The 121,263-nt window shown below is 43.6% G+C and overlaps 3 protein-coding genes across 5 annotated transcripts in view; 2 read left to right on the forward strand and 1 right to left on the reverse strand.

Annotated features, from left to right (window-relative positions):
- Positions 1-22,862, forward strand: part of GALNT16 (polypeptide N-acetylgalactosaminyltransferase 16) — a 100,574-nt gene extending 77,712 nt beyond the window's left edge. The window contains exons 7-15 of one of the 2 annotated variants that reach the window (XM_082619466.1): positions 1,658-1,745; positions 3,470-3,554; positions 3,844-3,947; positions 8,097-8,223; positions 9,672-9,764; positions 11,159-11,242; positions 16,338-16,479; positions 17,160-17,282; positions 20,647-22,862. In XM_082619466.1, the coding sequence (XP_082475592.1) occupies positions 1,658-1,745; positions 3,470-3,554; positions 3,844-3,947; positions 8,097-8,223; positions 9,672-9,764; positions 11,159-11,242; positions 16,338-16,479; positions 17,160-17,282; positions 20,647-20,784 (984 nt within the window). In that variant the 3' untranslated portion in view covers positions 20,785-22,862. Of the gene's footprint in view, positions 1-1,657; positions 1,746-3,469; positions 3,555-3,843; positions 3,948-8,096; positions 8,224-9,671; positions 9,765-11,158; positions 11,243-12,256; positions 12,474-16,337; positions 16,480-17,159; positions 17,283-20,646 lie in introns of those variants that run through there. The other variant, XM_082619467.1, reaches the window with a different exon arrangement.
- Positions 22,863-43,239: 20,377 nt separating this feature from the next.
- On the reverse strand, positions 43,240-59,055 carry ERH (ERH mRNA splicing and mitosis factor). Of its 2 annotated transcripts, none has more exons than XM_082618654.1 (4): positions 58,944-59,055; positions 55,261-55,348; positions 50,518-50,638; positions 43,240-43,744 (listed from the first exon to the last, which is right to left on the reverse strand). In XM_082618654.1, the coding sequence occupies exons 1-4, from the start codon at positions 58,944-58,946 to the stop codon at positions 43,642-43,644; spliced, it is 315 nt and encodes a 104-aa protein (XP_082474780.1). In that variant the 5' UTR covers positions 58,947-59,055; the 3' UTR covers positions 43,240-43,641. The 2 variants fall into 2 exon arrangements, with proteins under 2 accessions (XP_082474780.1, XP_082474779.1); XM_082618653.1 differs by lacking the exon at positions 58,944-59,055 and adding an exon at positions 58,783-58,933.
- Positions 59,056-59,407: 352 nt separating this feature from the next.
- On the forward strand, positions 59,408-110,506 carry SLC39A9 (solute carrier family 39 member 9). The gene is made up of 8 exons (XM_082618655.1): positions 59,408-60,210; positions 80,927-81,035; positions 95,165-95,359; positions 102,243-102,311; positions 103,410-103,495; positions 104,003-104,137; positions 106,299-109,504; positions 109,725-110,506. Exons 1-7 carry the CDS (start codon positions 60,115-60,117, stop codon positions 106,527-106,529), a joined length of 921 nt encoding a protein of 306 aa, XP_082474781.1. The 5' UTR covers positions 59,408-60,114; the 3' UTR covers positions 106,530-109,504; positions 109,725-110,506.
- Positions 110,507-121,263: the final 10,757 nt, after the last annotated feature.

Consider the following 121,263-nt stretch of genomic DNA (forward strand, 5'->3'; position numbering starts at 1 on the left):
CTGGTGAGGATGTAGATAAATAGAAGTCTTTATACATTGCTGGGGAGCATGTCAGATGGTGCTGTTTTCCACTTTGGAAACCAGTCTGGCACTTCCTCAAAAGTTTAAACATAGACTTACCATATGACCCAGCAATTCCACTGCTAGGTATATACTCAAGAGAAATGAAAACATACCCCACACAAAAACTTGTGCCTGAGTGTTCAGCGCAGTGTTATTCAGAATAGCTGAAACATGGAAACAGCAAAATGTCTATCAACCGTGAATGGATAAACAGAATGTGATATATCCATACAGTGGAATACTGTTCAGCCATAAAAAGAATGAAGTAATGATACATGTTACAATATGGATGAACTTTGAAGACCTTACGCTAAGTGAAAGAAGCCAGTAACAAAAACTGCTTATTATATGATTCCATTTATATGAAATGTCCAGAATAAATAAATCCGTACAAATACAAAGTGGATTAGTGGTTGTCAGGGGCTGGAGGGTGGGGGGTATGGGGAGTGGCTGCTAATGGTACAGGGTTTCTTATTGGGGTGATGAAAATGTTTTGGAATTAGAGAGTGGTGACGGTGCCACAACCTTGTGAATATACTACAAACCCCTGAATTGTACACTTTAAAATGGCGAATTTTATGGTATATCAATGATATCTAATAAAATTGTTATAAAAATGTGAATTCAATCTCAATACAAAAAGTCTATAGAAAGGATAAGGTGAGGCCCCCATAGAACACTGTGGGAGACCGTGGATGGTCTCCCCTGATCTGCCACGTCCCACATTTTTGTCGTCCTGAGACGGAGTGTGAACTGAGGGGCAGAGCTGGATTCCAAGTTGCAGACAAGAGGATCTTGAGGGTCAGCACAGAATGCGGAGAGAGGAGGGAGAAGAAGCTCTGTTCCATGTCCCTCCATGGAGGGAGAAAGAAGAGAACAGACATCCTGCTGATGGAGGGCAACTAAGTTTTGCACGTGGTATATGATAGAATCCACCACCACCACTATCCCCCCACCCCTCACCCCCAGAAAAAAACCTTTAGTGAAGTTGGCATATTACCCACCAATGTTTTGGAGGTGGATTTGTGTCTGGGAGATGATGAAGGGAGCGTGAGTCTGACTTTGAAGTGGATGTGGCATGAGAGGCGTGCCACCCAGGTTACACAGAGACTGCAGGGTCCCTGCCCTTAAGCTGCCGGTTGTCCAGTTGGGAAGACCCAACCTCAACATGTACAAAGATGGACGACAATTAGTAAAACAACAGTTCAAACCAGCAACAGAAGATCCACATCAGGCAGCATCTGATTCACTGTCCCAGGAATTGTCTGGTCTATAATTGTGAGAGCAGTTTAAAAGAGGAAGAAGTCCTCAGCCTGCAGCAATCAGGGAGGGCTTTTCTGAGGAGGTGAGATCCTGGCAGGGCTCAACATGATGTGAGAGGAAGAGGCTGGGAGAGCATCGTGCCCATGAGACCCAAGAGGGACCTTCCGGGAGCCTAGATGTGGTGATGCAGGACAGCTCCTGGGAGCCTAATGTGTCCTGCAGGAGGTGCTGAGTGCCCAATGCCTCGAAGAGAACTTCTTCACAGAGCAGGCAGTTGGGCCTTTATTCACAGAGTCCCTGGCCTCACGCCATCTCACGTGTCCTCTCCTAGGATCACACCCGCGTGGTGAGCCCCATCATTGATGTCATCAGTCTGGATAATTTCGCCTACCTTGCTGCATCTGCTGACCTTCGGGGAGGTGGGTCCGGCTCCCAGGGGAGGGGCTCTAGACCTGAAAGGAGGCAGGTGAGGGCGGGCAAGAGCCCTGGCTTGGTGCTCTTCTTCCCAACTGTGCCAGAGCGTCTCACACCCCCACCCCCTTTACCTCTAGAAAACGAAAGGGGATTGTGTAGAGCCTTGTGTAGAGCCGTGGGGTGGGGGACGAAGGGCCAGAGCTGGCAGTGGCAGGCTCCTGGCGCAATCAGGGACGGAGCCAAGCTAGTCTCTGGTCTTTCCCTCCCCCCAAACTTTGACACATCCTTCTCAAATACTGCCAGCCTGGGGACCATTGCCACAAGTCCTGGCAGATTAACATGATATGACTGCTGTCCTGGGGGTGAGGAAGGGGGAGCCCTCGACTTTGCACTGTTTCCTAACCTGTACGCCTGGAAATGGTCTAGACCTGGCCAAATATGGTAGTTATTGGCCACATTTGGCTATTGAGCTCTTGAAATGTGACCAGTCTGAACTGAGATATGCTGTAAGAAAAAATACACACCAGGTTTTGAAGACTTAGTATGAAAGAATATAAAATATCTCATTAATAATTTTTTGTGGGGCTTCCCTGGTGGCGCAGTGGTTGAGAGTCCACCGGCCGATGCAGGGGACACGGGTTCGTGCCCCAGTCCGGGAAGATCCCACATGCCGCGGAGTGGCTGGGCCCGTGAGCCATGGCTGCTGAGCCTGCGCGTCCGGAGCCTGTGCTCCGCAACGGGAGAGGCCACAACGGTGAGAGGCCCGCATAGAGCAAAAAAAAAAAAAACAAACAAAAAAACCCACAACATTATTCAAATTAATCTCATATGTTCTTCTTACTTTTTGATATGGCCACTGGAAAAATTTAAATTGCGTGTGTGGCTTGTGTCTCCGGCTTGCAATGTATTTCTTTTGGGCAGCTCTGGTCTAGACTTTAGAACTGTGCTCTCCAATACAGTAGATAATAGCCACTTTGGGCTATGTAAATTTAAATTAATTAAATTAAGTAAAATTCAAAACTCAGTTCCTAAGTTGCCCTAGCAGCATTTCAAGTGCTCAATAACCACATGTGACTAGTGTCTGCCATGTTGGACAGTGCAGATATAGGACATTTCCGTCATTGCAGCAAGTTCTATTGGGCAGGCTGCTCCAGAGAATCTGTTGCCAGGAGCTAATGCGCAGAGTGGATTTCCTATTTGGGGCTCGGATTTCCAATAAACGGACACAGTCGTTAGTTAGATGTTGAGGCTGACTGGGATTCTGAAGGGAGCCAGGCATTTCTCCTTAGGGAAATCACCTCAGGGCCTTTGCACTTGCTGTTCCCCCACCTGGAATTCCCTTTCCCTACATGTCTGCATGGATCAGTTCTTCATTCAGGTCTCTACTCAAATGTTACCTCCTCAGAGAGCCTTTCCTGTCTACCTTTACAAGAATAGCATGGGTACCCCTCCTTTCTTTTCTTTCTTTTTTTTTTTTTTTTTTTAGCACTTTTCAACCCCAACTGACATATTATCCATTTACTGATTTATCTTTGTAAGGCTTTGTCTTACCCAGTAGATTGAAACTCCATGAGGACAGGGACCTGTCTCGTTCTGAATGAAGGAATGACTGCATGAGTTGCCCAGGGCCCTCTACAAGCTGGGCTCTGATCAAGGGAGACTCTCAGGGGTGGTGGAGTGAGGGGACAAGAGCCCCCGAGCCCCATCCTCACCCTAGTCTGTCCCTTAGGATTTGACTGGAGCCTGCATTTCAAGTGGGAGCAGATCCCTCTGGAGCAGAAGATTGCCCGGACAGACCCCACCAAGCCCATAAGGTCAGGACTGCTGTGGGCTCTGGAGAGACCCCTTGCTTCCCTGAGTCAGGGGCTTTGGAGGCTCCTGTGAGGGCCATTTCAGTTGCCAGGGCTCCTAGGGGTGCACAATCCAAGGGCTAACTCTGTTCGGCGCCCTGGGGAGAGAGAGGCCAGAGGCCAACAAGCGGGCCAGATATCCGACCCCAGTGACTCTGCAAGTGGGGGATGCAGTGGCCTGGGCCCTGGGGCTGTCTAGAGGGGCTCAGATTTTCCAGCTCATGTGTTTCCTCTTTCCTCTCCTTGCTCCCAGGACGCCTGTCATAGCTGGAGGAATCTTCGTGATTGACAAGTCTTGGTTTAACCACTTGGGAAAGTATGATGCCCAGATGGACATCTGGGGGGGAGAGAATTTTGGTAAGTTGGGAAATAACCACAATAATAATAATGGGTAACCCGGATGGAGTGTTTTCTATATGTAAGGCCCTAAGGATGTTACACATATTAACTCCTTAAATCCTCACAACGAATCTCTGAAGTAAGTACTATTATATCTCCATTCTACTGGTAAAGAGACTGAGGCACAGAGAGGTTAAGTAATTTGTCCAGAGCCACACAGCTAGTCCACAAAGAGATTAGGTGGTCAGGGAGAACCTGTGGCCACATGGCTAGACATGTGTATGGAGGAAGCACATGGCTGCTTCCCTACAAGAAAGGCTGAGGGTGGTGTTTGCAGTAGGGGGTGGTGGTTAAACATAAGCAATGGGGTCAGATGGCCTGGGTGCAAATCCTGGCCCTACCACCTATAAATTGTTTGGCCCTGGGCAAGTGAAAGCCTCTCTGGGCCTCAGTTTCCCCAAGAGGCTGTTATAAGTACAAAGTGAGATGAGGGGGGTGAAGATGCTGGCAGCCATTATTATTATTATGAGGCCATAGGAACCCTTTAGCCCCACAAGGAAAGGGAAGAGCCAGTGAATCCCCAGTGTCGCTGGTGAGGTTCAGGTGAGATAAAGGCTGGGTACAGATGGAACATCTGATGTGGGTAGTTTAAGGGGGGTTTATAAAAGGGCCTATTTACACGGCGTGGGCAAGTTACAGGGAACCACAAGGGCCAGGGTAGGGCTGGGCTGGTGACTGCTGGGAGGTGTAGCCACCCCCAGGTCTGAAAGACAGGGAGGGAGTGCTCCCCGACAGTAGCTGTGGTCTTGGGACACCTGCAGCCAGTCCACTGTGCCAGGTGGAAGGTGTCAGGGAATAAACACCCACCCTCACTCTCCCCCGACCTGCTGGCTGAACTTCCTCACACAGGAAGGAAGTCCAGGGGTACAGCCCACACAGGCAGCCTCCCAGATGAGGAGCGTGGTGGAGGAGGGTGGCGATCAATCCCAGGGATCCAGGAGTGGGGCAGGGTTTGTGGGGGCAGGTACCTTGAGGCTTGTGAAACACAAAGGCCTGTCCTTGCCCTGGCAGTGGACCCAGTCATTCCTTTGCAGAGCCCTTTCCCACTGCTTCCTTTTTCATCCTGGCCAGGTTTTTTGCAAAGTAAATAGGGCTGGTGGTATCTCACCCATCTGACAGATGGGCAAACTGAGGTAGACGCCACCTTCCAGATCTCAGCCAGAAACTCCACGTCTGACAGGTGTAGGTAGTCCCTTTACAGGAGCCACTTAAGTGTTCTGAGGTGTGACCCAAGTCAGTCTGTGTTTCTGGGAGGCAAGGACCAGGTCTTTCTTCCCTCTCTGACTGGGGCAGTGGGACAGATGGGCAGTGGGGCTCCGACTCAGGACCAGCTGGAGTGGAAACAGGCATGGGATTTTCTCCCCTTTGTAACTTACGCTTGGAAACCGTTTCCAGGCAGGCATTCAGAGGAGTAAATTCTGGGAACTGGGGTGCAGTGACCCTTCCATTCTGACCTCCTTTTATGTATTTTGGGCCTAAGTGACCTCTTTTGTGTTCTCCATCTCAGCCTGAAGGGAGCTTTGGCAAATCCAGTTTCCTGTAAAGATTCAGAGGGCTGGGAAACTAATGGTCTCTGCTGCATCCAGAGGCCTTTTTCTTTTCTCCTTCCTTCTTTTTTTTTTTTTTTTTTTTTAAGGCTGGGGCCTGATGGAGAAACAAGTGAATGATCAAATAGCTAACTTCAAACTCTGCCTGAGGCCAGGGCTCAGTGATTGGGGAATTGAAAGGTGAACCACACAGGGGTTCTAGGGAGGGTTTTGTTTCTGCGAAAAAATTCAAAGAAATTCCTAGGCTAGCCGTGGTGCTCAGCCGTTCAGCTGCTGGGACCAGTTTTGAGCCAGGAGACTCGTCACTGATGGCTTTGGGCCTTTCAGAACTGTTCATTCGTGGAAGGAAGGGAGATGCCCAACCCGAGACTCGGTCCTGTTTCCCCTGAGAGAGCCAATCGCCGGAACCCAGAGGCCGCCTTGAGTGAGGGTGGCAAACGTGAAAACCTTGGGATTCTCATTAGGGATCCTTTTAAAAGGTAGTCAGATCATGTTACTCAGCTGCTCAAGACCCTGCAAGGGCTCCCGCATCACTCAGAGCAAAACCCGAAGTCCTTACACCACCTGCCCGTCCCCCACAAGCACACACCGCCAGCCCCGCCCTCGGCCCCTCCTGCCCTCCCCACACCTCGCTCCACTCCTGCCTACCGAGCTCTTACCTCTAGCTCTGTGCCCTTGCTCGTCCCTCTGCCCCATACGCGCATCCCTAAGAGTCACGTGCCTCCTCCTCACCTCCTTCAGGCCTTGGCGCAAATGTCCCCCCCGCCCCGTCCATCGAGAACATCCCTAATCAGCCTCATTAAAACCGCAGCCTCACCCCCAACTCCACTCACCTGCTTCAGTCTCCTACCCGCTTCACAGATGAAGTATTCTATTCATTTTCTTGTCTACTTGTATTTTGGTTTCTTCTTTTACTGAGTTCCTGTTTCCCCCCCGCTAGAGTGTAAGGGATTCTACAACGGCGTCTGACAGATCATGATCTGGTTCAAACAGTGGGACTTGCTGGACAAAGTGTGAACTTTACACTGCAGTTCTGCACCTGAGCGTGGAGGTGACCTTGGAGAGGTTATTTAACATCTTTGAGCTTCACAGTCCTTATTAAAAACATGGGGATCATAACACCCAATGCCACATGGTAGCTGTGAGAATTAGACATCAGCCATAAAGAGCACAGAGTGAGTGCTCAGTCAGTGGATGACAGTTACCGCTTTTGTTGTTGCCACGTTGTTGTTTTTTTTTGGCTGCGCCATGCAGCTTGTGGGATCTTAGTTCCCGGACCGGGGATCGAACCTGCCCGCACCCTTGGCAGTGAAAGCGCAGCGTCCTAACCACCGGACCACCAGGGAATTCCCTGTCGTTGCCCTTGTTGATAAAAATGACAATAAGTAATAGTAATGTGGACAATATGGGCTATGTGGGATGAAATGACCTAACTAGCGTAACAAAGTTAATCTGGAAGAAATGGTACCAGGATGCAGATCTTCCGTCCCCAGTTCTAAACCTCAGTTGCCGAACCAGCTGCAGGGCTCTGACCAGGAGAAGGACAGAGGCCTGGCCGTTTGCGGGCAGACCTGGGGAAGCCCATTAACGGGGCCAACGCTGGGTGCGGGTCCAGATACGCCTGGCGTCCAGTCGTGGACCACACTGGGAAGTCACCTGGTGCACAGAGGCTGGCCAGGACGTGGGCCTTAGTCCTGCCTCCTCCGCCCCCCACTCTGCTAGTCCCTGGGAGGTCCCTGAGCAGTTGCTCCAGATGAGAGCCCCCAGACCTGGCCAGGGACCACAAGTGTCCTTACAGCCAACTGGGGGGTAGGAAGAGGAACCAAGGCTGGAACTCATGAAAAAAATGGTCTTTCTGTTTGTTTTTGTTTTTTTTTTAATTAAAAACAAAAAAACAAGGGCTGTGGATTTTCTGGGACAGGAGGGAGGTGTTTTAATGTCAAAGGGTGTCCAACTTCAGGATTAAAATGAAAGAAAGTAGAAAATCAGAAGAGGTTCAGCCAGCTGCCGAGGTGGGTCCTTGCCGGAAGTGAGGATTGTTGAGTGGAAAACAGAGTAGGCAACGTGTGACGTCCCCTTCTGGGAGGCAGGATGGCCACTGCTCGCCTCTCCCAGCACTACTAGGGACCACAGTCATCTGTGAAAGCTCGTTCAGCGTCACACCACCACCAAAAGGAAGTATGTCTCAGTAGGGCCACTGGTAGCTGTAAATGGAGACCACCGGGGCCATGAGGGAGGTCTGGGCCAGCCAGAAAAATGCCAGCGGGTATGTGTGTGTAGAGGTATGTGTGTGGGGGATGGGTGTGTGGTGTCTGTGTGGAGTGTGTGTGAGGAGGGGGTGTGTGTGTGTGGGATGTGTGCATGCACACGCATGGAGGAAGAGGTCAGGAACACATGCAAGGAGTGGGTGCACCCCGTGTAAACAGGCCCAGGAGCCCTGACACCAGCATATGCCTCCAAGGAGACACCAAAGGCAAGGGAAGCCAGCTCCTTCCCACCTTCACTCCGTGGGGACTTGCCAAGTGGCTCCTTCCCATCCTGATGGCTGCCGTCTCTGCAGAGCTCTCCTTCCGGGTGTGGATGTGCGGTGGGAGTTTGGAGATCGTGCCCTGCAGCCGGGTGGGTCACGTCTTCAGGAAACGGCACCCCTACAACTTTCCTGAGGGCAACGCCCTCACCTACATCAGGTAGGTCACGGTGCAAAGAGCACCGCGCTAAGAGCTAGGACACCTAGACCCCAGCCCTGTCAGTTACCCAAGGGACTGTGGGTAGCTACACCACCTTTCTGGGCCTTGGTTTCCCCATTTGCCCCCCATTCTGGGATCCCGGTACTTTCAGGCTGGAAGGATGAGGCTGGGAGTGTCTCCACCAGGCCTCTCTTGTTTTGACTGTCCTTGTCCATGAGGGCCTTGGAAAACCAGCCAAATGACCAACTGGAAGCTGCCCTCCACTCACTGGGTCCCAAGTACTGGTCATAGACGCCATGTCCTGACCCTGACTTGGTCAGCGTCTGCCCGTCCGTGTCCCCAGTCACAGTGTGCACTTCATCTTGAGGGGCAGTGGGCAGGGTCCTAGAAGACCACTCCCATCGCCTGCCCCCCTGATGCTGGTGGCAAGGGGAGGGTGGGAGGAGCGTCATGAGCACTCCCCTCCCAAGGATGAGTCTTCAGCTTCTCAGGCTCCCTTGTTGCCAGCGGTGGCTCCCCAGGTCTAGCTCATCAAATGGCCTATCTTTGTTTTGCTTCCCCTTATCCCATTTTAATTGTTTTTATACTTGTAAAAGTGATAGATGTTTACTGTAAAAATTCAAACTATATCATATATATTATATATCTGTACATATAGTATGTTATACATTATAATTTTTACTCTTTATACCACATAGAAAAAAATGAAAGTCCCTTTCACCCAGCCTTACTCCTATCCACTTGTCTCTCCAAAAGTAACTACTGCTAATAGATTTCTAGCCCATCATTTCAGGTCTTTTAATTTATTTTCATATATATATAGTTTCTGTATAGAGATGCATGCGTTTGTGGGGTGTTTTTTTACATTTTTTAACTTTTTATTTTGTATTGGAGTATAGTTGATTAACAATGTTGTGTTAGTTTCAGGTGTACAGCAAAGTGATTCATTTATACATATACATGTGTCTATTCTTTTTGTGTTTTTTATATAAATGGGGTCGCACTGCATGATTTTTCTGCAGCATGCTTTTCCGCCACTCCACACTAAATTGTAGACATCCTTCAGCGTCAGTATGTACTAACCTGAGGCTGCCTAGTACTCCATCATGTGGACGTAGTTCATTATTCTCCTCTTGATGGGCATTTAGGTTGTCACAGATGTTTCATGACACAAGTATTCTCGTACATGTCCCTTTGCCCACACGCTGGTATTCTGGTAGAATAAATTCCTCAAAGTGGAGTGTCAAAGAGTATCCATACCCACAGAGTTGATGGATGCTGACAGATTGTCCTCCAAAAAGACTGTTCTCATTGATACCACCCCACTCAGTATTCTTTCGCGTGCACCCCTGTCTCCGCACCCTGTACTGCACAGAGCTGATCTTGATCCCAACCCTGACTCTGTCACCACCCTGGTGACCTTATTTTGCTCCTTCCTACCCTTTTAGGAATACCAAGCGCACTGCAGAGGTGTGGATGGATGAATACAAGCAGTATTACTACGAGGCCCGGCCCTCGGCCATAGGGAAGGCCTTCGGCAGGTGGGCCCCTCTCCCAGCCCCCCTTGGCCTCCCTCCACAACCTTAGCAAAATACAAAATTGTGTGTACACCAGGGAAGCGCTCAGCGTCTCCTTAGCAACTGAGCTGCCCCAGGCCGCTGGGCTCTAACGGGCCTGTAGGGTATACGACTCAGAGACAAGATTCCGGTCCTTGAGGAGGATGCAGCTTCATAGGGAGAAATAACCAGGGAGGGCTCGCTTATGCGAGCACTGCCGGTCCACAAGCTGCCTGCAGGACAGACATCTGTGCAAGTGATTAAGGATGGCTCTCTGAAGAAAACACTCGGGGTTTTGGCTCCACCCCTTGCTGTTCAAAATCTGACAGTGATCTGTTAGCTTATTTTTCTGCCCTGGACTGTTATGACTACAGTCTAGTTAAGCATTTTCAAAATGTGGATTCGTTGTGAAATCAATTTAGAGAGTCGTGACCAGTATTTTTTTTTTTAACGATAGAGAACTAGAATATTACAGATGAGTACAGAACAGAACAGAAAATAACAGTTGATTGCAGTTATGGATAGATATTGTTTTGTGAAAACTCCTATTTTGGTTGTATGTTTGTAGCCATATATGCCCATGGGTATACTTGGTCACAATGTATTTATTTCTTACTTAATGTTGTGGTCAGATATGTTTGAAAACATATTAGCGATCATCAGTGAATCTCCCTCTATTTGTTTGTATCTATCCCTTAAAAAAAAAAGTTTAAAAAAAGAAGTTATGTCACTATTTCTTTTAGTGGGGAAGTAACATCTACTGAGGACCTACCCTGTGCTAGGCACTTATGTCCCCTTTATTCATTTGATTCTCACAAAAACCTCTGGAGGTAGATGGTTGTGTCCCCACTTTACTGAGAACAAACAGGCTCAGAGAGGCGGTGAGGGTCATCTGTCAGTGGCCATTATGGTCAGTGGAGCTGAGGAAGGTGTCCATGGACACATCAGATGGTTTTTATTTGCCAACTTTTTGGAAAGATGTTTAAAGCGTGGTTTTCTTGTTGGTAGACACTTTCTGCTCAACTGGAAAGCAGGAAAGGAAACCTTCTAGTTCATTAAGGCTCTGCTCTCTCTGTGAAAATAAGGACCAGATAGTGGTGTCCTCACTTGAGGTCTCAAGGAGTAAGAAGCCGAGATTAAAGCCTGGCCTCCGTGGGCTGGGCAGATCCTGAAAGGTGAGCAGGAATTTGAGGAGAGAAATAAGGCGTGGCCAGGAACCCTGGGACGAGCTTGCAGGTCAGAGAATGACTTAAGGCAGAGACCAAGGCTGGAAGGCAGCCTTGGACAGCTCCTGGCCCTAGCTCCCTTGGGGTAGGTGGAAAGAGGGGGCCGGCCTCCCGGGCCTTCTCACGCCCGCTGAGCATTGCCTTCTCCTCCAGCGTGGCCACGCGGATCGAGCAGAGGAAGAAGATGAACTGCAAGTCCTTCCGCTGGTACCTGGATAATGTCTACCCAGAGCTCACGTGAGTGCAGCCCTCAGCTCGTGCATCTGGCCTGGGTGGGGGCCAGCAGCTTGGGGACCCTTCACCCTGATCTCTCCTCAGCCCAGGCAATCTGGCTATTTCTAGCTGTCGGTGTTTGTTGTCCTGTGAAGGGTCTGGAGGAACCAGGAGGAGGTTACCAGGAGTTAAGAGTGAGGTGTGGTAGGAACCAAAGTTTAACAGACTGGGCCTTAGAGCTAGAAATGGGCATTGTCCCCTTCGGACAACAACAATGCATTGTGTAGCAAAGGCTGCAGAAACACTCATTTCCTTTGACTCTCCTCTCTTCCTTCTGGGAGTTTATCCTAAGGAAATAAAGCAACCAAGGCAAAAAACCTGTTGACAAATAAATGTCCACTGTAGGCTTCTCTGCTGTGAAAAAGTCGAGAAAAAACTAATGATAGGGCCTGGGTTTAGTGCATCATGATGCGTCGATCTAAACAAATATGTGTCAATTAATGTTATAATCATAAACTGTGAAAAAACATGGGGAAATGTTTGCTCCAGCAAATGAGGAAGCAACATGCAAATGGTGTATGTGTGTGGGCTACAGGACGGTGGGCAGTAGCTGTAATGACAGGGGTGGGGAGGGCAGAGCTGATTCTTTTTTTCCTCATTTCAAAATCCCTCTCAGCATCCTGGCTACATCATTCCTCACATCCTCCAGGTCTTGACTCAGCTGTGCGCGCTGCGTGAGGCTCCCCCGAACTCTGCATTGGCCGACCGCACCTTCCCCAGCATTCCCTGCTTATTTTCCTGTCACCCTTATTGTCATTCAGCATATATGTGGCCAATTACTTTTATTGTCATCTCCCCACACTTGACAGGAAGCTTCGTGAGAGTAGAGGTGTTTATCTGTTTTGTTCACTGCCTTATCTCCAGCCCCTAGAACAGTGCCTGTCTCAAAATGGGCACTCGATACATATTTTTAACTGAATAAATTGCATAGTCAATAAGCTTCAGTAATAACTTTGAAATTAGCATTCTCTCTTCTAGAAATGTCACCTCGGGGAACGGGTTATTCCACTGCTGTCTCCCAAGGATGCTGTCATGGCTTTCCAGAACACTCCATCTCTCAGAGCCTGCAGATCCTCCAAGGAGGCAAATCTTTGTCCTTCAAGGGCAGATTTGATTTTTGGAAAACAGCCGTAGTTAAGTTGTAGCCAAGTCCAGTGAGTAAGCTGGTTGATTAACCCAGATAATACAATCCTGGGTCCCAAATACAGGGTGACAAGATTGAAACAAGTGACAAGGATAAACTGACTCTGCAAGCAATGTTCAAGGAATTCCCAAAGGGTCTGAGCAGCGGCAGCATCCTTGGAAAAAGTTGGCAGCCTGGATAACCCCAGCTCCCCAGATGATGGCTGTGCATGGAAGAACATTAATTTACAAACTTGTAATAAATGAACAGCTTCCTCAAGTGGCCACTTTTAAGGGGACAGTTTCATTCAGACATGTCATTTCTGAGGGAAAAAAGCATAGTCTTTCTTTATGTTCTGTCAGAGTTCATGCTATCCGGTTGGAGTCATGGACTCCAGGCCTCAGACAGGAGCTGGGGAGCTGGGGGAAGAGTTGGGAGGATCGGGGATGTGCCTCTCCTCCCCACACCCCAGTCCCCACGCAGTGTCCCATGTCATCCCCTGGGGACCAAGAGGCAGAGGTAGTTTATAACTACCATAAGTCTGGATCTTTCACAAAGACAGGAGAGTGGATGAAACCAGCCGTGTGATATGAGGAGCATAAGTCCTCTTCCGTTTGTTTTGTCACTGTGTGGACGTTTAAAAATGATTTTTTGTTGTTAAGGTAGAAATTGCAGCTCATTCCTATCCAGTTTACTCATCCTCGGTCTGTTTTTTTGTTTGTTTGTTTGTTTGTTTGCGGTACGAGGGCCTCTCACTGTTGTGGCCTCTCCCGTTGCGGAGCACAGGCTCCGGACGCGCAGGCTCAGCGGCCATGGCTCACGGGCCCAGCCTCTCCGCGGCATGTGGGATCTTCCCGGACCGGGGCACGAACCCGTGTCCCCTGCATTGGCAGGCGGACTCTCAACCACTGCGCCACCAGGGAAGCCCCTCATCCTTAGTCTGTTCCCTCATGTTCTACCTCAGTTCTCAGGGAGAGGGGCCTGGAGTGGATCAGGTTGTTAATTAGAAAGGAGATCTATAGGCCCAAATGATACCATGTTCCTCCAGACAGGATCCTAATAGTTGGGCCACGCTTGCAGGTGGTCAGTGGAGAAACTTAGGAGGCTGAACGGAGAGGCCTTTGCTTTCCTAGGCCTGCCTAGCAGCCTGCAGTACTGCTACGGCGCTGCCGCTTTTCCAGATCAGAGTTCTGTGGCTAGCCTCAGCAATTGCTACTGTATTACTTCTGTTAGGGTGCTCAGGAACACTTGTGCAGGCTGTGCATTGCACAAGCACACCATATTTGAAGGGTGCTGGTCACACAGTATTGTACACTTATTACTACAATTCCTGGCAAATGGCAGTAAAAGCCTTCTAACAGAAGACTTGTTTGTCTTTGTTTTCATAATGTAGAAAATCATCTATATTATGATGATCTTCTAACAGATGGAAGTAAAGTGTCTCAAGAAAGGGATGCCTGTTGCTGTTTCTACAAAGGCATCATAAGGGCTAATGGCAGCCCAGCTTCGAAGTGGTCCACAGAGAGGAAAGCAGATGCAGACTTAAGAGGGCTACCAACAAATAGGACAGCTTAGCCTGGCTCTGCCAGAGAGCAGAGGAAGGGTGGTGATGGCCATCCCAGCTGCTGCAGGGCTGCTACCACTCAGACACCTCAGGAGCTGCGTCTGGTCTTGAGATTGCTGCCCAAGCCCCGGGTTTCCTGCATAAGCATCAGTGGGCAGGCCTTTGTTGTCAGTGACATTGCCACACTTGGACAGTACACACCTCACCTCTGAAAACTGATCATCTTGCACATCTTCCTAAGCAACAGCGGGTAGGGAAGGGAAGAGAAGAGAAGGGTCTGGAACAACCTTGGCTTCTCAAAGAGGCTCCCACAGGACCTTGTCTCTGTATAGAGGGGAAGTATAACACGTTGCCCCTGGATGAAGCAGAGGGGGTGGAGCTTTTGCCTCCCAACAGCCTTGCACCTAGCAGGTTGCAAACTTAAATCCTACAGTGATCAGACAGGCAATGTCAATAAGTCAACTGGGTGGGGATGACAGTAAGGGGTGGAGGGGACTGTGGCAAACTGAAATGCACAAGCTCCACCCATAAGGGGGCAGCTGCTGCTCATGACAGCGTGTTACTGCCGTGCTGGAATGCAAGTTCGGTGTGGCAGCCTGACCTTCCTATGTTTTCCAAAGAAGCTGGATTTTTGGTGTGATGAATTGGGAGACTGAGATTGACATATATACACTAATATGTATAAAATGGATAACTAATAAAAACCTGTATAAAAAAATAAATAAAATTCAGAAAAAAATTCTAAAGTTCAAAAAAAAAAGGAAGCTGGATTTTTCTGTGTAAACTTGAAATCTTAAAATACTGCCAACTAATTAAAAGCACCAATAATCACACTGTGCAGGTCAGAAAAAAACCTGTCCAGGGCCAGATTCAGCTTAGGGGCCAACAGTTTGCAGCCTCTGTTCTAGAACTGCACGACCTCTTACAAGGGGGTGTGGGGTTCTGAAGGGGCACTGCCACCGGTAGTGTGGAGGGAAAGTGAAAGGCTCTCCTTGAGGCTCTGTGAGAGCGGGTAGGTTCTGGGAATCCGGGGGGTTCCAAGACGTGGTTTGGTCGAGGTCCTGCAGGATGTCCACATGAGACAAGAGAGTGCCGGAAATGTTCTGATCCATGACCCCCGCCCAGGTTCTCTTCCTGACAGAGGTAACAGAGGCAGATAGGATTAGCATGTGCTCAGACTCTGAGCCCTCCTGGTTCCCCATCACACCCTGTGGGTCCGTAAGCCAAGTGCGTGTATAACCTTCTAAACCCAGGAATACCAGCCCACGTCAGCTGGGGCCAGCATCTCCGTTAGGTTTATTACCCACAGGGTAAGACCATGTGTTGTATATCTGTGTGTGTGTTTAAGCATATTTTTCCTGTGCATATAAAATGTTTTAATAATACACTATTTTGAAACATGCCTGTTTTACTTAACTGTATGTTTTGAACACTTTCCCACATTACCAGAGTCATTTTTAATGGCTAAAGTTTTTTTCCATCCTACAGATGAATCAGAATTTACTTAGCCCATCCCCTATTGTTGGATATCTAGGAATTTCCCATGTTTTCACTATAAGCAGTCACTCTGAATGAATATCTTTTAAACTAAATCTCTGCACACATCTTTAATTATTGCCCTAGGATACAAAGTTACTGGAAGTGGGACAAAGGTGTGCACATTTTTAAGGCTTTTGATACGTAATACCACACTGCCCTCCAGAAAAGGTGGGCCAGTTTATGTTCTCACCCAATCCCACAGCTATTGCCAACACTAGGTAGTGATATTTAAATATATATATATGTATATATATATATATATATATGTATATGTGTGTATATATACATAGATATACACACATACACTTAAATATATAAATGTATTATTTTATGTAAATAAATTATATAAACACACACACATATATATACACATATGGTAAACAAACAGTGGTACCTCTCTAATATGTATTTCTTTAATCGTTGGTGAGATTGAACACATTTTCATATTTGTCTATTTTACATTTGCCTCTTCAAAGTGACCCCTTCCCTGTCATTTCGAGGTTGTTTATTGAGCCCACATTTGGGCCTCAGCCTCTCCCCAGCCTGTCCTCTTTCTGGGCTGGAGAGCCCTGGTTTCTGGTTTGAACCCTCTCAGGCCTGGCCTCCAGGGCAGTCCCTGGGGCTCCCAGAGCTGCCCAGAACCCAGTAGGGCGAGGCCCAGTCTTCCCAGAGGCACCCCTGCTCATCTCCCTCTGCTGCCAGGCCTGCTCCCCGGCTCCCCTCCCCACGGACACCTGGGTGCCCAGAGAGCTGGCAGGGCGCTGCCCTCTGGGTAAGTGTGGGCAAGCCTGGGGAGGGCAGAGGACAAGCCTGACTGCTGCCTTTTCTCTCAGCGTCCCCGTGAAGGAAGTGCTCCCTGGCATCATTAAGCAGGGGGCTAATTGCTTAGAATCGCAGGGCCAGGACACGGCTGGTGACTTCCTGCTCAGCATGGGGACCTGCAGAGGGTCTGCCAAGAGCCCGCCGGCGGCCCAGGTAGGTGGCTTAGGGCCCCCAGGTCAGGACCGGGCACGGGTGGGGGCCTCCCTCTGCCTGTTCTCATCTTCCCTCTGCCTACACCTTCCACAAACCCACTTTCCCAAGGACCCTGCAAGCTGTCCCCTCCCACTCTGCTCCTTGGGTCTGCTCCCACCATACTCGGTCGCCTTTGTAGCCTGTCACACAGTCGCCCTATGGGCACCGCCTGCTTCCTCCTTGCAGAGGGAGAAATGCTGCCCAAACAGAGCCCAGTTCTCTCCTGGGATGCAGCTGTGGTCCGCCTGTATATACAGGGCATCCAGGACTCCTATGTACACACGTGCACAACATGAGTGTTGATGCACCATGTCGAACTAGAGCAGGTCATGGAGACCCCGGCGTGGACTGGCTCCCTGGCTGCCCTGCTCCCATGTCCTGTCTTTCTCCCCATCCCCTGAGCATCCCTTCATACATCCTCTGGCTAGCTCCAGCTAAGCTCCCCCACCCCAATATTTTATTATGAAAAATTTCAAACAGAGAAAAGTTGAAAGAATTGTACAGTGATTACCCATACACCCATCCCTAGTATTTGTAGAAAATTTTACCAAAATAAACAGTGTATTTGCTCTATCTACCCATCTATCCATCCATCCGTTGCTGTACTTTTGGACTTGGCCTTTCTGCTCCCTGTCTTGCAGGCGTGGCTGTTCAGTGACCATCTCATCCAGCAGCAGGGGAAGTGCCTGGCTGCCACTTCCACCTCCATCTCCCCCGGGTCCCTGGTCATACTGCAGGCGTGCAACCCGAGAGAAGGCAGGCAGGTAAGCCTTCTCGCCCATAGGCACGGGATGGCGGCAGCCCCGGAGAACACAGTGCGGGTTTGACATACAGACTCAAATAAGCCCTCCAGAGTGAGGATTTGGGGGACCTAAGCCAGTATCCAGGTCAAGTCTATTGTTTTCCTCATGAGGAAGTATGGTAAGTAGTTGTTAAATGTCCATCCTGCATCCTGTGGCTCCATGCGGGCAGGGACTATTTATCTTGTCAACACTGTATCCCTAGCCCCTGACAACCAGCACAGCCAGAATAAATGTGAGCTTTTACTGAGAACCTGTGCTAGGGGTTTTACATAGGTCATCTCATCTAATTCTCCCAGCAATCCAGCACCGTGGGCCCTAGTACTAACCCCATTTTAGAGGTGAGAAAACTGAGGCTCACTGAATTTAAGAAACATATCAGATCACATAGTTGGGAAGGGGTGGAACTGAGGTTCAAGCCCAGGTCAGCATGACTCCTAAGCCCACAGTCTTGCCCCAGCACATAGTAGGTGCTCAGTAAGTATTTCTTGACTGCTGGCTGACTGGGGAAACTGAGATCCAGCCACAGTGTTTTCCAAGCTGGCATGCCGGCCTCACGTGAGCACTGCCTTTTCCATTTGTCAAACACTCTCACCTGCCCTATTTTCATTAATCCTGGGAGACAGGTCAGGCCTGCCTGTTGAGGAAGAAGATGCTCAGGGCACATAGCAGCCAGTGACAGTCAGCCCCACTCCATTCCTGGCTGGGAGGGCTGCCCCTCTGCCTGGGAATGGACACAAGGCCAGAGTTCTGGTCCAGTCCTTCCTCTGCCCACACCTTCTTGGGAGCTCCCACTGTGCCTGAGCCTGGCCAGCCCGCAGGGCAGTGCAAGGGGCAGAAGAGTGCCTGGCTTTTTGATTCAGCCACCGGGTTTCCTCCCACCCCTTTGCTGTTGCCTGGGTCGGCTCTTTCTTTAGGGATGACTGGCAGTTTGCTATTTTATTCTGGAAAAGCAGCCGGATCCTTCCTTCCTCTCCCTTCAGCGTGTGTGTGTGTGTGTGTGTGTGTGTGTGTGCGCGCGCGCGCGCGCGTGTGTGTGTGTGTGTGTGTGTGTGTGAGTGAGCTTTGTGTGCCAAGGCCTGCTCGCTGGGCCTGCGGGACACATCTGAAGCACTTCCTGGCTGGGACGCTGCAGCTTGTCCTGCCTGCCCTCTGCCCCTGCCCTGCAGTTAGGTGGGTCCCCAGGCTCCCCTTTACCTGGAGTACCGGCCTCTCTGAGGGTCAGGCCTTGAGCCCACTCCCAACCCCATCCTTGCTGAGGCCAAAGTCAGGGAAGTAGCTCCCAGGGCAGCCACCACTCAAATACTTCTCTGGAGCTGCAGCATCCACTTTCCCCTTCACACCGACCCGGGGCTCCTAGGAATCTCCTTTGGCCCCATTCCTTCTGCTCCTGCAAATCCTGCAGGGGCCCCAACAGCTGAGCCCTCTCTTCCAGGAGGACAGGGTGAGCAGCTCTCACTGACGGTGCCTTCTCAAATCTAGGCCTCCCTTCCTGGTCCCCCTTTGGCCCCGTTTCTGAGGCCACCTGGGTATCAGTCATGGGAGAGATACCTGTGTATAGAGCTGCTGGGATGGCGTCGGCAGGTCCTAGCTCCGTCACCCCCCCTCACCTCTCTGAGCCTCAGTCTCCTCACTTACAAAATGAGGGGCTCCCTCCCCGTCTGCCTTAGAAGGAATCTGCAAGAACCGAGACTGTGGCGATGGGAGAGCGCTGTGAGGTGATATTGTTCCCCTGGCCAGGCCAGAACATAATGGCCAGGAGAGTCGGGAGACCCCGAGACCGTGCCGGATGGCACCGGTAGGAAGTGAGGATCCCGTGATTTGCAGAGCACTTCCTCATGACTGGGTGATTCATTCATTCACCCATGCATTCGTTCTTCATAAAACTGCGCTGGGTGTCTACCTTGTGTCAAGGTAGGTGCAGATCACATTGGCCGTAAGGATAAAAGAAGGGTGTGGCCCAGCAGTGCCCAGCTGGGGAGTGTGTGGCCAACCCTTCCCAGGAGGTCAGAGACTGGAAGAGCGCAAGGCAGTAGGATGCTGTGAGTTCCAGAGGGACCAAAGGCCCTATCCTGCCCACTGCCCAGGACCTTTAAGCCAGGAAGCCCTCTCTGCTGGGACCACGTGGGCCAGAGAGACTGGTTCTCAGCCCCGCATTCCTAAGGGGAATCTGGGCTCTGTAGCACGCCCCCTCGCTGCCTTCCACCCTGTTTGCATCTCCCAGTTGGTTCCCTTCTCTGGCCACCCCACGTTCCCCTGCTGCCCCAGCCCTGGCCCTGCAGCTGGTGCCGCCCATCTCCCTTCTCCCAGTTGCTCCAGTGAGAACAGGGCCCGTCCCCCTCAGAGCCCTGCGGCTCCAGCATTCCCCACTTCTTCAGAGGACAGAGGGCGAGGTAGATATAGGAAGAGGGGCTATGGATGCAAGGGAGGGAAATAGGAGAGAAACCAAAAATAGACCTGTCTCCCTGTACTTTTCCCTGAGCCTCGAAACCTGGGGTCTCAGCCTCTCATCCCTTCTCCAAACCACACTCCATCCTCCATCCAGCCACTTCCAAAATGGTCTACAGGAGCAACTCTTGTCCCCCTTGTGAAGCTTGGGGCAGGGGAGGCACCAGGAGGTGAAGGCACTGCCTCAGGAGCCCCTTCATGACTGATAGGGGGACTCAAGGGCCCTCACCATCCCATCACTCTTCATCTCTGTAGGGATGGCGACCAGTTCCCATTAAAGGGTGTAGGTAACCGGCTGCACAGCTACAGGCAGAAGCTTAGAGCTGCAGGAAGAAGAAATCTTGTTTGAAGGAGTAAAAGATTCACCTAGTCCAGGACTCAAACTCAAGGGCCTACAGAGTGCTAGTGGGGAAGCCCTAGAGGAGAAAAGTCGGGCCCAGGTGGGACTATGGTGAACAGGAACTAGGCTGATTAGCAGAGAGCAGGTCTGCAGCCACAACCACCTGATGCCACCAAAGAAACCAGGCCCATGTCTAAAGGGAAGCTGGAAATGCAGGTTTTTATGCGACAACTAAGCCAAGTTTTAAATAAGCACGTGCAGGCCAGACAACATACATCTCTGGGCTAGACTCAGCCCATGGGCCTCTGGCCTAGACTGTGACTTCTTCATGCCAGCCTACAGAAGCCAGAGCGTTCAGGAGGAACAGGCTTCAGGCTTGCATGTGGGGTGTGGGCACCTCTTCTGTAAGGGACACACAGACCATTTAAATGGGGGTGTGTCCTAGGGCCGCTTACATACACGTGTAATGAAGGGATGAACATTATGATTATTATTCATCATTGTTTTCTCTTTCCCCTCCTTTCCTGCCTCTCCCCACAGCGATGGAGGAGAAAAGCCTCTTTCATCCAGCATTCAGTCAGCGGCCTCTGCCTGGAGGCCAAGACCACCCAGCTGGTGACCAGCAAGTGCCAGGCTGACATCCCAGCCCAGCAGTGGCAGCTGTTGCCGCACACATGACCGTAGCCTGGGCCCTCCTGTACCTTTTGCATGAGACTTTGGGACCGGAAGGGGGTTAGGGTGGGGGAGTGTAAAGCGGGCCGTTTCCATCTCCTCACATTTCTGCCGGAATCATCAGCAAACACCACTGCCATGACACACGATTCTCCAGAGCTTGTACGGGGAGGACGCAGGGTGATGCCCTGCTGCCCTGGCCGCCACCCCGGCCTTGCCTGGGGAGAGGAGCTGGTCAGGATGCTGGACTGCTCCTGGGCAGAGACTGGGCAGGAGCCCTGGCCCTTTGTTACCTCCCTTCACCCTCCCGAGGTCTGGACAGTGGTTGGGAGCCTCACCTTGTTGGCTGGGGAGAACAAGGACCGCAGCCCACACGGGCCCCGCTGGGCCAGGGGTCTGCCTGTGGGATCGGGCACGAGAGGAGAATGTGGGCAGTGTGGACGGGGGGCAGGCTGAAGGCGGAGGAAGGGGCGGCCTGCGGGGCAGGTGGAGAACAGCAAGAGGTGAGCAGCTCAGTGGCCTGTCCCAGGCAGGTGCTGGGTTGGGGGCGGGAGGGATAGGATCCAGGGCAGAGGATGGGTGATGTGCAGAAAGACGAGGACGGAAGAGCAGCGTAGCACTGAAAAGACTGGGTCTCTCCCTGGGGACCTGATTCCCCCCACACGTACCACCCCCAGGGCCGGTGCCTCCGGTCCTGCACTCTGGTTCCCACGCCTCAGCAAGGGGCTGAAGGGGGATCTCCAGGGGCAGCCTCAGGACACAGTTTATTAAACAGACCCCACTTCTATGTGGACACGTGTCAGGACAAGACCTCTCCCTTGGGCCTTAAAGACCAGCGGGTGCCCTGGCCCCTTGCCCGGTCGTACCGTGTGGACCCCATAAGGACAGACACCACGGAACAGCCCCATCCTCCCTCCTAGCTTTTGACTCCTGCCTTCTCAAAAGCCCTTGCCTCTGTAAATACAGTGTTACAGGGCCCGGGGCAGGGCGGCAAGAACGGGACCTCCATTCTGGAGCATCCCTAGCTCATGGGGGCTAAGCCATCCAGGCTGGTACTTGTCCTCACCCCTCCCCACTGCAGGAGGGAGGCCCTTGGGGCTCGGCTGCTGCAGTGGCCTGGAGGCTGGCTGGAGGCCCCAGTTTGTGCAGAGCTCCCAGTTCCTTCTCACAACCACTGGGAGTCTCTCCCCTCCCCCAGGGCCTGGTTTTGGAACCGCGTCTGCTGTTTCCCACGTTCCTCTCCCCCCCCCACCCCCGCCTCACTGGCTCAGGCAGTGTGATCTTAGGGAAAAGACTGGTGGTACCAGGAACCCTGGTGGGTCTCCCACCCAAAGCAAATCAGCCTGGTACCCCTAAGGAGTTCATGGATTCCAGAAGGCCTAGGAATGTCCTGAAATGGTCCCCCAAATATTGCATTGTGTGCATATATGCATTTTCCTGGGGAGAGGGTCCGTGGATTTCCCCAGCTTCTTACAGAGGTCCCTGATCGCCAAATGGTCCGAACTTCTGCTCTGGGTTGGAGCTACCAGTCACGAGCTGCCATGCCCCTCCCCCTCCCTGCTGTGCCTCAACTGCTGTGGTCCTGCTCTCTCCATGCAGCCCTTGGGGCCATGGTGCCTACACCCACCCTGGAGGGCTCTCAGTGGCTTCCTCTCACCTCCTGGCTCTCGCTGGCGTGCTCTCAGCAGTGCTTCTGTGCCCCAGCCTGAACCCCTGCGCTCCCCAGCACGGAGCCCTTGGCCCCCAGGGCAACACTTCTCCCATCCTCTGTGTGATGTTTCATCCACCGCCATCTCCCTTGTGCGTTTCCACCCCAGTGGGTAGTGTGGACCTCTGGGGACAGGGAACACGGGCATCTCTCAATGAATGTAAGAGGACCGCTGCTCAGAGAGCCTTTGGGAGGGCCCCCTCCTTTCCTGTGATCAAACCAGGCTCAGCACTTGTCAGCTGTCCTTTGGGACTCAGCCCTATTCTGTTTTGCTTTTCCTCTTCCTGACCAAAGCATGTGCCACTCGCTGCCCCTGAGGACCTCGTCTTTATGAAAAACTCCTGGAATAAAGCCACTTCTCACATGCACACGTGCACCAGCGCCTTCCTTTCTGACTCCAGAGCCAAGGCCTTCAGTGCCACCCTCCCTCTATTCTGGAAAATTGAAACTGAGCATGCTCAGCTCGCACCCCTCCTGCACCTGGTAGCTTGCTCCTCGGCCCACGTGCCCCCCATACAACCCCAGGCACTCCTGACCCCAGGCACTCCTGACGACAGGCTGGCTGCTCTGCGGGGGAGCCATCAGGTGGGGCAAGCTGGGACCAGAGCCCAGGCTCCCAGGCACTAGCCTGGTCCCTCTGAACTGCTGTTCCTTTCCTCTGCCACACAAGACAGCAGTGGTAAAAATGCAGGTGGGACGATTTTCCTAGGTAGAAATAGCAAAGTAATTCCAGAAAGAGCCCTACCAGCCTAGCCTTGTTTGATGGGGTAGCAGATGCTCTAATGTTTCCATGGAAACCAATGGAAAGCCCCACTATTTCTGTGATCAGAAGCTGAACCTACCCAGGTAAAAATAAGCACTGCCTCGGTGCGCACATGAACTGTCGTGGGCAGGCCAGCGCGCCACTAGGTCTCTCTGAACACTGCCGTTCCCACCCCCGCACCCGCCTGGCCTCAGGGCTGCTCATACGGGCTTCTCCAGAACTGACCACCAGGCCTGAGGGGCCCGGAGCAAAGCCCTGGCTGGTGACAGTTCCGAGCACACGACGTGGCTGCAGAGTCTGTCTGTCCATCCGTCCTTTCAAGGAGCACAGCGCACTGCCTGCCGCGTTCTCGGGCCTCTTTCCCGGCCAGGCTGAGCCAGCTTTCCACCTGGCATCTATTTTCACTGAAGGGCTCTGGTGCTGGCTTCTCCTGAGTCATGCTCTCTCTTGCCCTCCTCCAAGCCTACCTCTCCAGAGGCCCATTCTCTCTCTCACCCCCCGTTTTTTCCTGGGAACTAAGACTCTTTGCCCTTAGCCAGCCCCTGGAGGAATCAGCAAAAGCCCTGGGGCTGGCAATTAACCATGGCCTTGGGCCTTACGTAACCCTAATGCGGCAGAAGAGAGTCTTCCAGAGCACATGGGAAGGGGAGGGCGGGAAGGGTGTCTGCATGGGGCCGACCTCCCATGTGTCAAGCAGGGAGGGGGGTCCCCTGTCCCTGGGCATCTGTGACTTGCCTTCACAAAGACTCCTCCCGGCCCCTCGGTATGGGTCTCCCCACTCACAGTTGGGAGAATATAACCCAGGCAACATCTCTGTCCTGCCGGGGGTCTGGCACCCCCAGGCCCGGGGAGGATGTCTTCCGGCGCTGAAGGGGTGTGGTCCTCTCCCACCATGGGACAGAAAAAGAAAAACCTGGAGAGGAAGGGCTGGAGTGCACAATGTCCACAACTTCATTCCCGACAATGTTCTCAATGTCTGTGGTATTTCTGTGTGTCCCCCTTGATAGTCTGAGTCAGTTTCCTCCAGAACGAGGGAGGGGGACCAGGGCAGCTTCTTTCATCTTAAAAGTCTGCGCTGCCAGGCCCTTAGCAAAGACCTTGAGATGGAGCAGGGTGGGCTGCTCTCCTGACCTGGCAGCCAGGCTGTGGGCAGCCGAGCTGGATTGAGGCTCCAGAGCCATCTGAGGACAGCCCTCTGCTGTGGAACTCAGCCCCACGGAGTGTGGGGAAGGGTGTAGCAGGAGTAGGGATCCAGAGACCCCATCAGCCAGGTCCATCCCGCTCTGCCACTTACTAGCTGGAAAGTCATTTCATCTCTCAGCGTTGGTTTCCTCACCTGTGAAATGGGGGTACTCATAGCTCTCGAGGATTTTTGTGAGGACTGGCTTATTTAACTACTGCGAAGCACCCAGCCCTTTCTAAATGCTTAGTGTGTGTGTGTTATTGCTGTTATCAACAAGCATTTTCTGAGTGCCTGCTGCATGCCAGGCACTTTCCTAGGGGTGAGGACACAAATATAAACAAGACAAATGTTCTAGAACTAATGTTCTAGCAGGGGAGATGGACAGATAAATAGGCAACCGTAATACCAGAAGAGAAAAGCTCCAGGGAAAGCGGGAGCTATGGGAGCAACACGGAGGGGCCTCTCACTGTGGCCTGGGGGCCAGGGAGTCATGATGTTTCCAGGGCAGCTGGAAATGACATTCTGGGCAATGCCTGTCTCGGGCCAGGTAAAGGGCGGGTTGGATGAGGCCTGGTGAGGCCAACTGGCCAAACTAGCCCAGCTGGAGGCTCAGCGGGCAACTGCCGAGTGGCCTTGACTTTCTACCCCAGTGCATTGCAGCATGGTGGTGATGTGGACCAGGCTGTAATCATAGAATAATTATAGATAGAAAACATAGGGGCCATTTAAACCCAGACAGATGGGCCTTCTGCTCCTTGAGCCAGTGACCACTCCTCCAGGGCTCAGTTTTCTTAGTGTGGGGAGGGCAAAAGAAAGGGTGGGATGAGATGGCCTGGAAAATTCAGTGATGCTTATCTGGAGAGAATGAATACAAATGATCAGCAGGTGTTCAGAAAGACTCGATTTCTTCTTGCTCCCTGGCTTGGGTTATCTCTGACCGCTCAAGCCGTCTGAAAAGCAGGCCTGTCTTTCAACAATTCTTCTTTCAAATAAGTTGTCTCTCAAGGTGCATCCAGATAACCCGCTGGAATCACTTGAGGTGCTTGTAAGCACGTTTGTGCCCGGGCTCCCACCCAGACCTGCTAATTCCCAGTTCATTTGCGTGATGACAGGTGGCCCGGCTGACACGACGCATGTTGAGTCCACAGTGCTTTGAAGCAGGACGGAGAGAAAGCCGCGCAGGGTAGAGTCAGGACACAGTGCACACAGGCTGGCTCCGGACTGTGTACACTGAGTACACTGGCCCTCGACCCCACTGCAAGAAGGAGAAGCCAAAGGGGAGCTGGATGAATGAGGGGACCAGATCTGGGAGCCAGACATCAGAGCCAGACCGGCACCCCCATAAGGAGAAATGCCCCCAGCTGGGGAAACCCTCTTTGGGAGGGGAAACCAGGGCTGGCAGGCGAGTCTGGGGTTCTGGGTCCAGAACCAGGAGGGAAGAGTCTCCAGGGCCTCGTCGGGACCTCCGCCACCGTCCGGGAGAGAGGCGGCTGCCAGCGCAGCAGGAGGCTGGCTGCAGCACGGGTGGCCCTTGGCCCCAGCCCTCTGGGGTAGCTGCATAGCTCCGGGCTCCTCTGCTTACGGGCAAGGGCAGACCTTGCCTGGATGCTGCTGCTCTCCACAGCCTCTTCTCCACAGGGGTGGGAGAGTGGGGGGTTGTTAAGTTTAAGTCAGGTCACAGTCAGCAGTGGGGGACAGCAGGTATAGCAGCAGAGTGGTGCTGGGGGCCCTCTCCTGGGCGTGTGCGTGACCTCAGCCCTGGGCTCATGTCCTGTGGCTGTTGGGGGAAGGCAGGGGACTGATGGATGCTGGGAAGGTGAGCAGTCTCTGGGCTCCTTGGGGATACCCTTCCCGGGTCATGCAGACTCTCACACCTGTGGTATCCTCACCGTGAATGTCACGAAGCCCATAATGTGCTGAGCACCGACCTCACAGAGGGCACGGAACAGGCTCGGAGGAGCCGTGTCAACCACCGACGGTCAAGGCCATCCATCCCTGGACACCAGGCAGCCAGGCCAACCTCAGCTCCCACCCTCTGTTCCTCACCCTGCGATCCAGCCAAACTGCTCTGCGTCCTGTTTCTGGAAGTTGCAGTCTGCTTTCTCTTGTCTGTACTTTTGTGTTGCTTCCACCCTCTACTTGTCATCTCCAAGGGTTGAACGCTATCCATTTTCCAGGCAAATGCTGCTTCCATAAGGAAACCTGCCCTATCTCCCACCTGCCTGAAAGCCTCTCTCTGGCCTGTTTCTTCCTCATCTTGAATGTTCCTCTCCAGCTGAAGTGAGCACCTTCCTCCTTATGCTGGAAGGTGGACTTCTCTCTTTTCTGTTGGACGGCAGCTCCTTGATTACAGGACCTATGTCTGCTCCAGCTTCATACAGCACTTCCCAGCACAGTACAATACAGCTGCAGCACAGAGCCCAGTTCTCAGACTCACCATAAGTGTTGGCTTGTCGAATGAATGAAATGAAAGATTCTAGCTGCATTTCATTGGTTTGTTTGTTTTTGTTTTGAGTGATAAGGCATTTTTGCATTTAGGAATCAGTACACTGCATTCAGAAAGCACCCAATCTCTATTTGTTCATTTTCCCTCTCACTTGTCTTTAAAAGCTTAGGATCTTCAAAACTCCACCTTTCCTACTTATTAGTTGTCTCTGAGCCCTCAACAACAATGCACTGGTGATGTTGAGGGCTTAATGGATTGAGCATTTCCTGGGATCCCAGAACTGAAGAGGGCTACCATGTGCCTTATCTCATTGGGTGTCCACACCCCCATAAGGCAGGTTCTGGTGTGCCCACCTTAGGGATGACGGAGTGGGGACTCAGTCAGAAGAAACTTGCCCAAGGACAAACAGCAAGGTGTAAACTCAGTCCCACAGAGGTGCAGGTGAGTGGTTCTCAAAGTGTGGTCCCACAGACCGGCAGCCTCAGCATCATGTGGGCACTTCCTAGAAATACAAACTCTTGAACTCCACCCAGACCTACTGCATCAGAAACACTGGGGGTGGCATTCAGCCACCTGAGTTTAACAAGCCCCCAGGGGATTCTGATGCACACTCAAGTTTGAGAGCCACTCACTGGTTTGGTGACTGAGAAGGGTCCTGGTCTCCTACTGGAGGGCGTGGGTCACCACCTGGCACAGAGGGCTCAGAGAGCTGATGCTGCGTGTGGCAGACCTGGCCTCTGCTAAGTAGGCTGCCAGATATCTCCGGGGCAGAGGGTGGGTGGGCAGGGGGCTTGGCCAAGGTTTGCTGCTGAGCCAGATGTCACATGCCAACTTTTCTTTGTGTGATTTATGAGTTTCTTCCCCAATACCAGCCACAGATGGCTGACCTGGTTATAGAAGAGTTTCCACCCCAGAAGATTCATGAATCAAGGAACCAGTGCTGCATCCCCCAAGCCCACAGGATAGGCATACATGTTGCCACAAGTTATATGACTAAGTCCTTTTTATGGGTCATCCAACTGGTGACATTCAGAGCCAGTACTATACTTATCCAGCAGTCACTGACAGTCATACATTTCAACTTCTTTAATCCTAACAACTCTATCAGGTAGGTGTGTTTTTTCATCACCCCGTTTACAAACTAGGAAATTGATGCCCAGAGAGGTTAACACACCTGCCCAAGATTACCCAGCTAAGCTGGAGGTAGAGCCAGAATGTGAACTCATGAGGTCTGACCCAGGGTCCAAGCTCCTTACTGCCCTTCACTGCCTTTCACATATTAGTTCATATCCTCTTACTAACTCTGACACTTCTGTATTGTTATTTCCCCATCTTGCACTTAAGGAAACTGAGGCCCTGTGCAAAGCTCTCAGTCTTATTCCAGGGCCCAAGGTTTGTCTCCCTACACCCTAGTTCCTTCCATGGCTGATTCTTAGAAGCCTGAGCGGTAGGGTGGGCCAGGATTGGCTCTACTATCATCTTCTACAGATGTAGAAACAGGCTGAGAGGCCGAGACGCCCAAAGTCACAGAGCAGGAAATTGGGAGCCCCAGGAGGCCCGAGAACGTAACCTTCCGTGACACAGTAACAGAGGCAACTGCTCATGTCTCTGCCTGGTGCCGGGTGTTGCGAAGGTGAGACAACCCCCACCCCCACCCCCACCCCGCCGCAATGATCCGGCCCCACAGGCCAGGGTTCTCTGCTACATTGTCTGCTTTCTCCCTGCAGCCTGGCCAGGGCTATTGTTTTCCACACACCTTCCTGGCAATGTTTCTTTGTTCTGCATTATTTCTCCTCAGGCCCTAGTTTTGTGCTTGTTCAGGTGGAATCTCCTTTTGCACACTAGCCCCTGTGGCTTTGTCCAGCTTTGGTGGGGACTTGAGGGTTCTTTGTGGAGCCTGGGAGATTCACCCAGTTTTCACCAGGCACCTAAGTGGTCTTTGTATGCTCATCAAGCACCTGGGTTTATTTTAAATTTATAACCAAATGTGTCCATCCCAGTTATTTCTTGGCTGCTTATCACGTGACAACACGGGTGGCGAGGAGAGTTCTGGCCTGGCAGTAAGAGAACAACTGCTCCAGCTCTAGCCCAGCCCTTTATGAGCCAGGTAATCTCCAGCAAGCCACTTAGGCTTCCTGAGCCTCAGGGTCCTCAACTGAAAAACGGGGGTGATGTGGGCAAAGGTCAAATGAGAAAATGTCTGTGGTCAGAAACTGGAAAGCATGTGCAGCCTTCCAGAAACTATCAGGGAGGGTTTCCCTGACCCTGGGCCAGGCCAGAGCTGCCAGACCCTGAGCCTGTGGGTTTCCCAGCTGCTAAGGACATTCTCCAGCCATCAGGACAAGGCCTCGCAGCTCAGACATGGGGGCCCGAGGGAGAGGGAAACCGACCAGGAAAGAAGAGCTGGGGAGCCCTGGCATCCGCTTTGTCCCTGAGCTAGAGGCTGCTGATCTGGCTCTGAAACTTCGGTGGTTGCACTTGCTTTTACCTTTGAGATGCAGAGCAAGCTGATTCAGCAGGGTACTTGATGTTCCAAGGCTTTGAAAAGCTTCAGCCTGGTGGGGAGGGCCAGGATGGGAGCCAGGAGGGAGGGTTACGAGGCAGAAGTGTGGTTCCATCTGGGGTCCTCTCTCATTTGCATCCCCGGCCTGACATGGATCAGGGCTCACTGGGCCCACCCCCTGCAGCAGAGGGGCTGCGATGACTGTCCTAGGCCAGCGGCCTCTGTCTTTGGAGGCTACACAGGCACGACCTTGTCACTTTCTGCAGGCCTGAGGGGGGATGACAAAGCCACACTTTGAGAAGGCCCCACAGATATTAATCAATGACACAGAGAAAGCCCCTGTGCCATTGTTGGGAGGCCCCTTCTCAGGCCTGGTCGGGCAGAAAAAGCAGAGGCTGGGAGCCACGCTGAAAGCTGTGGCCTGGCTGTTTCTCTGACTAGCTGGATAACCTACAGCAAGTCACCTCACCTTTCTGGACCTCAGTCCCCTCCCTGGTAAAACAGGGAAAACACTACCTGCTTCTTAGAGATGTAGTAAGAGCTGAACGAGGTGACATTTGTGAATGGACAGGAATAAACAAAGAAAAGGGGGCATGGTGCCTAGAGGGGTGCCCAAACTCTGTGAGGGGGCAAGTATTTGTCTCGTTTGCAGCTGGACCCCCAGAGCTTGATGCAGAGGATGTGCTCAGTAAGTGTGGATGAATGAACGAATGAATGAGTGGAGCTTGGTGGGAAGCAAACGAGTCTCCTTGGGAAGGCCTTGACTCCAACTTTAGCCCCAGCCCTGGTCCAGGGTCCCCAGGACTCCAAAAGGGGGCATGTATTCAAGATAGGTACATGTCAGGCTTGTTGACTTTGCAGACAGAGGAGTCCTGGCAGGCCTGGATCTGAGAGATGGACAAATGGATGTAATTCATGGGCAAGAATGCTGGGAGCTTCCCTGAGATTCTCCACCTCCATCCCTAGCCACTGGGGGAGGGGTCTTCCTAAAGGTTCCCTGAGCGTCCGTATTTCCCCCTTTTACCTTGAATCAGGGTTGTATTCTACATTCCCACTAGAATGCAAACTGCAGGAAGATAAAGACATATCCACAGCAACTGGTAAACACCTAGCACATGGTAGGTGTTCAATAAATGTTTGTTGAATGACTGAATGAGTGCAATGAGCTTCTGTTCTCTCAGTTCTGAGAGTCTTTAGCCTTAGAAAGCAGGGTTTGGGGTGCATGTCAATTTTTTCTCAGCTTTCTCTTCTAAACTGGCTGTTGATTTGGGTTTTCAAGGAATCAGGTGAGGTTTGACCAGTGAAAATACTTTTTCAGCAGGCACGGGAGACGTAGCATTTGCAAGTTAATGCCAAATCAGTGCCTGATTAAACAATGAATGTGAGAACAAGGATAATACAGCAGAGGTGATGCAGCAAATACAGATGGGGATGCACCTACCTGGTTAGAAAACTGCCTTACATACTAATGAATATATTAAAGGCTAAGGCAGTGAAAACGGCAGCTTTGGGATTAAGGTTTTAGTTTAAACTGGTAGCAGAGAGAAACTGATGAAGGCTTCTCTGTGGTCCAAGCCGTGGTCTTCTTGAAGTTGACATGGCCCAGGGCCATGTCCCGGCTCAGTGTGTTGGAGTCTTTAGTATTTGCATACAAATTGCAAACATCTACAAAGTCTTCACTCAAGCAATTTTTTTTTTTTTTTTTTTTTTTTTTGCTGTACACGGGCCTCTCGCTGTTGTGGCCTCTCCCGTTGCGGACGGAGCACAGGCTCCAGACGCCGTAGACTCAGCAGCCATGGCTCACGGGCCCAGCCGCTCCGTGGCATGTGGGATCTTCCCGGACCTGGGCATGAACCCACGTCCCCTGCATCGGCAAGCGGACTCTCAACCACTGTGCCACCAGGGAAGCCCCTCAAGCAATTTTTAAGTAAAATATTATTGCCTCCCTGAAGGCTATAATTCCTTGGTTTTTCTCCTCAGTATTCTTCTCACTTAGCAGTCACTCACACTGACCCAGATTTTCCACCTGGGACTATACAGGAGAGTAGGAGGAGTCAAAGGGAGGGGAGCAAAGAAGGGAGCGGGCAGCTGGGCCACTGGGCCTGCTTTTCAGGACATGCAGAACCGGACCTAAGGGTTTTAAGTATTATTTCATTTAATTCTCAAGCCAGCTCTGTGGGGGTAGACATTATCATTATCTCCATCTGTAACGAGGAAATCAAGGTTAGCAGATGTTATGAGTCGTTCAAAGTCACACAGCTAGGAAATGGCAGGACCAGGACTCCAAGGATGTCTGGCTCCCAGAATTATATTCTTGAACCACATTATCTCTGTAAATCACTTACTCTTTACAGAGATTTAAATATACAAGGCAGTCTGGTCAAAATTATTAACAGTGATGTGTAGAATCTACTGATTTGTCCCTAAACTGTTTTCAAATCTGAATGTGCTGAGGAGGATGTCTGGAGTTATCTTTAGGGTACGGCTGGCTACATAATTTGCAGGATTTGGTGCAAAATGAAAATATGGGTCACCTAATGCATAAATTATTAAGAATTTCAAAACAATCACAGCAGCATGGGGCCCTTCTAAGCACAACACCCTGAACAAACTGCACACACTGCATACCTGAGAAGCCAGCCCTGAGTCAGGGTTCTTGGTGGAAACATATCTGTCTTGTCTTGGAACAAGGCATTAGGTCTGGCACATGACAGACATTAAAAAACGGTTGGCTAGGGCTTCCCTGGTGGCACAGTGGTTGAGAATCTGCCTGCCAATGCAGGGGACACGGGTTCGAGCCCTAGTCTGGGAAGATCCCACATGCCGCGGAGCAACTAGGCCCGTGAGCCACAACTACTGAGCCTGAGCGTCTGGAGCCTGTGCTCCGCAACAAGAGAGGCCGCGACAGTGAGAGGCCCGCGCACCGCAATGAAGAGTGGACCCCGCTCGCCGCAACTAGAGAAAGCCCTCACACAGAAACGAAGACCCAACACACCCAAAAATAAATAAATAAAATTAATTTTTAAAAAACACAAAAAACAAAACTGCTGGCTAACTGAATGAACAATAAATACTCACCTACTACTACAAACCAAGCCGTGCTCTAGGCACAGGGGATACAGCAGTGAGCAATACCTACAAGGTCCTGATATGGAGCATATATTCTAGAGGGAGAGGAAAAAAAAGTAATCCACAGATGTACCAGATTATTCTAAGATACTAATAGGTGTTATGCAGAAAGTAAATGGTGCCTATGTGACTGAGTTACTAGGAAGGTAAGGGCTAACTTCAGATGGGGCAGGAATTGGCACTGATGCAAGACCTGAGTGCTAGGAAGCACTGTCTGGGGAAGAGCATTCGGGCAGAGGGAGTAGTGAGTGCAAGGCCTCGCAGGAGACGCCCTTGGCCAGAATGAAAGAACCGCATAGCTGGGCGGGTGCCTCCGTACTGGGGTTTCCTGTGTGGTGAGCTAGAGTCCTGAGCTCTGCCCCCTGCCTACCTGTCCATCCTCGTTTTGTTCTGCTCCCCCTTGCCGTCACTGTGCCAGTCTTCTTTGAATTCCTCAAATGTACCAACCTCTTCCCCGCTTAGGGCCTTTGCACAGCAGATCCTCTCCTTGTAACATGCTTCTCCCCCACTCTGGCTGGCTGGCTCCTTCTCATTTTTCAAATCTCAGCTTAATGTCAAGGCTTATTGGGGCCTCTACCTCTGCAAGCTCAAATAACTCAAAATATTATTCTCTCTCAAAAAAACCTAATGGTTTCCTTCATAATAGTAACCACATTAGTTTGTGTGTGTGTGTGTGTGTGTGCATTTTGCTTTTTTTTTTTGCCGTGCCAAGTGGCACGCAGGATGTTAGTTCCCTGACCAGGGATCGAGCCTGTGCCCTGAAGGGGAATGGTGGAATCTTAACCACTGGACCTCCAGGGAAATCGTCGTAACCACACTAGTTTTTACTTTTGACTGTAAGCATCATGAAGGTATCATGGATTGGGATTATGTCTATTTCATTCACTTATGAACCCTAGTTGAGGTAATAAAATGAAGTTGACCCCCGAGGCCTACACTCTTTTATAATGGAACCAGATTAATAGGCAAGTGCAGGTGAGAGTAACTCCTTGATACCATAACTCAATTAATTAGCTAATTGATTAATTAATCAGCAAACATTGTGAGAACCTATTGGTATTATTTAGAAGGAACTAGGGATTCCAACATGAAAGATTTGGTTCCTCCTTTAAAGAGCAGAGAATATCGAGGGAGGTGGACAATCACACCAACAATTCCACACAGTGGGATTAAGAACCATGACAGGGCTTCCCTGGTGGCGCAGTGGTTGAGAGTCCGCTTGCCGATGCAGGGGACACGGGTTCGTGCCCCGGTCCGGGAAGATCCCACATGCGGAGCGGCTAGGCCCGTGAGCCATGGCCGCTTAGCCTGCGCGTCCGGAGCCTGTGCTCCGCAACGGGAGAGGCCACGACAGTGAGAGGCCCGCGTACCACAAAAAAAAAAAAAAAAAGAACCATGACAGAGGATGCTACTAGAGCTCAGGAGAGAAGAGGACTGGAGGGATCAGGTGATCAGGGAAGGCTTCCTGGAGGTGGTGATACTGAGTCAAGCCTTAACCTGTGATTAGGGGTTAGAGTGTGTGGGCCTTGTGGACATGACCATAAGAGGAAGGGCTTGTGCAAAGGCAAGCCAGAGGTCACATGGTGTACTCAAGGGACCGTAAGAAGCGTGGTGGGAGCAGGAGGAGGGTGGTGGGAGCTTAGTTTGACAGGTGGCAAGGTGCTCATCATAAAAAGCCTTGGGCATCAGGCTAAAAACTTGGATTTTATTTTAAGAGTCATAGACAGCTTTAAGAATCTTAAGCAGGAAAGTGACTTTCATTATAGAAAAATCTCTCTTCCACAGCAAGAAAGAGGATAGACTAGGAGAGAGTAGTGGTAGAAGCTGTTCTTTTATCAGCAGAACGGCCCCCTCCTTTTCCTGGGAAATGCGCCTTCTCTTGTGGCTTGAATAGAGGCTTCCATTTTGTTAGAGACTGCATTAGTTATCTATCACTGTGTAACAAATTACCTCACAATTTAGTGACTGAAAACAACTCATATTTATTATCTCACAGTTTCTGTAGATCTGGGATCCAGGAACGGATTAGCTGACGGTTCTGGCTCAGTGACATCATGAAGTTGCAGTCAGGGTGTCAGCCAGGGCTGCAAGCATCTCAAAGCTCAACCAGGCCTAGAGAATTCACTTCCAAGCTCACTCACAAGGCTGCTGGCAGGCCTCTGATGATCTGCTTCCAAGCCCACTCATGAGGGCTTCTCCACAGGGCTGTCTCACAACATGGTAGCTGGCTGCCCCCCAAGTGAACAGCCCAGGAGAGAGCGAGAGAGTGTGCCTAAGATGGCAGCCACAGCCTTTTCATAACTTAATATAAGTGAGAGCCCATCACTTCAGCTGTATCCTTTTTATTAGAAGAGCATCATTAATAAGTCCAGCCCTCACTTAAGAGTAGGGGTTTACTCAAGGGCACGACTACCACGAGGTGGGGATCATGGGGGACCATCTAAGGGGCTGTCTACCACCCAGACCCCGCCTCTTCCTTAGGCTAGGTGACCCAACCTGGGGCAACCTGAACATTTCCTTGGGATTTGTGCACTCAACCAGAAAGAAGAAATCTTTCTAAAGTGGTGAAGCTTGAAGACTGTGGACAGCCATGGTCCCCACCAAGTAGAAGCTGGTCTGTGGGAGGAATGAAGCTGACACTGAAAGGGAGGCAGAGACTGGAAATAGTAGGCTTTCCCGATTGTCCGTGTTTCTGGTTGAATCTGACCCTGAGATTCACTTGTGCTCCGGCCATTCTCGTAGTTAGGTTATACAAGTCAATAAACGACACCTCCTCTAGTTTTGCCTAAGGTAATTCAGGTGGGTTTTTGTCATTTGTAAGAAGAAAGAAGACAACTGACTAACGGATGCAGAGTCACACTGAGGCAGGCAAGTTAGGAAACTTGGAGTGAGACGGCTGAGAGCTGACTTAGGGCAGACCTCGGGCACTGGGAATGGTGATTAGGGCCCAAATAGGAGAACATGTAAGAACTGAAAGCAGGGATCACATAGGACTATCTTATTCATCATTGTATCCCCAGACGTTAACACTGTGTCTGGCACATAGTAGTGGAAATGAATGAATGAAGGCAGGGAGACAAAGGAAAAGCAAGGCTTGCTGACTGATAGGATAGAGAAAATGAGAAAGAGGGAGAAATAAATCGTACTCGGGTCTCAGGCTTGAATGGCTGGCTTGCAGTCCTATTCAAGATGGGAAATGCTGCTTTGGATGGGGTCAAGGGGAAGGGTGATGAGCTTGGTTTTCAATTACTGGCATGTGTCTTCAAGAGGAGTGGCTAGTCTTAGGGAACAGAGATGTTAACCTGTCTACATGAGTTCATCTCTGTCGTTGGCCTCCTTAGCTCTGACCATGTAACTGAGGGACGCAGCTACACGTACTCAAAGTCTATTTACTCGGCTAGATAAAGACCTAATTTGGCAAATAGGCAATGACCACAACTGCCTTGGGACCTGGTGGTCCTTGATTAGGAATGGTCTAAAATTAGCATGACAAAAATCAGCTGTCAAGTGTCAGCCTAATGAGTCCTTCTGACTCCCAGCATGATTCTCCAGCGTCCCCTGTATGACAGCTTACTCCCAGCCAGACTGGGGGAAGATTATGGAGGCAGTCGAGAAGCTTGAAATTGAGTATTCAGAAAACACATTTGCTTTCCTCTAACGGGAACAATGTGTCAAATGCAAATACCCACACTCAGGCTGGGTTTGGTTGGCAGCTTTTTAAAAACTGGTGTTGGAAAGCTGTCAGAGGTGGGAAATGCCCCCTTTTAGATTGATACTCTGTGTCCACCCAGAAGCAGTCTAGGGAGATGGTTAAGCAAAGGTTGTTAAATTCCACCAAAATTTAGTTTGAAGGGCTGACTCTGTTTACATCCCTGAGCAAAGCTCATTAACACGTGTCAGAAATTCAGCTTCAGTGGCTCCAAACATCCCAAGCTGCTCCTGGGCTTGCGGGAACGCCAGCCTGACACAGCATAGCTAGCTAGGCTTCCTTGTAATCTCTTCCTGCTACAGTGGCCAACATGTACAGAGCAAAGCCTTCTTTTGCGACCCAAATATGTCCTGCTTTAAGAATTCAGCCTGCCCTCTTCTGAGCCCAGGTTTCGAGGGAGCTGGGCAGGTGGAATGGAGTAGTGAGCATGAGGTGCTGTAAATGGCCAAGCACTACACAGGGCTAAGGGACGAGTGCTCACTGCCAGCCCCACAAACGATCAGCATTACAGCTACCTATGGCCCACTATCACAGTAGTGGCAAGACTGTAACTGTTATCAGTTTTCTTTTAAGCTTTTCATCATGGGAAATTTCAGGCATATAAAAAAGCAGAGATTAACGCCCATCTCCCAGTGTCAACAATTATTAAATTATGACTAACCTTATTTCTTCTACATCATTCCACTGGATTATTTTGAAAAAAATCATAGATATTACGTCATTTTATCTGTAAATATTTCAGTACATGCTCCAAAAGATAATAATTTTAAAAAAAGCACAATACCATTATCAAACCTAAGGAACTTCACAATTCCTTAACACTGATGGAATCGTATACTAGTGAGCAAAGGAGGCTCCCGCACTCCCATCTCCTTTACCCTTCATCCCTCAAGGAATAGTGTGTCAAATGCAAAGGAACAAAAAAGGAAAAAGATCAAAGCAAAGCAAGATTGTGCCCACACTGGGATCATCACCAATATCTTAGCAACTCTAGTATGTTTAAAACATTTCTTGAAATAGGCTAAAAGAGAAGTTAAACAGCAGCCCTCACATTTTTATCAGACCTTTTGGCATTTCCCAGTGCTGCAAGGATAGCCCATTAGAGAACCAAGAAGTGTTGGGAGGTGAAACAGATTCTTTGTCTGATCGGCTGCCATAGGGTCCCAGGCCTCTACTAAGGTACAGGGATAACTTCATGGTAATGTGAATTTTTTAGACTTCTTTCTGGAAGTATTGTTTTAATAACAGTATTAAATACTTCTGGGGAATACATTTTATTAAACTATAACATATATAGAGAGAGAATAGTGCACAAAACTCTAGGAGTTTGTTTTGTAGTAACAGTTATTACTTACTGAGCTCTACATTTATCTTGAGGATTAAGTTAAACACTAAAAATGGCACTAAAAATGGGACGTAAACAGCATGACAGCTATTAGGGCAGCTGGTCATATAAGTGTTTACCATGCGAAATCATCTTTGTGGAAGAGCAGAGAGAGGGGCCTCTCCATGAGTGGCCTAGGTGGGAATCAGAGCTAAGTGGGGAGAGGCCTGTGCAGAGGGTCGCCAGGTGGCGGCTGTCAGAGCCCAGTGGGGCGAAGAATCTGTCCACGTGGGGAGCCTGAGTGACCGTCCTAGCCATGAGCTCTCAGGACAGCATGCTCCATGCTGATACCAACACCGGCTCAATGTTGGGTGGTCCCTTGAAGCACTGCTACAGAATCTTTTATACGAACTGCAGAATCCCCCTAACTAGGATGGTCAGTTGCAGGAATTACTGGGCAATATTACAGAGATGGTCACTGTTCATGTACAGGTCACAAAGGCCTCAAATGCTCTGCTGTTTAAGTAGTGATCATCAGCCTTTTACATGAAGGAAAGATGTAATTTCTCAATCCAAGTACTTGAATAGACCCAGAGGGCCTGGCTCAGAGAAGCCACCAAATACTGGGGTATCAAGGCTTTCCGTCTTAAATCCCTTAGCGTTGTATCAGGACCTCGTGCTGAAGAGCATTTGCCCTCATTAGTACCTGTACCTTCAAATCCTTTAGTAACACTCCTCTCAAGGGAGAATGAGGCTAACTCCCCTTCTGTCAGTACAACGGCCACTTCCCATTGGGATTTTTAAATTATTTATTTATTTACTTATCTATTTAAATTTAGGCTGCGCCAGGTCTTAGTTGTGGCACACGGGATCTTTTGTTGTGGCATGCAAGTGGGATCTAGTTTCTCAACCTGGGATTGAACCTGGACCCCCTGCATCGGGAGTGTAGAGTCTTACCCACTGGACCACGAGGGAAGTCCCTCCCACTGGGATTTGCTTAATCATTGGGAAGATCATTAAGGTAATCCTTTCTGGAATTGCTTTGTAGGTGAAAGGAAGCGGGTGACCATGCTTCTAACAGGCTTCTGTGTTCACGGACAGTGTCAAGGACAAAGCAATCTCTGCAATCAATGGCCAGGACTTTGGAGAGAAGGGGCCCAGCATTGTCTGGTGCTCTTCAAACTGTTCATCCTGAAGCAGTATTAAAAGACTCAAACATACGCTTTCCCTCAAAGACTAGGGGGCAATATAGTCGACCAAGCCTGGGTGGGTCTTGGAACAGAGTAGATACTCCACCACAAATGCTAGTAAGTGAAGGTAGGAGTTAGCATCACCATGGCAACCCCTCCAACCTCAGGCTTCCGAGGAAGAAACCATGATCTACCCCATCTCTCTTAAATTACAATCCAGAGACCTTAAATTCAAACACGTGTTGACAAGGACACAGGGCCCATCTCAGTTACGTGATGTAATCAGTTCTCATTAGCCTTCTCCCTACTCTCTTGAAAAGCATAAAGTTACCTCTGGCACAGAAGAGACTTTTAAACCAAGCTCTTCACAATATGCCTGAAACTGAACATCCTGTTGAAGCACTGAATTACGAAACAGAAAGGAGTGTGCTAGGTAAATTGACACAGCACCTCTAAATGTAGCTGAAGGAATTACTATTTTCTCCAAAGGTAAAGTATCTTTCTTAGCTCAGGCTTACAAGTCAAACTATGTAGTGGAGGAGACAGGAAAGTGAATCACTACGAAACTATCATCCTCTACATTTTCTTTCACTGAAATTCCCCTCAGACCATCGAGCTTCTTCCAACCTCTCCATCTCCTAATGGTCCTCTTGATTTCAGTCTCTCAGCCCCTCATCTCTTAGCCCATCTTTCACTTGCCTTTGTGTCTAGTCCAGAGCTCGGTTAGCCTTTTGATAGTATGCTTGTTACCTGTGATCCCTTGTCACCTTAACTCTCCCCTCCCCCACCCTAGAATTCCCTCCCATAAAAATTTTATCTTGTTTCTTGTACTAAAGTTATGCCCTTATCTACCCTCTACTAGATGGTGAGATCTATACTAAGGTCATTCTTTGTTCGTTTTTGTAGTCAATTATGTACTTCACAATGTTTAGTCAGAGCCACTCTTTACTGTACATCTAACACACACCAGGCACTTTCCTACGTTATCTCCTGGAAAGCGGTGTGGTGTAGGATATCCTGCCTCTCAACGTGTGGGCACCTGGAAGTTTGTTTAACATGCAGAATGTCAGAGTCCACTGACGTACATCTGCACTTTAGGTGCAGACTTCGGTGCAAGAGGTGTGTGCAACATTCAGAACGGGAGGCAGTGCTGGCACACCAGGAGCTCCCGAAAAGGGCTTCACTCCGTGTAGTTTGAGTTCCATTACTGAGCGGCATAGTTAAGATTATGTCTCTTGGTAAATTTACCCTTTTATGATGATACATCCCTCTTTATCCCTGGTAACATTCCTCATTCTGAAGTCTGCTTTTGTCTGATACTGACTATATCCGTCAGTTTCTTAAGCTTAGTGTTTGCATGGCGTATTTTTCCCCCATCTTTTTACTTTTAACCTGTTCTTATACTTTTATATTTAAAGTGGGTTTAGCATATAGTTGTGTCTTGCTTTATTGATCTAGTCTGACATTCCCAATCTTTAAATTTAAGGGTTAAGACCATTTACATTTAATGTAATTACCAATATGATGGGGTCTAAATCTACCATTTTGCTATTTGTTATCTATTTGACCACCTGTTGTTTCTTCTGGGTGTCCTGGAACAGAGTAGATACTCCACAACAAATGCATGTGGGTGAGAGAGTTAGCTTTACCATGGCAACCCCTCCAACCCCAGGCTTCCACATTATCCTGCCTTCTTTTGAATTGAGGGTTTTTTTTTTAAGTGATTGCACTCAGGTTTACAGTTATCTTTCACTTTTCACAGTACATCTTCAAATATTATACCACTTCATGTCGGTATTAAAAATCTCTCAAGCATGTATTTCCATTTTGCCCTACTGTCCTTCACACAATTGTTATCGAATTCTAGATGTTAACAAACACACAGTACATCTTTAAACAGTAAATCACTAGAAAATTTAAAAACGAGAAAAAAGTCTATTGTATTTGCCCACATATTTACCATTTCTGGTGCTTCTCATGTTGTTGTGTACATCCAAGTTGCTGTTTTTATTTTCCTTCTGCCTGAGGAACTTCCTTTAACATTTCTTGTAGTACAAGTTTGCTAGCAACCAATTATCTCAGACTCTGTTTGTCTGAAGAATCTTTTATTTTGCCTTTTTTTTTTAATATGTCCAATGAATATAGAATTTTAGGTTGACAGTTTTTTGTCTTAGCATCAAAAAAATGTCATTCCATTCTTTTGGCTTGTATTGTTTCGGGTGAGAATTCTACTGTCATTCTTACGTTTGTTCCTCTGTATGCAATCTGCGTTTTTCCTCTGGCTGCTAAGATTTTGTTTTTGTCTTTTTTTTTTTAACATCTTTATTGGAGCATAGTTGCTTTACACTGTTGTTAGTTTCTGTTGTATAACAAAGTGAATCAGCTATATGTATACATATATCCCCATATCCCCTCCCTCTTGCGTCTCCCTCCCACCCTCCCTGTCTCACCCCTCTAGGTGGTCACAAAGCACCAAGCTGATCTCCCTGTGCTATGCAGCTGCTTTCCACTAGCTATCTATTTTACATTTGGTAGTGTATATGTATCAATGCTACTCTCTCACTTCGTCCCAGCTTACCCTTCCCCCTCCCGGTGTCCTCAAGTCCATTCTCTACGTCTGCATCTTTATTCCTATCCTGCCCCTAGGATCATCAGAACCATTTATTTATTTATTTTTAAGATTCCATATATATGTGTTAGCATACGGTATTTGTTTTTCTCTTTCTCACTTCACTCTGTATGACAGACTCTAGGTCCATCCACCTCACTATAAATAACTCAATTTCATTTCTTTTTATGGCTGAGTAATATTCCAGTGTATATATGTGCCACATGTTCTTTATCCATTCATCTGTCGATGGACACTTAGGTTGCTTCCATGTCCTGGCTATTGTAAATAAAGCTGCAATGAACATATTGGTACATGACTCTTTTTGAATTATGGTTTTCTCAGGGTATATGCCCAGTAGTGGGATAGCTGGGTCATATGGTAGTTCTATTTTTAGTTTTTTAAGGAACCTCCATACAGTTCTCCATAGTGGGTGTATCAATTTACATTCCCACCAACAGTGCAAGAGGGTTCCCTTTTCTCCACACCCACTCCAGCATTTATTTAGATTTTCTTTATCACTAGTTTTTAGCTATTTAATTATGATGTGTGTATTTTATTTATCATACTTAGGGTTAGTTGAGCTTTGTGAATCTGAGTTTAGAGTTGCCATCAAATTTGAAAATTTCTGGCATTATTTCTTCAACATTTTGTTCTCTCCACATCCTCCTTTTTCCTGAGACTCTCAATTATACATTTTAGACAATTTGTTATTATCTTACAGGTCACTGAGGCTTTTTTATCCCCCCAATTTCTTTCTATGCTTCAGTGTTTAAGTTTCTATTGCTCTAACTTCAAGTTCATTGCACTTTTATTCTGCAGTGTCTAATCTGTTGGGTTTTAAAATTTTATTTATTTATTTTTGGCTGTGTTGGGTCTTTGTTGCTGCACGTGGGCTTTCTCTATCTAGTTGCAGCAAGCGGGGGCTACTCTTTGCTGAGGTGCGTGGGCTTCTCATTGCGGTGGCTCCTCTTGTTGCAGAGCACGGGCTCTAGGTGCGAGGGCTTCAGAGTTGTGGTGCATGGGCTTAGGTGCTATGCAGCATGTGGGATCTTCCTGGACCAGGGCTCGAACCCATGTCCCCCGCACTGGCAGGTGGATTCTTAACCACTGTGCCACCAGGGAAGCCCAATCTGACTTACTTTTGGATCTATATTTTTTCCTGAGAACATTTTAGCTTTAAAAATTAGCTGATTCACAGTGAAACATTAACTACAGCTACACATATAATTTCATTCTGCATAAAACAAAACAGTTAAAGCTCTAATGTGGAAGTGAGGGCGGGAACAAGGGAAATATAAGGCCAGTCATGAAGCCTCCAAAAAAACTGCCAATCTTATAGTGTGTAAAGATATTATTAGCTATTGGTGAAGTGTGATAATAGTAGAATCAGGGAATGTTTTCATATATGACTGGAGGTACAATGTAGTGTATGTTCAAGTCACAATGTGACCACAATCTTTACACTAAAACCAAGATTATCTTGTACTTCTCTGTGGTCCTTCCCTCACCCTCATAGCTTCTATACAGGAGTGGTAATCAGCATTCAACTGCTGAACGCTATGAGAAGGCACAAGGACCTTCCAGAAGAAGTACATCACCAAAGCTAAGAATTAACCTGGCTGCTGTTGTAGATAAGCTACGTCCCCAGAAAGAGCTTCATAATGTTTGCATCAACAGTAGGTACTGTTGGAGATTCAACTGAGATTCACTTACAAGGATGGAAAAGTGAGGTAAAAGCTCTTTAGCTTCATATAAGCCACAGCAAAACAAATTCAGCACATATATAGGTTTTCTTCAAATTCACTATGTAGCAGGCTACTGGTTTAGAAACTGATAATGCTTTGGCAAGAAAATCCAATTCAGTTCAGAGACCAAAAAAAAAAATCACTCAGGGGGAAAATATAACTAAAGGACATTTATTTTTTTCTCACTAAGACTTTGTCTTGAGGACATAACTAAACCGCGTCACCACCCCCACCCTGATTTGAAGATGGGTTAGTACAGTGAATGTTATAAAGCAGATCTGAAGGACTGGAACCAACATTAACTGACAAAAACCAACTGCCACCTAAATCATCATAAAAATGTTTTAAGTAAAAAAAAAAGGAGTGGAGAGAAGGGGACAAAGGGGGCTTCAGATTGAACAAGATCCTCAGATTTCATCTAATACATTCAATCCTGGCTAGAGTGTACCAAAATGGAAACAGGATTACTATAATACAAAACTTCTACTACAGCACACTGTACACACCTGTGTTCCAAGTCCACCCCCATCCCCCTAACGCTTCCAAACTCAACTATTTCCCGGCCTGTTGGGCCTGTCGACGAAGGAGCACGTAGATCTTCTCTTTAATCCAGTCTTTGTTATAAGGCTGGTATGTCTGGGTATCAGCTCGGTAACTGAGGAACAGAAAGGTAACAAGCAAAGTTACAATGGTCAATTTACTGTCACGTTTTTAAAACCTGAGATCATAACTGCCCAATGATGGCACAGATGTGCACATGTTCATACATGAACTTAATTTAAATGTAAAAGAGCTGATTACATAACTGTTGAATTTTAAGCGATATGAAGTTTAGATCACCTAGTACCATCTTACAGCAGAAAAAGAAACCAAGGCCTAGAGATCTTAAGTTAAATGTGTAATGTTACACATCTACTTCTTGACAAAGTATGACCAGAAACCATGTGTTCTTTCTCCTACATAGTTACTATTTTTATGGTTCTTTTAGTGATTAAAAAACAAAAATTGAACACTAATTCAAATTTGCTAAATTTACTTTGAATCAACTTAAAAAAAAAAAAAACCTTTAACATGTTACTGCCACAAGGATTTCTTCCCTGAAAAGTATTAACAGAAGGAAATACTTTTACATACATCCAATATTTTAGGATTTGCTTTTTAATATAAACAATGCTAGAGGCTGGGAAGGGTCTGGAGTACAAGGAGTAGCATTAGCAATGAAAATCCAATAGGATTCCAGGGTTCTGGGAGTACAAGGCATCAACTTAATAGCCAAATCACTCAAGGTATCTTTAGAGGACTCAAAAAATAGAAACATTCCAGCTGACCTACAACTGAAATCTAGCTGGTTAAGCAATAAATTCATTTTTTTGGAGTTAAAAAAAACTAAAGCTATAGTATAAAAAAAGCAGACAATAAGTAAGCAGAGATTGCACAAATACAAGGCACATCACAGTGTTTCAAAGTCATGTGCACCATCTGGTGGAAACATTGCATGGCATTCAAGAGAGGCGAAGGATGCAACTTGCCTTAAAACAAACAAACAAACCCTTAGGGATGCCCTAGAAAAATGAAATATCTAATTTATCAATTATTGTTTCAATTTACCCAGAAGTCTCAGTTTTTAGCTTCTCAGCAAAAAATTATATACATATAAATACAAATGATAGTAAATACCTATTAAGAAGTTGCCAACTGCTAGGTATTGCTTTAGGCACTCATCTGAATCAACTCACTTAATCCTGTTTACAACATTGTGAGTAGATAAAATTATTATCCTTTTTTTTTTTTGCTGTACGCGGGCCTCTCACTGTTGTGGCCTCTCCCGTTGCGGAGCACAGGCTCCGGAAGTGCAGGTTCAGCGGCCATGGCTCACGGGCCCAGCAGCTCCGCGGCATACTGGGATCTTCCTGGACCGGGGCACGAACCCGTGTCCCCTGCATCGGCAGGCGGACTCTCAACCACTGCGCCACCAGGGAAGCCCTATCCCTTTTTTTAATAAAGGAGGAAACCAAGGCTCAAAGAAGTTCAGTAACTTATTAGCTAAGTGACTTCAGGCAAGGAGTGAAAGTTTAAACACTCCAGACCAGAGTCCTTACCGTGAACCACTAAGCTAGAAACCTACGACCCAATTTTTGAAGAAAAACAAACTCCAAAGTAGGAATTTTTCACCATTATCATATTCTTCCTCTGAATGGTAAGGTCAGAATCTGGTTTATTAAAAATGCATAAGCGGGCTTCCCTGCATAAGCAGGCCGCTGAGCCTGCGCGTCCGGAGCCTGTGCTCCGCAACAGGAGAGGCCACAACAGTGAGAGGCCCGCGTAACGCGCAAAAAAAAAAAAAAAAAAAAAAGAAAAGAAAAAAAGCATAAGCTTTCTACTTTTACAAAACATTTGGCTTTTTACTAATGTCCTTTTGTTACAATGAGAAATACTCTAAAAACTAAACCAATGTTCTTTGACTATCCTCTGCTCATATGTCCTAATTAAATAAGTGCTAATCTAGTCTACTCCAAGGTAGGGCAGAATAGACTACAATATTTATATTAACACTGGAACAGAAATAAAAAAGGAAAAGAATTTTTCAGAACTACAGTATCTGGGTGGGACAGCCTTATTTAGATCATTCCCCCCACCAAGATCACTTTAGAATCCATCAACTTGCATGCTATTTTCGAACTTAAGAAATAGTTAATAATGCCTTCTTTATGGAAAGCTGTATGTTGATGGCTGTTAACTGACACTTGAAAATGAGACAATTAAATGTTAAGTACATTAATAAAATCCCTAGCTGTTGGTACAGATAAATCTTTTAGCCTACTATTATGGTCAGTAAGTGCAGGTTTAGGGACTTCCCTGGCGGTCCATTGGTTAAGAATCCACGCTCCCAATGCAGGGGGTGCGGGTTTGATCCCTGGTCAGGGAACTAAGATCCCACATGCCCTACAGCATAGCCAAAAAAGAATAAAAATAAGTGCAGGTCTATGCAAGAACAGAAGCTGTGGATCTGAGCAGGGAAATCAGCTGGGTCTTCACTGATATCAAGCTGTCTTCCTGATTAGGAAGGAGTACCTTCCTTATTACAATAACTAAGGATAAAAATGTCCCTCTGTCTCTAAGCAAACAAGAAAAGCCCTCATCTTCCGAAAGGCCAACAGGCTGTTATCTTAATCTTTAAAAAAGCCTATTTAAAAAAGAAAAAAAAAAAAAAAAAAACGAAACAACAAAAAACAAAAAAACCCACCTTACAGATCACAGAACTGTGAAGAAATGTGTACTCTGATTTCAAATATATGAAATGCAAATCCTTCATGAATAAATTTTACTATTAATGCATGGTCAGTTTGTTTTGGGTTTAATTATATCAACAAAGTATCTTATTTATTCCATTCTTCCTCTACCGGTTTAAGAATAAATAATTAAAAATGTCTTGCCATTTAAACTTAATACAAGCAACGAGTACACAACAATTACAAACCAAAAATGAACTCAATTCTTGGTCTGAGGAATAACAGGCCAAGTCACAATCCCTGATTAAGGAGAGGGGCAGGAAGTGCTGTCATAGGAAATGCCATGGCAATAGGTGACCTCTTTGGAAGCAATTTTGGAAATCTTATTTCTCTGGAACATTCAAATAACAAAGTCATAAGAGCAAAATGGTTCTAAATCCAAATTTGATTCTGAAAGTTTTCAAAGGCCAAAAGTTCAACATTAGAGATAGAAACATAAATAGCTACAGTTTACAGTTTTTCAGACAATTAAAAACTATAGATTACCATTAATCTCTCTTTTATACTATCTGAACTACTACAGCTTAGAAAGAATTATCTATAATAATTAAATAATTATTGTAATATATATAATTGTATATAATATATATAATTAAAGATGTATTTCCTCTGTTGTGCTTTAATAATGCAAGTATTAGAAATTATTTTAGCATGCTAGATGTAGCTTCTGGTTTACATTTAATGGCACAAAGTTAGAAATGTTATATTCTATCACTAATGACATACCTGTAGTATGTCCCTATAAAAGCTACTATTTTACTCTGTGTAAGTTTCACTGTTAAAAAACCAACATAACACCTCTTTATTCATTAACAGAACAATTTAACTCACTTGTGAAATTTGAAACTATCATTCTACTTGTGGCAAATTTTAAAGAACCAACCTACTCATTGTAATTAAAAATAAAACCCTGCCTGATGTCAACCTAGTTAAAAATGGAGTTCCTGCCATATACCTGATACTGCTGTGCTAAGTAAGCACTGCATCCTCACCAGTAGTCCTGTGAGGCAGATGTATCTAAACTTTACAAATTAGCAATCTGAGGTTTAGCAGTATTAAGCTAACTTGCCCAAGGGAGCTAGCAAATGACAGAGCCAGGATTCAAACTCAGCTATGTCTAATCCTAAAACTCCAGTTAGATCTTAACCATAACCTCCCAAGGTTGTAAGTAATTCCCCATCTGTTGCGAATGAGTGCCACATCCCAAACCATCAGGATTAGATTCCCAATGTCTCAATAAGTGATTTTTATAGAATCAGAAAGACAGCTGTTAATTTTTAAAATAAAATCAACAATTCATTTAAAGAATGAAATGAGAATATGCACACTAGCTCTGTTAAAATTTTAAGTTCCAACTGAAACATCCAATGTTTAAGTTCAAGTGTGAATATTTCACCAAATACACCTAGAACATAGATATATTAAAAAACAAAAACAAACAAACAAAAAAAACTCTCCATCACAGTGTAAAACTAAAATAAAATACCCACAGCTTAATCAGATAAAATAATTTCCAAGATTTCTGAGAATATAAGACACTGCAAAATTTAGCATGAAAGAAGTCATATTAGATTCTTTCACTTTTATTTAGACCATCCTTTCATTTCCGACTGTAGCTTTGTAATGCAAATGAGAGAAAAGGAAGATTACCAATAATTTTAAAAAGCTATGCCTCAAATCATATTATATTGATGACATGTATTTTAACAGCCAATATTTACTCAATATCAACTATGTGCCAAATACTATTCTAGGCACTGGGGATGCAGCAGTGAACAAAAACAAAGCTCCCTGTTCTCAAGTTCTAGAAAGTAAATAAACACATTATTGGTGATTTCATATCCACTAGATGATCCTGCCGACATCTGGGCCTCTCAGTTCCTTGAACTCCTCTCCCCCAATGATCTCATCTCCTGCCCTTCCTTGGCCAGATCCCTATACCTTCTCATTACCAGCAACTTCAATCTCCCAATTTCAAGCACCTTGTTCTCTGATCACTACTTCCCAATACCTCACCTTCAACAACGCTCTGACCCCACTGTGACCTGTAATTAATTGATCCTACCTGTCCCCACCCCAACCCAACCCCTACTTGGTCATTCAGTCCCTTGCATTAATACTCCCTTGCATACATCCTCAACTGTTAGCAAAATCTCTGCTGATTCTCTACCTGTAGAGACTCACCTGTAACCATTCAGGTTAAGAGTGACTAGGAAAAAACTATTATCACATGATTAATTTAACTTTAAATTCATTATCAAGTACCTCTTAAACCACACACTCCCTAATCCCTTCACCCTCCTAGATAATTTCTTACCTCTTTTCACAAGCCTCAGACACCTCCTCCCTCATCCTTAATTTCAAATGGTGTCCTTCTTCCTATTTTCCTGAGGTAACTAAAGCAATTAGAAAACAACTTCCCCAAGCTTCCACCATATCTGCCCATCCTTCCTACTTTACTATTAATGTACTGTCCAAGATCCTACCTAAAGCCATCAATTTTCCCCTCTCTACTATATCATCCCAACAGCCTGCAAACTTACCATTATTTCTCTCAGCTTAAAAACAAAATTAAAGGGAAAAAAAAGTATTCCTTTCTCTAGCTATAACCCCATTTCTCTGCTCTCCTTCTGAGTTAAATTATTCAATAAAGTTGTCTGTGTTGGCTGCCTACAATTTCTCTCTTCTCATTAACTTAAATTCACTGGAATATATAAAGATTTTACTCCTGTCACACTACCAAAACTGCTCTGGAAGTCACCAAACACTTCCACACGGCTAAACCAAGAGTCAGTTCTCAGTCCTCATTAATTTGATCTACCAATAATATGAAATACTTTTGAGTTGGCTTCTAGGATATCACCCTCTCTGTCCCACCAAATTCATCTCCCTCTACTCTCCCTCTCACTTATTCTTCTGCAGCTTCACAGGGTTCCTTTTAACCTGATTTATTCACTGCTCAATCCCCAGTGCCTAGAACACACATGGTACATAGTTGGCACTTAATAAATATTTGTTAAATGAATATGTATGTGTCTCTTTCTGTGTGCGTCAGGCAATAAACAGATCAACTATAGTCATTACAAACCAACATAGTGTAATATATATAGCTCTATTGGCCTCAACAGTTTTCTGAGTTTTTATATTAAAATAATAAAATTATAAACACATTTCATTAAAGACCAGAACTGGATCACTTGAATGTTCTGAGTGAGCAAAATGAAATGGCTATAAGTGAAACACAATGAAGAGATGCAGAAAACAAAACTCAAAAATTGCGAGGAAATGCTTATTTTCACCAGCAATCTTTGGTGAGACAGCAAGTCCAGGCGTGGCTCCAGTGGTGATCCAGGAAGTGTCTCAGAGTAGGACCTATATGTTTTTCACCACTGAAAAATATTTTTTTTCTTCTAGCACAGTGTCTGGCATGTAATAAACATTAAGGCATCTGGTGGCTGAAGATCTCATTATAAGGTACTTCCATTTTCTCCTTTAAAATTAGCTGTACTTATACTCAGGCTCTTGTCCAAAAATGTTGGGGAGACTCACTTGCTCCTTAGTAATAGTGGTGATAAGTAATTATTGAAATAAATTATAACAAGCATAATATATTAGGAAAAAAATTTTAATTTGACAAACCTCTGAGAATAGAAAACATAAGCATCTATAAAAAAAATCTCATTCTAACATGCCAAAATATACTTGATTAACACTGGGTGGAATTAAAATTAAATTCCATTTCAGTCCTATATATATTTGCATTCTAAAAATAATGTCATGAAAACAGAATAATCTTAGTTTTAATCCAAAGCCAACTGCTTTAGGATAAAGACTATAATGGGGAAAAAAAAAAAAAACTAAGAAAAAGATTATTAAGTTTAAGGAACAAAGTTCTCAGTTCAAAGTTAATGCATACTAACTGCATCAATTAGCAAAGTTCTTAAGATTTTCCTGTGCCTTTAGCTTTATGTTGACAACTTAATTGATGAGCCACATGCAGAAGAAATATTAATTAATACATAGTAAGCAAAACACAACGATCAGTGTCAGGCAGAGTGAGTTCCCAATACCATAAATCGCCTCAAACAAACAAACAATAGAAAACTACAATTTAAGAGATATGGTGGTTAATACTTACACAAGGCAGCTGAGGTCTGCCAGGTCATCAATGAAGTCAAATAACTGACTGATGTCATATGTGATAGAGGGGCTGTTGGGATTCATTCTCTTCAGATGTTCTTCATACATTTTACAAACACCTAAGAGGGAGGGGAAGACCAAGATCTTACAATTGTATGAATTTTAGGTATGAGTGGTGTTATATGCTAATATCATATTTATTTTTATAAAGTTGGGCTGGGAAAAGAACAGTAAGTTGATCACCTTTGCTTTCACTGTTGCCACTAGCAAATTTTTAAAAATTTTATAAATTCACCAGAATGTTGGTATTTTGTGCCTTAATAATAAAACTTTTTTTTCTTTGGCTGTACCGCGCACAGCTTGTGGCACTTAGTTCCCTGACCAGAGATCGAACCCAGGCCCCCTGCATTGGGAACACGGAGTCTTATGCACTGCGCCACCAGGGAAGTCCCTTAGTAAGGGTTTTTGATTGGTACTGGTACACACACTGTGATCAGAAACATCACTCATAAGTTCCTGAACAGAAAGGGTGAAATGGAAAGGAAGTAAAAACCTTTCACAATGAAGGAAATTTCATTGTAGCACTGACCCACAGTTACCATCATATTTAGCGGTGAAAGACTGAATGCTTTCCCACTCAGATGAGAAGAACACTAGAATATCTGCTCTTGCCACTCTTATTCAACATTGTATTGGAGGTTCTAGTCAGGTTGATTTGGCAAGGAAAAGAAATAACAAGCATTCAGATTGGAAAGGAAGAAGTGTACCTATCTCTATTCACAAATGACACGATCTTACATACAGAATATCTTAAGGAAACTACAAAACACAAACTATTAGAACTAATAAATGAGTGCAGCAAAAGATTGCATGATATAAGATCAATATACAAAAATCAATATTTCTATACCCCAATAATCTGAAAATGAAATAAATAGCATCAAAAAAGAATTCTTATGAATAAATTTAATAAAAAAGACACAAGACACACACTGAAAACTGTAAAATGTCACTGAAAGTAAAGAGTTAAATAAATGGAATGCTATCTCATGTTCATGGAATGGGTGATTCAATATTAAGATGGTCATACTCCCCCAAATGATCTATAAATTTAACACAATCCATATCAAAATCCAAGGTACTTTTGCAGAAACTGAGAAGCTGATCCTAAATTTGATACAGAAGTACAGGGGTCCAGGATAGTCAACAATATTGAAAAAGAACAAAGTTGGAAGACTCACATTTCCTGATTCCAAAACTTATTACAAAACTACAGTAATCAAGACAGTATGGTACTGCTTATGCATAAAGACAGGCACACAGATTAATGGAATAGAAGCAAGAGTCCACAGATAAACCCTCACATCTATGGTCAACTGCTTTTCGACAAGGAGACCAAGACAATCCAATGGACAAAGAGTAGTTTTATTAACAAACGGTGCTAGGACAACTGTACATTCACATGCAAAAGAAAGAACTTGGACCCATCTCACACCATGTATAAATATTCACTCAAAATGGCCCAGAGACTTAAATGTAAGAGTCAAAACTATAAAACCCTTGGAAGAAAATATAGACACAAATCCTTTTGACTTTGGATAAGGCAACGGCTTCTTAGATAAGTTGGACTTCATCAAAATTTAAACCTTTTGTATGTCAAAGGACACTATCAAGAAAGTGAAAAGACAAGCCACAGACTAGGAGAAAATCTTTGCAAAACATATATCTGATAAAGGACTGTTATCAAAAATATACAAAGAACTCCTAAAATTCAACAATAAGAAAACAAACAACTCAATTAAAAAAAATGGGCAAAAGATTTGAACAGATACCTCACCAGAGAAGATATACAGAAGGAAAATAAGCGTTATGAAAAGATGCCCAACATCACGACATGAGGAAATTGCAAATTAAAATAATGAGATATCACTATACATCTATTACAATGGCAAAAAAATCCCAAACACTGACAATACCAAATGCTGCCACAGGAGCTCTCATTCACTGCTGGTGAGAATGCAAAATGATATAGCCACATCTGAAGACAAATTGTCAGTTTCTTACAAAGCTAAATACAGCCTTACTATAGGATCCAACAATCATACTCCTCAGTATTTACCCAATGGAGTTGAAAGCTCAGGTCCACACAAAAACCAACACAGTAATGTTTATAGCAGCTTTATTCATTGCCAAAGCTTGGAAGCAACCAAGATATCCTTTAATAGGTGATGGATAACCAAACTGTGGTATATCCATACAATGGACTATTATTCAGCAATAAAATGAAATGAGCTATCAGGCCACGAAAAGCATGGAGAAACCTTAAAAGCATATTGCTAGGTGAGAGAGCCGATCTGAAAAAGCTACATATTATAATTCCAACCATACAACATTCTGGAAAAGGTGAAACTATGGAGATATTATAAAGATCAATGGTTGCCAGAGGTTTGGGGGGAGAGATGGATGAGTAGGTGGAGCACAGGGGATTTTTAGGGTAGTAAATGGTCATTACACGTCAAAATCCACAGAATGTTCAAAGCAAACATTAACGTAAACTATAGACTTTAGTTATTAATGTATCAGTATTGATTCTACAATTGTAACAAATGTATCAAACTAATACAGGATATAAATAATAGGGAAAACTGGGAGGGGGTGGGAAGGAAGCAGGGGTGTGTTAGAACTGTACTTTCTTTTTTTTTTTTTTTTTCTGTACGTGGGCCTCTCACTGTCGTGGTCTCTCCCGTTGCAGAGCACAGGCTCCGGACACGCAGGCTCAGCAGCCATGGCTCACGGGCCTAGCCGCTCCGCAGCATGTGGGATCTTCCCGGACTGGGGCGCAAACCCGTGTCCCCTGCATCGGCAGGCGGACTCTCAACCACTGCGCCACCAGGGAAGCCCTAGAACTGTACTTTCTAACCAATTTTCCTGTAAACCTGAAACTACTCTAAAAAAATTAAATCTATTAATTTTAAAAAAGGGATGCGGGGAGGGAAAGCTCTGTATTCCAGAGGAATATTAACTACTATAACGAAGAAAAATAAGAAAGCAAATTACCATTTGGCAACCACCATGTGAGAACTGATTCCAGTATTTCCATTTTAACTTTTAAAATGGAAAATAAACCACCATTTCTAATTTTAAAAGAAAAGAAAAAAAAAGAGCTATCAAGCCACAAGAAGACATGGAAGAACCTAAAATACATACTGCTAAGTGAAAAAAGCTAGTCTGAAAGGGCTACATATAGCAATGATTCCAATTCTATGACGAGGCAAAAACAATGGAGGCAGCAGGGAGACCAGTGGTTGCCAGGCGGCAGGATGGGGTGAAGAGGGACGAACAGGTGGAGCACAGGGGATTTTTAGGACAGTGAGCCTATTTTATATGATACTGTAATGGTAGATACATGACGTTACGCATTTGGCAAAACCCACGGAACTGCACAACACAAAGAATGAACTCTAATGTAAACTATGGACTTTAATAATAATGTATCAATACTGGTTCATCAACTGTAACAAATGTAGCATACCAATGCAAGATTTATTAACAGGGGAAACTGGGGTTAGGGAGAAGTATATGGGAACACTCTGTACTTCCTGTTCAATTTTTCTTTAAACCTAAAACTGCTCTAGAAATAAAGTGTATTCATTAAAAAGACAGTGTATGTACAAAGTCTACCTTAATGGCAAGTAAGGATATCAGCAGAGGAAGGGACCTGAGAAAAGAACAAGAGCCTTGCTCTTCTAGAGCAGAATCTGATGGCAGGATCAGGAAAGCTTAGAAGCTGTCTCTAATTACTAGAAGTAGCTTTTTCCCCCCACAGGTCTACCCACTGTTGGTTTTAAATGAAGAGATTTTAAGTCTAACCCTGTTAGCGTCAGATAATCAAATTCAGGGATATGCCAGCAGCAAAAACACCTTCCTATAAAATCTTTATAGGAAGTGAAGAATGTGTAATTTGCTAGACAGGGTGCAGGGTGGTTTACTTGATATAATGATTAAATGTGAAGATGAATCAAATTTGCGATGATCCAATCTACGTGCTCTCATCTAATGGTTTACTGAGGGCTAATACTTCCCTTCAGGGTGGTGCCAGCTTATCAAATGTACACGAAAGTATACTGATTTGGTTCCATTTGCCTTTATTCACTGAGCTAATTTTTTACTTTTTAACATTCTGATGGACCAGCTTTTAACATTTATTTGTTTAATAAGCAGACCATTAGGTTCTGTAGGCACGATTAGGTTCCTCGGGCCTGCCTTAACAACTCTATAGTGCTTGAGTTTAACCACAATATATATAAGGAATACCTGTAAAATATTTACATAACACAGTAACAAAATAACATAACAAATAACAGAACATTTACATAACAATCAGAGGCTTGGGAAAGTCATTATATAATGAGCTTGATTAAAAAAAGGTAAAGTAATATTTGCAACAGATAAAGACAGTATATATAATATATATTTCAAATATTCAACAAATACGGTCCTAAATATCTACTTTTCTTGCTCAAATTAACAATGCAAGAAATCTGGAGGAAAAAACAAACCCAAGACACCTGAGAGTTGCAGTACTTACCACTCTCACCCTGGGCCAGCGTCAACAAGCTAGTGTGGACGCTAGCGTGGGAATGGGGAGTCTCTACGGTCCAGCCCCCCCCGCCCCGCAACACCCCTCCACCCCCGAAACAAACGCAAAGATTTCTACCCCTCGACTAGTGTTTAAACTTACCTTCCATGCATTCATTCACAGATTCATAGTCAGCATAAGTCCTGCCTTCTGGCCTCTTGGTAGGCTGTACCAGCAAAATGGTGTGAGACTGTGGAGAGAAAAGTGATTTCAATATAAGTTTCCAACTCATATTTGAGAAATTCATAGTATGAGATAGAATCTCCATTCATGACAAATGATCACTGGTTATTAAAACACTATTAATCAGGGTGCTCCTTCTACAATACTTATGCCTTTGCCCAAGTGTAGCACCAGAAGCTGGATTACCTTCTGTAGGGTCTCTCTTAGCCTCCCAGTCCTTAATGAGTGCTTTCTCAAACTTTTATTGCACTTACTGGCTGCAAGTACTCAGCATAAGCTACCCTGTACTGTTTTTTCTCTTTTGCACCTATCTTCCTAGCCAGATTATAAACCTGCTTAGGTGCTCTATCTCCATTGGTCACTTTCTAGCTCTAGCCCTATTAAGTCCCTAATAAAAGCAGATATGGGCTGATGAAAGGAGAGAAAAAGGAAAACACCATAATGACTGCAAGCACTGCATCAATCTATGTTCCTTTTCTAACTTCAGCACAACAGTGAAGTCACATCTTATCCAGGGATTAGACTCAAACATTAAGGCGTAAGATAAATTGGCAATATAAAATTAGTACATATAGTTAACACTACCCTAGAAAATCCATTAAATTATTCACCTAGTAGATGACTCACCTTAAGGGGCTATGTATTTTTAAACTCTGGAATCACACAAAATAGCTAGAGGATCACATTGCAGGAGATGTGAATAGGCCTAAAGAACAGCAGATGACAGACTTTTATCTTCCATCTCACCCTCACTGGGGAGCATGTTTTTGTTAGTGGGTCTATTTTAGGGTTTCTCAACCTTGGCACTATTACATTTGGGGCTGGAAGATTGCTTGTTGCAGAGGCTGTCCTGTGCATTGCAGAATGTTCAGCAGTATCCCTGGTCTATTCCCACTAAATACCAGTAGTTCCTGCACTCCCACCCTCTCCTGGCCAAGGTGTGACAACCAAAAATGCCTCCAGAACACTGGTCTGTTCAGGGAACAACCCCTTCCAATTTTTTGCCAAGTGTGTAAGGCTTATTAATTAACTTCAAGTATGATGTAACCTCACTGTAAACCCAATCCTAAGTCAAACTATTCGTATTTTTCTCTTCTCTTCTGCTGTACTATTATTTTTGGGTAAAAAACAGACAAACAAAATCTCCTAATTACAGGAACAAAACTGTTTTGAAATGATCAGATTTTTAACCACCAACAATCTGCAACTGAAATAGCTGATGCCTAGGCTTTCTGAATAATCACCCCAAAAACAGTACTTTGAACATAATATGAAAAACAAAGGAATTTATCGTACTCCTCCCTCCCCATCGAGAACTGAGTCATTCTGATTAAAAGTTTGAGGATTTGAGATAAAACAGAACTTGATGACAAGAGATGAAAACTAATTCTCACCTATAACGACCTGAACACAATCAAGGCCTTTCTTAAATAGTGAGTAAAAGCTAAAGAAAGCAGTATATTAGATTACTTGTTATTTATAAGTTTTTATAAGTCACCAGTATGTTGAGAAGAAAATTAATTTATAAACTACATTAGCATTCCTGCAAAAGGGCCTGCCCCATACACTAGCCATACCAGTTGCTACTATATTAATTTTGTTCTTAATTCTAATGCAAAATAAAGGATTAAGTCACTTAAGAGAGTAAAGATTTGGAAATGACTATACAGTATGCTTTTTATATCTACCCTTAAAGTGAACCTAAGCGAAGTTTACTGTTTTCAGTACTTACTGCCTAAAGACAAGGCTTAAAAATTAAGAACAAGAAATGACTAAATTTACAGAACTGTAGTCAAAATGGTTATTATTCTTAAGTGGCAGTGCCTTTCTGTCACCAGTTTAAGATCATAATACCTCTCAAACCAATTTTGGTCACTTTCTTCTTATTGGAGCCATTTTTGGAACCCTTTCGTTTTACCAAAAATCCAAATATATTTGCCCTATCAATTTTTTCCTTCTTCTGGACAGATTTGGTCCTGGCCTTCCTTAGGGTACTCTTTCTCAGGGGAATGACCAGTTCCATATATATATATATATATACACACACACAGACACACACATACAAAATGTAAGTACATATAGGCAAACATATATATATTTATATTTGCCACAATAGGAAGATAACATTGTGAAACCTAAATCAGAAAAATAAAATTTATGCAAAATTACCTTAATAAAATCCTTATTCTCTCTGATTACCAGTGGCTTTGATTCACTCTAATGAATAGTTAATCTGGCTTTGTTAACGTTTTAAAAGTGTCACAAACATGAACCCTAAGAATAGTCATTCTACTGTTGCAGAAATACTACAGTACATAACACTGGCTCTTTAGCTTCAAATGCTTCTCCCCAACTACCAAAAAAAAAAAAAAAAAAAAAAAAGAAATTGAAGCTGGTATCTTCAGTAAAGCAAAAGTACTTAAGACTTATGAACCAATAATTGTTCACTTTAAATACAAATTCCAATTTTTAATTCTACTTGAAATGATAATTATCACTGATATTTGTTCAACGAGAATGGGTTGTTGATATTAACTGCTGTCATTTTCCCAGCTTTTGATCTAAGCATTTTAATACAATACCAAATAGTGAATAAAAGGCAGAGAAAGAAGGAAACTCAGAGATGAAACGACTTGCCCAAGGTCACATTGCTAGTTATAACTAAGCAGGAACTGGAAACCCAGTCCTCTAATTCCTAGTCCTCTTTGGGAGATTATATTGGGTCAAACATTGAAATTCAGAAAAGGACAACCTGAAAAAGTTCCTTGTTAACAACAGCTGCATAATCTGTTAATAACTGCAGCAACCAGAAAACGAAAATTGAAGTGTGGAAGTAACCATGACTCCTCAGAATCCCCGTAAGCGTCTCCTTTTTGCGGATTACAAAATACACACACACAAGCAAAAAACAAAAAACCGCAAACAACCCTTCCGACCCACTCCACTACCAACCCGGTCAGATTCTAAGGAACCTGGACCTTCAGCTGAACCTATCTTTTTAGCCTCCAGCCCCAAGAGAATATAAATAACGATAAGCACAGGATTACGGGCTGAAAAAAGCCCCCCAAAAACCCCACACCAAACCAGGCCTCTGGAGGTCTTAGAGAAGAGGAAGAATATTACATATTTTTCCAAGAAAGCAGAGCACAGAAAAACAAAAGGGAATAGCTGAGAGAGCACGCTACAAGCAAAGACGACCCCTCCTGGCCCACACGCTGGGTGCAGTAGACTCAATCTGTCAGCTTTGGGACAGGATTATCAGACATCTCTCGGCCATTGTTCCCACAGGAAGCTAGAGAGTTTGGAGGGAAAGGGCAGCCTCCCCACGCCTGCCTCTACCAAGCAGCAATCGGGAGAAAGCGCATCCTCCGCACTGCATGCCTTGCCCGAGCCAGCCGGCGGGCGCGCAACCGCAGGGCGGACCCTGGCTCCGGGGCCTACCGCCAGGCCCAGCGTCTCCGCGGCGGGAAGGGGAAGGGTCGACCCACACGCCGGAGGGCCGAGCAGCAGCATACTCGTGCTGGACTGGGTGGGGAGAAGATGTATGGGCTGGGGCCACCCTGGAGGCTGGGGGCTCGGGGAGCCGGTTAGGCCTTTCTCACCATCGCGCCAAACTCTCGCTGCCGCCGCTGCCGACTCCGCCGCCGACTCCGCTGCCGCACACGAGTTTAGCCGCAACGCAGCCAACAGCCAATCCCCGCGAGAGGAACCGCCGGAAGTCGTCAGAAGGCCACCGCGAAAGAACCTTTCGGACCATAGAAACTAACATATTTCCGGCAGCTAGAGCAGATACTGACTCTGTTTCAGCCATCTTGGAAAAGGGCGACGAGACCCACGGGGAATGTATCGGAACTTGAAAAAGAATCATTTTTTTTCAAGACGCTGTCTTCCTTACTCTCGTTATTATGCATGAGGCTAAATTGATCACTGGTATAGAGAGTGATACAAGTCATCTTTCAATGGCCCCACTCAAAAATGGCGGCAGTATAAGAATCCCGGGGCATAGGTCAGTTGTAACCCGGAAGTACCCTTCTAAAGGAGGGGGTGGTAAGGCAATTCGGAAGTGGGGTAAGGAAGAGGTGCCACTTGGCGGCCATGGCAGCTGTAGTATCGGTGGCTCCGGGTCAAGGCCCAGCGGAGTGGAGTAACATGGGCAGCACTGGGTATAGGGCAGAGACAGCTTTGTATCAGCTTCGCTGCTGAACCCGTAAGGCCCATCGTTAGAAATCTGCAGGACTCCTTTCCTCATTCTAGACTCGGAAGAGAGTTTGCCGGGATTGGTGGGCTGGTCCCAGACCAGCCTGAGGATCACAGGCGGGGCGGCCCCGGGGAGATAGGGCCGCTGGAAGAACGAACAAGTTCGCTTGGGTTTTCGTCCTTTTCTGCTGCCGTCTGAAACGCTGTTCGTGGAGGAAGTAGGCCCATTGTGCTACCCTTATTCCGACGACTGAAGAAATCGCTCACTCACATATTTTCCCATTGACTTTTCTCATCTGTTAACCCACGGGAATCCAGTGACTGGTATCGGAAATTTTACGTTCAGGGACCTAAAATTGCTGAAAGTTCTCTCTGGTGCTAGTATTAGCAAAAAGGGGCTGTTTCCGGGTACGTTCAAGAGAAAAGTGCCTCGTGAACACATCTGCCCGTGGGGAGGACCAAAGAACTGAAAGTCCACTTGTTGTCTTTGAACAACCACACGCGTTTAAGAACCTAAGCACCCTTCGAAGCCTCGAGAATTTGTAGTCTGGTGGTGGGTGAATAAAAGAGGGCAGAATGGATGATTTCATCTCCATTAGTCTGCTGTCTCTGGCTATGTTGGTGGGATGTTACGTGGCTGGAATCATTCCTTTGGCTGTTAATTTCTCGGAGGTAAGAAGTTCTCAATTTTCTGTTAGCTGTCAGGATGGCAGCTAGGAAGTAGTGACAGTTGTAAAGGGAAGCTGCTTCCCCAGTTAATATCAGAGCTTAAGGTCTTATTAAGGAAGACTATCTTTTCGAAAGATGCATAACATGTAATAATAGAAACAAACCTCCTCTTCATCACTAGAGTTCTTAACGGGGGTGGGTGGATCCACTGAAGATTCTGGAATACTCTGAACTCGCTGAAGTTGCATACCAAAATTTGGGACTCTGCATTTTACGGGAGAGAGGCACCATACTGTTCTTTTGATACCCAGAAGTTCCAAGGAATCAAGATTCTAGATTGCAATCAAAATATAAATGGAGAATGTTGTTTGTCCATATGAGATGAAATCAATATAACTTCTCTTTTTGAGAAAGTCAAGCATAGCTTTTTGGGGAAAGGTATTTTTTTGGATACCTGTAATAAGAATGAAGTAAGAAAAACACTAAATTAGATTGTTCTTAAGTCACTTTTCCTTTTAAAGAAGGAGACCATTGAATGGGATTTTGAAGTTGTTTTCAAATGTTTGTTTAGAAATGAATTTTTTGTTAATATGGTTTGACATTTTGTTTAATTTCTTTGATTCTGTATCATTACTTGAACAAACATTAACAGGGAAGAATGATGAAAGCATTGTTCAATGAAAGTGCAGATAGGTTCTTCAGGTTGTCATAAGGAGTTCACAACATGCATAGCGCTCAAAGATTGAGGGAGAAAAACTACTACATTCAGGATTTCTTGAGTATACCTTGGGGTTCAGCAGTAAGATAGTTTCACTGCCAGTTCTGAAAGTGCTTTCAGAGAAAAGGGGAGTGGAGAATGGCCTGAAGTATTGGTATAAAGGAAAGGTATAGGTGAGGTGTGAGGTAGGCCTTGAGGAAACCTGAGGGAAGAGGAGGCATTTATTGCTGGTAAAGAAAATAACCTGTGGGTGAGAAAGAACGCGGAACTAGGCATTACGAGTTTGAGAAATAAAGCCCACAGCCAGATAGAAGGGGGACTTGAATTGCTGCTGCTCCTTTTCCGTTTCCTTTTTTTATCCGTTCCTTTCAGCATCTAATGATAACATTGCGCTACAATTTTTTGAACATATACATTACCTAATTTCATTTAAAAAACCCAGTGAGGTACAGATGAGGAGACTGACACTTAGATAATGTAACTTGGACGAGTTCATCAAGTGTGTTAGAGTCACAGCTGTTTTTTCAGTCTCGGTTTTTCTGACTCAGAGCAGTTCTTAGCCACTCTGTCCCTTGTGGCAGAGGTAGCAAACTGGTAGCCCATGTACCAAATCTAGCCCACTTTATTAGATTAGCAGAATGTTAATTTTATTGTTATTGGTTTTTGTCTTTATTCCTCAAGGTAACAGTTGGCTAGAGCTGAATAGTGGTAGATTGTCATGGTCCTTCTTGGTTGTGAAGCCTACTTCACTCATTTGGGCTACCTGCCTGCCCAGTCCTTTGTGAGCCTGCTATCTCTCCTTTGGCATAAATCATATTTTCTTATAACTACAGTAGAATTGAGTTGATATTATTAGGGCTGACATTTGTGAAGTTTAAGTTGGTTTGTATATTTAAAAACTTATTGAGATAACATTTATCAAGAATTATAATTAATTCAAATGAAGAACTGATAGAACTTTTTATTTCTATAAAATTCTTAGACCTTTTCCAGTTTCAGTATTTTCTCAAACTGTCTTGAGTGATTTTTGCAATATGCAGGTATACGCTATCTTCTTTTCTCACTGAAGGAAATGTGTACGTGAGTGGTGTAATTAACTAGGCTATTAATAAAGATAATTAGTGTGATATTGTCACTTATGGCTTTCTAAATGGATGATCGAATGGTCTTTTTCCAGATGCAGGTCTTGAAATGCTATAAATCATCATTCATAATATCTGTTCATTATTACAGCAGTAACTGCATTTTGAGCTGTTAGGACAAAAATAAAAGTTATGTATAACTTAGTTAAAGACATTTTAGAATTCAACTGGTGATTTTTATCTCCTAGGAATTAAGCATTTTTTTCTAGACAAATTATACTGTTATTATAGATCAATGTATTGTGAAACTAGAGAGATGATAAATGTGTAAAAAATAAACTTCATTCATGGAGACTAGGAAGCACAGTTTCTACCCTTAGAGAATAGCTCCCCAAACTCCTACATTGGCTAAACATCTTTTCTTTTTAAGGAGTCTAGCTTTTCTTGGGGACTGGAGTTATTATAAATAAAAGGACCAATAAACCTAATTTATTTTGCAGTTCACGTTCATTTATATGAAAAGATATGCTTTTTGTTCATGTTCTTAATCTGTCTGTTGCTTTGTCATTCAAAACTTTTTTCTTCAGAATTTCTCAGAGCAGGAATAAAAGATCAATAAAGCCATTAATTATGGCAGGATTAGTATTTAGAAATGAGTTAAAATCAAGTAGTCTGAAATTGCTGTAGCAGTGGTGTCTAGCTACCATATCTGACCATCAAGAGGTTTGTGTGGCATTGATTTTTTTGTCATTTTCTCCACTGCCTTGCCCCCCAACCAACTTTCTTCATGCTTTTGTAACTTCCTTATGCCTAAATGACTTCTAAAACAAAGGAACAAAATCTCTGATTCTCAAATGCATTTATAAGTGACTGATAATCAAGATGCTTTCTTCTTCAGCATATGGGCAGGAGAAAAATTAAACTTGTAAAGGCAGCCAAAACATGCTTTACACAAATGAGGTTTTGTCGGATAAAAGAGTTGGACACACTAGTTTAGTACTATATTGTGTTTTAAGATTCAGTTGTTAATGAGCAGTTTTCTTTGACTCTAAATGAAAATGCTACATAAGTAGGTTGAGAGCCTGCAACTTAACGTTACCTAGGATAAACCTGGCTTATCAGGTGCCCTGATTGAGGAATGAAGTTCAGATATAAATGATGGCCAGAGTGAGATTTTACACTGATGGTCTGGGGATTGTCATTTACCTGAGCACGTCTCCTCTTTGTCACAGAGCTGGGAAAGCAAAGTGTTTGCACCAGAGCTCTAGGGCAGCACTCCTCAAATTCTCTGGTGCATGCCAGTTTTTGTTTAACTTCCATTCCATTGCAGAGCAATATACTTGTGGAAATGAAATACTAAGAAAATGAAGTGGAAAAAAGGCATACAGGGCTTCCCTGGTGGCGCAGTGGTTAAGAATCTGCCTGCCAATGCAGGGGACACAGGTTCAAGCCCTGGTCCGGGAAGATCCCACACTCCCAGAGCAGCTAAGCCTGTGCGCCACAACTACTGAGCCCGCGTGCCACAACTACTAAAGCCCACACGCCTAGAGCCCGTGCTCCGCAACAAGAGAAGCCACCGCAGTGAGAAGCCCGTGCACCTCAACGAAGAGTAGCCCCTGCTCGCTGCAACTAGAGAAAGCCCGTGCTCAGCAACGAAGACCTAACACAGCCAAAAATAAAACAAATAATTTTTTTAAAAAAAAGCATACAAAATTCGAGCCCAAATGCAGTACTGTGAGATTTAACAGGCATACAATTACTCCTATAAATGTAAATATCATATTGCTATAAAACTTTTTGAAGGCTTTCTCTCATTTTGTACTTTTCTTGTTACAGACCAGTTTGGATTATAATGCCACATTTTTCATGTGTTGAGACAGTACAGATCCATAGAGATGCAGATGAAAGTAGTGCTATTCTTACTTCAGTAAAGTTTTTGAGGTAATTAGTAATGCACTAATTTCAAAAGGAACTGTCTGAGACGGGTAGTGTAGGTCAAAATCAGTGTCACTGCTTGAGCAAGCTGTTTAACATCCAACTCTTCTCTTAAATGACTTTATAGGATTGTTGTGAGGATGTAAGGAAATAACATAAGCACAGGGCTTAACACTGTATCCGGAACATAGAAAACACTGAGGATTATTCTCAGTACTGATTGTAAAAACTGTTTTAAGATTTTCATTTTTATAACTTTGTTCTAAATTATAATTTTTAAACCTTTTATTTTGGAGCAGACTTCTATTAAGGGGTAAACTCCCCCCCGCCACCCCAAATCATGAAACTTCTCAGCAGTTGGGAATCCAAAAAGTCTTGTTCAGGGGTTGGCACTCCTGTTCACCATGAATGTTTCATTTGGAGAGGCCGGGACTTTTCCTTTGGTCTCCCTGCTTTATAGTATTTTTCTTAGTAGTTAACTTTCTCTTCTTCATTATACTTATTCTCATTTTAAGCTTTGTTTTGTTTTTCATGTGTTAAAGTTTTTATTTTGTGTCTAATGGTAACAACTGACTCATTCATAATAAATCTCTTTGGCTCTTTGAGTTACCACCAAATCAAAGGTTTGTGTCTAAAGAACGAATATGTTCAGTATGTTTTTTCTCTGACAATTGATTATTTTTAAAATAGATTTGAGAAAATTGCATTTGTAAGGACTTTTGCATTTTCTGGTGTATTAACCTCTTATTCTTTTATGGTAATACAATAGATTTTACAGTTGTTTGGAATTTCATTTCTAAATTTCAGACTTTGAAACTTTGAATTCTCTGTAGTTTATCCATATCTGGAAAGCAATCAGTAACTTTGTCTTCCCTCAGATTATTGTCTTATAATGTTATTGTCTCATAAGTATCTTTGCTTGATAAAGCTAAGTTTGAATCAAAGTCTAGATGCAATCTGATTCAATATTATTTTCCTGAAAAAGTTATATGGATAAACATCATTGAAATTTATCTGCATAATAATATTAATAATAGTTAATGCGTATTGAGCTCCTTCTACATACCAGGCAATGATGTGCATTATCTTGTTTAGTCCTCAGGATGAGACTATGAGATAGATACTCAGGCTTGAAGACATCACATACCTGGTAGAGGTGGGATTTGAACTAAGTCAGTTTGATTACCAGTCCAAAGCACTTGACCATTAGATGATATTTTCTTTCCTAATGAACATTGTAAAGAAGGAATGAAAATATTATGGCTCTAAATCGGCACCTTTAGCTCCTCCAACTAGGAATATCTTGCATCACTGACATTTTACCTTCCAGAGTACATCTCATGCCTGTGCTTACTCAGGTAAACAATCTCTGAATACCATTGAAACCTATAAGAAAGACTGAATATGTCTTAGATGCCCTTTAAATTAGCACCTGCCAAATTGGAATCTGAAGCAGTTCTCATTTTAAACTATTCAAGATTAACTTCACACTCGATATCTCGATATCTTCATAGTTTAGTCATTCTAAATTGTGCTCTTCAAGAATTGACATCCTTTTTGAGGGAAGAAGACCTGAAATGGATTCAGAATGCTTCTGTATGACAGTCTTAACCTCTCCTCTCATTAAAGAATTTAGATGTGAGACTTTGTTGAATGGCAGTGAAGTTTAAGAGCCTCTGTAGCTCAGTGTGGAATTCCAAGTAATAAGTAGTAATGCTAACCATGAGTACAGGTATTTCTTAAAACTTATGATGGAATTATAAAAATCTCAATTCTCCTTTAATACTAATATTCAATGTCTAACTTCATTGCAGTAGAAGCAGGTATTAGTTGGTCTGCAAATTCCTCTGCCTTGATTATATGGATTTTTAAGGGACAGGGTCTTGGGGTTAACTACTAGATAATTACATTAAACAATCGATTGTGAACCCTGTATTTATCTGGAGGTCAGTTTTCTATTAACCAAAAAATTATACCCTAGCTTCTGCACCTTGTTGTATATGTTCCTTTCATTAATTCTTTATGCATTTGACAAAGGCAAGTTGGGGAAAGAAGACAGGTGCTAAAAGCAAAAGATGAAACAATGAAATAGGGGTTTTTTTAATCTTTATTGGAGTATAATTGCTTTACAATGGTATATTAGTTTCTGCTTTATAACAAAGTGAATCAGTTATACATATACATATGTTCCCATATCTCTTCCCTCTTGCGTCTCCCTCCCTCCCACCCTCTCTATCCCCCCACTCCAGGTGGTCACAAAGCACCGAGCTGATCTCCCTATGCTATGCGGCTGCTTCCCACTAGCTATCTACCTTACGTTTGGTAGTGAATATATGTCCATGCCCCTCTCTCGCTTTGTCACAGCATACCATTCCCCCTCCCCATATCCTCAAGTCCATTCTCTAGTAGGTCTGTGTCTTTATTCCTGTCTTACCCCTAGGTTCTTCATGACATTTTTTTCCTTAAATTCCATATATATGTGTTAGCATACGGTATTTAGGTTTTATAGAGAAGCAGTTTAGCATGGTGCTTAAGAGTATAGATTCTGGAGCTAAACTGTGTAGGTTCAGATCATGGCTCTGCCATTTGCTGGCTTTGTGAGCCTGGACAAATTACTTGAACTTTCGCTGCCTCTGTTGTACTAAGTGGGGATAATAGAAGTATCTACCTTATAGGATTATTGTGAGGATTAAATGAGTTAATATATGTAAGGTGATTATAATTGAACGTGCCTGGCTTAGTAAGTACTTAGTGAATATTATTATTAATAGAGGTGAAGGAAAAGAATATTGATAGCACCTCTGTTATGCAGAACTTGTCCATCCAGAAGCCCCAGCAATCTAAAGGACCAGAAAAATCTCTGATTAGCTAAATAGATAGCCTTAAGAGCAACCATTTTACTTGCTGTCTACTGTTCTTGGCTCTCACTTGGCTCCTGTGTATCTTTTTATGTAATTTTTTTTTTTGCGGTACGCGGGCCTCTCACTGTTGTGGCCTCTCCCATTGCGGAGCACAGGCTCTGGACGCGCAGGCTCAGTGGCCATGGCTCACGGGCCCAGCCGCTCCGCGGCATGTGGGATCTTCCCGGACCAGGGCACGAACCCGTGTCCCCTGCATTTGCAGGCGGACTCTCAACCACTGCGCCACCAGGGAAGCCCATTTTTATGTAATTTTAGTAAGCTTGTGTGCCAGTTATCAATGTATTGCCTCTCAGCTCCAAATTCACTCTTCATTAGCTACGCTGCAAAAATGGATGTGGGCCCTTCAGATATTTTTCCTTTGCCAGCTGGCACAATGTTAAGCCTTGTCAGTAGAAGATACTGGAGAGAAGTTGTAAGGAGAAGGGGTTTTCCCTCTTGGTTCTGGCATGCTTGCTCAGCAGGCCTCCTAGGTGACTTGATTGTTGTAGCACAGCCAGCCTCACCAATGTCCAGCTTCTGCACTGCAGGTGGCTTTCAAAGCCCCAGACTCCTGCTGAACACACAGCTTCTCCAGCACCCAGCAGTCAGGAGTTCCCACTGGCAACCCCATCTTGGGTGGTTTTATAGGAGAGTCTCTCTCTCTGATGATACACTTTCCCATGAACAGTTTTCCCAACACCCTAGAGTACAGATTTCCAGTGAGTTAACACTAGTGTGGCACCACAGAAACTTCTCTGCTTGTGATATTGTGATTTATAATAAGAAGTATGTATTTGCTTTTCCTCCTTTTCCTGGCACAGAGTTCCTAAAACCCTTGGAATTTCCTAAATGATAAGAGCCATAAAGGTGTCTTATTATGTCAGTTAGGTGACTTTTGGAAAGCCATTAGGTAACCTAAGGATGGGGGCTTGTCACCTGGAGAACCAACCACATGATTCCAAGGGTTGGAACTTAACAGTCCCACCAGGGAGGGGAAAGGGGATGGAGGTTGAATGAATCGTCAGTGGCCAGTGATTTAATCAATCATGCCTATGTAATGAAGCCTCCATAAAACCCCAAAGGATAGGGTTTGGAGATCTGGTTTGGTGAACACATGGAGGTGCTGGGAGAGTTGCGTGCTCAGAGAGCATGGAAGCTCCGTGACCTTTCCCCATACCTTGCCTCTGAATCTCTTATATCTGGCTGTTTTTGAGTTATATTCTTTTATAATAAACAGGTAATCTAGTAGGTAAAATGTTTTTCTGAGTTCTGTGAGCTACTCTAGCCAATTAATTGAACCCAAGGAACCTCCGATTTACAGCTAGTTGGTCAGAAGCACTGGTAACAACCTGGACTTCGAACTGGCATCTGAAATGGCAGGGGGCCAGTCTTGTAGGACCTGATGCTATTTCTGGGTAGTGTTAGAATTGAACTGAATTGTGGGATACCCTACTGGTGTCCAAGCATTGCTTGGTCTAGGGAAACCCCACCACCACGCATATACCTCGGAATTGGTCCCAGACAGTTTACTGCTGTTCATTGAGCCCCAGCCATGCCCTCTCCAGCAGAGTTTGGATCTCAACCCTTATGAGACCTCTTCTTTGAGCAAATCTTATTTTGGTCCTAGGTAGTCACCGCTCCTTTTAGCTGCAGTTCTTATGTTCTTTAGAGTTCTTTCTTACTGGTTAATTTCTCATTATTCCAGTCCCCTTTTATAGTTACTCTTTGTATTAAATTTTTCTGGTTCAAATTACTTTATGATTTCCATTTCTTGATTGAACCCTGACTAATACAGCTAGGTAACGGGTCATAAAATCATATAAGTATTGAGGCTGAACAGTGAATCAGGCCTGGAGGAAGATAAAATGGTCCACGTGTCATGATGTGTGGCAGCTAACCTCCAGTGTCAGTGCCTGGGAGTCTAAGGGAGTCGTGAGAACCGTGGTCAACTGTGGCACAGAAGAGCACGTGCCATTTGATGCCACCAGCCCTGCTGTTGCCAAATCTTCTTACTTTTCAGAAGTTGGAAATTGGATTCTTATATGGATCTTCTAAATTTTATACTTTGGCTACTAATTCAAATATTATTGCATCGCTGTGTGGGTCAAAAAACCTGTGTTTTGGACTTCCCTGGTGGCGCAGTGGTTAAGAATCTTCCTGCCAATGCAGGGGACATAGGTTCGATCCCTGGTCCGGGAAGATCCCACATGCCACGGAGCAACTAAGCCCATGTGCCACAACTACTGAGCCTGTGCTCTATGGCACACGTGCCGCAACTACTGAGCCCATGTGCTGCAACTACTGAAGCCCGTGTACCTAGAGCCCGTGCTCTGCAACAAGAGAAGCCACCGCAATGAGAAGCCTGCACACTGCAACGAAGTGTAGCCCCCGCTCGCTGCAACTAGAGAAAGCCCGCGTGCAGTAACAAAAACCCAACACAGCCAAAAACAAAACAAAACAAAAAAAAACCCCTATGTTTTGAACTGCCAGTCTCAATCCTCTGGGCTGGACTGTCTGATTTCTAAGGTCTCTGTAAAGTAGGAAGAGCAAACTAGAAGGGGTGGGGCAACAAGTAGAGGAAATAAGTCACAGCATGACAACAAGGAGGAGACTGAAGAACATTTCAAATTACTACAAAACCTTAAGTGTTCTGTAGTAATTTGAAGTGTTACTACGTGTTTAGAACCACTTGGTAAAGGGGAAAACATCTCTACGTGCATATTAAGGGCACTGTGCTCTCTAAGCCCACCACAGTATAATAATTAATAATAACAGTAGCTACAGTATCAACTCGTGTCAAGTTCTGCACTGATTTTAACAGTAACCTTGAAAGGGAAGAATTCTTATCCTGTTTATAGATGAGGAAACTGAGCCTCAGGGTTTACTAAGTTCAAAACCACTGTTTATATATAGCCTCTAATTAAATGAACAAAAAAAATTTTTTTAAGCCTGGCTATATAATAGGGATTCTTTGTGGCAAATTTTAAAAGTATGATAATGTGTAAAAGGAAAATAAAATCATCCATTATCCCACTGTCCAGTGAGAATCACTAGTAACATTTTTGTTTCTTTTCATTCTTTTTTTTCTATTTGTTTGCATTTTTAATATGGTTGATTATGTGGTATATGTATAAATTTACATTTCCCCTTCTTTTACCTGGTAATTATAAACACTTTCCTTTATTATTAAAAACATGTTCTAGGCACTTTTTTGGGGCGGGGGGCATGCTGCGTGGCTTGTGGGATCCAGGGATTGAACCTGGGCCGTTGGCAGTGGAAGTGCCAACTCCTAACCACTGGACCACCAGGGAATTCCCTATAGGCACTTTTCTTTTTTTTTTGGCTGTACCGGGTCTTCGTTGATGCGTGCAGGCTTTCTCTAGTTGCTGCAAGTGGGGGCTACTCTTAGTTGCGGTGCGCAGACTTCTCATTGCGGTGGCTTCTCTGTTGTGGAGCACAGGATCTAGGCGTGGCGGGCTTCAGTAGTTGTGGCACGTGGGCTGTAGAGTGCAGGCTCCATAGTTGTGGCTCATGGGCTGTAGAGTGCAGGCTCCATAGTTGTGGCGCATGGGCTTCGTTGCTCCACGGCATGTGGGATCTTCCCGGACCAGGGCTCGAACCCGTGTCCCCTGCCTTGGCAGGCAGATTCTTAACCACTGCGCCACCAGGGAAGTCCCCTATAAGGCACTTTTTAATGTCTTCATTACGTTCAGTTATTTTATATACAGAAATTCTTACTATGCATTTAATTTGTTTTCAAGTTTTTGCTATGATAATAGTGTTGAATGAATATTTTTGTGTCTAATGCTATGACCATATTTCAGATTATTTCCTCAAGGGTAGAATGACAGGATTAAAGAGCATAAACATCTTCAAGAAGGCTCTCAATCTATATTAACAGTGTTTTTGTTTGTTTGTTTTTCTGTGTGTTTTTTTGTGGTGCGTGGGCCTCCCACTGCTGTGGCCTCTCCCGTTGCGGAGCACAGGCTCCGGACGCACAGGCTCAGCGGCCATGGCTCACGGGCCCAGCCGCTCCGCGGCATGTGGGATCCTCCTGGACCGGGGCACGAACTCACGTCCCCTGCATCGGCAGGCGGACTCGCGACCACTGCGCCACCAGGGAAGCCCAACAGTTTTTTTTTAAATGCATTTTTTTTCAACAAATGCAAATGATACTGTGTTCTCACAAACACTGAGTACTATCATTTTTAATTTTTAAAACTTTTCTAATTTGATAGAGAAAATGTAGTTTATTATCTTAATTTTCTCAGTTCAATCAAACTTATGTATTAATAACATAATATTTCATTGCCAGTGTTTTCCCAGGTCTTTCCCATGCATCAACGGGTTTTTGTTTGTTTTTGTAGTCACGTCGAACAATCTTATGGGATTTCCTTTTATTTTTAGAAAGGATTCATACAGAAAGCCAAGTCAGTCTTGTTTTCCAAGATTGAAGGAAGTGGCATCAATAGCGTATTGCTTGTTCTTAACCTGTATGTCAGATGAATTAGGAAAGGGGAAGCCTATATGCCACTGGCATAATGGCAGCTGTGGTAGCATTGTTCACTTGAACTTCTGTCCAAGTATCTGGGTTTTGTTGTGTGATTCTTGTGGAGGAGGGGCTTAGAAGCATTGACCGCGTGCTCCGGATGAGGCTGAAGGTAAGTAAACATGACAACTACTCTGTGCTAAATTTGCTAACGTCATACTCCCACATGATCGCAGTAGTAGTGGCGGCCCTGAAGGATATTGAACTTGCTCAGTATCACAGAGCCACTACTTAGAGGCAGGAAGCTTTTTGGCATCTTGCCTCAGTTGTAAGGACTTGAAGAATTGAGTTCATATTTGAGTTTTCTTCGTTATCTGTTACTGACACTTAGCAGCAGATAATGTAGCAGTTAAATTGACATTAGGACGTATCTCCTTGAAGCAGGCTTATTTGTAAGAATGTGGAGAAAGAAAGCCTTTGTTGCTTGAACAAGAGTTACTTCATGCCCTATGATAGTTCATCTCTTCAGTGCCTGGAGCTTTGAAGGGATCAGTCTCATAACATGAGATGCATCTTTGAGTTTTTAGGAAGCTATAGTTGATGCTTTCAGAACTAACATGAACGTGGTATAAGGGAGATTGAAATAAACAATCTTCAGTATTAAAAGCTTTTAAAATTATCAGCATGTGTTTAGTTGAGCGAAACAATTTATTGACTGCTTCTATGAGCAAGGAAAGAAAAACCATTTAACTACCTTGGTGTCTGCCAAGAAAACTAAACTGATTTCAAAGCTTTGCACTGCACTGATAGCTAATGGCATTGAATACAAACGGTTGTTTTAATTAATACTTCTGGTCAATCCTTCGGCTTAGTCAGACTACAGATGTGAAACTGTAAAATGAGATAGCATAAAATGAATGGTATTGCACAGCTCATGCCTCTCTTGAGCAAATATTTCATTTCTCCACCAGAAACTGTTGCTTTGGAAACTCTTTTCATCTTGGACCAACACTTGTAATTTGTAGTTCTTCATTTAAATACACCCTTTTAGGGATTTACCGTAAGCAAAGGAGGGAACCATAAGCAAAATGTCAGCATTTTAACTTTGACGTGTACATAGTTTTGAGATTAAATAACAAGTTGTGAAGTTGTGTGAAAGAATACAGCTGTACAAATAACATGGAGCCACATCTCAAGTGCTTGAAATAAATAAGATTGAGTCTAAAATGATTTAGGTGGTTAAAAACTTTTTTTAAGAATTGAAACTATAACCCTTGACAATTATGCCTATTTTTTTGACTGTTGACTTTTTTTTTCATCACAAGTGTTGCCTCTATAATTAGGTTGCTGTAAGAAAGTTAGTACACATTTATCAAGCTGATGAAAGTTATGTAGAATAAATAATCTTTACATCGCTTTGCTGAAGATTGAAACAAGGTTTTGAGCTCCTTGGAAATAAAACAGTTGTCATTTAAGGTATTTGCATAATGAGACAGACGACAGCATTGCCTCACATTTACTGTGATGGAATCCTATTATGGTTCTTCATTATATGTACTTTAATACCCCTTGAGCCAAAGGATAAATTCTGAATCAAATAACCACTGAAAATTCTAGATATGGTTATGCTTTTAAGGGACTTGTTAGGCCTATTTCCCAGCACAAGTATTCTAAAGAGGTTCCAGTACATTCGTATATTTGTTGATATTAAAGGCCAGTGGAGTGGCAGGTACCAAGTCCCCAGTGCCTTGCATGGTGCTGGGCATTTAATTCATTCTCTTAGTATGTGTTTAGGGGAGAATCTGTTATGTGCCAGATACTGTTCTATAAACTGAGTATTCAGCAGGAAATTAAAAACAAAAGTTTCTGCCTTCATAGAACTTAAAGTTCTGGGGTAAGGAGTTCCAGGAACAAACATCGGTTTGTTTAATTTAGTTAACTTAGTTAAACATAGGAGGTTTAACTTCATTTGGTAAATAAATGTGCTTTAATTTCAAAATAGACTGAAAACATAATACAGTAATTTTAGCTCTCACTGCCTCTCCTCAGAGGAAATATTACAAAGCTAGATGATTTACTCAAGTTTACCTCAATGATCTCTTTTTTACAAATTCTCAAATTCTTTTTTTTCTGACATTTTTTATGGTATTGTAATACAGATCTCATGCTTACACTGTTGTAGATCAGGGTTTTCCAGGCTTTTGGATTTCACAGGTCAGTAATACATTTGAAATTCAGGAGAATTGATAAAGGATTGCCTGCTTTAATTTTGCCAAGTGAGGACACTAAAAACCAAAAACTATTGTCACCATCATTTCTTAAAAGAAAGAACATTTTAACATAAAAGAGTATGTAGGACATAATCTTAGAATAAAGAATAGTCCTCTACAATGAAGAAATAAAATGTTATGAAAAGCTCATTACATTGTCGTTATTTCTCATTTTGCCACAGACCTTTAGAAAATGTCAACAGAGAACAATTATAACAAATTGTAATTTTGGTTTTCCTCTTGATGTTGCTAAGGGATTTTTCTGACACACTATTTCAAGAGGTTGTGTGATTGGATTTTATCTTTTTTTTTAGAGGTAAATTTTATGTAATGGATTTATGTCTTGTGCCATATGAGGGACATTGTCTTGGAATGCACAGGGCAGCAGAGTACGATGTCACATCTAATCATGCCTCTACACTAACTAGCCTAGCTGTGTGATCTTGGGCAAATCATCCCTCATTTTTGGCTTTTGATTCTCCATCTTCATAGAGCAAGGATCATTTCTTAAATTTCTTCCGGTTCTTAAACTTGGATTCCATGTTGATACCTTTGGTAGCTAGTATCACACTTTCAAAAGTATGTGTCTAAAGATTAATAAAAATTTTTACTGTCTTTCTAAAAATTTGGACCAGGCTCCCGTTCACATTCCTTCAGCTGAGAGCATTTAATTGTTCATACATGATTAACAAAGAAGAGTAATTTCATGACTATGTACTTTAAAGATTTACCATAATTTTTTTGTAATGGTATTAGCTACACATGGAGATTTGACTGTTTTCTAGCTTGGGCCTTTGGGAAATTCTTATAAAATCTGTTGGGATAGATAATGTTCAGAAATCTGGTCCATGTAAATAAGTGAATGGAATTATAAGTAATTTCATCTTGGAAACAAGAATATCTGAAAATATTAGATTATTTTAAATTACTTAAAATTTAAAAGGCAGCATTTTAGGAGAATTATTTTTTACTTTCTTTATGGATTTGAAGTTTTTGTTTTTGGTAGTGTCCATAGTTATTCTGGATGGTATGTATCCCTCAGTCCTCTTAAATGGGACTATTTCAGCACCTTGATTTTGTGGTATGCAAGCCTCAAAAACTCTTCTGCTCCTGCTTTTAAAACTTGTCTCAATCTAGTGCTTCATGTGACTCCAGCGTAGAATATAATGAAGCACCTGGTAAGTGCCTTGTGAATTGATCCACAATTGTAAACACCACTGGTTTCTGCATGCAGTTATTTACATAAAATTCTGGTGAATGATTTTTTTTTTTTTTTTTTTTGGCGGTACGCGGGCCTCTCACTGTTGTGGCCTCTCCCATTGCGGAGCACAGGCTCCGGACGCGCAGGCTCAGCGGCCATGGCTCACAGGCCCAGCCGCTCTGCGGCATGTGGGATCTTCCTGGACCGGGGCACGAACCCATGTCCCCTGCATCGGCAGGCGGACTCCCAACCACTGCACCACCAGGGAAGCCCTGGTGAATGATTTTTAAGGACTATCTGAATGACAAATTAGATTAAGAAAAAAAGAAATTTTTTTTCGGCCGCAGCACGTAGCTTGCAGGATCTCAGTTCCCCAACCAAGGGTTGAACCCAGGCCATGGCAGTGAAAGCCCAGAATCCTAACCACTAGGCCACCAGGGAATTCCCCAAGAAAACATTTTGAAAGTGGTTTTTGGTATTCTTCATAGACCTCTGACCTTGGTTTCGAAAAACTGCCATGAAGACACCTTGTTAAAATTGAATAGTTCTGAAATGAATCCTTTCAGAGGTCCTGGCTGAGTAAATTACTCTCCAGATAATTTTATAGAGTAAAAGGTACAAATCTTAATACAGTTTACTGAAATGTGACAAATGTATATAAATGTAACTCACATCCCAATCAAGATTTAGAACACTTGAATCATCCTAAAAAAATAACCTGGTGCCATTTTCCAGTTAGTCTTTTCTGCCACTGTGTAACCCTCCTGCCAGAAGCAGCCGCTGTTCTGATTTCTATTGCCATAGATAGTTTGGCCTGCTTTTAAACTTCATATAAATGGACTCAGTACATGCTCTCTTTGTGTAAGGCCTTTCAAACATTGGGGTGATGTTTTTGGGATTCATGTTGCTGTATGAAGCAGTCATTTTTTCCTTTTTGTTACTGATTAGTATTCCATTGTGTAAGTATACCACGGTTTGTTTATCCATTCCGCTATTGCTGTACATCTGATTCAGATTATGGCTATTATGGATAAAGCTTCTCTGAGAATTCTTACACAAATTTTGGTGGGGATATTTGCTTTCATTTCTCTTGGTAAATACCCCAAAGTGGAATTGCTGGTTTAACCTTATAGGAGATGGCCAGTTTTCCAAAGTGGTTGTACCATTTTATGCTCTCACCAACAATGTATGAGAGTTCCAGTTGCTCTGTATCCTTGCCATCATTTAGTGTTGTCAGTCTTTTTAATTTTAGCCGTTCTAGTGGGTGTGAAGAGGTATCTCACTGTAGTTTAAATTTGGACTTTCATGATCCTTAAATGATATTGAGCACCTTTTCATGGGCTTTCTGGCCATTCATATATCTTTTGTGAAGTATCTGTTCAGTGTTTTACCCGTTTTATTTTTTAATTTTAATTTTGTCTCTTACTGAGTTGTATTCATTCTTTATATTTCAAATACAAGCGCTTTGTCAGTGTCTTAGGTTGGGTTCCCCAGAAAACAGACTCTGAGAAGATTTGCATGCAGGAAGTTTATTGGGGAGTGCTCTTGGGAGTAACACCTGTGAAAGAATGAGCAGAATTAAGCAGATGGAGAAGTTGAACTGTCGTTCAGTTGCCCTAGAGGCCTCAGATCAACCCACAGAAGGCTCTGAAGCTGGATGGCCCTTCTGAGATATTCTGAATTGAGACAAGGAGATGAGGCTTTGTACCTCCCTCCACATAGCACCAAGTGGGCTAGTCATTGGATGTGGACTGCCCTGGGGCAGGGACTATAACTTGAGGCTAGCCAGTTCCCTTTGACCCAAGGGCAGTATCGCAGAGGGACTCAGCTGCAAGCCATCAGCAGGCAACAGCCCCAGCAGCTGGGGGAATAGGTGTCTCCAATCTGAAGGGGGCTGATGTGGGCAGCGTTACCACAGTTATATGTATTTCCATTACGCATGTAGGTACTGCGGGTATTCTCTTCCAGTATGCAGCTTGCCTATTCATTTTCTTAATGGATCATTTAAAATTCTGATGTTGAATTTTTTCTCTTAAATAGTTTGTGTTTTTTGTGTCCCTGCTGAGAAATCTTTGCCAACCCCGTGATTGCCAAGACATTCTACATTATCTTCTAACAGCTTTTGCGTTTTAGGTTTTATATTTAGGTGTATAACCCATCAAGAATTAACTTTTGTGTATGATGTGAGTGTCTTAGGTTGGGTTCCCCAGGAAACAGACTCTGAGAAGATTTGCATGCAGGAAGTTTATTGGGGGGTGCTCTTGGGAGTAACACCTGTAACTGGGTTACAGGTGTAACTTGGGTTACTGGTAACCCAAGTAATTCTTGAGGGCAATTAGCTCTTTCTCTTTTCGGTACATACATCCCTTTCCTCTCTTCTCATCTTCCCTTAATTTGCAAATCTGGGGTATCTTTCATTTCCATTTCCCAGAGTAGAGCATAGTCAAAATGCTGACAGGACAATCTTCTTTCCTAGTCATTTATTCATCGGTTTGAATTGTGGAGTTCTGAAACCAAGGCCTTCAAATGAAATGGATGCTCAGTCCAGTTCAGTTTTACCCTCATTTTTGTCCTTCCTTAGCAGTAAAACTTGACATTCATGATTTTTTTTAAACAAAGGTGACTTTTATGAATTGTTTAGAGAGAATGATGAAAAGACTAATTACCGTGTCACCTTCTACACAGAATAGAGCTGTTTTTCCATCTTGTGTTCTCCATGCTCTGACAGTTTGTCTCAAATGAATGCTGTGATTAGCAGTACGTTGGTGAGTTTAGTAACTTGGAAAAGACAAAGACTCTTAGAATAGCTCAGTATTGAGCATTAAAATAGTAACACCAGCTGTCTGGTGTTATTTTTCCAATATGCTTCGGCCACTTTCTCCTATTGACTCCTCAATCTTCACAAGACATGTAGAAATATTATTTTACAGAAGGAAAGTTGAGGGACTTCCCTGGTGGCGCAGTGGTTAAGAATCCGCCTGTCAATGCAGAGGACACGGGTTCAAGCCCTGGTCCAGGGAGATCCCACATGCCATGGAGCAACTAAGCCCGTGCGCCACAACTACTGAGCCTGTGCTCTAGAACCAGCGAGCCACGACTACTGAGCCCACGTGCCACAACTACTGAAGCCTGCACGCCTAGAGCCCGTGCTCCCCGACAGGAGAAGCCACCGCAATGAGAAGCCCATGCACCGCAACAAAGAGTAGTCGCTGCTCACTGCAACTAGAGAAAGCCTGCGCACAGCAATGAAGACCCAACTCAGCCAAAAAATTAATTGATTAATTAATTAATTAAAAATAAGAAGAGTTGAGGTGCTAACTTGTTAACTAATTTGAACATGGAGTCAGTTCTGCCTCCCAAGCCAGTGCCCCAACACTGGATGCATTCAGAACACTCTCAGTTTATAAGTAGTTAATGGCTATCCTGAACGTATGAAGGGGTGACCTGGCCTAGGTGCTAAGGGGATTTCTCTCTGGCTATAGGGCAAGTATTAGCTGGTGCTGGCATTGCAACTGTAGTTCCCCCATTTTCAGTAGATACACAATAGGTATAGACCCCTTCTTTGTTCCCAAACGAGGGGGTAATGTTTCAACCAGCCTTTCAGCTAAAAACCCATTTTCCTATAGAGGCAGTACTTGTACATATATATTCCCACAGCTTCACAGTTTTAAGTTCAGTAGTATATCAGAACTAATAAACCATTGTTATTTTTACTAACCTCATAAAAGAAACTAAAACAGAAAAGTTAAGTACATGATATGCTATTAAATTATTAAAACTTTTTCCTAAGCAACATAAACGCCCGCTTGTAGGTTTTTTTTTTTTTTTTTTTTGGCTGCGTTGGGTCTTCGTTGCTGCGCACGGGCTTTCTCTAGTTGTGGCGAGCAGGGGGTACTCTTCGTTGTGGTGTGTGGACTTCTCATTGCGGTGTCGTCTCTTGTTGCGGAGCAGGGGCTCTAGGTGCGTGGGCCTCAGTAGTTGTGGCTCACGGGCTTAGTTGCTCCATGGCATGTGAGATCTTCCCGGACCAGGGCTAGAACTTGTGTCCCCTGCATTGGCAGGCGGATTCCCAACCACTGCGCCACCAGGGAAGTCCACCCTCCTGTAGTTTTAAAGATCATTTTTCATACTGTTAAGACTTCAAGAAGCCATATAGGGTACATCACCGCTTCAAGAAATTTTGAAACTTAATCTTTTATATCTTGTATGTCAGGATACTGTCTCTTAAAGAAATCTGAGTGAAAAGAAAAAACTGGGATTAAGTGGATTAAAACCATAGATCATTTATGGCATTGATTGTGATGATGGTTTCACAGATGTATACTTATTTCCAAACACATAAAGTTGTATGCATTAAATATCTATAGCTCTAGTATGTCAATCTTTGTCAAGCGTTTTTTAAAAAGCTATAGGACGTTTTAGCATCAGACTGAATACAGGGACTTCCCTGGTGGCGCAGTGGTTAAGAATCTGCCTGCCAATGCAGGGGACACGGGTTCAAGCCCTGGTCTGGGAAGATCCCACATGCCACGGAGCAACTAAGCCCGTGCGCCACAACTACTGAGCCTGTGCTCTAGAGCCCGCGAGCCACAACTACTGAGCCTGTGTGCCACAACTACTGAAGCCCGTGCGCCTAGAGCCCATGCTTTGCAACAAGAGAAGCCACTGCAATGAGAAGCATGCACACCGCAACGAAGAGTAGCCCTCACTCGCTGCAAATAGATAAAGCCCGTGTGCAGCAACGAAGACCCAACGCAGCCAAAAATAAAATAAATAAATAAATAAAATAAATTTAACCTGAATACGTTTTTTCATTGTATGAATAATACATATTCATTGCAGATAAATTAAAAATGTGTTGTAGGGACTTCCCTGGTGGCACAGTGGTTAAGAATCCACCTGCCAATGCAGAGGATATGGGTTCGAGCCCTGGTCCGGGAAGATCCCACATGCCACGGAGCAACTAAGCCCGCGAGCCACAACTACTGAGCCCGTGTGCTGCAACTACTGAAGCCCACACGCCTAGAGCCCATGCTCTGCAACAAGAGAAGCCACTGCAGTGAGAAGCCCGCACACTGCAACAAAGAGTAGCCCCCACTTGCTGCAACTAGAGAAAGCCTGCATGCAGCAACCAAGACCCAACACAGCAGAAAAATAATAAATTTAAAAATAAAATTTAAAAAATGTGTTGTAAATTATATATTACACATTATGTTTATAATCTATAAAGTAAAAAATTTTTTAATGTGTAATTTATACTTGTTCTACTTGTATGTATACCTTTCCGAAAGAATTACGAGATTATCAATGCATATTGTTGGCCACCAGCTTTTTCCTCATAACAGTACATCGTGACTTTCTATATCCATGAATAGACCTGTATGATAATTTTTTTTTTTTTTTCGGTACGCGGGCCTCTCACTGTTGTGGCCTCTCCCGTTGCGGAGCACAGGCTCCGGACGCACAGGCTCAGCGGCCATGGCTCACGGGCCCAGCCGCTCCGCGGCATGTGGGATCCTCCCGGACTGGGGCACGAACCCGTGTCCCCTGCATCGGCAGGCGGACTCTCAACCACTGTGCCACCAGGGAAGCCCTGTATCATAATTTTTAATTGCTGAGTCTTGTGCTATTGTGATGAAGTATTAAAGTTTATTAGCTAGTCTCCTTTCTTGGACATTTAGGTTATTTTCAGGTTTGCATTCTTAATATGTGCAGTGGTCATCTTTGCATAGTTCTTTCTTTCTTAGGATAAATTTCTAGAAGTGAGATTGCCGGATCAAAGAATTCACATTTTTGAGGCTTTAAATCTAAATTGCCAAATTGGGGTCCAGGTAGGTTGCAGCAATTCACATTTCTTCCAGTGTTAGACAAGTATGCTCATTTCTCCCTATTGTGGGTAGTAGACAAGTTTTCCCACATCATTGCCAATCTGGGAAACTTAAAAATGGCATCTCCTTGTTTTAATTGGCTTTATTATTCATGAAGCTGATGCTTTTTCATGTTCAGTGGCCATTGTAGATTTTGGCCTCACAGATAAGCAGAGCACAGTCTTCATTGCAGGTACTTCAGAAACTTTACCCCGTTCATTCATCAATCTTTTCAACAGCTTATGTTTTCTTTCCAGGAGCGACTAAAGCTGGTGACTGTTTTGGGCGCTGGCCTTCTCTGTGGAACTGCCCTTGCTGTCATCGTGCCTGAAGGAGTACATGCACTTTATGAAGATTTTCTTGAGGGTGAGAAAGAGAGAGAGGCCTTTGAGATACGTTATTGACGTGGAGGGCTGAAAGGAGAAGCTTAGTGGTATTTTTTTCTGAACACAGTTCATGTTTGCCATAGAATATATGCCAAAACATATCTTTTGACGTCTTTGACAATAAACACATCAATAGCAGTTTGTGATTGAATGCCTCAATCCATGAATACCACTTAAGGTTTATTTGCAATAATGCATGAATTCCGGGCTTTATAAGTATGACAGTTATTTTTTCATGTCCATGCAAAAACTTCCAAGATCCTACATGATAATAACTGTATTTTTAGTGTTTTTTAATTGAAAAAAATACATAGATAAACACATTTGGATTCAAGGACCCTTTGTAGTAAACTTTTTAGTGAGGACCTCTGTAGTAAAGGATAACTAAAAAATTAAAGAGACCTTTCCTGACAAGCAGAGAACAGTATAGCTGTATATGAGAAAATGCTGAGCAGTGTCAGCTTGGTTCACTCGTCTGCTAAATGATTTGGTCCTTCACACCAGCTGGAAGGCATACTTGATTCAAATTTGTGATTCAGCAAAATCAGCTTCCTACTTGTCATGAAACTTCACAGATATCTGTGAAGAACTGAAACCACAAATGTTAAATTGGTGAACTGAATCTTCAAATGCCAAGAGTCTGCTGGACTTTAAGAATAGTATAAAGAGGTAAACACCTTCCAAATTTCTTACTAGTTACAGTGTAATAAATAGTCTTTCAGGTCTCAGTAGAGGAAAAGAACTGTGTCTTTTATCCAGATTGATGATGCTCTTATGCCTAGGGTATGAATATGGGCATAATGGTAAAGAGTGAGGATTGTGGAGGCTTTATTGCAAAATAGGACAGAAGCTGAGGATTGGTCAGCCTTAGGGGGAAAAAGATAATAAATCAGGAGCCTTAGAGCAGTGGTTTTCACCCTTTTTTGATCATATATTCTGTTGGGAAAAAAGATATACGTGTGCTATTGTACTGATTTACTCTGTACATTATAAAACACACTCCTTAAATAGAAAATTTTGGAATATGAGATTTAAAGTCCTTTCATATTCTAGTGGGTCATCTTGAATGTTTCTGGATGTGATCATTACTATCCTGATATCCTAGGAAACATTCAGACTATGATTAAATAGACAATTAAAATTTGTTTTGCTTGTCTTTGTGCTAAGAATTATGGGTGGCAGTTATTTCTTAAACTTGTCTGATAATAAAAGTTCCTTGAGGGAGGGGTGCATTTAAAAAATGTATTTTCCTGGCCCCCAACCTAGACTACTGAATCAGAATTTCCAGGGAAGGGACCTGAGAATGTCTAATTTTAACAAGTTGTCAAATGATTCTTACTAGACAAGTTTGGGAAACACTGGGGTAGAGGAAAGAACTGCTTCAGGTTTAGTTTTTGTTTGTTTGTTTTTTAATAACAGTTTATGAGATAATTTACATACCATATTTCAGGTATAGTTTTAAAGTTAAATGTAGCTACTATGTGTTGGGTTGCTTTCCTTTATTTTAATAGTTTTCCTGGTTTTGTCCTAAAATAATTTTATGGATTCATTTGAAAATGGATGTGCTGTATAAACCTGTTTTTTCAAAAATAAACATTCTGGTCTCTTTAACCTTTTCACCAAAGATTATTCTCCTGCCCTAAGCCATCATTAAAAAATCTTTTAAGGGACTTCCCTGGCGGTCCAGTGGTTAAGACTCCATGCTTTCACTGCAGGGGTTGTGGGTTTGATCCCTGGTCGGGGAACTAAGATCCCACAAGCCGCCCAGCCTTGCCAAAAAAAAAAGAAAAAAATAAACTTTAAAAATTATTTTCATTTATATAATTTACATTCACTCTTTTTGGCGTGAATGACTGCATTTTGCCAAATGCATAAAGTCAAAATGCGGAACAGTCCCATCACCCTCATCCCCTTTTGTAGTCAAACCTTTCCCCCAACCTTGGGCAACCTCTGATCTCTTCTCTCTATATATAGTTTTGCCTTTTCTGAATGTCATATACATGTAATCTTGTAGCCTTTGGGTCTGACTTCTTTCAGTTAGCATAATGAGGTTGAGAGTCATCATGTTGTTCTGTGTATCAACGGTTTGTACCTTTTTATTTATTTTATTTATTTATTTATTTATTTTTTGCGGTATGTGGGCCTCTCACTGTTGTGGCCTCTCCTGTTGCGGAGCACAGGCTCTGGACACGCAGGCTCAACGGCCATGGCTCATGGGCCAAGCCGCTCCGCGGCATGTGGGATCCTCCCAGACCGGGGCACGAACCCGTGTCCCCGGCATCAGCAGGCGGACTCTCAACCACTGCGCCACCAGGGAAGCCCTGTACCTTTTTATTTCTTAGTAGTGTGCCATTGTTTGGATGAACTATAGTTTGTTTATTCCTTCACCAGTTGAAAGACATATGGGTTGTTTCCAGTGTTGGTGATTATCAGTAAAGTCACTATAAACATTAGTGTACAGGTCTTTGTGCGAACATGAATTTTTATTTCTTTTGACAGGTGGAATTGCGGGTTATATGGTAAGTGTGTGTTTACCTTCATAAGAAATTGCCAAACGTGTTTCCAAAGTGCCTGTACCATTTTGTATTCCCCTCAGTAATGTGTGAGAGTTCCAGTTGATTTCCTTCCCAACACTTGATATTGTCTATTTAGTTTTAGTTTTTTATTTTAGTCACTCTAATAGGTGGGTAGTGGTGTCTGAATGTGGTTTTTTTGTTTGTTTTTTAATTAATTTATTTTTGGCTGCATTGGGTCTTCGTTGCTGCACGCGGACTTTCTCTAGTTGCAGTGAGCAGGGGCTACTCTTTGTTGCGGTGAGCAGGCTTCTCATTGCGGTGGCTTCTCTTGTTGTGGAGCACGGGCTCTAGGGCGTGCAGTCTTCAGTAGTTGTGGCACGTGGGCTCAGTAGTTGTGGCTCGCGGGCTCTAGAACGCAGGCTCAGTAGCTGTGGCACACGGGCTTAGTTGCTACGCGGCATGTGGGATCCTCCCGGACCAGGGCTCGAACCCGTGTCCCCCGCATTGGCAGGCGGATTCTTAACCACTGCGTCACCAGGGAAGTCCCCTCAATGTGGTTTTGATTTGCAATTTCCTAATGGCAAATGATGTTGAACATCTTTTCATTAGTCACTCTATTAGGTGGATAGTGGTATCTCAATGTGGTTTTAATTTGCAATTTCCTAATGGCAAATGACGTTGAACATCTTTTCATGTGCTTGATTACCATTGCTGTATCTTCTTTGATGGTATCCAATCATTTGTCCATATTTTAAATTGAGTTTTCTTATTACTGAGTTTGGAGAGTTCTTCATATATTCTGGATACAAGTCCTTTACTGAGATATGTGATTTGCAAATATTTTCTCCTAGTCTGTGGCTTCATTCTCTTAACAGTATCTTTCACAGAGTAGTTTTTAATTTTGATGAAGTGAATTTATCAGTTCTTTCTTTCATGAATTGTGCTTTTGGTGTGATATTTAAAAACCTTTTGCTAAACCCAAGTTCACAAAGATTTTCTCTTTTGTTTTCCTCTAGAAGTTTTATAATTTTAGGTTTTATACTTAGGTCTATGATCCATTTTGAGTTAATTTTGAACACAATGTAAAGGTTCATTTTTTAAAAATAAATTTATTTATTTATTGATATTTTTTATTTTTGGCTGCATCGGGTCTTTGTTGCTGCACGCGGGCTTTCTCTAGTTGTGTGAGCAAGGGCTACTCTGTTGCGGTGCACGGGCTTCTCATTGAGGTGGCTTCTCTTATTGAGGAGCATGGGCTCTAGGTGCACGAGCTTCAGCAGTTGTGGCTCGTGAGCTCTAGAGCGCACAGGCTCAGTAGTTGTGGCGCACAGGCTTAGTTGCTCTGTGGCATGTGGGATCTTCCTGGGCCAGGGCTCAAACCCGTGTCCCCTGCATTGGCAGGCAGATTCTTAACTACTGCGCCACCAGGGAAGTCCTTCATTTTTTGCATATGGATGGATGTCCAATAGTTCCAACACTATTGGTTGAAAAGACTATCTCTATTGAATTGTCTTTGCACCTTTGTCAAAAATCAATTGACCATGTTTGTGTTGGTCTATTTCTGGATTCTCTGTTCTGTTCCATTGATCTATTTGTCTATCCTTTGCCAATACTACATTTGTCTTGATGACTATATCTTTATAGCAGATTTTGAAATTAGATTGTGAAGTCCTTCTAACTTTGTTCTTATTTTTCAAATTTGTTTTGGTTAAACTAGTTCCTTTGCCTTTCTATAAAAATTTAGAGTCAGCTTGTCAGTATCTTCAAAAAAAATCATGCTGGGATCCTGATTGATATCGAATTGAGTCTGTAGATTAATTTGGGGAGAATTGACATTTTAAGAATATTGTGCCTTCCAATCCATGAACACAATATATCTCTCCATTTATTTAGGTCTTCTTTGATTTCTTTCATCAGTATTGTAGTTTTTAACATACAGATCTGAAAATATTTTGTTAGATTTATACCTAAATATTTCATATTTTTGTGCAATTGTAAATGTTACTTTAAAAATGTCAATTTCCGATATTCTAATATTTAGAAATTTGATAAGCTCCATGTAACTTGAGCTGCTGTCAGGGCAAAGTGGCAGGAGAAAAGAGAGAACAGAATAACCTGTTTTCCCCCCATACTCTTCAGACCAGTGGGGCCCTTTTCCTAGATACTGTGGCCAGAAAGATGGTGTATTTCTTGGAGTTTTAACTGCTGTTGTTACTGCCATGAAGTTCTGCAGCTGGGGCTGCCTTCAAGGCAGGGCTGCAAAAGAAAAGAGAGGGAGGGTAAAAGGAAAAAAAGGGGGAGGGCTTCCCTCCACACCAACACCTCTCAGCAGTCCCTCTTCCTGGTCCTCTGCTAGAAGGGTAGGGTTTCCTTTGAAGTTTTTGCTGCCCTCTCTCCTCTTGCTATTGTTTACTCTTTATAGTCTTCAGGTAGTTGTATTTTGTGTGTTTTGTCCAGAGTTTTTGTCGTGATCAGTGTGTGGTTGAGACTATAGTGGGTTTACTCCACCTTGGCCAGCACCAGAAGTCCCCATCATTCTTTTTAAAAAGTAAAATGTTAATATTCCACTTTATTAAATTTTGAGGTAGCTCGACCGTGATGTTAGTTTTAAACTAAGCTATCTCCAAATTTTCCTCATCTCTCTCTATACTGATAAGTCACATCACTTTAGTTTCTGCTACTTTATCTTTTTCTCCCTCCACCCTTTTCCACTCTTTCTTTATTGTACATCAAACCAACTTTTCTCCAAACTTTGAAAAAGGAGGTTATTTACATGTAACTACAGCCTATGGTTCAGTTCTTCTGTGAACCTTATAATTATGATAATTAACATATTTTTTCAGAGCTCAGTGTACCATGTTAACTAAGTGCTCTGACACTTTAATAAGCATTATTAAATAGGAATTAATGTAAAAAGGAACCTCTCACATACTCTTCTGTATTTATAGCTCTAAAATCACTGGCCTAGATGATTATCAGCGTTCATGTGAGAAAACCATCTTTCTATAGAAACAGAAGTTTTGAGAACATAGTTTATTGAGTACTGCAGTGCTTGTTTACTGTGGAGCTAATGTTTGAAACTACCAGAATTCTCTGGAACATGAGAATTGATATGTTTAGGAAGGCAGACTGTTGGTCAAAGACCTAAATATAAATGTTATGTGCTCATAACTGGATGAGCATTGAAACTGTTGTGGTCAGAAATGGTTCAGTATAGATTATCCCACATATTTCTCCAAGAATGCCATGTGTCAGATTCTTTAGAGAGATACAGTGAACATTTTATGGCTTTCTCTGTCATTTTGCTCTACATTTAAAGTAGAGGGTTAAATCTGCTATTATATTTAATTAACTTTTATCCTATCATTCATTAATAAAAATGGAGCTCTTTAAGGCGCTTGTTATACTTTACTTTCAGGATTCTGAAACATGGATGATCCTGGACTAATACAACCTATCTCATCTACCTCTTATTCTGTCTGCTAAAATGTCTAGTCTCTGCTTTTTCCTTGCCCCTTCCTCTCCCTTCCCCCCCAGCATTGTTTTATTGTTCAGTATTGTATCTGACCAGATAATCAGGCCAACTATTTCATATAAGATGTTTAAAAATAAATCTCCCAAATTAATTCCATTTAATGTGCAACTGTGTTCCTAAACATTCAGTGGGCACTTAACCACATACCAGGTATTGAGTGAATATATTGCCTGATCATCACAGCAGCCCTCTGAGGTGGATACTATTTTGTAGATGAGGCTTTTGAGCCACAAAGAGGTTAAATAATTTGCCCCAGGAACTCAGCCAGTAAGCGTCAGGACCAGGATTTGAACACAGGCTGTCTTACTCTGAAGACTACAGGTTTTGTTTTGTTTTTTTTAACATCTTTTTTGGAGTATAATTGCTTTACAGTGGTGTGTTAGTTTCTGTGAAGCCTACACTTTTAATGACACTCTGCTACATAGTGGACTTTGTAAGGAATTTCACATTACCAAAACACTGTTTTATCTGCTAAAGAAATCTAAGTTTCCTACCTTGTAATGAGATTCTTGTCTTTCAGAAACATGTAGTATTTTGATAAAAGATTCACTAACATCCCTTTAAAACGTCAGCTTTATACATTTGACTATGGTCAGTTTTCTGTTTTACATCAGAAACAGAATGCATCATTATTAAGAGCTACACCACCCTATTACTGAAAACACGTCAAGTGTAAAGAACTGTCTGTCTTTGCCAGAAAAAGAAAAGTACATAGTAAAAATCTGTGAAGGTTATAAGGTGTGAGTAGAAGTTAAGAAATTTAAAACAACCAGTAAAGGCCCAAAATATAAAAATCAAAACTGGGGATCACCTCAAAAAAAAAACCAGCAAAAAAACCAGATTACCTGAAGGTTTGATTCTTAGAATGCTTTGTCCTTTGTACATGTTAATCTGAAGAAGGAGTTCCAACAAATCTGTTCAAAGGGTAAATTGATTCTATTATATTTAATTTAACGTATGTGTCTGTGTCATAGAAAGGCTACATACTATACTGATGGAACTTACTGGAAGGATTCCTATATGAATATCTAGGGAAAGAATTAAGCCCATAATGATTTGCTGAACACTCTGTTAGTGGCATGAGAAATATATGTCTGATGAGCAATATCCAATGATAATACTGGGTTTATATACTCTGCAGTGGGGAATGTGATGTGGAACATGTCTCAGCTAATGAATTACCAACCAGTGCCCTGAGTAAGATAGACACAACGATAACAACCTGAAACTTCTTTCGAGAATGAGTAACACATGTCCACAACATAATGTATTTTAATTAAATAGCTTGGTTTTAAAAAATTTTTTATTTTATTGAAGTATAGTTGATTTACAATGTGATGTTAATTTCTGCTGTGTGGCAAAGTGATTTAGTTATACATATATATACATTCTTTTCCATATTCTTTTCCATTATAGTTTATTATAGGATACTGAATGTAGTTCCCTGTGCTGTACAGTAGGACCTTGTTGTTTATCCATTCTATATATAATAGTTTGCATCTGCTAATCCCAAACTCCCAATCCATCCCTTGCCCACCCCCCTCTCCCTTGGCAACCACAAGTCTGTTCTCTATGTCTGTGAGTCTGTTTCTGTTTCGTAGATAAGTTCATTTGTGTCATATTTTAGATTCCACATGTAAGTGATATCATATGGTATTGATATTTGTCTTTCTCTTTCTGACTCACTTCACTTAGTATGATACTCTCTAGGTCATCCATGTTGCTACAAATGGCATTATTTCATTCTTTTTTATGGCTGAGTAGTATTCCATTGTATATATACACTACATCTTCTTTATCCATTCATCTGTTGATGGACATGTCGGTTGTTTCCATGTCTTGGCTATTGTAAGTAGTAAATAGCTGGGTTTTGAGATCTCAGTTTTTGCTAGGTTGAGTTTCATGTCCTAGAGTAGAAGGAAGGACGGATGTGTTAATACTGAATATCTGGATTCCATTACTAATCTGTTTATGTACTAATAAGATCATGGGATTATCACTCACTTTAAAAAGTTTTTTTGTTTTGTTTTGGCTAATGCTTGCAAATAAAACCAGTAATGCCTACCATTCATTGTATATAATCCAGTAAATATTTCATGTTTTTATATAAAGTTAAATTCCACTTAAGTATAAGTATTCAGGTCTTTTATGGAAAGCTTCAATCAACAGCACACTTATTTCAAGCCATATATATATGTATGTGAACATATATATATAACATATATATATATATAAAATAATGTTGCTGACATTTTACTTATTTGCCACAATTTTACATAAAATTAGGTGTTAACGCCTTCAAAATGGGAACGTCAGGAAATTATGTACTTGTATCAGTGAATGCTCAAAAAATGTTGGAGCTCTTTCTTTAATTTACCTCCAGAGTATGCAGCACACTTAGATGAGAATCATCAGTGGCAGCAGAATTTTCCTTGAAAGTAGTTTAGGTTTGGTGAAATATACAACTTATTCAATGCCAGTCTGTTTGATAAGATAGGTGACCTGTTTATTCAATATTATTTTAGATCAAAAGCTGGTGATTCTAGAAAGTATGACAGTTTCATTGTGATTCGTGAACTTGACTCTGAATGCCGTACCAAGAGTTCCAAAATTATTTAGATAAAGAAAGCATTGTTAGGATAAGATATAGAAGGATCTTATACTCATCTAAATTTAAAAATTCTGATATAGTTATACCTTATAAAGGGAAATAATTTTGGCCACCCTTTGAAAGTTGTAATTAGGCTTGACATTTAGTTTCAGAACTATGGACACCCAAAAAGTAATTATCTTTAAAAATTATTATGCAACTGTTCACAAATAATATTATGATTAACACCCTTTAATAAGATGTTAACCCACCTTTGTACCTAAGCTCGCTTTAGCATAACCTTTCACCTAATTTAGCATGTACATCTGTTACCTGTTAAGTCTGGATTTATAAAGAAGCATGTGCATAATTATCTTAAAACATACAACTAGGGCTTCCCTGGTGGCGCAGTGGTTGAGAGTCCACCTGCCGATGCAGGGGAGACGGATTCGTGCCCCGGTCCGGGAAGATCCCACATGCCGCGGAGCAGCTGGGCCCATGAGCCATGGCTTCTGAGCCTGCGCGTCTGGAGCCTGTGCTCCGCAATGGGAAAGGCCACAACAGTGAGAGAGGCCCGCGTACCGCAAAAAAACCCCCAAAAAACAAAAGACATACAACTAAAAGATTGTATTTTATTTCCATTAAAAAAAATCTTTTTGCGTAGGAAGTAATTAATTGCGTAACTTTTGAGATGAAATGCCACATTAAAAAAATACAGAAGTGGGCTCCCCTGGTGGCGCAGTGGTTGAGAGTCCGCCTGCCGATGCAGGGGACACGGTTCATGCCCCGGTCCGGGAAGATCCCACATACCGCGGAGCGGCTGGGCCTGTGAGCCATGGCTGCTGAGCCTGCGTGTCCAGAGCCTGTGCTCCGCAGCGGGAGAGACCACAACAGTGAGAGGCCCGCGTACCGCAAAAAAAAAAAAAAAAAATACAGAAGTGAAGGCCATTTTTTTGCCTTCAACATCAATTTGTTGAGTATCTACTCAATTTATGGCCTTATGTTGATTGTTATCCGTTCATAGATATACAGTATAGCCCCTGCCTTCAAGAATTCACAGCTGATGGAAAATGAATAAATTAACAGTCAGTGACAGCAGGGGTTGGCAAACTTTTTCTGTAAAAGGCCAGATAGTAAATATTTTAGGCTTTGGGGGCCATATGGTTTCTGTTGCAGTTACTCAACTCTGTTGTCATAGCATGAAAACAACCACAGACAATCCATGAACAAATGAGCATGGCTGTGTTCCAGTGCAAATTTTATTTACAGAGCTAGGCATGAGCCTTCATCCTGCAGTTTGCTGCTGTCTGAATTATGGTATAGTGATATAAAATCTGTGGTAGACACGTACTACTGTGCTGTGTATACATGACTAGAGGAGGACACAGAAAACCTCAAGGAGGAAGGGACTTAGGAGCTGAGTCCTGAAAGACAAGGTGTTATCCAGGAGAAGCAGCATGGAAGGCCCATGGATTCATTAACTCCTGCAGAGTCTAAGCAAAGGCAGAGACAGGAGCCCATTTTGTTAAATATTTAGTGGGTACCTTATGAAAAGATAATCATTCAAATCCTTTCCAATAGCATCTTTCTACATAGTGTTGAAAATTGTAGTTACCAAAATTCTATGACTGACTTCACATATGTAGTTTCTTTACACCCATAAATATGAAGAATTGGTTTTGTATATTAAAACAGAAGCATACCAAAAATTGCCTTGTCTTTAGAGAAAGTCAAGTGTTTTACTTCGTTTATTTATTTTACATTCTTGAGGCCATGCTAAGCTATTCTCCCAGTGCACAAAGACCTACTTGAAAAGTAATGAGTTCTGCCATCTCAGTATTGGTCATCAGGGTACTGCATTTTGAGTTTATTAATTTTTTATTGAAATATCGCATACAAAATGTATATGTCATACACACAAGAAAGTACACATATTGGCAGTATATAGCTCAATGATTTTTCACAAACTGAGCACCCTCCTTTTACCATGAGGCTACATTTTAATTGTCCAACACTACTGATCACAATTCTTAGACTGCTTCTCTCATAAACTTAATTATTTTTCATCTCTGAGCTTTCAGTAAGTTCTCTGGCTTAAAATCCTTACTGCTAACAGTAATTTTGCTTGCATGAAGGACAGGGTAGGCACATTCTGTCTGCCCACCTTTTCCTCCTAGACCTGTCTAGCGTTCAGTTCTCTTTAATTGATCACTGCAACATAGGCTTCTGATTTCCAGGAAATACCTTTTATTCCAAAATCATCCATTTCTTCCTCTGAAAGTCTCTCTTTACCTCTAGCAGTGCTTCCAAACTGAAGGTAGCAACTCCGGATCTTGAAATAAATTTAGTAAGTTGGACTTGTGACTGGCACTTAAGAAGAGCACAAAGGAGGGACAAGACAGATGAAGAAATAGAATAGTGCATTGTAACCATTGTAAGGATAAGTATTATTTTTTGCAACTTTTTATTTAGTTTTTCATCTATGTGTATGTTTACTAGATCATGATGTAAAATTTATTTTTTACTAGGGATCATGTCCTTAAAAGTTTAAAAAACATTGTCATGAGTCTCATGTCAGCAATTTCAAAAACTGCTTAACATTAGCACCATTAACATTAACTGCTCAAGAGGGAAGGGATGTGGGAACAGATGTATATGTATGACTGATTCACTTTGTTATAAAGCAGAAACTAATAAAAAAAAGTTCCCCCCCCCAAAAAAGAAATTAACTGCTGATACTTGTAGAACTTGTTTAAATTAATAAAATGGAAATTTGGGGGCTGGAGGAAGTTTTTTTCTGCCTATCTCTTGGAGGAGCACTCCGTCTCATTTTAAGATGCCAGTGTAACTCAAACAGAGATGTTACAAGAAAAAATATTGCAGACAGATATCCCTCATGAATGTAGATGGCACAGTGCTTTATCAAACATTAGCAAATTGAATACAGCAATATATAGACAGTATAATACATTTTGACCAATTGGAGTCTATCCTAGGAATGCAAATCAGGGGTTGGATTAATATCCAAAAACCATTTTAATTTATTATCTTAATCGAATAAAGTAGAAAAACCATTTGATCATCCTTAAGAGGTACAGAAAAGCATAAACATTCGACAAAATTAAGCTCCTAATTCTCAGCAAACTAGGAGAGAACTTCTTTACTGAGAAAGGGTATATTTGAAAAACCTACAGGTAAGATGCCTAACACTGGGAACAAAACATGGCTGTCTCCTCTCAACCACTTGTACTTAACATTGTACTTGGGGTCTTGGCCAGACGCTAGTCTGAAGTAAGGCCAGAAAAAGAAAGAAAAGGCATAAAGATTGGCAAGAAGTAAAACTATCTGTCTGCAGGTGACATGATCACCTATGTAAAACTGGTTAAAAATGTAAAGCCTCACAATATCAAATGTTGACAATGGAATGGAGCAACTGGTACTCTCAGACATTGCTGTTGGATACGTAAAATGGTACAACCACTTCGGAAAACAGCTTGACAGGTTTGTTTTATAACGTTAAACATACATACACCCATCAGTTCTGATCCTAGGAATTTACCCAAGGGAAAAGAAAATGTGTATCCACAGAAAGACGTGTACCTGAATGCTCATAGCAGCTTTATTTATAATGGACCAAAATTGGAAATTACCTAAATGTCTATCAACAGCTGAATGGATAAACAGGTTGTGATATGTCCATACAATGGAACACTACTCAACAAAAAAGAGGACCAAACTACATGCAAAGCTTAGATAAATCTCAAAATGTTATGCTGAACAAAAGAATCCTTATGCAAAAGAGTATACATTGCATAACTCCATTTATATGAAATCCTAGATCAGGGAAAACTCTGGGGACAAAAAGCTCTTCAGTGCCTGCTTGGGACCAAGAGTGACTTATTGACTCCAGGGACGCACAAGAGAACTTTTCTGATATTTTAAACTACTGCTCCATATCTTGACCTTGGTGGTAGTTACTAGAGTTTTTACATTTGTGAGTTATACCTCAATAAAGTTGATTTAAAAAAAAAGAGAGAGGGCCTCCCTGGTGGCGCAGTGGTTGAGAGTCCGCCTGCCGATGCAGGGGATACGGGTTCGTGCCCCGGTCTGGGAGGATCCCATATGCCGCGGAGCGGCTGGGCCCGTGAGCCATGGCCGCTGGGCCTGCGCATCCGGAGCCTGTGCTCCGCAACGGGAGAGGCCACAACAGTAAGAGGCCCGCATACCGCAAAAAAAAAAAAATAAAATAAAAAGAAAAAAAAAAAGAGAGAGAGAGATTTAGACATTTTAAAACAAGTAAATGAAATCACTATTAGGGAAAAAAATCTTAAGATTAAAAAATTACTTTGAGAAGATGAAAAAGTTTTAGAGATGGATGATGGCTGTAGAATGATGTGAGTGTACTTAAAGCCACAGAATTGTATGCTTAAAAATGGTTAAAATGGTAAGTAAATTTTATGTAATGTGTATTTTACCACATTTAAAAAAAAAGGTTAAAAAAAAAGAAAAAGCTGTGTAAACAAAAAATCTTTCAAGAATTAGAAAAATACATGAGTTTTTATTATCTTAAGATAGTATGTGCTTTGTGCTTCTCAAAAATGACTTTTAAAGAATTAAGGCAGGCCCTAAAATATTGCAACAGACTTATGTAATTTATTTGGTCAAAGATTAAAATGCTTAATCTAATTATAAACAATAAATGTGTTTAGTATGTTAGCCTGTATTTATGAAACACAGCAAAGATTAGGATTCTGGCCTTGAAGTGTTTATGTTTTGAGTGTCAAATACGTGAGTATAATAAACTAGCAGTATTACTTAGCCAGGTATCATTTACTGTAATTCAGAGCATCCCAACAATCATATTTCTAGAACAATCATATTTGTAGAACAATCATCTTTCTAGAAGGAAATGTCTCTTTTAAACCGCTCTGCCCTTTTGGTTTCTAATTAGTGATTGTCCCCTGAGATTTTTAAAGCTAAAAGTGTTTTATACTCAGTTTGCCCTTTATTTGCAATTTTTATATCAACCTAAGTGTAAAACTAGATAAATTTGATTCTAATTATTTTCACTGTTACTTTTCTTCATTTGCCTATTTTCATCAAAATAAACCTTACTGTAGTTTCTGGTGAGAGTGGTGTGAATTTCTCTAGCCCGAAAGGAAGATTTGGGGATGATATCCCTTGGGAATATGACTGCTTTCTTGCCTGGTGATTTGCTTCCACTTCCTAGGTTTTGGGAATAATAGGCAGTTAAAAGCTCTTCATGCCAAAAGCAGAGGACCCTTGGGAATTTTTTCATCATGAACTTTAAGTTAAGGGAGTTTATGATTGGCTAGATTATAATACAGGAAGTGAATGTCTTTGCAGTAAAATCTGTAGAGCTTGAAATACAAAAGAATGGAAGCTTCTATGTGAAGATGTTTTGAGGGGGAAAACACATTTTCTCTTTACGGTTCATTCTGCTCTAGGGAAACACCACCAAGCGAGTCAAACACAGAATGTGATTGCATCAGACAAAGCAGAAATACCGGTTGCCCATGAACATGAGCACAGCCATGACCACACACAGCTGCATGCCTACATCGGTGTTTCCCTCGTACTGGGCTTTGTTTTCATGTTGCTGGTGGACCAGATTGGCAGCTCCCATGTGCATTCTACTGATGGTAAGTAGCTCCAAGGTTTTCTGGGCAGTGCAAAACATTGCATTTTAGGCTATCACAAATGATTGAATAATTCAATATGTATCAGTGTTCTTATTTAGTGCTAAAACTTTCTCAGGTTCTGGTGAACATTTCATTCATTTGAGAAAGCTAGTGGGTTGTGACATGTGGCACAAGGGAGTGTTTATTGGATTATTACCCTGGTTATTTTAAAGCTCACTTGATGGAGGTCTAGGGCAGAAGTTCTTAACCCTTTTTGTGCCATGGAGCCTTTCAGCAGTCTAAAGCCTGTGGACCTTTTATTGGGATAATGTTTTAAAATGCATAAAGCACAGTATAGGATTACAGAGAAAATCAATTTAATATAGTTACTAAAACATTAAAACAAATTTGTGATATAGTAATGTATGTCTTCTTTATTGACACATTAAAGAATGAGATAATATATTTAAATCATAAGCAAGTTAGAGTTAAATTTAATTGTTTAGGACATCAGTATAACAGCTATTGTTGAGTAGCTTGACTAAGAACATTAAATTCTGAGATGGGCTTTAACAAGGCAACAGAGTGTCAAGTTGAACGTCCAGTTGATTTGGGTTCTTGTTTTGATGGTTACTAGTGTAGAAGAGCCTGATTCACAAAGATATTTTTTTACAAATATACTTGAACACATTTGTAGCTTGCTTTCCAGGGAAAGATAAGCTTCTTTCAAGGACAACTAGAATTCTCCAAGACCTTTAAAGTTAATTCCAGTCATATTAACTTTTTTGTCTTTAGATCAATGAATTCATCTTTGGTTAGATCAATATCTTTGATATGGTTTATATTAAATAAAAAAGGATTCTGATCCATGATACAACTTTGATGCCATCGTGATATAAATAAACTTTTTTGATATAAATACATTTGAAAGGGTTATAATGGACATAAGGGTTTACAGATATTTCTTTTCAAATACATTGACAGAGAATTTTGCAGATAGGAACTGCTAGAAAGCAGCATAGATATCTTGGTCACCAGCAAGAGATCCCATGACTTCTACTGTTTTGCGGCTGATGACTGTTAGGTGTAGAGTTGCCTGTTAGTTGCGCAGCTCCGTCACATGAGCATCTACAAACAGGAAGACTGTAATCATGCAACGTGGCAGCACTTCTATAAGCCCTTAATTTAAAGTAGTGATGAAAGAGAGTGATAAATGTTTAAGTTTGCTTCATTTTGTTCTACAGCATAAATACGTTAAACTCATTTATGCAGTTAAAATTTTCCTTTATATAGTTTGCAGCGTAAAGGACATTATAAGGGCCTTCCCAAGTACTGAGTTTTAAATATAGTGAAATCTGTATCTATAAAAATAATAATAATAAATAAATAAAGTAGTGATGAGTGAAAGTGATAATATGATGATATCTTATCACTATAAAATAATAGGAAATTATCTGATTTCTATTGGTAAAGGTAGTCCTACTATTACTTGTGGTTTATTGTCTATATTTATAATTAAAGGAAATGCTAAAGTTCAGTTAGAGGTTAGTACAAGTAAAAATACATTTTTTTTTTAAGTTAAGGTCACAGACACCCCCTGCATTCTCCCTGTGTTCTTCTATTAGACTCCAGGTTAACAATCCCTGGTCTACCAAAAAAATCTGTAGAAAAGCAGGCAAAAGACATGAACAAATAGTTCATAAAAATATATAAAAATGGTCTTTAAACATATGAAAAGATGTTCCTTGCACTTAAAATAAGAAGACTGCAAATCAAAATTCCACTGAGATGCCATTTCTCACCTGTCAGATAGGCAAAAATTCAAAACCTTGGCAGTACACTCTGTTGGCAAAGCTGTGACGAAACAGACACTCTCATCTATTGCTGTGGGTGTGCAGCCCCTGTAGTGGAGAATTTACCCTTCAACCCCAAAATCCCACTTCTAGGAATCTGTTCTGATGAATCGGCTCCAATATGAAAATACATATGCACAAGACTAATCAGTGCAGCATTGTTTATCATTGTAAAAACACTTCAACGTCCAGTCATGCAGATTGGTTGAGTGTAGTGTGGTGTGTCCATGTAATGGAGTTCTGTGTAGCCATGAAATAGAATAAGGAATCAGATCTCTGTGAACCAATATGGAGAGATTTCCAGGAAATACTGTTAAGTGGAAAAAAAAAACAAAAATAAATTATTATACATCATATATTATGTTGGGGAAACAAGTATACGTGTGTATATTTGCTTATCTTTACAAAAAAGAAACATAAGAAGGATCAGCTAGAAAACAAAGTTGATTATTTGTAGGAGTGAGGGCATGGGTGGGATAAGGTAGAAGGGTTTTGGGAGGGCATGACACTTCCCCGGGCATGCCTTTTTGATATAGTTTTGACTTGGGGAAATATGTTAATATTTTCCATATTCAAAGTATAAAATGAAATCAACAAAGGGTGGGGGAGCTAACTGAAACAGATGAACTATACTTCAAATGAATAACACAGTTATACTGAAGGGGATGTAGAAAAAACTAATTCAAGTAACTTATGAATGTAGTATTTGACTATATACCTTTAGTGGTGAGTAGAGTTGGGGAAGAAATGTAAACAGTACTGAATTCTTTTTAGTAGGCTTTGCTTTTTGTAATGGTGTGGGCAAAACAGTTCTGAAACTAGTTTAGATATGTTACAAGATTGAGGAAATGAGTAAATGTGTTGCAGTTGGTGGAACCAGAGTCCTCACTGAGGAAGAAGGGACATGCAAATAGGGAATGAGGGAAAGCAAGAAAGAACCCCTACAGGGGTGGGTTGGAATCGGAGCTATTGGAATCATGATTTCTAAAACTTGTATGTGTCTGTATACATATACATGTGTGTCTATGTATACATGTATGTGTGTCTTAGTTCTGTGTGCAGAGAGGGCCTAGAAGTAAAGACACCCCACTAGCAATGAGCATACCAGGGCTCTTCAGAGAAATGGCTGATTCTAGGACAGGACAGGGTAAGGATAAAATGAGCTTGGAACATCTAGTGCTCAAAGAAACATGTCACAGGATATAGGAACCAGCTTGAAGGGGCTTCCCTTGGCCAGATCTCAGACAGTTTGTGCACCAAGATAATTAAGAACAGTAATAAAGCATAAATCATTGAAAAAATGGGAATCAGTGGGCACATGCACATGGGAGAAAGATAAAAGGAGAAGGGAGGGCATTTGCTTCCAGCAGAGTGCTAAATGCCAGTTGGTAAATGAGTCTACACTTGGAACCTATTTTTACTACTTTTAGTTCCTATTTTTACTGCTTTTAGCAGTCAGTGCCTGTGGGGTAACTAACTGATAGAAGACACAGTCTTTCTGGCCTAAGGAACTAGAGGACAGAGTTCAAGGTACCCAGCCCCTGGAAAGTGAGGGGAGAATCTTAGAAAGGAGAGAGACAGAGAAACTCAGCCCCAAATTCTATGCATAAACTGCCCAAGTCTCTGGCTAAGCCCTGAACCATGCTTTCTTGGGCAGACTCTAGACAGCTCAGCTAAACATAAAAGAACTAAACTGAGATTTAGGCAGCTGCCCAGAAGACAGAGTTTGCAGTTTGAGCCAAATCAAGTTATGTAAAGCAAAGTAAAAAATATCAACACTCTTTGGAGGAATATAATAGAATACATAGTATCCACAAGATAACATTTACAATATCCAATATATAATCCAGAATTCACACCACCAGTGAGCAGCAGATGTACATCCTGTGCTTCTAGATGTGATAGCCTGAGGAGCATCACCTATGTAGTATTCCATCCAAGCATGCACCATCTAAGGACACATCAGACAAATCCAAAAGGAAGGACCACTCTGTTAAAAAACAAGAAAGGTGCAGGGAAGGAAATGTATTCTTCAGAGATATCAATGTCACAAAAGTCAAAGGCAAAGAAAATGTCTCAGATTAAAGGAGACTAAAGAGATATAACTAGGTGCAACATATGATCTTAGGCTGGATCCTTCCTGGAAAAGGAAAAATGCCCTGAAAGACATTCTTGGGCAATTGACAAATTAGAATATGCAAGAGAGAGTAGAAAAAAAAATCAATGTTAAATTTACTGAAGTTGATAACTTTACTGTGATTATGTAAGAAAATATCCTTTATCATCAGAAATACACACTGAAGTATCTAAGTATAAAGAGTTACGATGTATGCAATTTACTCTTAAATGGTACAGAAAAAAAGATATACACAGATATGTGTATTTGTGTAGTGTAGATAGAGAACAAGAGAGCATAAGCCCAAATGATAAAGCAAATGGGGCAAAATGTTGGACAATTAGTCATTCTGAGAAAAGGGTAAATGATTGCTTTTTGAACTATTCTTGCAACCTTTTTTTTTTTTAACTAACCAAGTCTTATTTTAGGAAATTGATTTTTTTTTTAACTAACCAAGTCTTATTTTAGGAAATTGATTTTGGAGTAAAAGGTTTTACTTATGTGCTTTATTCCAAACAGCAAATGAGAAGCACCCTCTGTTGGATGGAATCTGACTCCAGCTACATTACCTAGTTGTCCACAGTGGCCTTTATGACATTTTTCTTGCAATTCTTGTCAGTTTAAATTTAAAATGCATTTATAGGCTCATTAGTGCCCTGTAGCCCTGTACAAAGAATTAAATGTAGTATGTGATTATTTTTCCTCCTGTTTTGTCTCAGAGGTCACTCTTTTTGCTAGTTTTCATGTATCTGATGACCTCGCTTTACCTATTACCTGCAGGGTTTTATGTATTATTATCAGTAAAAGTTAACTTGTTTATTAAATTTATTCTGAAGCAGAGTCTTTTCCTATAGATTTATAGAAATTGTGTTTTAATTTTAAAACCTCTAATTTTTTTTAAGATGCTACTTATAATTAGACCACAAGACTGTGTAAAGAAAAGCCAAAACCAGCTTGTCACACAGTGTAATATGATCGTTCTTCCCAGTTTGGGGTGATATTGAAATATGTGTTGTCTCAGAGTGTTGAGGGGCTTTAGCTTCCCTTCTTGCAGTGTTTTAATTAGAAGATAATTTTTGTTAGTAAAAAGATAAAGATACTTTACTTGTGCATGCTTTTTCCATTGTAAACCATTCCTTCAGTGGGCTAGATCCCTCAAAGGATTAAATTCCTTGCAGTTTACTTGACTATAATGTCCATCTGTCATTTCACCTGGCATTTTGATGTCCATGTCTTCGAACTTTACATTGTTTGGACATTATTTACTTGTTTATATATTTCTTAGAATACCTGTAATATAGATAAATACTTTAAAAAATCTCCAACAAGGATTTATTAAGCAACTGTTGGGTGACCAGTGCTATGCTACATTCTATAGGACAAATAAAAAAATGGAAAGAAGTATAAAATTCTGTATAGTTCACAGTCAATTGGGAGGGACATATTTAAGTGAAAACAGTTTTGTATATCTAAGATGGAATACAGAAGAAACCTTGAAGTAGCATGTAGAGACTGTGCATGGCGCTGTACATTTCTAGGCAAGGGGAGGCTTGTTCTAAGCTGGAATTAATCTTTGATTCTTTCTCAGAGTAAGCGGTCCTAGAATTAAGACTTTGAACAACGTCTTGGTTTTGGATTGGTGAGCTGAGCAATTTAGTACATGCCAAGAATTAGGGGTGAGGAGATTTGGGGAAAGGAGAATGAGACAGTTTTGTTAGAGGGTATTACAGAAACTGGTTTAACTGGACTGGACAGTAAGAAATAAGATACGAGTTGAGGGCTTCCCTGGTGGCGCAGTGGTTAAGAATCTGCCTGCCAATGCAGGGGACACGGGTTTGAGCCCTGGTCTGGGAAGATCCCACATACCACGAAGCAACGAAGCCCGTGCGCCACAGCTACTAAGCCTGCGCTCTAGAACCTGCGAGCCACAACTACTGAGCCTGCGAGCCACAACTACTGAAACCCGCGTGCCTAGAGCCTGTGCTCTGCAACAAAGAGAAGCCACCACAGTGAGAAGCCTGTGCACTGCAATGAAGAGTAGTCCCCGCTCTCGCAACTAGAGAAAGCCCATGAGCAGCAACAAAGACCCAGTGCAGCCAAAAATAAATAAATAAATTTATTTTTTTTAAAAAAAGATGGGCTTCCCTGGTGGCGCAGTGGTTGAGAGTCCGCCAGCCGATGCAGGGGACACGGGTTCGTGTCCCGGTCCGGGAAGATCCCACATGCCGCAGAGTGGCTAGGCCGCTGAGCCTGCGCTCTGCAAAAAAAAAAAAAAAAGATGATGCCAGTTGATAGAGGGCTCAAGACCTACTTAATAGAGCAGTTTGGACTGAATTTGAAAAGCAGCAGATTCTTAACTGACCCATCACAAGGGTGGTGATTCAGAAAGATGAATCCGACCAAGGATGTGTAAGATGAATTAGGTTAGGGAGAAGTGAGAGTAAGGGGAGACAACCAGATGGGAGCCTACTGCTAATTTAGGTTTGAGCTGATGAAAATTTAGGTTAGGATGGTGGCAATAAAATGGAGAAAGGCAAATGTGAATGACATTTTGATGTTAGAATACAGATAAAGTTGTGGGAGGCTGGGGAGGGGGAGGGGGTAGGCAATGACAATGAGATTGGTCTAGAGAGGTGGTCAGATGCCACAGAGCACTTTCCTTGGGGAGGTGAAGCATTAAGAGGTATGAGGCTGTTTGGGGTGACGTCTTGTCTGTTCAGGGAAGCCTGGGTTAAATGAAGAGTTTCCACCTGCCCACCTCTTCAGGACAGGGGAAACTTCCAAGTGTTTGAAGCAGAAGAAAAAAGACAATAGTGAGGAAAATAATAATCTTCTACTTTAAGAGCTTTCAAAGACTTCTTCCACCTGCAGGTGAATGTTCTAATAGTTTCTGTTTCACGTTGCTTCATGGCTGACTTGCTTATTTTTGCTTCAGATCCAGAAACAGCAAGGCCTAGCAATTCCAAAATCACCACCACGCTGGGTCTGGTCGTCCATGCTGCAGGTAGGGTCAGATTGCAGTGGAACCCCTTTCTTTTCTGTCACACAGGGACCATCCACATGAAATACTCTAGGGCTGGCCTTTGGGGACAGGGTTGCTTAATGAAGTCCTCCAACAGAAGCATGAGCCCTGGCGTACTCAGTGTTGGGGTTGCAATAAGAATGGTTCTGTATTTCTTAATGGGTGAAAATAATTCGTGGCACATGAAAAATACATGAAATTCAAATTTCAGTGTCCATAGTAAAGTTGTATTGGAACACAGCCATGGCCACTTGTTTACGTTTTATCTGTGGCTGCTTTCACACAATGGTTGAGTTGAGTAGTTGCAAGAGACCAAACGACTGACGAAGGCTAAAATACTTCCTATCTATCCCTTTAACAAAAAGTTTACTGACCTCTGCCGTAGGATCTCATCTGCATAAGAGCCTGCTCACTTTTGTACTCAGTAGCCCTGGTGCTGGGTATCTTCCCAAGTGCCAGGTGAGGCAGGGGTAGGCTGTAGAGTGTCGAAGTCTCAGCATTGCTGACAGGGCATGCCTTAGAATCACAACCAGAACTAGTCCCAGTAGTAGGGCTCTGTACATGACAAAAGCATGTGAAAGGTGACACACTCTTATCTGGACTTTCTAGTAAAACATGCTTTTCTAACAAAAAAAATTCATCCATTTCAACCACCGTTTACTCATTACGTATAAATCATCTATGCCACGTTGCGGTGTCTTTATTTTGGTTTTTCATCTGCAAGATGCAGAGATGCCTCCTTTGAAATTCTTTGATATTTCTGTTATTACAGTTTGATTGATTAATCAGTAGATTTTTGAGCATCATACTTTTCCAACAACAGCAACAATAACTGACAAATTGAATATTGAATAGCACCTATGCTAAGCTCTTCACATACGTTACCTCATGAAAACCCTAGGAATACATACTTATTGAACCCATTGTAGGAATGAGAAGGCTAAGGTTCAGAAAGGTTAAGTAACCGTCCCAGAGTCCAGTCCAGCTCTGTCTGACTAAAGCCCACACAGTCACTCACCACACTATTATAGTTGTTATTTATAGTTATAGTGTTTTATGTTTCACTTTTTCCAAATTCAGCTGATGGTGTTGCTTTGGGAGCAGCAGCTTCTACTTCACAAACTAGTGTCCAGTTAATTGTGTTTGTGGCAATAATGCTACATAAGGTAAGCAAAATTTTGGTGTAAGATTTGGTCTTGACTACATTTATAATTAAAATTTCTCTTTGGTCATTATGTTTTTCTGGAATGGAAAGTTTTTTTAGTTATTTTCGTAATTGCTGTTCATTTTAGAGAATTGAATAAATCTGTTCATAGCTGGGTCTTTTGCTACCATTTTCTTAACCTTATACTTGAAGGGGTTTTATTTTTTTATGGTCATGTACACAAACTTTTAAGTCCTCTACAGATTTCTACATTTCATAGTAATTTTTGTTCATAAATATTCTTCCTTTCTATATACTCTTTTCTTAACTATTACACAGACACACACACGCACACACACACACAAATGGGATATTTTCTAGCTTAGAACATTAATTCCTAAAAGGCAAAGCCCAGACTTACTATTGTGCCTAGTTTTCTTGTATGAGAATTCAGTCAAATGATATGTACTTCATAATGTAGAAGCAATCCAGACTTCCAGAGTAATAAGGGATAGTTTTTCTTTTCCAGGCACCAGCTGCTTTTGGGCTGGTTTCCTTCTTAATGCATGCAGGCCTCGAGCGGAATCGAATCAGAAAGCACTTACTGGTCTTTGCGCTGGCAGCACCAGTTATGTCCATGGTGACATACTTAGGACTAAGTAAGGTAAGTCTGACTCATTCCTAGCTTATCTAGACAAGTATCTAATTCTTTGTGATCTACTAGAAGGTATAGTCTCTTATATTGAATCTTTCAGTTAAATTGCCCCCTCAAACTAAAGATAAAATTCGAAAAAACCTGTACAAAGTGTACATCTTAATTCCAAGTCAATCCTCTTCATAAGTTTGGAGCATTTTCTTATTCATTTAATTCGAAAACTTCTTCCCCATCAGTTCCAAAAATACTTGCACAAATATATGATCTTTAAAATAATACAACTTAGGGCTTCCCTGGTGGCGCAGTGGTTGAGAGTCCGCCTGTTGATGCAGGGGACACGGGTTCGTGCCCCGGTCCAGGAAGATCCCACATGCCATGGAGCGGCTGGGCCCGTGAGCCATGGCCGCTGAGCCTGCGCGTCCGGAGCCTGTGCTCCACAACGGGAGAGGCCACAACAGTGAGAGGCCCGCGTAACGCAAAAAAAAATAATAATAATAATAATAATACAACTTAAACCTTATCAGACATGCTAATTTTATTTGACAGATACATAGTAAGTCACAACAGAATGTATTTAATGTTTCAGTAGGCACAGGAAGTGTGAGGGACAAGCTTGCAGCAGCTTTGAGAGCAGTAAGGGATGAGCAGAGATCTCTGTATTCAGCTAAGACTCAGATTCTTCTACTTCCACCTCTCATATCACTGCATGTTAAGTACCCAGGTCTTCGTCATTGCACTCAGTGTAGCTCCAGACCTGAAGTGGCATGTGTCGCTTGTCACCTCAGAGCCCGGGCATTCTGCTCTGTTGCTCCAGTTGGACCTTTCCATGCTCTATAATTTTGTCCACTAGGGCTGCAGTTCTTAGCAGCAGCCTTACCCATTTTACTTAAATATCAATTGGCAGGCAACAGGAGGAAAATCTTAGAACCAAACCAACTCAGGGCTAGTTCCTGGAAACCACTTTCCCCCACTGTCTCTGAAGGTCACTGATTCTTCTGAGCGTCATTCAATTCGTATTTGATATAGTAAAATTTGTATTGAAAGGAACATATGAGAAATGAGATGGTTAAAGAATGGTTAAGTTCCTGTTAATCAAGGGTTAGTTGATCTGGATTGCTAACACCTGACTGGGAGCTTTATCTTCTTTTAGTCAATGAGCAATACATGGTTCCCTTTTAAATATTACCCTATTGGGACTTCCCCTGGTGGTCCAGTGAGTAAGACTCCACGCTGGCAAGGCAGGGGGCCCGGGGTCGATCCCTGGTCGGGGGACTAGATCCTGCATGCATGCCGCAACTAAAAGATCTTGCATGCTGCAACTAAGACCCAGTGCAGTCTAAATAAATAAATATTACCCTATTTATTACTGCATTGATCAATATAAGTTTTTAGAACTTTTGAGAGGAAGGTATGGTAATTTTGGAGGCATGGAGTTACATATTACATTTATGGCATGTTCTTAAATTTTCAATTAATTACCTTAGTAGGTCAATTTTTTCATTAAAAAAATTGAAATGAGGGCTTCCCTGGTGGCGCAGTGGTTGAGAGTCCGCCTGCCGATGCAGGGGTTGCGGGTTTATGCCTGGTCCGGGAAGATCCCACATGCCGCGGAGCAGCTGGGCCCGTGAGCCATGGCCGCTGAGCCTGCGCGTCCGGAGCCTGTGCTCCGCAATGGGAGAGGCCACAACAGTGAGAGGCCCGCGTACCACAAAAAAAAAAAAAAATTGAAATGAATTGTATAAAGATTAGCTTTTGAGATATTTCTAGGCTCTGTGAGGGCAAGTACTGTGTCTCGATTTCCACTGTATCTCAGGCACTGGCCTAGAGCCTGGTGCATATGGCATATTTGTTAATATTAGTAGAATAAATGAATGAATGTCTGAACTTTGATATCTGCATTAATGCTGTTGATTCCATCTTAATAATACAGGCCAAACCTGTTCAACCAGACTTGAAGTTTGTTTGAAAAAGTAATTGTGTACATCACCAATAGTCTTAAACCCTTATTTGGAAGCTTTCCATAAACAGCAAGATCGTTCTGATCTCAGGATGTCCCCGGTGCCCCAGATAACACGAGTTATGAATATTGGGTATTTTTAAATTGGGACTTCTTCCTGCCTCTGGATTTTACTTGACTTAATTTTTCTTCTCTCTTTATCTTACTTCACAGAGCAGTAAAGAAGCCCTTTCAGAGGTCAATGCCACTGGAGTGGCCATGCTTTTCTCTGCTGGGACATTTCTTTATGTTGCCACGGTGCATGTCCTCCCTGAGGTGGGCGGAATGGGGCACAGCCACAAACCCGACCCCGCTGGAGGGAGAGGCCTCAGCCGCCTGGAGGTAGCGGCCCTGGTTCTGGGCTGCCTCATCCCGCTCGCTCTGTCAGTAGGACACCAGCACTGACTGTTGAGGGTCCAGCCTCAGGCCATGGCCGTTTTCCATCCAGTGAGAACAGCCGGCACGTGACAGCTGCTCACTTCCTCAGTCTCTTGTCTCGCCTTGCCCATCTCCACCCGTAACCCTAAAGATTCTGGAGGGAGGTGAGATGAAAACCTGGAGTAATGGAAAGCTTTTCGAGTAGAAACAACACACTGCGAAGGATACAGACATTCCGTTGTGTTGTCTTTTCAAGGGCCCTTGGCATTTTGAGTTTTGTTGTTTCCCTTAACCCTATTCTCAGGGAAGATGGAATTTAGTGTTAAGGAAAAGTGGAGACCTTCATACTCATAATGAAATAATTATGAAAAGTACAGTGTTCTGTAATTAAGCTAAATCTCTTTCTTAGTTTCGAGGCTCTGCCACTTTAATCCATTGATTTTTAACATGGTTCTCGCCGTGTAAGACTGGTGCTTTAGCATCTATGCCACATCTATGCCTTGAATGAAGGTCATAATGCCCACTGTCTTAGATGCTAAAGATAAGTAGTTCATTTGGGGCTAGAGTCAGGAAATGGACGGCAAGACACATTGAAAGCTGACTTTATACTTGAGAGAGAGATCCACTGAAGAGGGTATGTCTGGAGAGTCTTTTAAACACCTCCTTCTGCACTTGTCTCTTTAAAGAGAGCCTGCCATTCCACCAAATGGAGCAACAGAGGTGGACTAGCTTTTAAAGAGGTAACGTGTTTTATAAAACATTTCTTTTCAAGTTCTCCTTTGTGTAGAGTAGCTGCCTGTACAGCACATTCTTTATAGAGGAGCCAGGTTCTAGTAGGTAGGCTTTCCTTAGGCATAGGCTTTCCTTCAGGAACAGTCAGATCCCAAAGTATCTTTGGAAATTAAAGGGTGTTCAATTATAAGTGAATTCGGATAGTTACTGACATCCTTGTAGTAACCTTTTTAAAAGTAAGATTACCAAAACCTATGTTGTCCTTTTTTGTCTCTTTAAGTATTTATCTTAGCAGACCAGCAGTCCCTCTGGCAAAATACTTGGTGCCCCTTGGGGACTGCTAGGTCAGCGTCACATAAGCACCTGTAGCAGTGAAGAAAGTCAAGATGTATCGTAAATGGGAAGTGTTTGCCTGTTGATTTAAAGCCGATTAAAATCATGTCTTTTGTCTCTTCATCTTTTCCATGCTTTTCTCGTAACTTTTCCCTCCAGCCCTTCCTCGCTACAATTTGCTGCTTACTGCTGATGGTGATGTTAATATTTGTGAGTTGAGTTCTCTCATCAGGACAACCACTTCTTGAACTGTGATGATGAAGATAGTCTCGTGTCTGTTCTTTATTCCTTTCAGTGAAGTTACCTTTGTGTCAAATGCAGCTTTATTAAGCCCTTAAAATATCACTTCCTCATACGTGAGATGACACAATCGCTAATATTCTGGTAATTTAAACAATTGAGATAGTAAAAGTATTAAGCAGACAAGGATAATTTTTCCGTATTTGCCAAAATCCCTGTAAACCTTGTGTTATCAAATAAGTATATGATACATTGTTAATTTATTTTGATTTTCTGTACCATTTCAAAACACGTTACAGAAAGGGGGAACCAAGACTATTTTCATCAGGGCATTGGATTTAGGAGTTTGTAAAACATTTTATATGACACGTAAGCCAGCATGCCCAGGATATCTTTATTTCCTTCCTAGATTTGTTACTGGGTCAGCAGCTGGGGAAAAAGAACTTGAGAGCCCTCTGCTGGCTGTAGACCAAAGTAGCATAAACAGGATCTGGTTCTGGATAGTGGCTGGCAGCCATTGTGTACAACATTAAAACCACCAGAAGGTACAGAATGAAAGTCTAAGTGACTTTCCTGATAACAACTCTGACTTAGGAGAGGTCCTTCAAAATAACATGGTTGCCTTGATTCTCCCTGGAAATTTACTTAGTTAAGTAAATCGCTCATTTTAGTGTCTGGTTCGGTTTGGATAGTGGCACTTTCTATCATATTGTTGTGTGCAATGATCAGAAACTTGTTCTGCTGGCCAAAGCCTCTTTCAGCAGTGCCTTGCCATCACACTTAAAAGTTTGGCTAGAATATTTTGCTGGGTAGGGCCTTGAACTCTGGCAAGGATCAGACCATCTAACTTCCAAATTTGCCTTCCCCTCTGGACCTCACATTAACCAGCAAACTCTTCACCGCCTATCAGCTCTCAAGAGCTATGGGCTTTCCCAGATTTTAAAGCTGCCGCCTCGGACCCACTTATTTCCCTCCTGGTCAGCAGGCAGAAATAGCCATACTAATCTTACAGGGCTCAAGTGCATCTCCAGGCAGCAAGGAACTGAGCAGCGTGGCAGAGGCCTCCTTCACGGGGGGAAGAACTTGCTCATGGTGGGCAGCGTCCCAGGAGAGGTCACACTGATGGTCACTTATGGGCACATTTCAGTTCCATTTTCCTCTTGTTTAAAACTGCCTCCTTCGATGTGGATGCCTTAATGCTCTCACACATTTGAAAACCTTGGCGATACTTAAGTTGCTGCCGTGATTACAGATGGCATTATTGGCTACCAAAGAGATGCAGTTGATGATGAAAAGCACAGCCCTTCCTTCCTCATAACCAAAGTTCATCTGAATTGCAATTTGACTCCCTTTCCTCGGTAGGGATAGACTTTCTTCAGATCTCAAGTGCTCTCTTAAATGGCAAATTAAGTTGAAAAACACTACTGATGCATTCCCATCACTTGTTTGCCAGTGAATTGCTTGTCAGTTGCCATATCCCCAAAGTAGCGATGTTCCAGGTCTGATGGCTTTCCTGTGCATGCTATTGCCAGATTTCATTTTTTAGGCAAAGGTACTGCACTGGAGTGTAGAGAATTGGAAACAGTACCACCTACAGAGGCTACGTTGTTCTCTCTTCCCCTCATCACCTCTTTATTTCCCTATTCAAAACAGCCAAGTCTGTTCCTGTATTTTGAATCATTAGAAAAATGAGAGAGGTGGCTGTTTTTTTTTTTTTTTTTTCTCGTACGCGGGCCTCTCACTGTTGTGGCCTCTCCCGTTGCGGAGCACAGGCTCCGGATGCGCAGGCTCAGCGGCCATGGCTCACGGGCCCAGCCGCTCCGCGGCATATGGGATCCTCCCAGACCGGGGCACGAACCCGTATCCCCTGCATCGGCAGGCGGACTCTCAACCACTGCGCCACCAGGGAGGCCCAAGGTGGCTGTTTTGAGTGGTCAGTTCTTTGTAGAAAGGAGAAAACGTAATTGTGTTTTTTACCGGCCTATTTCTAAGTGTCACTGCCTGGTTTTTCTCTTTTTCAAGGATTAGAACTCGGAGGACATGCCAGCCTCTCAGACACGTGGTAGCTAGGTACTGAACATGGGAATTGTATGTATGTCAACAGCACAAGCCCCCAAAGAACGTTCCTGTCTATGGGGCCCCCGAGCCCCTTGGGAGACTGAGAATAATGACCAGATTCATCCAAAACTGCTGTAGGGCAAGGCAAGAACTCTGTAGGTGTTCCACAGGGGTACCTTCCTTACATTACAAAACTTCTGCTCAATACAGCATGGTCCACATAACCCCAAGAGCACTGTTGGAGATGCTATGAAATTAAAACCAGTGACGTAGCTCCTTTGTACCTGAGACATCTGGATTCACCTGAGGAAAATGTATGACTTGCATGAAAGGGCTAGACAACCATTAGGAATTTTCTAGATATGCCCAGCCTAACACAAGGAGATTGGCTTTGATCTGTTTTCTCATAGCATCTTCTACCAAGTTGGAAGTCTCGTGGGACAACACTGCAGTTCCCCTGGTTCAGTAGCCTGAACAGTGATTTTAAATGTCCCCTTTTCTGGATCCTCTGTAAACATGAAATCATTCCATAGATGGCTGCCTTATAATTTTGTCTCTTTCCACTTTAATTGTGAATGGTTTAAAAAAATGTTTTTGCTGTTTTCTGATTTATTTTATGATATTAAATTTTTATTAGTGCATACCTTATGTGAGTGGTTCATTACTTATCCTCTCGGCAGTTTTCTTTTTCTGTTTGATGACCAGACTGGACCCACATTCGGACATCAGAAAAGGTAATGAAAAGTTTTGAGGGGCAGTGGAAAGATGTGTCTATATGTACATCCTTTAGGGAAGGAGGGAGGGAAAGGAGGAGGGGAGATTAAGCACTCAATACACCATGTGCCACAAAAGATAGCCATTTATTGACAGTCTTTTTCCATGGCCATTGTTGTTAGCAAATATTATTTATGAAGGTAGCCATCTAATCCCAGAAAAGAGAAGCAGGCCAATAGATCCCAGTCACAGTGGGTGCATTTCAAAGGGCACAGTTACTAATATGAGTATGTAGACGCTATGAACAACTGACTCTGGAAATAGAGATTTCAATAGAAGTGCAATTTGTGAATTTTATAAGTGTTTTCTCCCTCTGTAGACTTTAGTACTAGATCTCATTTTTTAACTGATGTACCGATAAACGCTCTGTATAGCAATGTGTCATTTAAATGTATAGCTTATGTTTATTCATTAGATTTCATTATTACTGGTCTACTTTGTGCTGACTTCCTATATGTATCACGTGTGCTACAGCTAGTTACAAAGATGCTGCCCAGAGTGTTACATGTTGCCTGAAAACCTTTCCTCATAAGTAAGAAAATAGGCCAAAAGGACATGGTATTTATGATTCCTGCCATCTCTTACGGAAGCTTTCAGGTGAAGTGCCTCATCCCTCTTTTGCCTTAAGCAGTGGTTGTGAAATCTTCAGAAGCCAGCATTATTATGTAACAGCCCTTTCATCCTACTGCCCTGAGATCAAAATGTATATAGATATATGTGTATATATATATATATATATATACACACACATATGTGTCTATATACAGTTTTAGCCAAAATAGCCAACAATCCTTATTCTGTTTAATTTCTAATTCTTACAAGCTAGAGCTGCATCCTGCAGTGTAGTTTTTATGATGTAGGAAATGAGCCTTTGTGTCCCACTCTGGTCGCCCCGTGTCGAGAGCGCCCCTCCTCCAGCTCCCTCACCTCCTCCAGGTCTTGGTCCAGAGTCTCCTTCAGTTAGGCCTCCTGTGACCACCGTATTTAAAACTGTAGTCTCACCCCCGCCCCAGTGTTCTTTACCCTGCTTTATTTATTTATTTATTTATTTATTTGCAGTACCTGGGCCTCTCACTGTTGTGGCCTCTCCCGTTGCGGAGCACAGGCTCCGGATGCGCAGGCTCAGTGGCCATGGCTCACGGGCCCAGCCACTCCGCGGCACGTGGGATCTTCCCGGACCGGGGCATGAACCCGCATCCCCTGCATCGGCAGGCGGACTCTCAACCACTGTACCACCAGGGAAGCCCATGCCCTATTTCTTTTTCTGTAGCACTGATCACCTTTTAATCTGCTTTATAATATATGTCTTTGCTTTGTCCCTCTTCCCTGCTGAAATATAAGCTCCAGGGAGCTAGGTTCTCAAAAAATATGTTGTTAAATGAATTGGTCTGCCCTGAGGGGGCACTTTTTTCCTGATCTGTGCTCTCCCCTCCTTTTCCCCCACCAGCTTCTGCCCTGTTTCCTGGCAGAATCAGCTGCTGGCCTTATGTGTAGCTCCGCCTTTGTCTCACACTGAAGCCAGGGCTGCTTGGGAGTTAGCAAAGGGGCGGGGAGTCAGGGCAGGAGACTGAGCATATAGGTGGGCAATTAACTGGGTTCAGGTTACTAATCCAGTACTAACTAATGTTAGTAAGGTACTATGTGACTGATTTAGGGATCAGAAAACCTGCTTCTCCTTTCTGGCTTAGCTACTGATTTCTGTTGCAATGATAGCCATTGCCCATTTCTGTAAATTTTGGATAAGGACGTGAGTGAAAGCATGTGTCCCAATCTGGTTGCCTCATTCATAAAGGGATCCTGACAAATTCTAGAGCCGTCAGAGGAGGGAGCCCAGTGGAGAGGGGATGGGAAGCCAGGGCCTTGGAGGCGGTGTAGAAGGAACTGGATTGTTTACTTATGTCTGGAATGCTCTTGGGGACAGAATTTGATAACCATCACCAGATACTTCAAGGGCTGTCAGGTGCAGGAGGGTATAGATACCATATTCTCCGGTGGGTGGAACAGGAAGTAGACTGAACCCCCCACCTCTCCTCCACTAACCCACCTCTTCATTCAGCAGGGTTAACAGGGTCCCTTCCTATGGACCAGGCACTCCTCAGAGCTGAGTGTACAGAAGGCAATAAGGGTCAGTTCCAGTCCTTAAAGAGCTCATGCTTCAGTGAGGCATTGGAACAAGGAAACAGCTGGCAATGCTGGGCGCTCAGAGAACACCTGGGGGCAAGGAATCCAGGGTGGGCTTCAGGGAGAACATCAGAGGGAGATAGCACCTGCGCTGAACTCAAAGGCTGAGCAGAATGAGCTAGTGAAGGTGGGAAAGAGAGGACCCACGAGGGCAGAGGCCTGGTGGCACAAGAAGATGGACTCCGCCTAGGAGGTGCCACGGCTGGAGGACAGGGGAGGTGAGAGCTGGTGTGCAAGACATGCTGTCTCCCTAGATGACTTCGAAGCTTCCAGATTTGAAATCCTACAGGTAATTGGGCCCAGCCAGGGTCTTTGTAATTCCTGCCTCAACTGCCACTCCCGGGTGCAGTCCGGCTGGCCTCAGCTCCTGTCACAACACGATGACTTGTGGAGGTAGAAGTCTGCACTCTGGTGGCTCTGCTGGCACCTCAAGGTGGGGCTTGGTGACTTTCCCTCCCTCATCCCTGCTTGTCTTCCCCACTTCCTGGCTGGGGCCCAAGGACTCCCTCCTTCCACTTTGAACATCGGTGTTAGTTATATTCAGAGGACCTGACCCGGCCTGGGAGGGGTGCCCCATCTTCCTTCTCTCTTCGCTTCTCCCTCCCCAACTCTCTGGTTTACTTGAGGAGACTTGCCCGGGATCAGGAAGTGTCCTGCCTGCCATCTTCTTTTGTTTCCACTGTCTCACCAGAGCCTCCACCCTCCATCTCTTGTTTCCTCCACCCCTCCAGCCCCTGTGTGAAATGGGTCTTCCCCTGCGCTGACGGTGGGGTGGGACTGGGAATGTGAGTGGAATCTGTGTTATCTTCTCCTCTTCTGTCTCTGCCTTTCCCCTGCTCAGTACTTTGAGAAATCAGAAAAGAACATGCTATTGGACCTAGAAGAAAGAGTCCAAGGATGACGTGATGCTGAGAGTTGGAAGGACCCCTTTTGATACATGAAGGGGCCCTTCCTATATCAAATATCATATATGGTATATACGAAGTCACAAACGTTTCAAAGTAACTTGCCCAAGGTCTTTTCATTGAGTCAAGATGGAGCTACCACTGGTACCCAAGCCCCTGGCACCTGGTCCCATGAACTGCTGGCTCTGTTCTAGAGGAGGAACCAGCATCCTGGCTCTCCTTCAGGCGTTCTGGGAGTGTGTGAGATTGTGACAACAAATGGCTATGGGCCTTTTGGTCAGACTGAACACCGTCCCCCGTCCCCTAATAAAATATAATCAATACTTGTTCTTAGAAGCCAAATTAATGTTTACATTTGAATCCACGTATCAACCACGAGGGGGAGCCCTTCATACCTTCAGTGTTTCTGAGCAGCGTGCTGTCCTCAGCAATGCCGTAGGGTACCAAGAGCCCGCGTCAGTGCAGTGAAAAGGCTGGCAGGGCAGGAGGTCCTTGGCCACCCCCAGAAACACATCACATTGGCAACCTTGAGTGTGAGCAGTTGTTTGGCAGAGAGGGTAGAAGCCTAGCAAGAGGCTGACCCTGCTGACGAGAACAGAACTCTCTAGTGCAGTGGCCTCTCGGTCTCAAGACGTTTAGAATGGGGAATTGCCTGGGGCCCACACGTGCTCTCCTTTGGCTCCCCCATCCCCTTCGTCCTTCGGCTGCTGGCTTTGACCTTACCCCGTGGTGCCATTTACCCCCCTCCCTTCCCCCTCGGGTTCCCCTGCGGGCAGCCAAGCCCTGCCCCTTAGTATAAGCGTCTGAGACCTACCCCTGGTCATAGGAAATGCAGTCAAAGTGGAATACAATTCGATAAAAAGAGGTAAGTGTTTCAATCCTCAGAAGGGGTGGCATCAGAAAGGGCTTCACAAAAGAAGAGTCATTTGAGCTGAATCTTGAAGTAGGATTTGGGGTAGTTAAGAAAAACATTCTAGACTGAGAGAACAAGTGAAAAGAAGATGTGAAAGAGCATGGTAGCTCCTCAGAATATTAGAACTGGTGTGGCTGGAGCAGAGAATGTGGGATAAGGTGACAAGGGGTGACCCTGACAATAAGTTGGGACCAGATTGTGGAGGGTGTTAGTCAAAGGTCAGGAGCTGGCAGCTGAAGTTGAAGGAATGGAAACCCATTCAAGGGTTTTAAACAGGAGGCTCACAGGATCACCTTTGAGTCTTGAGAAGATCATGTGAGTGAGGGTGACAAGCTGAGATTCCTTTGGGGATCCTGCTGTAGGTGGGGAGCCATTTGAAAAGGCTTTTCAGTGGTACAGGTGGAAGAGGACTGACTACATGAAGCAAGCTGGGAAGCCCAGAGAAGTCCAGTGATTGTCCTCAGTTCACACAGCTGATGGCAGAACCTGGAATTAAACCCACTTTAACGCTAAAAGCAGGCGACAAGCCTGCCATCTAAAGATTGTTTCATGGCCATTCTCAGCCACCCCACAGATTCTGTTTTGTAGATGAGGGTCAGCTGAGGGCCTGAGAAGTCAGTCTCCACTCAGGTGGCAAATTGAAACAAGAAACTGTGGCGTCTGAACAGGGGCCAAGTGAAGACAAATCAGTTCAGTAAGCATTTGCTGAGCGCCTACTACACGCCCTGGACCCTCTCTTCAAGGAGCTCACAGTCTGGAAGGGACATACACAGAGAGAAAAACTCCAAACAAGGCAGACAGACACGAGCTAGGATGGAAGGATGGGCAAAGATCCACAGGAACCAAGAGGAGAGTGTAGTTTCAGCTGAATTGGGTCCATACCCTGTGGAATCCCGGACAGGAGCCTGAATGATGGAATTAGGGTTGGAGGAGGAAAAGAGCTTCTATGGAAGAGATTTGATACTATAGCAAGGCCTGGCCTGGAGCCCAGATCTTTGCTGTTTCTTCTGCTTCTTGGCCCTATAGGCATACTTGTGCTGGGCCCAGCCATCAGACTGACACAGGCACCGGGACAGCTCAGGGAACCTGGAGTAGAAGTGTTCCTGGGTCCTTCACTTGGCATCAGCCTGGCCTGCTTGCCTGAGGGTGGGGTCAGGGTCAGAGAGGGCTGGGGGCTGAGGAGATGGCACTATGGGAAGAGCTACTTTTGTCCAAGTTGCTGGGAGCTTTTGAGGCCCAATCAGGATGTGACTCCAGGGAGACCCTTGTCACTGTTTCCTGTCTGAGAATGTCTTCCTGCCCATCCCTGGCTGGAGTGGGTTAAGTAGGACTCTGTGTCTGGCTCGCTCTGGCTGAAGTGTAAGGTCAGAGAGCTGGATCCCTGTCAGTACTCAACACATTTAACTACCATGGGCTGGTCATATACAACAGTCATGCTAATACCTGTTTCATGGAACAATGGTGACCATCACATGAGCCTGCAGATTATGGATAAAAGTAACATTATGAAAATGTATGTTCTTTTTCACAGTAAAGGAAACAATCAACAAAATGGAAAAAAAACAAAACAAAACTAAGGAACGGGAGAATCGATTTGCAAACCATTTATCTGATAAAGGGTTAACATCCAAAATATGTAAGGAACTCATAGAACTCAATAGCAAAAAAGCAACCTGATTAAAAAATGGGGGGCTTCCCTGGTGGCGCAGAGGTTGAGAGTCCACCTGCCGATGCGGGGGACACAGGTTCGTGCCCCGGTCCGGGAAGATCCCACATGCCGCGGAGTGGCTGGGCCTGTGAGCCATGGCCTCTGAGCCTGCACGTCCGGAGCCTGTGCTCCGCAACGGGAGAGGCCACAACAGTGAGAGGCCCGCGTACCGCAAAAAAAAAAAAAAAAAAAAAAAAAAATTAAAAATAAGCTATCATATGATCCAGCAATTCCACTTCTGGAATATATATCCAAAGGAAATGAAATCAGTGTATTAAAGAGCTATCTGCATTCCCATGTTCATTGCAGCATTATTTACAATAGCCAAGATATGGAAACAACTGAAAGTGTTGATGGCTGAATGGAAAAAGAACATTTCATACACACACACACACACACACTGGAATATTATTTTACCGTAAAAAAGAAGGAAATTCTGCCATTTGCAGCAACGTGGATGAACCTGGAGGACATTATGCTAAGTGAAATAAGTCAGACACAGAAAGACAAATACTGTATGATTTCACTTCTCTGTGGAATCTAAAAAAGTCAGATTCATAGAACCAGACAGTAGAACAGTGGTTGCCAGGGGCTGGAAGGTGGGAGAAATGGGGAGATGTTGGTCAAAGAGTAGAAACTTTCAGTTATAAGATGAATAAGTCCTGGAGATATAATGTACACTTAATAATACTGTATTGTATACTTGAAACTTGCCAACAGAGTAGATCTTTCTTTTTGTGTGTGTGTGTGTGGTACGCGGGCCTCTCACTGTTGTGGCCTCTCCCGTTGTGGAGCACAGGCTCTGGACACGCAGGCTCAGCGGCCATGGCTCACGGGCCCAGCCGCTCCGCGGCATGTGGAATCTTCCCGGACCGGGGCACGAACCTGTGTCCCCTGCATCGGCAGGCGGACTCTCAACCACTGTGCCACCAGGGAAGCCCCTGAGTAGATCTTTTTTAAAAATTTTATTTTATTGACATATAGTTGATTTACAATGTTGTGTTAATTTCTGCTATACAGCAAAGTGATTCAGTTATACATATATGTACATTCTTTTTCATATTCTTTTCCATTATGGTTTATCACAGGATATTGAATATAGTTCCCTGTGCTATACAGTAGGACCTTGTTTACACATCCTACATAAAATAGTTTGCATCTGCTAATCCCAAACTCCAACTCCAATTCCATCCTTCTCTCATCCCCCTGCCCCCTTGGCAACCATAAGTCTGTTCTCTATGTCTGTGAGTCTGTTTCCAACAGAGTAGATCTTAAGTGTTCTCACCACACACACACAAAAACAGTAACTCTGTGAGGTGATGGATGTATTAACTAACTTGATTGTGGTAAGCATTTCCCAATGCATATGTATATTACACTATCATATTGTACATCTTTAAAAAATCATATTGTACAATAAATATATACAATTTTTATTTGTCAATTGTATCTCAGGAAAGCTGGTGAGAAAATAAAAACTATCAGAAAATGTGTGTTCATTATTAGGACTCTATCCCTGAACACAGCTGAGAGGCTGGAATTTCACAGTGTAAGAGGAGCTTTCTCTTCAATTCTGCGGGAACTTGGAGCCTTAGGTGAGTTGGCAATTGAGAGAAATTACTAGAAAAAAGGGGAGAGACTGAAAGAAAGGTCCAGCACTTTCTCAGACTGCACCTCACTCGGCAGTGTGCTGCGGTGTGACAGGTATGGGCTTAGGATTCAGACCAAATCAAGTATCTCCATCCTGCCTTTCCCTCATTCAACACATATCTGAGGGTCTATCATGTTCCAGGAAATGACTAGCTGGGTGACCTTAGGTAGACAACTTTTGTGTGTGTGTGTGTGTGGTACGCGGGCCTCTCACTGTTGTGGCCTCTCCTGTTGCGGAGCACAGGCTCCGGACGCACAGGCTCAGCAGCCATGGCTCACGGGCCCAGCCGCTCCGCGGCATGTGGGATCTTCCTGGACCGGGGCACGAACCCGTGTCCCCTGCATCGGCAGGCGGACTCCCAACCACTGCGGCACCAGGGAAGCCCTAGACAACTTTTTTGAGCTTCATTTTTTCATCTGGAAAACTAAAAGTAACATACACCTCATCGGGGCTGTTTCAAAAATGAAATGAAATAGATAAGCTGTAAATCACGTATTCAGAACATCATCTCTGTACTTGAGCCTGTAGAGCACTAGGTCCCTGAGATTCCACCCCGACTTACTTCCCGATAAGATTGGGCAGCCCTGCCCCACACTTGGGCTGGGGCAGTGCATTGGCACCCGGCTTGTTTTGTCTTCTGCAGAACTATCTGCCAGGCATTCAGCACTCCCACCAGCTGGAGCAGAGAATGGAAGCAGAAGCGGCGTCTCCCAAGGCTGACTTAGCATGATCTGGACTGGTGAGTTGAGGGAAGCAGAAGCCACTAAAGTACCTAGTGGACCATCAAACTCATGCTGTTTGTCTCAGGGCAGTCTTGCCACCTCTCCTTAACTACCAGTCGCTAAGGTCTGTTCAGATGTCCTGTCTGCAGAGGGGATGGGCAAAGATTGCTTTCTCTTTGCTGCTGAAGGAACTTGTGCTCTATTTCTTCCACAGAAGAAACAGAATGAAGATGGTTCTTTCCCAGGAACCATCTGGGCTCACCCAGCCCTTCTCCTTGGGAAGGACTCCCTTAAAAATGATTCCAGGCATCCTGCGTTTCTCCCCACTATGGCTCATCCCCAGTCCTTCATCACAAGCAGCTAAACTGGTACTGACCTGATTAAACAGAAGAGGAATTAATTTATTAAAAGGACATTGGCAGGGCTAAAGAACCAGGGGCTGACCTGGGGTGAAGCTTCCAGGAATGCTATCCAGAACCATGCGGCAGAAGCAGCCTGATGGGGAGGCTGTTGATACTGCCATGTGTGTGCTGCCAGGAGCCCACCTGCCTGTGACTGTCCGTGCGGCCAATCAAATGCTGCTGGCTGCGTTGGGCACGCAACCTTACCGCCACAGCTGACCCCCAAAGCAAGTCAGATGCCTCCGGTACTTATCCTTGAGAAACTGGTGGCAGTGCATTCTCTTTCCTCATGTTTGTCACCTGCAACTTAGTCCTGTCCTGGTGCCCCAACCAGTGAACTCCACACCTCAAGCTTGTGACCCAAGTTTTCTAGCTTCCATCTGGAAAAAAACAAAACTCCTAAAGTGGGAAGTTTTCCAAGCAAGAAAACATGTGTCAAAAATAACCTCCCAAAGTGTGAAATGTCCACTTTGTACACTCTCCATGGGCTCTCATCATCTTCCTAGTCCTGTCTCTTCCCACCTGGTGGACCCAGGCCCTGGACCCTGTGTTAAAGCTGTGTCTGAGATGTTCTGCAGGGAAACATGAGCCACGAGGGGCGCAAGGGAATTCAGATGGGCCCCTTTGGACAGTGAGAAACAAGAGGATGTTGCCTGGGCTTGGGAACCCAAGACTTGGTTAGGGGAAGGGTGCCAGGGTGTGGAAGCCCTTTATTAAGCCCCTTCTTAACTAGACTCATAACGTGTTAGGCCTGGGAAGGCCTTGGAGGACCATCTAGTGAGGATCACAAATTCAAATGCCTGAAAGGAGAAGCCAGGCAGGTAATAATGAGTGAAGCAGGCTTAGCAAAGGACTACAGGGGATGGTTGCTCTGTAGAGAATGCCATTTTAGACATTAAAATTTTAAACTTTTAAAAAGGCGTGCCAGGGCTTCCCTGGTGGCGCAGTGGTTTAGAGTCCACCTGCCGATGCAGGGGACACAGGTTCGTGCCCGGGTCCAGGAAGATCCCACATGCCGCAGAGCGGCTGGGCCTGTGAGCCATGGCCGCTGAGCCTGCGCGTCCAGAGCCTGTGCTCCGCAATGGGAGAGGCCACAACAGTGAGAGGCCCGCGTAGAGCAAAAAAAAAAAAAAAAAAAAAAAAAAGATGCTCAACCTAATTAACCATCAGGAAAGTACAAGTCAAAACCACAATGAAATACCAATCCACACCTACTAGGTCAGCTATAATTAAAAAAAAAAAAAAAAAAAGGCGTGCCAATGTTGATAAGAGTCTGAAAGTGGTTTGCCTGGGTCGGAGTGAGGATGGGAAGTTGGCCAGCAGGAGCATAAGGGAACTTTCTGGGGCGATGGAAGTGTTCTGCATCTTGCTTTGGGTGCTGGTGACTTGGTGTATACCAAATTAACTTCATCAAATAAATACCTGTGCGTTTTGTCATATTTTAATTATACCTCAATTTTTTACTTTTGCTTGGGCAAATTAATAACGTCTATCTAGAAAGTGATTTGGCACTCGGGCTACCTGTTTGCAAACTTCTGCTTCAATCTGACGTCTTTATCTTACAGCTGAGGCATCAGAGCCCCTGAGGGGGTAAGTGGTTTTCCCAAGTGCGCGGAAGAATCCTGACTGTCCTGAGATGGCCTGCAACTCCGCGGCCAAGGGTAGGATGACTGCAGCGTGGTCCAGCCGGCTGCCTCTCCGAGCAGAATCACTTCCCTGCCTTTGGAGCGGTGCCTGCACGCAGCGATGCTAACAGAGCCTCTCCGCGGGCGGTCCCCAGGGGCAGGACAGACGTCTGCACCCGCCGGAAAGTGAGACGGTCATCTAGAGGCGCCGAGAGGAGCGGAAGTGGATGGAGCGCCAGGCCCCAGGGAGCACGGGCCAGGCGTGCAGATAAATCACGGACAGTAGCTGCACTGAGCGCTCGGGATTGGCACTGAGTGCCAAATGCCGACGCAGGCAGCCAAGTTCTGGGAAAAGAAATCCGATCCGGGCGCGGCAGCGGTGGTACAAAGTGAGACCCAGCAGAGCAGGCGGGGAGGGGCTGACAGCCCCGATGGAGCCTCCTCTCGGGGCGGGCGCTCGGGCACTGGCTGAAGTCTTACCTGGCCCCCGCCCTGCCCGAGAAGGTACAGGCGTCTCC

The sequence above is a fragment of the Mesoplodon mirus genome, assembly GCF_964341445.2.
Source record: "Mesoplodon mirus genome assembly, chromosome: 4".
NCBI classification, from domain to species: domain Eukaryota; kingdom Metazoa; phylum Chordata; class Mammalia; order Artiodactyla; family Ziphiidae; genus Mesoplodon; species Mesoplodon mirus.

Coding starts and splice junctions, on each gene's coding strand:
- ERH (XM_082618653.1), bottom strand. CDS start 58,854: ATGCTGCTGCTCGGCCCTCCGGCGTGTGGGTCGACCCTTCCCCTTCCC. Junction 50,639..55,260: donor TGTGAATGAATGCATGGAAG/GTAAGTTTAAAC, acceptor CCTCCCTCTTAG/GTGTTTGTAAAATGTATGAA. Junction 43,745..50,517: donor GCAGACCTCAGCTGCCTTGT/GTAAGTATTAAC, acceptor TCTGTTCCTCAG/TTACCGAGCTGATACCCAGA.
- SLC39A9 (XM_082618655.1), top strand. CDS start 60,115: ATGGATGATTTCATCTCCATTAGTCTGCTGTCTCTGGCTATGTTGGTG. Junction 60,211..80,926: donor TGGCTGTTAATTTCTCGGAG/GTAAGAAGTTCT, acceptor TTTTCTTTCCAG/GAGCGACTAAAGCTGGTGAC. Junction 103,496..104,002: donor TGGCAATAATGCTACATAAG/GTAAGCAAAATT, acceptor TTTCTTTTCCAG/GCACCAGCTGCTTTTGGGCT.